Genomic DNA, 139,330 nt, shown 5'->3' with positions numbered 1-139,330 from the left:
CATACCCAATTGGGATCAGGTTTGAGGTCCACCATTGGAACCCAACAAATATATGTCTGCACAAGCCTGGGCCCTGGCTTAACTAGATCCAAAGGGTGGAAAATAATATGCTTTTGATCTGGGGGTGCTAGAAGTAGAGCAAACCAACACCATTGACAACCCGAATGATTAGTGGAATCAAAACAAAAATCATCTCATCTTGGACTAATGAAAAGAACATTAGCCCTTAATTATTATTCTAACTTTTTCCTTTGGGAAGAGCACTGAACATTATGTACAGGAAAAAGAGCATGCTTTATGCTTATCATTCTTTTGAAAATTGAGACGAAATGAAATTGAACTCAAACATGTAAGCAGAAGAATAGTGTAAACCATGCATCTAACTATTTTACAGGATCAATTGCTCGCATGGATTTCCTCTCAAGTGAAACCATCAACTTGGTTTACAAGTCTTGAAAGAATCAGTAAGCTTCTTCAAGAAGCTTGGCTACATATTTTGAAAAAACAGACCGAAACATTCACCAAATTGTGGGCCAAATACAAATCTAAAAGAAATCTCAAATGTAATATGGTTCAGTACTAGTGCATGCTAGAATCCAAAACTTCTCCTTTTTTGGCTAAAAAGATGCATTAGTATCTCATCTTTAAAAATGTTTCTGGTTGTCTGTCTCCCACTTTGAACTGATGAATGCATGCAAATTACTTTGAGCAAAGTATTTTAGCATGGAAAATTTGGTCGTACATTAGAAGTAGAAAAGAATGGAGACATGATTATATCCTTATGGCTATTTTTATTTTTTTTGGGTAAGTGCCTATGACTATTACAATGATACGGTTCCTTTGAAGAGAGTGAGTGATCTCTTCCCTCTCCTGTTGTCTTTATATATGTATGTATATCGATCACAGTTCCAATGATAAGATTTCTAGAGTGTCTTAGACGTCCTTGTATAAGAGCATGATCCAGATTTCCCATTTCACAGATGTTTCTGAAGATCTTTCCTAAATAATTGCAGGAATATTCATGAAACTCCGACCTGGGTATCAACTGAGTCAATCTTTTTCCATACGGAGACATGGAAGTAACAAACTTGGCTTTATGACTATAAAGGTTTTGGTAAAGCAATAGTTGAAAAAGTTAATAGCTTCTGCCCTGAGAGTTGGCCTAACTTGGCTTCTTGATGCTAAGCATAGCAAGCATAGGAAAGCAATAGTATCAGAGAATCACAATAGCACATTAGTTTTGCTAGAAGCCGTGGGAGAGAGAGAGAGAGAGAGAGAGAGAGAGAGAGAGAGAGAGAGAGAGAGAGAGAGAGAGAGAGAGAGAGAGAGAGAGAGAGAGAGAGAGAGAGAGAAAGAGAGGCGTGTGTGAGAGAGAGTTTGTCAGTCTAGAGTCTTTGTGAGTACCAATTGTAGAGACCTTCTTCGATGTAGTGGCTAGTGTTTGTCAGTTGTAGAACTCTTAGAAGCAACCTTCTTGGATGTAAGGGCTAGTGTTTGATCAACTGTGGAACTCTTAGAAGCAACCCTAGCTGCATAAGTTTGAGATGGAGTGGCGGCTAGGGTTTTGCTTGATTTTTTAGAAATATCCCTAATACTCCCCCGCAAATTCAAGGGAGTGAAGCGACCTTGAGGTTGGCTAGCAAGATGCTGAAATGTGGAGTAAATAGCGGCTTGGTGAAGATGTCAGCCAGTTGATCCTTAGTAGATAAGAAACGAACTTGAAGATCTCCTTTGGCAACTTTTTCATGAACAAAGTGGAAGTCAATCTCCACATGTTTGGTCTGAGCGTGAAAAACAGGATTTGCAGTGAGATATATTGCACCAATATTATCACACCAGATGATAGAAGCAGTATTTAGAAAAATATGAAGCTCGTGAAGAAGAGATTGTAACCAAGTGAGCACAACAAAAGCATTAGCAAAAGTTCGATATTCAAACTCCGTACTAGAGCGAGCAACAGTGGATTGTTTTCGAGAACTCTAAGATACGATGTTGGGCCCCAAGAAAACAGCATAACCATTGGTAGACTTACGATCGTCAGGGCATCCAACCCAATAAACATCAAAAAAGGTTGTTAATGTCATATTAGAGGATTTTTTTTATGACAATTTCATGAGATATTGTACCCTTTAAGTACCACATAATCCTTTTGGCAGTGGACTAATGATTAAGAGTTGGACTTTGTATAAACTAACAGACCTTGTTGACTACAAACTGTATGTCAGGGTGAGTCATAGTAGCATACTGTAGAGCCCCCATAATACTTTTGTACAAGGTAAGATCAACCATTAGCTCCCCCGAAAATTTGCACAACTAGGTAGAAGGAGAAAGAGGATTGGTAATAGGCTTGCAATCACTCATGTTAGCCCTATGAGGAATGTCAGTAATGTATTAGTGTTGACAAAGATAAAGACTATTAGAGAATGGAGACACAAACATTCAAAGAATATAATATAAGGGACCAAGATCTTTGACTGCAAACACAGAGGCAATAGCAGTCATGAATTTAGAAAGTAACAACTCAGAACTTCCAGTAACAATGATGTCCTCCACATAAATCAAGATAAAAAGTGTACATAAAAGTACCATGATAAATGAGAAAAGAAGTGTCAGTTTAAGATCCAACAAAACCAAAGTCCAGTATGAAGGAACTAAGATGATTAAACCAAGCATGAGGGGCCTATTTGAGACCATAAAGAGATCTGTGAAGTTAACAAACATAGCCAGGATGAAGAGAATCAACAAACTCTGGTGGTTGTTTTATGTAGACTATGTCATTGAGGAAGCCATGGAGAAAGGCATTTTGGATGTCCAATTGACGAATAGGCCAAGAATAGGAGACAACAAGAGATAGAATAAGACGGAGAGTAGTGGGTTTAACAACAGGGCTAAAAGTTTCATTGTAGTCAAGACCCTCTTGTTGATTGAACCCCTTGGAGTATCCGGATTGAAGTCCATGATCCATACCCTGAGTCCATGGATCTGCATTTTGTTAAAAAATAACCTGTAGAAAACCTAATGGACTGGGAAAGTGGATCACCAGTTGGAGTTAAGATGTATTTGAAGATGTCTGGAATCGAAGTAAGATCACCCCCACATGATGTATAGGGTTAGGTTTGAGTTGGGGATCAATCCTTTGAACAAAGCACCCAAGTTCTGAAAAGTACTAAGGGCGGTTGCTTAAGGTGGTTGATTGGCCAATCAACCGACCCTAGCGATTGCCAAGTCTGCTTGCGGGATTTTAACCCTAATTTGCCCCCAATCTCATATATATAGCAAACCCCAACCTTTTTACTCATTATTCTATTCATGATTACTATTATGGACGGTTAGGAGGCAGAGAATATGTGTTGGAAGGTGAGAGAAGTGTGGTTTGCGTAGAAGATCCAATCCTTCGTCGATTTTGTTAATCAAGTGGAGGTGAGTGATCCCACTCTCTTTATATCTTTTCTTCATATCTTTGAATGGTATGGATCCATCCTTGTTGATGAAATGGAGAATTAATTGTATTGGTTCTATTCCCCATCTGTGATCTTGATTAGATCATGTTTGAAAACAAATCATTGCATTTGAATAAATGATAGATCTAATCGAAGGAGATGATTTGAATATCGAATCATTAGAATTCTAGGGTTTTGTTTTGTGCTTGTGTTGTAGGCTCCTTAAGTACGAAATTCGGATTTAAATCTTCCCAAAATCGGATTAAAATTGGAAGATCAAAAATCAGAATTTTGGACTTAGAAGTAGTCTGGAACAGGGGCGATCGCTTATGGCGGTCGATAGCCCAACCAACTACCCCAAGCAACTGGCTAGGTCACAGTAGCTCTGTGAAGTTGGTCATTGCTCTGATTTGACTCATGTCTTTAATGTATTTTTGCAACTCTATATTTAGGTGATCTTTGAGGTACTCTGAAACTGTTGTGGGTGAGATCTACTTGCATTTTAGTGAGCTTTTTACATATTTACAGGTAAGGACACATTCTTAAATATATGCGATAGTATGTTTGGTTTCTTATATATATCATTGCCCTGATAACTTGCTGTAGTTGTATAATTCAATGTTTAGTAGTCGAATGTATGTTGTAAATGGTATTTACATGTATTCCATTATACTATGTGATATAGAATGAATGATTATGTTATAATGGTTGGTGATGTGATGTAATTGTGATGGAAGGGTATCCAATTGGATATCCATTGCTTGGGGTATCAGAAGGCTATGGTATGGAACACATGCTTTACGATGCCCCCAACACTATCATGATTGGTAGATGACATACATAGGGAGTCTAGATTGCATGGCTGGGTACCCATACGTGCTACTACCCTTTTGGTAGGGGAATTGAAGCTGAATGACCTGTGATAATAGTGACATGACTCTGTTTCATCATAAGCATTAACCAATCCGTGTGGAGATTCAATGGTCCACTATTGATCATGCATTGGTAGGGTTTCATATGTTAGGGTTTGGGTTCATGGACATCCAAGGAGCGGTCGGGAGTCATGAGGGGTCATGAGAGCATTCGCCCCAACAATATGTGGATGACCATAGGGTTAGGGAGTGGAGTCCAACAACGGTAGCTAGCCCATGAGGGTTCTCATTCCTAGGTAAGGAAGGATACTGAACCAAGTTGGTTGGTGGATTAGGGGAAGTATCTAGACTATATGTAGTATGTCACTGTATGACCTCTCATTGGATTAAAAACCCCGACATGCTCTAGTACTCATGCCAATAGTTGTGATAAGAGAGTGTTGACCCAAACCCCAGCCATGGTTGATTGACGAGGATTGAACCCCTTTACTCGAGATCCTAATAGAGGTAACCAGTCCGTGAGAGATTAGAGTGACTAGACATACCCAAAGGAGGGCTGGTGTTATATCTAAAGCATGTTTTCCATATAGAGACTTGCATAGTTAGATTCTAGCTACATCCATATAATTGCATATCATTCTTTATTTATATGCTTACTTTGATACACTGTCGATATGTATGTGAGATATGTTTTCCTTACTGAGTTCATCAGAACTCATTCATTTTCTTTGTATGTTACATTATATTATACAGATGAGTTTACTGAACTAGGAGAAGTTCCGTATGACTAGAGCAACTCCTATGAAGAAGATGTGGGGGCGTCAATGGGTGATGGGATGTATGTCATGAAAACTCCTGTGGATGCATGAAGTGAGCTTATAGCACCCATTGACGGCAAAAAGAATCAGATCGCTCAGAGAAGTCTTTGGAGCAAAGCTGGATAGCTCCCGTCATTGCTAGAACTGAAGAGAAGGCTTTAGCCCAGGAGTGAGTTACTGGAATAAAATTGTTTTAGTTTGACTTTTGCTTCTGTTGAACTCAATAAAATTGGAACTTTAATTCTTTAATTCTTTTTCTTTGATTCATTCCTTTGGAGTATTTGGACTCTTGTGAACTCTTTATTTAATTAATGGAACTTATTCTTGCTCTTGATTATTATTACTTGAATTTATTGTTATTGATGATAAAACCGTGGATCCTATGACGGATCGCACCCACGGGTTGTTGGGCGAGACCGATACCGGTAGGTGGGGTGTGACAATCAGCCTTCCTTTTAATTTGAAACATCCACTTGCAACAAATAACATTTGTCTGAGGTGGAGAAGGGACAAGAGACCAAGTGTTATTCTTTAGTAAGGCATTAAAATTTTCATCCATAGCCATTTGCCAGTGAAGGTATTTGTTGGCAGTAGTGAAAGAGGTAGACTCAAGTTGGCTGTCATCAGAGATGTATATAAGGAGCGCTCTAGAATTTTATCCAATCCATTTCCTTGTCAGAAATGGACCATCCATTTCCTTGTAGATGTATGACATGTGTCCCAACATCACATCAAATGGTTGAAATCTATTTATAAGTCACATCAACCTTTTAAATGATGTGACTTGTAAAAGGGACCTCAACCTTTTGACGTAATGTTGGGACACATGTCACATATTTACAAGGAAATGGATTGTCAGAAATGGACAGGATAATGGTCCCTAGGTGGAGAGTGGGCTTTAAAGCGAATTACCATTGGGTGAGTATTGAGAGAAGAGGTTGAGGTGGGGAAGGAGAATGAGGTTGAGAGTCATAAGGGAGATCAATGATGATATCCAAAGAAGGAGAAGAGGATAAGGATGAAGTGGAGGTGGAGGTGTGGGGCCCAAGGGAAGAAACAAGGGTTAGTTGGGGAGGCAAGTCATTGAGCTCAAGGGGAGGGGATTCGTCCAGGGGTGGGGGTGGGAGTGGTGGGACCGGAGGTGGACGAGGGGAAGGAAACATAGGAGGAGGGCCAAGAAAATAAGGTAAAGGTTGTTGAGATTGATGGGTAATCTTAGTGGGTGATTGATGGTGATAGGGAAACTGTTTTTCATAAAAAATAACATGGTGGAAAATTTAAAGTTTACTTGTTTGAGGATTGAAGCAACAATAGCCATGGTGATGAGGAATGTACCCAAGAAAGACATGCATGCTAGAGAGAAACTCTAGCTTGTGTTTGTTGTAAGGGCGAAGGTAAAGGTAGCATGCCCAACCAAAGACTCTTAAGGAGACATAATTAGGATGGACTTTAAAGAGTTTGTAGTGGGGTGAAACATTGCTCAAACAACTGTAGGAGTTCTATTGATGATAAATACTGTAGTTTCAAAAGCATAGTACCAAAATTTTCTAGGGCAAGAAGAATAGGCTAACAAGCAGTAAGGCCAGTTTCAACAATATGGCGATGACAATGCTCAACAGCCCCATTTTGCTCATGGGTGTGAGGACAAGGAAGGCGATGATCAATCCCACAAGAAATGAGAAAAGTAGAAACAATGCGATATTCTCTACCTTAATCACTTTGAAATCTTTTAAAAATATATTTTCAATAGGTAGTTTAAACTTTTGAAGAATCCCAACTACCTCAGACTTTAGATGCATAGGATTCAACCAAGTATACTTATTAAAGGCATTCACAAAAATAACATAATATTGAAATCCATCGATAAAAGCAATAGATCAAATCCAAAGGGGATCTAAAAACTTAAGTAGAAGAGGAGAAAGGGAGTTTATGACTCTTTCCCTTTTGACAAGCATCACACAAAAAAACTTAACTCTCTCAAAAGTAACAGGTAATTTAAATTGGGAAACAATACGATGGACAATTTTAAAAGTAGAATGGTCAAGTCTGGAGTGTCATTGGGGGACAGAAGCTCGTTCACCAATGAAAGTTTATGGAGAAAAGTTTCCCAAGTGCATTTGGTAAAGCCCATTCCTAATGGTTCCGTGGAGAAGACAAGTCCATGTTGCTCGATCCTTCACATAAAACATGTCAAGATAAAACTCAAATATAGCATTGTTGTCACGAGTAAATTGGGAAACGGATATAAATTCTTCTGGATGGAAGGGACATTAAGAACTTTATTGAGAAAAACAGGAGACTGCATTGTAGGGATAGAAAAGTTACCAGTGCGAGTGATTGGCAAGCTGGTACCCTTACCTACTAACTAGTGTAAGGTTGAGCAATTTGAAGATTGTCAAGGGCATTGGTGATATGATGTGTAGCTCTAAAGTCAAGATACCAAGGTTCGTCTACATAGTTACTACTAGAGAGTTCTGAAACATGCACAGAGGGGGGAGCAGTGGTTGTATCTTGAATGGCATGATTGTAGCATTGATAACAATCATGAGCTTTATGGCCGTAGCGATCACAAATTTGGCAAATAATGAGAGACAGCTACTGTTATTTGTAACCACCAGTAGAGTGTGAAGGTGGAGTAGCAAGAAGTGGAAGACGATAGTTAGAAGGACGTCCACGAAAAATTCTGCCTCTTTTGTGCTATTGACTCCGAAAGGGAGGCGATAATAGCGAGCATGACCTGTCTGAGTCAGATTAGCCAAAAGTGAAAAGGAGTCATAGGCTAAGTTATCCTTAAGACAGATTTCTTGAGTGAATAACATTCATTTTAACTCAGCAAAAGTGATAGGGAAGCCACGAGATGTTATAGAAGTGACAAAGGTCGAATAATCAGGGTCCAATCCATTGAGAACATGAAGACAAATATTATCATCTGAAATAGTCTTACCAATAGCTGCAAGTTGATCAATAGTATGTTTAATACAAAGAAGGTAGTCATGGATCGTACTATTACCTCATTTCATATTTTGTAAATGAAGATGAAGTTGCATAATCTTCCTTGTAGAGGGTGTTGCATAAGTGTTTTTAAGATGAAGCCAGACTGCTCGAGCAGTAGAACATCCAACAGTTTGACCATGATCAAATTCTGTGGGCGAGGCAATAAGCCAACACATGAAAAGTTGGTCCTGACGAATCCATGAATTATTGGCAGGATCGGTTTGCATATAGGGATGGAGTCTTCTTTAATGACTATAGTTGCAAAAGGACATATTGAGGAGCCATCCACAAGAGAAATAATTCATAAGTCTTCAAGAGATGAACAAGTTGCGACCTCCATAGTGAGTAGTTGTCCCGTGAGCTTGATTGTCAACATATTGTTGAGGGAGGGAAGCAAACCAGGGGGGGAGAAAGAACCTGGTGCTATGATGCCATGTTAGAAACTATGAGAGAGAGAGAGAGAGAGAGAGAGAGAGAGAGAGAGAGAGAGGGCCAAATAATTTACGTGGTTCGGTTGAATTCAACCTACGTCTATGGGAGAGTTTCAGATGTTTTCACTATTGTAAAGAGTTGTGTACATGGCTTCCTTATACAGAGATAGAGTCCTTGTTCATCAGTGCTCTAGGACTCTTGTAGTTGTGATCTTCTAGATACCTTGAGTTATAGTGTTTGGATTTACATGAAGATACGTGTTTTAGATTACATAAAATATTGACTAGGATTTTATAACAATTGTAATATGTATCAAACTCTTCTTTAGGTTGGCTAGAGTTTTTGTGAGTACCAATTGTACAGACCTTTTTGGATGTAGTGGCTAGTGTTTGATCAGCTATGGAACTCTTTGAAGCAACTCTAGCCGCATAAGCTTTAGATGGAGTGGCGACTTGAATTTTGGTTCATTTTCTAGAAATATCGCTAATAAATTTCCAGTCTCCAACCTTGTTATTACCAAATTTGTTCAGATATTTCCTCCAATTGTTTCTTTTCTTACTATTCCAGAAGCCCATACAGTAAAAGAGATGGTTTGAGCTATTCTAACCAATCCTTGTCAGTGGTCCATGCTACAGCACTGTTACCTTCGCATCAAAAACTTCGTTTAAATCCATCACAAATGATCTGATCAAAAGGAAATATATGTTATGTACGATAACAGAATTAATATATTTTGACGCACCAATGCCTTGTTCATGTACTAGAAAGACAAACGGGTCTCTTGTCGGATCGATTAACTCTAGGTGGTCACCACCTCGTGACCCCATATAGATAAAAACCTTTCAGATATATTAATAGATGAGCGTGTGCTGCAGAGGCTCAACATACACTGTTTGACCGATACGCACATGAATTGGTATCACAGTGTGTGTGTGGGAGAGAGAGAGAGAGTATATATAAATATGATGCGTATAAGGTGCTTCTTCTGTCTCTGGTTCTGCTCAGGAAGGGATCAGTGAAAGAGACAAAAGAGAGTGGAAGAAGAGACACAAGAAGAAAGAACCTTATAGAGTTGTCGTATGGACTACAGAGATTGATTCCTTCTTCAGAAATAGTTTCTAAATTCTAATATTATCTATTTTGCTGTGCTTTAACTTATAAGTTGTCACTCCTTGATAACCTCGTTTTTGGTGAATATTTTAAAACTTGATTTAGATTATCCTTTTTGTTTTATGTAAAAGCTCTTTTTAGTTCCTTTCTTTAAATTTATTCTAGTGTCTTCTAAATTGTTGTCGGTGGTCATGTGAGGGAGGTGGGTTCACTTCACCGCATTTTAGAAATAAGAATAGAATCTTCTTAGCTAGCTCCTCAGTCTGCTGTAGAGGCTGGTGAGGAATGATGGTGGGTTCTGTAGGATCTGTGGGGTTGGTCACTGTTCACTAGAAGTTATGGAGTGAGTGTGAGGATACTGTGTCTAGGGTTTTATCAGAGACAACACACACGCCAGTGCTAATCCTCACACACTACTGTTTAAGAAGTGAAATGGAAAAGAAGAAAAAAAAAAGCCCTAAAATCATATCACACAGATGAACATGGGTCCCATCTATACTAGCCCTTAATGACCCAAATGAACTCATTCATGATTAAAGAAGTCTAAGATTTCATTATAAATATGCAATGAGTTATGGATGGATATATGGCACGGATTGTATGTTAGGGGTTCTGGATTTGAATGTTGATATGAAATGACACGAACCCGTTACATTTACATGGCAGGAGCTTGGTGGGCATTAGTAAGGGTTAGGGGGTTTACAGTTAAAACAACTTAAAATTAATGGGTAGTGATATATAAAACAATGAGGATCACGAGAATGGTGTAAACAGAAATCTATCACCATTGTTTCCTTGTCAGGCGCTGCATCTCTGCAGTTCTGCAGTGGACCGTGGGGCATATGAGCTGTGAAGAAAAGGAAGGTGGCACAAAAAAATGGAAGAAGAAGAAATTCGAAGAGAAGAGAAATTAAGGGAGGGCTGTATGAAGATTTGGAAGGTGGTCCTGTTTAGATTTTGGGTAACATGTTGCATCTGCAATTAAAAATTGGGACCTGGATCTCTGACATTGCCATTTTCTTCCTCATACTAAACATTATCACATGCAAATAATAAACAAGTCTCATCTTGTTGGGAAGGATGTCTGTTTGCCTGTTTCTTAGGCTGATGGGTTTAAACATTTTATATTAATTAGGGACTTAAGGTAGGCGTAGGATACCCTTAATACCCATGGATAGATAGGGAAGAGAATGTCACACAGTTCATATATAAAATCACTAATATCTTAGAAGCACAAGATTCCATCGATAGTGTATTCATCATCTTTTCTATGAACAATATGAATGCCCAGTTTAGCATTTTGAATTTCATTTCATATTGTAATGAAAGTGAAGAGATTCTTTCTAAGCTCTCCTTGTATTTCCCCTAATTTCAAAATCTGGGGAACTGGGCTTTGTGTAGCACACAAAGTGGACAGTGCATTGCAAAGGGAAAGTGCATTACTATAGTTTGAAAGTTAGTTAGGAATAACTTAAAGATGATTAGTTGTTTTAAGATTTCAAATTCCACTGGAAGTAGGGAAAAGAAAAGTGAAATGAAGTAAGAGTTCTAGCTTGCTTTGAGTTTAGTGATCAGTACAGTTTAATCTTTTTCCTTTAATAATTGGTATGATAGACATATGATCAAAATAATCAGTTGGGTATCTTTGTGAAATAATTAGTCATCATTTTTCTAATGTGTTTTTGCCTTGGGGCAGGTAATGTCCCCACCTAGAGAGAGAGAGAGAGGTAGTATGAAAATGAGATTCTTTGCTTCTTCTTTTTTTTTTTTTTTTTTTTTTCTTTCTTTTTCTCCTTGGAGTATTACAAGAAAGAAAAAGCTGCTTATTCGGTTATACATAGAACTTTTAGGTCAATAATTCAATCACCTGAGGCTGAGGCTGAGGGAGCTATAAGGTTAGCCATATATATGAGCATGGGCTTATATGGGGTATTGTGTAGCCGAGCCAGGAGGCCTGAAAAGAGTCTTATAATAATATTAGAAGGCTAAGGAGGCAAAATAATAGAGAATCAGTAAAGGCAGTGGCTGGATAGCATATCTATTGGATATTGAAGTTCGGAATATACAGTAGTGGAAGGAGAAGAAGGTAAGAGAAGATCGGAAGGAAAAGATCACAAGAACAGAAAGAAAGAAGAAGAAAGGAAATGTCATGACGACAGGCTTTAAATCCCATCACAGTGTTCGATGTGTGCTGATATCTGCAAGTAGAAAATGATGGGGATTCCAAGTTGGGGAATGTGCTGGTGGATTAAAAAAAGAAAGGGCAAAACTACAAAATGAAGTCAGGACTCAGGAGGGAGAGAACTGTACTGCTCCTTCGACGTGAAACCACCCACACCTTATCACCACCCCTCCCACATTTGCTCCCTTCCATCCACACCCTCATCCACTTCTCATGTTGCTTTAGATTTTCAGAAATTCAACTTAAAAAAGTTCTGGTTAAATTTCAAAGTTTTAGTACTAATTTCAAAATACACGATGATTACCCTAGCTATCTAAGTGAGGAATAAAGGGATTCAAGATTCTTCAACAAATTGTCAAACTTCTGCAATAAGGTCAAGGTTTCCCGTCTAGATCAGAACTTTACAAAATGAGCTGATGTCATAGAACTTTTTTTTTTTTTTTTTTTGGATAAAGATGTCATAGAACTTCTGCATGCTCTTAAACCAAGGATAGAGAAATTATATGCTATTTTCATTTTAAACCCTGAAGCTTAAAAGAAATCCTAATTAATATCAGCAAATTTCCAGGAAACCTAAAACAAAAGAAGAAAAACTACAGAACAGTAAACCCAAACTGTATATGTTCTTCTTTCTTTCTACCCAATACATATATGTTCTTTCTCTTTTCTTTTCTTTTTGGATAAAATAAGGATAGAGTGTGTTCTAAAGAATACCCAGATAAGCCTGGGGGTAACATGGTCAATATACTGTTATGTTCATGGCTTATATCACATCTGTGTAGTGTGTAGTACCCTTGAAAACTTTCGAGGTTTTAATGGATTCTTTTGGCGCAGGACCTTAGCCAGCAAGTGTGTGTGTGAGAGAGAGAGGTAGGTGTCACGGGTTTGTCTTGAAAGTCCCCTCTTTCACAGTTCTAGACAGACAGACAGACACATATTCTTCTCTCACTACAAAATCGAGGAACCAAAAAAGATAAAAGAAAAAAAAATTAAACCTACGGTAGCTTCAACACCACCACCACCACCATCAAAACATATTTTTCTCCAGCATCACTGACTGTGAGAGTCACTCTTCTTCTTCTTCTTGAGTGGGAAGTAGAAGCTGATGGCCCTGATGTTGGATAATTGCGAGGGAATCATGCTATCTCTGGACTCACATAAATCAGTCCCAGCTCCATTTCTCACCAAAACCTACCAGTTGGTCGATGATCCCACCACAGATCACATAGTTTCTTGGGGAGAAGATGACACCACCTTTGTGGTATGGCGTCCCCCAGAATTTGCTCGTGATCTCCTTCCCAACTACTTCAAACACAACAACTTCTCTAGCTTTGTTCGTCAGCTCAACACCTATGTAAGTTGGAAGTTTCATTCTTTGTTTATATACTCTCTACTTCTCTAGCTTTGGAGAATTGATTTGGCTTGGTTTCGTTTGAATTAACTAGGGTTTCAGGAAGATTGTTCCTGACCGTTGGGAGTTTGCTAATGAATTCTTCAAGAAAGGCGAGAAGCATTTGTTGTGTGAGATCCATCGGCGAAAGACTTCTCAACCTCATATACCCATTAACCATAACCACCAGCACCACCACAATCTCCATCACCCACATTCGCAGATCGGTTGTGGTGATGGTGGGCCGGCGTTCTTTCCATTCTCCAACCGACTTAGCATCTCCCCTTCAGACTCTGACGAGCAAGCCAATTGGTGTGACTCGCCGCCGCTCTCGTCTCCTAGTGGAGGAGGAGCAGCCCTAGGTGGGGGTTTTACAGGTGGAGTTAGTGGTGGAGGTGTTGGTGTCTACAACAACAGCTCAGTAACGGCGCTGTCAGAGGATAATGAGAGACTCCGGCGAAGCAACTCCATGCTCATATCGGAGCTGAATCATATGAGGAAGCTTTACAATGATATTATATACTTCGTCCAGAACCATGTGAGACCTGTTGCTCCGAGCAACTCGTATCCTTCTTCTCATCATCTTCTACTCTGCAACAGTAATGCCTCAGCTTCTTCATCTATCACAACACAGCAGCCTTCTGTTACTAGTAATAATACCACCATGGTGCAAAAGCCTCTTCACCAGCTGCTCGGGTTATACCATCATGATCCAAAACAAGCTCAACAACAAGTGAAAGTTTCCTTTAATTCCTCTACTACCAGTACTTTATTAAGTGATCTTCAGGAACCCAACAACAACAACAATAATAGTAGTCGACTGATGAAGCTGTTTGGAGTTCCTCTTCACTCTAAGAAGAGATTGCACCCAGAACCCACAACTATGGAGACCAACAAGACTCGTTTGGTGTTGTCAAAGGATGAGTTAGGGTTGAATCTCTTGCCTTCCTCTCCCTGCTAGCGACCCACTTAACTCGATTCAATATTCTCTGACCAACCCTTCTGTTTCTTTCTCTTTGTTTGTTTATCTTGTTTTCATCTTGGTCTTCTTCAATGCTGTCTGTGATGTGTGATGTAGGTCTCTCTGTATATAGGTATATGATGGTGCTTGTATTATCTTGTTTCCCCCCAGCCATTAATGCAGGTTGGTTGGTTTTTGAAGAACAAAGGAAGGATAATTCATTCATCCGCAACCATTGCTCTCCACTCTCTTCTCTGCTGTCCTTTTTGCTTACTTTCTTGTAGTAGAATTTCTAGTTTGTACCGGATGAGTGACGAATTATTCATTGCTGGTCTTTCAGTTACATTAATGTGATTTTGCAGAGACTTTGAATTGAAAGATAAGACTGGTGAGAGAAATATTTCAGTCTAGCTTTTTCTTCTGTTTCTGAACTCATACGAAAGCTGAGTAAGTTTTCCAGACGTTCAGGTTCTCAGGCATATGTTACAGCCTCATTGCCTACATGTTCTCTAGGCCTTTCTCTGCTTGCTGGATCTCATATATTAATGGAGAGATACGTACATCCTCCTGCAATTAAATGAAAGTAGCTGACACCCAAAAAAGTATTTGTCTCCCAAGATTTGATTATCTTTAGCAATATTTTTCTAACCTAAAATGGGCCATCTTATGTCTTATGACGCATAATAATCTTCTCTTTTCTTTGCTTAAACTAAACTGTCAGTATACGAAAGAGACCGGCAGAGAGAGAGAGAGAAAAAGAGAGATCATTCAAATGACAGTGAAATAGGAAAGCTGTGTGACTTGTCCGTGCTGACAGTGTAGGTTTATGGGTTTGAAACGGTTCTGTCAAACCCTTGTCCAATTCTCTCCCTGAGCACCAAAAACCTTTGCATTTTCCTACTTTAAGTATAAGATGTTCTGATCATATCCTTGAAGACAGTTTTTAGATCTCATCCTCACCTTTCTTAGTTCTTATACCTATCAGTTCAAGTTATAAGTTTTTTCAGGAACAAATAACCACACAGATGCAGAGATAAATAGAAAGAGAAAGCGTGTGCTGCGGCCTTTCTTGACTGTCAGACTAAAAACTTACCTCTTTATGGCTTTGGCTTTCTTTTGCTTGTCTTAATCCGCCAGCCCAATACAACAGAAGTCCCATGCAAAGTTTGACTAGTCATTTTAGTTAACTGTGTTCCCTAGCTAGCTAGATCTGAGGCCTTAAAGAGTGTTGTTCTCTCTCTCTCTCTCTCTCTTCGTTAAAGTATCATTTAGCCAAAGCAAAATGGCTAGCTAAAGCCATGAAAAGAGAGAGTTGAGGAGATGCAGATGGTGAAAGAAGTCAAGTGTTGAGTGGAAGAAAAGGGTATAGATTCTTCTGAGAAGAGGAAGAAAAAGGGCAAATTAGGTTTCAAATCCATATAGAATATCTGTGGAACCCTTGAGTTAGGGTTCTTTTTGGTATAAATAAATATTATAGTACGTAGCGTATGTTCGTGCAATCATTTTGGTAGATACCAAAAGGAAAATCCTAACCCTAGATTGACACCTCCGATAACCGTAGACTAGCACTTTTCTCTTGTTTTTGAGCTTGGCACGTGACAGTAATATCGCCCGTGTGGTCTAATAGGAAACAAGTCTCCAAGGCCCAAAAGAGTTTGAGATGGTGAAAAGCACATAAGGTTGTGTGGGCTTTATGAAATGTAAAGGTGGGCTCAGAAGAGCTGATTGATTGGAGTAAAAGTGCTTTAAACTTTCTCAGGAATCATCAGAAATGGATGTTTGCTTAAAGGTATTGCGCAACAGCCGTCTTGAACTATGGAGTATATTGGGAATTTGAATTTGTTTTCACTTGGTTTCAGAGGTTTCTGGAAAAAGGGGGAATTACAAGGCCGGTCTGCCTGCTTGTCCTTTGTTTTAGAACCAGACCCGACCAGACCGAAACCAAATCAATTCTGGTCCACATAAAGATCATCACCTAATAACTGGCAAGATTTTGGGTTCACTGTCCGGTCTGGTTCTGAAAATTATGAAAACATCCCTGTGTTGAGCGAGGCTGAGCAAAATCTGAGGAGCCACAGAATGAAAGTACTTACAGAGTTTGAAGCCCGAGCCATTGGCCCACAGGAAATCCATTTTACTTCATCCACTCCAAATGGGCTTGGTGGGCCTTTAATGGGCCCTGTGCTTGTTGGGTGAAAAGCTATTTGGTTTAGTCCTTTAATGCTCGCCATGACTTTTGTATTTTGCTTTTCTTTGTGGCTCCGTCACAGTAGCATAAGAAGGGTCTTTCGCATTGCCCTTAAAAAAAAAAAAAAAAAAAAAAAAAAAGGGTCTTTTGCTATTCCAATTTATATGAATGAGGGACCTATATGGATGTCTGGTCTGCCATAAAAGCTTTGCTTCTTCTTTCTCCTTCTTTCTTCTTCTTTCTTTTCTTTATTTTCTTTTTTATTTTTTTTTTTTTTTTTTTTAGTGAATTATTTCAAGACTTTAAAATAGAGGACCTTTGAATATTGATATTTTACTTTATCTTTGAAACACATATACTTCAGTTCCTTGTAAAGGCTAGCGTACCCTTATGTATAATAGGGAGAAAAGACTTCATCTATCTTAGTCCATCAGATATATTCTCCAATAACTCTTTACGATTTTCTTTTCACTTGCAAGCTCTTTATTTTCCTTTGTTCTTTAGGTAATCTCATATAATTTAAAGGGTAGTTTTGGATTTTAAAAAGAATAACGATGGTTTAGTGGCATTTGGACATTTAGTAAGGGCCTGTTTGGTTACATGAATCCAGAGATTTCAAATCTCTGGATTCATGAATCTGAGAATTAATACCCGTTTGGTTGTAAAAATCTCTAGATTCATGAAATCTAGAGATCACCTTTTTACACTAAAAACGTGAATCAATAGATTTATAGGTAAGGGGTGAAATTCAGAGATTTCAAAAAGCTATACATTTGCACATTCACAAAAATCATGTCGATCAAATAGTTTTTTAGGATGAATCCACAGATTTCATTCCACAACCAAACATCTAATTTTATAAATTATAACTCCATAGATTTGAAATCTCCAGACTCATGTAACCAAACAGGCCCTAAAGAATTAGATTAATGTATTCAACGTGTTGAAAACATTACATTACAACACAATGAAAGTCCAACTCGGAGTGTTTTTATTTTTTTCAAAGATAGTAAAAGATGTCAATGTTTAAAGGCCAATAGTTTTGGGCCTGGGCCTAGCATCTATAAAATCTTGAACAGGTTGCTAATGAATTTCTTGTTGAAGCCCATCTAAGAAATCATGTTATATGCTTTTGAGTTTTTTTCGTTTCAAGGTGGAGAGGCAAATAGACCCATAGTGTTGTGGGCCTTGTGGCTATATGTAAGCCCAACTTTATAACCTTATGATTTGCCTTAAAACTTCACTACATGACGGTGAAGCAACACAAAAAAGTGGAAGCAATTGGGAAAGAACAGATCCCCACCGCAGAACTCGAATAAAAGGATTTAAAGAGACCATGTGATTAGTTCACCAGTGTCAAGACTCAAGGCCCCATTGTCCTCACACAGCTTTTGGGTGAAAAAACTACAACAAAGTCAAAATTGAGGGGAGGGTGTTGTTTAGGAGTCAAGCTTTGCTCGCCTTAAAGGGCATTGTATAACACTACATTCCATTTCTATCATCATGCAATTAGGGGATTCCATCTTATCTACTTTCAGTGGTGAAAGTCCCACCTAATTGTGTGGTTGAAAGGCGCATGAGTAGTGTTATACGCTACCCAGAGTAGGGATGATCCTAGTTCATCGTTGAGAGCGAGGGATTTTTCATCACAATAAATGGAACGTGAAAAAGATGTTTTGGTGAGTTCATGCAGGTTGGGCAATAGGCAATGGTTCATTGGGATCTTCTAAGTTCTCTTATGCATTGGGCTTCAAGAACATGCCCTATAACCGAAATGCTAAACCTACATTTGAAAACCATATCATATCCAGGAAAGGCGTGGAGGGGTAGAGGTTTAAATTCAAGACTTTCTTGAATTTACGGTCTCTATCTAGTAGGCTGACACCACTGTGGTAGAAACACATCCACAAATAACATTGTAGCAAATAAATCTACCCTTACTCCCTTGAATATATTTTTTTTAACCATTCTTCCCCTTGTCCATATTATGCAACCCATACAACATCAAGATCAACAAGGTTAAAAAGTGAATGTATATCTCCTAATACAACAGTTTGCTAGTAATATTTAGAATATGATCTACAACACTTGAGACACGAATGATGATGTAGCATGTGTTAAGCACATAGCTTAGCCAGGTGTGAATTGTAACCACATGTGCTTGTAACCTCTATAAATGTATTTTTTATTTTTTGGGTCAAAAACCTCTATAAATGTAAATCACTATAGTAAATTAGATTGAGATTGGCCAATGCAAGGTTAGTAGAATGGTTAAGAACTTCTCATTGAAGTTGTTGTAGGTTCAATCCTTGCCGGAGGCATATGTAATATCCCATCCCTAATTTTCCTATATATAAAGGACGTCCTTGACAAAAAAAAAAATAATAATAAAAGATTGAGATTGAATGGTCTAATTCTTCACATGGTTTCGACCTAATCCCATAACGGATTTCTCCATCTTGCGAAATCTTTTCTTTTACGGTGTTCTTTTTCGCTCTAGGGTTCACAACAGTGTTCTTGGGTTCATAGGCATCAGCAACCTCATTTGTTACTTGGCCCAAAAGAAATTGTACAAAATGTTTGCAGAAACCTGCATGCTTCTTCTTGAGTCTTCCTCTCTATTTGTTATGGTTTTAATGGCGATTGCGCCCTCGTCTTTTCACTTTCTATACCCCTCCACTCTTAATATTTCCAATTCGTTTCCATTCAATTAACATCATAGAACTTTCTTCTCCGTGAAATGCAAGTCCTCTCTCTAATTGAGAGCCAAGACTAGTCATCTCTGAATGTTCAGTTCTAGAAAAATTGTCAAATCTGCAATAACTGAGGAATCTTTGAACCCTATCTATTCTACTTGGGTTTGTACTGATCGGCTTGTTAAAGCCTAGATTATTGGACCACTTTTCGGCAATGTTCTTGGGCTTGCAGTTGGTGCTAAGACTACAGCAAATCCACGACATACACTGAATAGAGCATTTTCTGAGGCTCGTGAGTTCGAGCTCTTGTCCACGCTTCACTTTCTCAAGAAAAAGGACGGGTCTCTCTCTATGATTTCTTGATCCAATTTAAAGCTATATGTGATTAATTAGCAAATATTGGTTAGCCTGTGGTCTTCCTCTTGCTAACCAATCTTGGTCATGATTTTGAGTCATTTGCAACCACAATGTTAGAAACCCCCTATTCCTACCTATTATGAACTTATACCTTTACTCCAAAACCATGATCTATGACATGAGAACAAGCACTTATCTGCCGAATTCCAATTTTGCATGCTCGGAATTCAAGAAGGGGTGGTCGTGTATCAGGATTTCATGGTGGCTGAAATGGTGGTTCTCAATGGTGGTGTTGAATCTTTTGAGTTAGAAAATCACACCAAACTGGATTGTTTTGATTCGAATTGGTTAGATATTCGCTAGCCTACAAATAATCTGAAGAAGAATGTTAGAAACGGAGCCGATATACTTGATTGGCAATCCGTCTCCGACGATCAAGTCAGTTGAGTGTTAAATGAGAGGGAACCAGAGTTCCTAGAAACCCTAGGTTCAAAAGGCTAGAAAGCAGGAAAGTTGCAGGCGGGTTTGTATAAATGAAGTGTCTTACCTCTTACCCTCATCCTTCTTGTATTTCTAGGCTTTTCTTATTGTTCAAATCTCATCTAGACTGTCAAATGTTTATCATTAGATCGATGATCATGATTAATTCTCCACATAACTCATGGTTCGACTTTGCATTACACTTTAACCATCGATTGACTTGGCACAAACCAGTAATTGTTGGTTTACCCATAACACAAGCCCCCAAGCCCTGTGACCAGGTTGACTTTTGTCAACTTAGTAGTCTGTGAATGCACGCAGCAAGATGGCATTTATTTTTTAGAGACTTTTTGCCCAGTAATTAAGTGCAATACAATTTGGCTCATTCTAAGTGTTGCCATTGTTTTGTGTTGGTTTATCAAACAACTAGACGTTTCTTTTTTCATATTTATTCACACATGTGTATATGTCTTAGCCACGAGGTTTTGTGGGTCAATCAAAGCCTTGTCATGTTTGTTCGTTGCATCTCTCTCTTTATTGGCTCAAGCAAGCTCTACGGGCTTGGTCCGACCAATTTAGCTACTTAATAGTTGAGTTTGGTTTTACCTATAGGATGATTGATAGCTCTCTTTTCATTTATCAAACCAATGGGAGAGTTTAATTACTTCTTCTCTACGTCGATGACATAATGTTTACTTGTGAAATCCCCAAGATTTCTAACTCTTTTAACCCATGGTTTCAGGATCGCGAACCTAAACCTTGAGTCGACAAGAACTATGAGCCATTTGAGTCGAACTCGAAGGTTCGGAAGTGGAACCAATGTTAGTAGACAACCCTAAGGATGACTTGACACCTCTCCTAGAATTTAAGAGGAGAGAGAAGGTTAGTCACAAAGGAATTAAAAGGCAATATTGGCACATCGAAAAACTAACAATGGAGAATCCAAATGGTGAGGTAAATATACCCAAATGTAGGTATTCGAAAGACCTTTCTTTCAAGCCGAGAATCATCGGAATCGGACCTTGGTTGATGAGGTAAATATACCCAAATGTAGGGCAGGTCGATTGGACTGGTTGATCGGTCTGGATCGACCGCCCATCCCTATTTTTGGGGCAAATTCATATTTTATGATTCTACTCACCCCAATACGCATTTTCTAATGCTAGAGTGGGGTTGAAGCTGAAGAGGAGGAGAAACCAGGGAGAATCTTGGAGCCCATCCACACGAAGACGCGTTGAGACTCAGATCATTGCAAGAACATTGAGAAAGGTGAGTGTTCTTCAACCTCTCTTCTCTAAACCTAGGTTTGTGATGTTTCATTCACAATAGATGTTAGATTTGGGTAAATGGAGCATATTAGATGCATTGAATGCTTGTAATTAATTATATTTATGTTTCCCTTTAGTTTAGAAGTGGCTTGTGCGATTCGTTGCGAATGATTTCACATTTTGACTCTTAGAGACGCCCGCAAGCACTCGCGAGAGCCAAATTTGAGGCTTTTTTATTTAGACCAAATTGGCATGAATTGTTAATATCTTTAGGACCCTATTACTGTTAATTAGAAGTTCCTAAAATCTCGCTTCAATTCGACTTCAAATCGGAGGCAAAATATTGATTTTGTTGCTGCAATTAGGTTGAGAACGACGGGTTTGAGACCAATTAACTGATTGGGTCCAGGAAGCATGATTATGGACTTCTTTTGAAACCCAATTGGTTCCCAAATTAATATTTACTATTTCTTTTATGTGATTAGGACTATTTTGAGTATAATCGTTGACTCTTGAGTGTGAAAATTGGGACTCTGGAGAACGAAACTCAAATTGAAAGGTGAGGAATAAACTAATCATGTCTTGTATGTTTTAATATCGTTATTTCAATTTCATTGATGAGATCTTGCCTTAATTTTTACATTTATTATTATGTTATTGTGTGACTTTGTGCGAACGAAAGGTAAAAACATGTGAGTGATTATTGTTCTTTCTTTTCGAATCTTACATTGGTAATATGAGAATGAATGAGAATGCATGAGAATGAATGATATTGGTTGAGATTGATTTGCTTATTCTATTTTACCAACTAAGGTTGTGGCAACTTCAATGGTCTCTTGACTTTCTATTGATACCTATAAGCCCTTCACTGATGTCATCTTATATCGAAGCATAGTTGGTGGGCCTACAATATTTGACTATGATTAGTCTTGATATCTCTTGTGCCATACCACATTTGTCAGTTTATGCACTCTCCTATAATAGGTCATTTTGCGTTGGTTAAATGCATTCTTCGTTACATCAAGGGTACTTTGGGTAATGGCCTTTAGATTCATTACCAGAGTTTTTTACATTTTTATGGCTTCTCTAATGCCAATTGGGTGGGTGTCCCCTCACTCGCCGCTCTACTACTAGGTATTGCACATTTCTAGGGTCTAATTGTATCTCATGGCATGCCAAGAAATAGTTTACTTTTCTCACTCTTCCATGGAGGCCGAATATTGTGCTTTGGCATCTACTTGTGTTGAGTTGACATGGCTTGGATTTCCTCTTCGAGACATTGGCATTCCTCAGCTTGACCCTATTGTCTTATATTGTGAAAACATGGGAGCTCTTCACATGACTATTAATCATGTGTTTCATGCTAGAACAAAACACATACAATTAGACTACCACTTCATAAGAGAGAAAGTAGCTTTGGGTCATATTATCCTTGAATATGTTTTCTCTCGTCTTCAACTTGCATTGTTTACTAAACCCTTGTTCAAGAAGGAATTTTTTGGGCTTTGCACCAAATATGGCCTTAGCGTTTGCCCAAGTTTGGCATGGTTTTTCTTTTTTCTTTTTACCCAAAAAATCGTTTTCAAATGTGTTTGGTACTGTTCATGGGAGTTATCTTTTATATAAGATTACTTCTCTTAGTTCTTCAATACCACGAATAGGGCAATGGGTGAAGAAAGAAGAGGGTTTCTACTTGTAGGGTTTCTAACAGTTGTTAGGAACGGAAGAGGCGCTGTGACTTGTATGATGTGCATTTAATGGGCAACATATACAGCGAACGATCGAGATCGAAATCTCGGTCGAGATTTCGGTCTCAACCGTTGGCTTCACTGTTAATGCACAGCACTGAAGCACAACCCAGGAAGAGGAACGCGACAACGATGGTTCTCAAGACTAAGCTCTGTCATTTCAATGGAGCCAAGCTATATCATAGCAAGGGTGTTAGATTCACTCATTCTAATTCTCAAGTTTTCCTCTTTAAAATCTAAAGTGCAAGAGGCCCTGTTCAAGGTCGATCGTTGGTGTAATTTTGGAGGCAATCCAAAAGAAAAAGAATAGAGAAGCCATAAGTTTGTGACGCCGCCAGAGAAGCTGCTCTTCGTGAAATCAAGGAAAGATCAAGAATAAGGCCCAAGAAAGCAGAGACTAACAAATCACAAAAAAATCGATTCGGTTCGGTTTGGCTCATATGTTTGGGTTAATTGAAAATTAGCAGTAGATTCACTAAATGGATAAATTTTGCATGTGGGAGTATTAAACGGTCAAGATTCAACCATTCAAAGAATCGTCTAATTTAGCCGTACGCTGCTTAGAGCAGTGCCACCTAGGCACCAACAACCCTAACCTTCGTTTCGCAAAATTTCTGCAGAAAATCTTCTAAAATTAGTTCGGCGGGAACACCGTATCAGTGAATCGGAGACTTGCAAGTATAAGGTCTCCTTTAACGTTCAGCTTCTGTTCTCAAGGTGGTAGTTTACAAGAAATACTGATGGAGTTAGTAATTGCATCTTCTCCCATCGATGCTGGGATCAGTTGTTGGGACTTGCATTCCGGCGAAGAGAAGCTCCGTCACCGGTCATGTTCCTCTGCTTCTCATGGCCTCACTTTGGTCGGACGTCGCTTCCTTGCATCTTCACAGCTTCGGGACTCTTCTTCGTCTTCCGGCTCCATTCTCTACTGGTCTTGGAATAAGGTATTCTCTTTCACTCTCTTGCCTTCCTGTTCCCTTTATTCTTCAATCTATAGGAACTTAGTTCATCGCACAAAACTAGAAATTCCTTGTGCAAACAATGATACTAAGTAACTACTAATCACTTACTTATCACACCACCTTTTGAATGCACCGAAAGCCCTCGGCTTACTGATTAGGGCGGGTAGGTTCTGGTTGGTTGAAGATGATATTACTCGGCGTTCAGAACCAGCCTTGAAGTGAATGAATTAGAAAGAACGAAGAAGTAAGGAAATGAGGTTCTGATGAATGAAACTGGAATTTGCTAAAAGAAAATCTCACTCCAAGAATGCTCAGCTTTGAACCTTTGATCCGGAGGGCCGTTCTATCCACTAACCATGTAAAAAAATGATGGGTGGAATGGCGTTGTAGGAACCTGTAGGATTCGAACCGACAAATAGAAGTTTTGCAGACTCATGCCTTAGCCACTTGGCTACGGTTCCCTATCAATTCCATGTCTTTCCCCCTAATCACACCACTTTTTGAATCCCTTGATCTTCTTGCAGGCTCAGGTTGAAGTTAAAAGCTTTCCTGCTGAGCCAATCAATCCACTTGTTTCTTATAGTGAGGGAACATACATCATCGGAGGAGGATTATCTGGTGACATTTATATTTGGGAGGTGAGTTTTTTCGTTGTTTACTGGATATCTTGTTGAATTGTTGCAGATTTGGTGATTTTGGGAAATTTAAGTGGTGCCATTTTATTTTTAATTTCTTCCTATGTATATTACAAGCCAGGTATTTAGTGGCCGACTACTTAAGAGGTGGCGTGCTCATTACAGGGCTGTTACTTGCTTAGTACTGGCAGAAGGGGATTCACTATTAATCTCTGGAGCCGAGGATGGATGTGTCAGAGTTTGGTCGCTTATCATGTACTCTATTCCCCTCCTTTAGTTGTAGCATCATGATCGCTTTTGGGTATTTATAAAGGGTTTGTCTTATTGAAATGCTTATGATCTAGTTTGCTTCCTCTTTTTGTATAGGATGTTTGATGATATCGGGAGGGAAGCAGCAACACACCTCTATCTATACAGTTTCAGTGAACACACTCTTCGTGTGACTGCTGTTGTTTCAGGTTATGGAGGGTGCAATGCAATTGTTGTATCTGGCTCTGAGGATCGAACGTGTAAGGTTTGCTAGTTTTCCAAATGAGCTGCATTTTTCAGTCTTATGTAACTATAATTCATACAACTCATATTATATTTATTGGTATTATGATCAGTAGGGTAGCCAATATGTTGGACTTGTTGCAAATTAGACTTATTGAAACTTCTTTTTGGGGATGAACAAAATAATCATTAACCAAAACCCTGAAGGGGAAAAAGAATACAAGAGAGAGAAAAGGAGAGGAAGAGAAGACCCAGGAGGGGGGTGGGACCATAAAAAAAGAGGATCCTAGACCCTAGGAAACTACAACAATCCCATTCTCGAGGATATCCATTTTTTTTTTTTTGGTTTTTATTGAGGGGGGGGGGTTTGGTGCTGCAAACTGGCGGAAGCATGGAAACAAACGGCCCTCCAAATCACATCAAGAGATCTAGAGTTGGAGATTCATCTTATATGATTTCGCTCCCACCACAAGTGAGAGACCAAGGTAGGAACATGAGTTTACCAACCGAATCACAAATAGAATTGCCACCAAAGTGTGTGAAAAACCAAGCCTAATCTCTGGAGAAACCAAAGGAGCGCTAGGAGTGGGGCCAAATGGTGACAATAGATTTCGCCCACAAGGAGCTGGAGAAGGGGCAAGGAAGAAGAGGTGGTCTACATCTTCATGGCCCTTCCAACAAAGGGTGCAATTAGGGTTGACATTTAGGTGCCAGAGGTTAAGGAAAGACTAGGTGGGGAGGCCAAGGTTGTAGGCTGTCCAAGTGGTGAATATGTGGCGGGGAATATGACTTTTGGACCAAACTAGGGGGTGCGGAGCAAATGGGGAGGAAGGTTGCCGGATTAGGTTCTATGAAGAGGAGGTGGAGAAGATACCAGATGAGGAGGGGAGCTAGGTTATGAAGTCTTGGGGGAGGGGGTGAAAAAGAAAGAGGGGGGGGGGGGAGGTTGGACCACACTTGAGCTGAACTTAGAGGGGAGGGAGACCGATGGATCCAAGGTTTATTGGAAGTGAAGTCAAAGAGTAGGGTGAGTTTGGTGATTCGAGAGGCATAGGCTTGGCGAGGGCCAATTGTAGAGAATCAGAGGACACCAAGGTCAAGCCAAAAGTAGGTGGTAGAACCATCGACAACCTGGGCGGAGATTTCAAGGAGTGCTAGGGGTCTAAGGAGGAGGAGCTTCCTCCAATCCCCAGAAGGGTGAAGGGGAAGGGAAACAATCCAGATGGAGTTATCTTGTGACAAGTAGGAGTAAATCTAGTTGACCCAGATTAAGTCATGCATGGAGGAGATTTTCCATATAAATTTCAATAGCTAGCATAGTTGTAATCACAAGTCCTGTGAAAATTGAGATGACCCTTAGATTTTGGGTGACAAGCAGAGGGCCGGCTGATGGGGTGGAGAAACCTGTTGGAATCTTTGCCTTTCTAGAGGAACACTTAAAAGAGGGATTGCATGGCTCGTATTATTCCTTTGGGCAGGGAAAAACACCACACCAATAGAGGTAGCCTCATGCACTGGGATGCTCTTTTTTGGAGAATCCTTCTAATGCTAGGATTCTTTAGATCCAATCAGAGAATTCAATTGCAGAAATAGTATGCCTTTTTAACGGGAATTAGAACTGATATGCAATTGTGGGAAATAATAGAAACTTAGAAAGATACAAGTAGGAATCACCACTGGTACCCTAACCTTGGAATATCCACCAGGGTTCCTACTGAATCACCACAGCTGGAAACTCTGGATTTCTAAAGAGCTAAAGGAAAAGCAAATCTTTCATTTATCAAATTCATATTCAGCCAATATCCCTTAATGACCTACATTAAAGATTTGAAACAATACTCAAACTTAGAACTTGTACTAAGCAAACAGCGGCTAATAACAATAATTAACTATAGAATATTCAACTCTCGCTTACCCTATAACTGAAGTTAATAAATTTCATATTCTTCCTGCCTAGTCAGTGTTCAAGATGGCGCCCCCTCGATCCACTTCACTACTCAAGTTGATCCCTAGTTTGATTGTGGCAGGTGACTTGAATGTCATCAAAGCGTTTTAAAAAAGAAGAAGAATGAAATAAAATCTGCAGTTTTGCCCCATTTGCTAAGCCATCTGCCATTTTTGTGTAGGCATCGTTTGTTTGCTGGATTTGAAGTGGGGTGTGAAAAAGTGAACTTTTCCATGAAATCCCAAAGCATGGTTTGTTTGATCCAATGAGGTGGGGAAGTGGGTAGACAAGCTTCCTTAAATTAAGGAAGCTGGTTTTGCCAACATGGCATGTCACTTTTCCCACCCCATCAATTTAAAAAAGTCCTACATATTTAGTGGGACTTTGTAGGAAAGTGAGGGATATAATAAAAGTGGGACCCATATTTGCTACTTTTTCGCAAAATCCTTTCCTTATCCCCCCCGCTCCACTACAAGTGGGTTCCATGTGTTTATTTTTTCCACCCCTTTTTATTTTGCATACAAATGATGCCGTGGTGTCTTGCATGGAAAATTGACTGGTGATATAGGTTTGTGATTCTCTAGCATACATAGTGCTCTGAAGTGTTCTTTTCTTCTATCGTCAGTTGCTGCATTTTATTGCTGGATTATGTAGATACTGTTGTTCTGTTGGTATATGTCTTTTAGGATACTGTTAAAATACATAGAGGGTGGGTGGGCCTTGCTGCAGTAGTAAGGTTGCCCTATTTTGAACCAAAAGTCATAGATTCAAATTTGGAAACAGCCTTGTTGTGATTCAGGGCAAGGCTGCATACATTATGACCTTTTCCAGGCCCCGCAGCGGTGGAAGCCTTGGGCACTGGTTACACCCTTTAATACTTTTAAACACACATCCTGCTGTACTATTAAAAATGTATCCTGACATGAAGTCTCTCAGGTTTGGAGCTTGTCCAAGGGAAAGTTATTGAGATCTATTGAGTTCCCTTCTGTAATTGATGCTATTGCACTGGATCCCGGTGAACATGTATTTTATGCTGGCAGTAGAGATGGGAAGATATTCATTGCTGCACTTGCTGCTGAAAGCCCATCGAACAGCATTTATGGGAAGCATATCATTGGTTTGCTGTCAGATCACAGGTTTGTTGCTTCAGTTATTCTGAGTTTTGTTTTAGAGTCTGCAGTTCAACATGAATTATTTGTTTAATGGTTTTCACAACTTGTTCTTTTGTTGTATGTCTTCTTTGGCTTTGGTATTCTGGCAAGCAATTCAAATCTCCAGTATGAGAGTATCCTTCTTTTTATACATATGGTTGCCTTGGTTAACTTTTCTCAAAAGGTGATTATGCTTTGTAATGACCGATAGACTGATGGATCTTCAAGTGATTGGCTTAATTAGGGATCTGTGGAAAAGATTCTAATCTGATGGTTGGTGTGGCCTGGTCTGGTTGGTTATGGATAATAGAAATAGTGATAAATTTTTCACCAAGAAAATGTTGGGTAAAAAGTGGAAAACAAATTATGTAGACTTATAATCCAAATAGGTTTCTTTTCTTGGGAAATAGACTTGGGTTGGGTTATATACAAATGGGCATTTTATCCCATCGTTTAACTTCTGACTGGCCAAATTAGTGGATCTAAAGTATGGATAACTAGGTTGAGGATGATAATAGCTTCTTTACTTGGCTTTTATTTTTGTTTTCTGAAGTAGTTATAGTTTAGTTCCATTGATTTGTTTGACCTAGTGGTTAATCTAAGCTAGAAGGTGACCAGCACACGACAAAATTAAGTATTTTGAGTGAATTTCAGTTTCCTAGTTGGTCTAAGTTACCTAATAGGTTATGTGGCTTGGGTTAGGCCTTTCCCTTTTAGTGTAGGAATCTATTTTGAGTCTTTTATGCAAGGTTGTGACAGGGCCTATTATTGAAGCAAAATTTAGTGTTTGGAATTTGGCATTGGTTGCTGCCTTTCTTCTCTGAGAAAACCTTGTTTAGTGCTTAAAGTGCTTATGGGTTAGTTCCTTGTTGTTTCAAGTCCAGGTTGTGTGACTGGTGTTTGAAATCCAAGTGCTGATTAAAGTCCAGAGAAAATTACATATACACCCCTTGGAATTTATTCTATTACATTTTCACCCCTTATGTTTCCAAATATATATCAACCCTACACCTATTAGAATAATGGGGCTAAGTGATGAGTCAACCTCTACCATATTTTCCAAAATTTCATATTGCCCTTCTTTATTTCAAACCCTAAAATAAAAAACCAAAAGAAAGAAGAACAGTTTCATTTTTGGCTGCTACTCTTCACCACCACTGGCTTTTTCTTCCTCTTCTTCTATAACAATAGCCTTGTCACTTCTTTCTTCTCTTCCTCCATGCTGAGCACTGCATTGCAATATGATATTGATATGCCATTAAAGAATGACCCAGTTTCTTCAAAGATATGGGTTAACTATTGGTTTCCAATTTGTACTTTGTTTTCATTTAGCGGTTACTTCTGAGGTGGGAAAATTAACAAGTGTGGGCTGCCATGGGACTAGTGGAAGAAATCTATCACCTAATTTCCTGGCAGGTTATCAGTCTTCCCACCTTGAAATCCATGCTTTTGTCCCTCTTTCTCTCTCAATTGCAAAATGAGGGGGTTCAGAGGAAGCTAATAAGAAAGAAAAGCAAGAATCCCCTGTGACAAAAAGAAGGAAAAAAGGAGTTCCAAATTAGAAAAATGGAAGGAATATCAGCAAGCTTGTATAAGGAGCTGAGAGACAGCTTGAAGAGGAGACTACGAGCGTCTTGATGGGTCCAACAGGTTTCACCACCAAAGAATCGAGTGGAGCTGTTTGCTTCTTTGGAAGATGCCACCAGACTGGAATAACAGCTGCTAGGAAGTGATTTTGGCAGATCAAGGAGAAACGCTGAGGGTAGGCTCCACTACAGAAACTTAAAATGTAATTCTATTTCTTCTTAATATAAAAGCTCTCTGTTAATCGACTAAAATAATAAATATTTAATCAGTGCAAATGTGTCGTTTGTATTTAAAACTGATGGCATTGGGTACCGGGGAGACATTTGTAATAGAGTGAATTTCAAGGGATGTAAACATACTTGTTTACGAACCCGGGGGTAATATATGTAATTTTCTCCGAAGTCCAAGTCTCTGCTTGTTGGTGTTCCAAGTCAAACTTGCTGCTGATTCCTCGGTGTTAGGAGTCCAGGGGAGCTGTTAGTGTTTTGTCTTTCATGTCTAAGCTCCTGTTTTGGCTACAAGATCAGCCTGTGTTTGAAGATTCATCTTCTCTAACAAGTAACAAGGTTCCAGTTCAAATTATTGCCCATTTGAATTTTTTGCCATTAAAGGATTGCAACTGTAGTGAGTTGAATTTGAATTTGGCACTTTCTCTCTCCTAGTTTTCAGCAGAATGAGCAAGGTGCTTTTGTGAAGATTTTGCCCAGCTCAATCCAATTATTGTATTGTATTATCATCCCTTTTGGGCCAAATCATCCCCATTCCATCCTAACAAAACCATTTGAATCTCGTTCCACTCTGACCAGCCGATTTTCGAGAATTGCACTTTTACCTTCAGTCCCATCATGCTAGATAATCTATAACCCCAGATTTAGTTCTCAATTTATCATGGCTCCCACCATTGACCCTAGACCTAACCCTCAAGTGGCCAGAAACCAGGTGTTGTTCTACTTGAGTTGATTGGCTGGTACAAGATCTTGATTAACTGTGCCTAGTTGATCCCCTTCAATCTAGGGCTACATCAATAAATACAGAATATGAAAGAGTAAATAGGCTGTGGATTAGTGTAATTGTGTAAATGAGAAAGAATATGGGAATGAAAAAGCCAGATGGTAGTGCTGTGTTTGGGAGGATCAAATTTGAAAGTTGAGGTATAAAGAAGAACCAATATAATAGGAAAGATCAAAAGAAACAGAAAGTTTAGGAGAGAAGATAGGAAGGAAGGTGTGATTGGTGGGAAACAGAGGGAATAATGTGCATGAGAAAGAGAGAACACATCTAATGTAGTACTGTATTTGAAAGATCAAAACAGTAGCCAAATAGGACCTTTTCACAGGGAGACAATTGGCAACATCCAACCTCTAGCTAACACCACCTACCTATTAATGACTCAACTACTACCTAACTCTTGACAAAGGAGAACTCTTTTGACAATGAGTTCTCTTATTTTCAAATTAAAGCCCCTTTTATTGACTTTCTAAAAACTAGACTTAGGCTTAGGTCTAGACTATGAAGTTCAACATATGTGGGCTAACTTTAACCCACTAAAACAGCCCTAGCCCATAAAAGCCATGGGCTGGTTCAGGTGACAACTTTAGGCCTTTGATGGGCCTAACCCAATGGGCTTCTTCTTTCGTAAATATGTCTTCAATCGCATCAACTCTCCCCGGCTGAAAACATCGCCCGACGAATGACGAAGGACATGTAACGTCATACAAATCGGGATCGAGTTTCTTGAAATCATCAGCATGAATCCAAGTACTATCATGTCGTGGACGATTCTTCCATTTGACGAGGAAAGCATGGTATCCAGTGGCACGACGAGTGGTTTTGTAAGAGTCATCCAAAACCTCTTCAATGATGTCAGTGATTGGTGGCTTGAGTTGGGGCAGCCTCAACATTTGTTCAGTGTCTCCATCATCAGAGTGGTGTCCTACATAAAGATGTAAGTCAGCCACGTTGAAGACATTGCTTATGTTCATTTCTTTTGGTAGCTCGAGTACATAAGCATTTGGTCCAATGCGTTTCAGCACCTTGTATGGACCCATCTTCTTTGGATGGAGTTTGTTGTTGACCCCGTGTTGGAACCTTTCTGGGTTGACACGAACCATCACCATGTCTCCGGTTGAAACTCCACATATCGTCGATGATGATCTGTTGTAGCCTTGTAAACATCATTGTTGAGAGCTATTCTTCGGCGAACATCGCATGTACCCCGTGATATGGCGCAGAAACTCGCAGCCTCAATACTCACGCGTGCTTGTGGTGGTAATGGAATGAGGTCTATAGGCCGTCGGGGTTGAACTCCAAGTAGAATCTCAAAAGGAGTACGACGCGACGATTAAGCGAGTTGTTGTAAGCAAACTCAGCTATGTCGAGTATGGACGGCCATGTCTTCTCAAAGTCACGAACCAAACACCTCGAAGTTTCCCAAGCTTCGATTCACCACACGGCGCCCGCGGTTGTGGATGGAATGCGGTTGAAAATCAGTAACTTTGTGTTACTTTTCAGCCACAATGTCTTCCAAAAGTAGCTCGTGAACTTGACGTCACGATCCGAGACAATGCTACTTGGTTGCCCATGTAGTCGTACAACCTCCTTAAAGAATATCTTTGCAATGTGAGATGCATCAAAGGTCTTTCGACATGGTATAAAATGAGCCATCTTTGAGAATCGGTCAACCACAACCATGATGGAGTCGGATCGCTCTTTTGTGGAGGGTAGCCCAAGTACGAAATCCATACTAATATCAATCCAAGGTGCATGAGGAACGGTAATGGTGAGTACAGACCTGTATTTTGCTTGGTTCCCTTGGCTAGCTGACAGACTCTGCATCTCTTGATTACATGATCAACATCCTTTGCAATATGGGGCCAATAATACCGATCGGTAACTTGTATGATAGTCTTATCCTTGCCAAAGTGACCTCCCAAACCTCCGCCATGCAGCTCCCGTATGATGTGATGTCGTAGGGAAGAATTTGGAATGCATAACCGAGTTCCCAAAAACAAATACCCATCATGAAGTGAGTATTTATGATGTTGCTTGCCTTGCTGTAACTCCTTGTGTGGCATGTTGAAATCTTCGTCAGATGCATACTCATCACGTATCTGATCAATGCTAACTGCATGTGCTGAGAATGTGCTAAGAGTAAGTACTTTTCGACTCAATGCATCAGCCACCGTATTCTCCTTTCTTGCCTTGTACTTCATTGCGAACACAAACTCTTGGAGATAAGCAACCCATTTAGCGTGCCTGTTGCTTATCGACTTCCGTGAATGTAGATACTTCAGCGCCTCATGATCGGTATAGAGAATGAACTCCTTGCCGATGAGATAATGTCTCCAATGGCGTAACACCTGGACAACAGCATAGAGCTCTAGATCATATGTCGAATAGCGTCGCTTGGCATCATTGAGTTTCTCATGTAGAAAGCGATAGGGTGCCCTCCTTGCATCAATACACCTCCTAGACCAATATGTGAGGCATCGGTTGCTACCTCAAATATACAGCAAAATCGGCAGCGAAGTATTGGAGCCTTTGTCATCTTTTGCTTGATAAGATGAAAGGCTTTGGTTGCCGCTGCTGTCCACTTGAACTCACCTTTGCCTTGCTTCAAACACTCCGTAATAGGTGCCATGACTGCACTAAAGTTCCGAATGAATCTCCTGTAAAACGATGCAAGTCCATGAAAACTACGAACCTCAGTGATTGTCTTTGGTGTAGCCCAATCTATTATACTCGTTATCTTCTCTGGATCAGCTTTAACCCCCTGTGATGAGACAATAAAACCAAGGAACACAACCTTTGGCAGCATAAAGGAGCATTTCTTGAGATTGATGTATAGCTTCTCATGGCAAAGTACTCTCAAGACTTGCCGTAGATGATCGATGTGATCATCTGGATGCTTGCTGTAGATCAATATATCATCAAAGTATACGACCAAAAATCGACCAATAAAAGGACGGAGTACCTGTGTCATCACCCTCATGAATGTACTAGGTGCATTCGTCAGACCAAAAGGCATGACTTTCCATTCGAATAGTCCATCCTTGGTCTTGAAGGCAGTCTTCCACTCATCTCCAGGCTGAATACAAATCTGATGATAGCCACTTCTAAGATCCAATTTAGAAAAGATTTTAGCCCCGGATAGCATGTCCAACATGTCATCAAGCCGCGGTATAGGAAACCTATACTTGACTGTAATCTTGTTGATTGCTCTACTGTCCACACACATGCGCCATGAGCCATCCTTCTTTGGAGTCAGTAATGCTGGTACAGCACATGGACTTAAGCTCTCCTGAATGAATCCTTTAGCAACTCATTCACCTGTCTTTTGAGTTCATTGTGCTCTGTTGGGCTAAGGCGATAAGCCGGTAGGTTTGGTAACACCGAACTTGGTACCAAATCAATGGCATGTTGAATATTGCGCATAGGAGGTAGCTCATTAGGCAACTCATCAGGAACCACATCAGAAAAATCAGAAAGTAACTCTTTGATGGGTGGAGGGAATGTCGCCTCAGGTGGAGGCGTGACTACCCTTGTAACAAGAGCCAATACCAGCCCTGTATCATAGTGTGAATGAACTCCTTGTGAGGAACAACCAGCAGCTTCTTTTGCGGTATGGACAACAACTTTTGTGCTTCATTGGTCCCCTTTTGGTTGGTCCTCAAGGACCTCCGTTGACGCATTTCAGCTGGGACATTGACTGGGTGGAGGACAGTGTGAAGTCCTTTGAACTTGAATACACATTGGTTTTTCTTCCCCCAACCATAACATCATTATCATACATCCATGGTCGACCAAGCAGAACATCAGTAAGATGCAAGGGATTACATCACACCAACCTCTTCCCAATCGATGGAGCCAGGGAGAACACCGTGATTTACCTCCGAGTATTCCCATCAGCAAGGATACCCGAATGGTTGAAGGTGCTTTCCACCTCAAGTTTGCTCTCGCAAAGGTGTCGAAGTAACGTTGACACAACTCCCACCAACTATCACCAAAGCGGATATCTCCGGACTCATACGGCTGTAGAAGATACAAGGCCCAGCCTTCCTGGTTTCAGCCACCAAGATGCGGCACATATGAATGCCAAAGCATCACCTCAAGCACATCCCACAAGCAGCCCGCAAGTCCATCACGAGCGGGAGGGAATAGAGGATCTTCTTCCAAAGCATCACCTCTATTAGCACATCCCCTCATCGAGCGACTCTTCCACACCAACAGATTAATCTTTTGACGATGTGGGCAATATTTAGCATAATGTCCAACCCGACAGGAAAACATTGTGCTGGCGCCACTAGTCATAGGAGCCTTGCCCTATCTTGTCGGGTAGGAAAGTGGGTTGAGTAGGGGTTGTTGTTGTAGGTTTTGGTGCTGGAAAATCGCCAGCCTCCCGGCTGGTATCCAAACCTTTGTTGTTGGATGCCAAAATTCTTCCACACGAGGGCCTCAAAACAACCCACGTTCTCACATCCACAACCCAATGGCCCATGATTTCAGGCCGAAACCCAATCAAACGTGACAAGATTTGGATCTCCCTCTCGAATTCCCGTACGAGAAGAAAGAGAGTCAAATTGTTCATATATTCGCAACCGACAAGTTCCCTTCGAAGAGAATTTAACTTGTCTTGCAGCCAATCGAAAAGTAGATGACAAGTACTTTCCTCAGCTCTTCCTCATCCTCCCACGAGAGGAGCCTACACGATCTTCCAATCATATTCCGAGTTCTCCACCATTCACGTGCAGCCCAACAGCGGACGTGCTAACTTCATCTTTCGTACCTCCGAGAGTTCATACCAATCAAAATAGCATCCAACGCTGCCAACCAATCATAAAAGACTTGAGGATCATGCTACCCGAGTATTCTTTGAGTTCAAGCAACCCGGAGAGTCACCAACATGCTTATTGAATGTAGGTTGTTCCCAGCAAAATAACTCCGTAGGTGCTCCTCAAAAGTTGGTTACACAACGGAATCCTTTGGGTCCTCTCCCATATTCTTCGAGCAGGAAAATTGGCTCAGAATGAGCTGGATGGAATTCTTCACCAAGTGGAGGGTGAGGGACATGAGTAGAGGCAGCAACTCGGCCTCCATCGAGAACCCTCGTCCATTTGCCGGTCAGTGATTTGGTTGCTCAATTGTTGAACCATCTCCATCATTGCTGCCATAGGATTAGTTGGACGGATGGTCAGAACACTCCCGTCATGGCTCGATACCAAAAATGTAGTACGTATTTGAAAGATCAAAACAGAGCCAAATAGGACCTTCACGGGGAGACAATTGCAAATTTGATGGACTTAAGGTAGATAAAATTCAGATATAATGGAAGGCTGAAAACCGAAGTGGTAGAACAAGGATATTGGTTTAAGAACAAGGACTAACTAGGTCTTCAAAATAGCAGTATGCTATAAAGAAGAATGGATGGAACAATATAAGAGAATTAAGAGAACAATAAGGACAACAAAGAACAGCAACCGAAGGTGGATGATTGGATCGAACACCAACCTACCTTGATCAAACACAAGGGTTCTCCAAAGAGGAGGAATCAGAAGAATTTGATTAATCATCAGTTGCACCACACATAAGTTTATATAGATTCTAAAGAGACATAAATATTAATGGCAACGTCCAACCACAGCTAACACCACCTACCATTAATGACTCAACTACTACCTAACCTTGACAAAGGAGAATCTTTTGACAATGAGTTCTCTATTTCAAATTAAAGCCCCTTTTATTGACTTTCAAAAAACTAGACTTAGGCTTAGGTCAGACTATGAAGTTCAACATATGTGGGCTAACTTTAACCCACTAAAACAGCCCAGCCAAAAAGCCATGGGCTGGTTCAGGTGACAACTTTAGGCCTTTGATGGGCCTAACCCAATGGGCTTCTTCTTTCGTAAATATGTCTTCAATCTGCATCAAAATCAAAGCCAATTTTCCAAAAAAAAAAAATAAAAGAAAAAAAAAATAGGGGAGGAGAGGAGTTTTAAAAAAAAAAAAAAAAAAAAAAAAGAGAGAGAAAAATATATAAAGAGTACATAAGAAAAAAAAAAAAACTAAAAAAAAAAAAAAAAAAAAAAAAACAAAAAAAATGGGGGGGGGGGGGAGGGAAGGAGGAGGGGGGGAGGGGAAAAAAAAAAAAGAAAGAAGAAAAAAACAAAAAAAACACACAAAGGGGGGGGGGAAGGAAAAAGAAGAAAAAAAAAAAAAGAAAAAATAACGAGCCTGTCGCCTATAGAACCAACCATGGGTCAAAATTCTTTATTTGAAGGCTCGATTGATTTGATTTGGCACCCTTAACTGCATCGCTTTGTTGTCTTTCTTTCCTTTTCTTTTCTTCTTTTTTGGTAGACCATTAGTTTACCCTAGCTTACTAAGAAGAACTGGAATGCAGCTGTATCCATTTTTGGATTTGGCATCTGTTATTTGTATGGTAGCCATCCATCTAGATTAGTACTTTTAAAAAAAAAATATTCTTTTAGCTTTAGGTAAGATAGTAATTTGTATTAAGAAAAGAAAGGGGATTTTTAAATTTTTAAATTTTTTATTTTTTATTTTAACTGGCACATCCGAGGTACATCAACAGTGCTGATTTTCAGGCCACTCACTCAGTAACCCTACCCTTCCCACCTTTGGCAATGCCGTCAGGAAGGGTTGAACCACAAGCAAGTTCACCCATTAATCAAACGTGAATCTGAGGTTCCCTTTCTATTTCAGCTTGGGTTATAGATGGTCAGTATGACGTTAGTAAGTTGGTATGAGTCTACAATTTGAGAACATTTTGTTCCGAAAGAATCGAGTAAAAGTGCAACTAATTTTAATATATTAATTTCCCCCCTCAGTTGTATCTAATACTGTTGAACATTATTTCATCATACATATTTTGATTTTTCTGATGGAATCCCAATGTTCTCTGGGTAATATCAAGTGAATATATTTTGATCCAGTTGTATAACTTTGTAAATCTATATGAAGGCATGCAATTATCTGGCAAATAATTTATGGTAGGTTTTTAGTGGAAGTCTGAAGCATATCCTATTGATAGAATAGATCTTTTATCTTGCAAGTTTTAGATGTAAAATGCCTTTATTGTGTTGATGTTGCCAAAGTTTCACTTGTTGTGAATTTGACCCTTCTTCTTGTTTTTGTTTCTGGTGCTTGGTTCACAGTAAGGCTGTAACTTGCTTGGCATTCAGCTCCAATGGAACTTCATTGGTATCTGGATCAGAGGATGGTTTGGTTCGAGTTTGGGACACTAGAACCCAAAACATTGTTCGTATATTTAAACATGCAAAAGGTAAGAGTCTGACCTCAAATAAAACTACTCTAAGATTCTCATTACATCATTTGCATGGTTTACTGTATGGATGTGAACATGAGCTAGACCATTAAAGCTTCTATATTCATTAATCAAGGCCACTAGGGCTTTCAGAAGCGTTATCTATTAATTTTTTTTTTTTTGGGGGGGGGGTTGAAGATTAACATATGAGTGAACAAATCTCATTCCATCAAAGGATGGTAAATCAATAATATTTATTCATCTTCCTCAAAGAGCTTAAGAGTTCATGAAGGAGAAAGATGAAGATAATCTATCAAGGGTAGTTAGCAAGAACTGGCTGGCAGTCCGTTTCTTGTAAGCTGTGAAACTCCTGCAGTAACGAAGTAAGTATAGCGACAAAGGGGGGTGGAATGAAGTAGTGAATGCTCTAGAAGGGGCTGCTTGCTAACCTGATCAAGTGGAACTGTGGAAGGAGATGGGGACTTTACAACTTAGTCGGGGATCGGACTAGGTAGAGGTGCAAAATGGGTCTTGACCCCACATCTGATGTAGTTTAGCCATCCAATCCATTTTCATCTTCATCTGACTCCCTAGTCAAGGACTTCAACCATTCAATTATTCAATGTGTTAACCTCCCTATTGAGTAAGACCATTCAGTTCTCTGTGTTGATGTATTATCTAATATCGGAATTGTTCCTTTGGTTCTAAGCAAGAAATCTCCTCATGACAAGCAACCACTAATAACAAAAAAATGAAGAAACAAATTGAGACAACACAGAGATTTAACATGGTTCACACACCCAAGCTGAAGCAGTTTTACAACTGAAGATGATTACAATGGAGATTTCTCAAGAACATCCAAATCAGCATTACAAGTTGTCACCCAAAACCCTAAGTCAAACCACCCCCCCCCCCCAAAAAAAAAAAAAAAAAAAAATCTCACCGCTCCTTTGCAATTAAACATAAGCATATAAATAGTGCTCCAAGCCCTTCGCTGCCATCACAGATCTGAGAAGACGGGTCACCACTAAAGTATGTTGGAGGCTTGGAGCATGTCAATCTTCGAAACTGGGTCCAAGAATTCAAGGCATATCTAAAGAAATCAAGGCCAAAAATCTATAGAACCAAACACTACAAATATAAACTTGACCTTCTTCAACATAAAGGAACATGACTTACAATTTTGGTTGATAACAAATAGCATCATTTCTTTGAAAATTGTTATTATATATATAAGGAGTAATGAGGTTATTGGCTTCTAGATATTGAAGTTTTACCTCCCTTGATTATTTTCTTATACTTGTAGGTGGCCTCTTTGCTACATGACCACCTCCTTTTGATAGGATGATGGATGTTTAATATTTTTGTCCTTTTTAAACTACTGCCATTGCTTGAAATGTATTGAACTGGCAATTTTTTTTTTGTTTTCCAGTAATGTTTGTTCAGATAGGCCTGAAGAATGTTGCTAATATCATTTCCGGTTTTCCATTATTAAATTCATAATATGTTATTATTACTAAAAATGTATGTAGCAACTGAAATAATTTTATTTACTTGGTTGTAGTAGATCTGTTTCAGGCAGTTTGTACTTGGATTTTGTGATAGTTCTCCAAGTAGATCACTGATAATTTAGTTCAAGGTTTAGAATTTCACAAGGTATACCTTCTGCTTGGATAATGATTCCTTTTTTTTTTTTTTTAATTTATTTCTCAGGTCCTGTCAACAATGTTCTAGTAGTTCAAAAACTCTTCACTGAAATTGATCAGGAAGTAGGCAGTACTCAAGCTTCTGTACCTAAAAGGACTGCATCATTATTACCTCCACCATTGGAAAAATATGCAAATTCATCAGATGAAAATAATGATCCAATGGCTGTAATTTCTCCTCGGCCTTTCTGTGGAAAACCTCTAGACGCTCCATTCCATAGCTCTCATGTGATGGAGAATCAGATCAATGAGCTTCAGGTTTTAGTTTTCCTTATGGCTTTAATTTAATACTCTTTATCAAATTGATTATTTAAAATGCCATTTTTTTTTTTTTTTTATCTTTGTCGTCCATTTGTTCTGTGCATAGACTTGTTTGCTTTCTATATTCGCCTTTAAAAGAGCATGATTGACATAGAATCTGAGTGGGGATGCTTTCAGGATCAGTTCTGAGGGATGGCCAGATTAAATTCAGAGAGGATACAAGGGTTGTAATCTAGGGAAGATGAAGAGTCACCTAGCTATGGTTTGAGGTTGAGGTGGTTCAATGGAAGGTTGAAGATGACAGTGATATGTAAAATTTAAACTAAGAGCGAGAAGATATTTTGAAAATAAAGTATAGCTTTTGGCTGCAAGAGATTGACTAGAACCCACTTCTGGTTTCCACCTGGGTCACCAAAGGAGACTTACAAATAAAACTCTCAAAGAGAAACTTCTATATTTAATTCTTTTGTTGTTGCTGTTTCTTTTTCTTTTTTTTTTTCCTCCTTCCAGTTTGGGGTGGTGGAGGTGGGGGGAGGGGTTGTAAATTACTCTTCAGGTGGCTGGTGTCTTAATGAGGTCATCTTGGGCGTCAATCCATGAAAATGGGCATTTGAGGTGTGTTGTTAGTTAGTCCTATTCTAAAATACGTAAAATCCCAAATTTATCCCTCTCAACTCCATCTTACTCCACCTCCCTAACCCTCCACCTGTGCTGTTCATTGCCTCGACCTCATGACTCATGTCCACCTCAGATTCTGTGCATGGTTCCAGATGACAGGCAGGTGCAAAGTGTAGGGAGCATTGTGGTTCGAGGGGGAGGGAAATTATGTCTTTGTTTTTTCAGCAATCAGATTCATAGGATATTTGGTTCCGTATAGATTCGTTATTTAATTTGGAGTCTTGGAGTGTTTGGCTCACATCATCGTTAGATGGATATTGAACAGAATGGATCGAGTTATGTTTGTTAGAGCCTATGTGGCTGGTCTGTGAATGTGAGCATGTTTTTCTCCATCTCCCCCCTTCTATTATGCAATTTCCTTTTCAGCTTTTTTGTCCTGTTCTTCTAATTCTCCCTCTGTGAAGGCCCACCATAGCCGGCCCATTCGTAAGTTTCTATTAGGTAATGGCGACGTGATTGGAGAGGAGGTAAACTTAATGAGGGATAAATTTGGAATTGTTCAAGATTTCAGATTAGGAGTAATTGAAACCCAGGTGTTTCAAAAAGTACCATGCAGTTTCTAAGATTCCCCTAGGCTGCGTTTGTTTGTTGGAATAAAGGTGGGGTGGGAAAATTCTTGAAAAAAGTGTAGATTTTTTTACTTTTCCCTTAAATCCCAAAATGGAAGATTGTTTGGTTGCTTGGGGTGGGAAATTGTTTGGTGACGTGGCAACCCAACTTTCCCACCTCAAGCCATTTTAAAACCCCAAATATTTGGTGGGACTTTGTGGGAAGTTGGGAAAAGTAAAAAGTGGGACCCACCACTATCACTTTTCCACAAAACCCTTTCCTTTCCTTTCCTTCTCCCTCACCCCACTACACATGGGACCCACATATTTTTTTTTCCCACCCCACCTTTGCAAACAAATGCAGCCCTAGTTTCAGCAAGGGCTGGTCTGGCAGTTAAAACATTTCAGTGGGTGTCCATATTAGCTCCATGCTCGGGTTCTGATGTAGTAAGCATCTTTAGAATGGACTTGACTATGCTGGTTATTCTACTCATTCGTTACCAAGAAGAATGCTGATTTGTTTACTCTCTCCCTTTCTCTCTCTTTGGGCTCGGGGGGGGGTAGTTGCTGTTTAACGCCATTTATTTTTTTTAACTTTAAAACCAATTCTGGTTTACTGTTTTTAGTGTTTACACTCATCTTGTATCTGTTTATTACCATTTTGGATAGGACACTGAATAAGGAGGGAAAAATGGAACCTCATCCCTGTGGTAAGAAAATATAGGATAAACGTTAAAGCCAGGAAATAATCTTATGACATGTGAACCCGGTATCTAGGGTTTAGTTGATGGATACAAGCTCTAAATCTAAGGTTCCCCGCCAGGATCTTAATCAAGTGAAGCAACAGTAAACTAGGGTTTAATCATCTTGTATTTAGGTCTTCAAAGGTTTACAACATCTGCTTAGGGCTTTGTACACCCTGCAGTTAGGTTTCTAGAGGCTTAGGGTGTATCAGGGTTGAGGGAAGGGAGTATACAGTTCGCCCAGGCTGGTTTAGGATAGGGGAATGAGAGAGAGAGAGTTCTGAAGTTTAGTTTCCAGGTTTAATTCCAAAGCCAGGGTTTCTTAAGTTCTAGGGGTTTTAGAGAATGAACAATAGTTGGGATTAGGGTTGAGTCTCTAAGGAGGTTTAAGAAGGATGAACCTGAAAGGATTTAGGGTTTGGACGAGAGGTTGAGAAGAATTAGGGTTTTGAAGTTTTGGGGTTTTCTAATGAAGAAGATGAAGATTAGGTTTTACTAGGGTTTAGGGGGAAGGAAGGGCTGAATTGAGGATCAAAGGTAGGGTAGGGGGAGGGGAGTCTAGTTCCTAAGAGGGTGGGTATTGGTTAAGGGGTTAGGGAAGTCTAGGGGTTTCAGGGTTAGGTAAAATTTGGTTTTAATTTTCTGGGAAATCCTAAGTTGCCGCAAGTAAGAAGGAAGAAGAAGATGAAGAAAAAGAGAAGAGAGGGGCTAGGGAATGATGATCTAAAGCTGGGGGAGAGAGGGGATGGAGGAATAGGGATGGGGGAGGGGTAAGGGTGCTGCCACAGGGTAGGGAAAGGGGGGAGGGCGATGTAAGATGGGGGGAAGGAGGCTGTAGTTGCAGGTTTTAGGGTTTGGGGATGGGGAAGGCTCTAGGTTAAAGGAGAAAAGGGGAAGGGGCATTGCTAGGGGTGGGGTGTCTTATACTTGAAGAAGGCAAGGGGATTCAATGGCATTACAAATTATGTAGAATTCACACACAATAGCAGCCGCAAGTTCCCTCTAAGGAACCCACGACACCTAAGTTTTGCTCCTTGAATTCTCAATTTTATTCATTAAACATATTCTGCCTTTTACTAACTAGGTTAGAGAGGTTTATTTATGGCCTTTGTTAAACAATTTAAGCAAAGATGGGTTCAAAATCATATACCTTGGTGATCTTTTATGCAATGGATCTAGACATGGCACCTCTTTACGTTCCCATTCGCTTTATCTTCCTTCTAGCATTCCTTCAATCCACGTTACTTTCCACGTTCCAAATCGACAAACCACTGATGGAGGTTCAAGATCGACTTCTCTCATAGAGAAAAGTCATAGAGAGAGCGAGGAGGGAATTCGAATTTTCACACGGTTACCTTTTGTATTCTTTCTCTCTATTTATTATATTCTTTCCGTCAGCCCTAGCGGGTTGATTAGAGTCCCACTTAGACTTCAACCAAATAGAGGGGTAGTTATCTATGAATACCCAACTGCGTTGCCGCCACCTTGGGTGCAAAGTGTAGTGGGTCCTACACCCACTCCAATTAAAAATCTCTTACTTGCCACAAGGTGGTGGTGTTTCCAAATTAAATGCTCTCATCTACTAAATTCTTTCAATGCGAAAATGGAATGTGCGGCCTATAGAGATGCATTCAGGGCAAGATTGCTATTCAAGTCTCCATCTAACCAACATAGCTTATCTGGTTGTACTAGAGGGCTGTAGAGTGTGAGGCTACCACCCTAGACCCTATTTCTGCCCTGGCTCTGGTTCCCATCAATGTCAAGAAATAAATTTTGTTTTTGTTGTTTTTTGATAGAAATTTAAAATCCATCAGGCTTGTGCTGTTTTATTTATGGGTTTTCAAAAATTTGGGACATCAGTTCATAATCTACCTTCTGGTGTATTCTTCAGCAACAGGGTTCTTCTGCTGCTATTAAAATGGAGTTGGAGCGCGCAAAGGCTGATTGCAAAAGATCACTTGAAATAGCCCAACGGTGGAAAAAAATGTGTGAAGAGCAGCGTCTACACTGTTTGAATGAGTTTCTGGATGGTGACCAAACAGGGAGGTCCAGTAGAAATTCTACCTGATAACTTGGACCTGGGTCAAGGAATCAGAAAAGTTTTGTAGGTAATAGTACTATGTGTGTGTGTGCGCTCTTGAAGGTTATGCTTGGCACCTTCGTCAGGTGTGCACACTTGCTGAGATTTGGTCACTGGTTCATGTCGTGGAGATGGGTAAGGCTGTGTACAACAGACTTTCCCCAAGAACCTTGTGTATTGGGTATGGCCTTTTTTTAATTAGTGCGTGATTTCTTGTATGATTAAGTTGTATTTATTTATTTTTATCAAAAATGTAGTTAAATTAATTTTTGCCTTCGTTGCTGATGGCATATTAAAAGTATGACGAGAAAAGTTAAGATTCAAATTAGATTTTTTTTCCTGTCTCTTCTGGTAGAGATGAATGCTTCTTTTCCTCAGTCCTTTCATATGATTCTACCAAGTCCCCTTGTATCTGCTTTCCGTGTTTTCCATGTTTTGGATGAGTGAATATTACAATTCCTTGGTCACATACGGATTTAGTACATTGCAAATGAAAATCTTCATTTCTGGAAAGTGGAAGAAACTAGAATTATAGTTTTAGAACAGAAAATATGAAATATTGTCTCCTCTCCACTAGAACATCGTGTACTTTTGCAGTCCAGGGGGAAATTAATTCCTGTATTCCAATTACTGCATTGCTTGCCTCTTCCGTATGCATATCATATCATGTTCTCTTATGTGAATGTTTCCTTTTTCTTCGGAATGTATTGCATTAAAAGATCCTACTTGATTGAGCGTGCTGTTTCGTTTAGCTCCATGATTTTGTTCGACTTCTGTTTGGTTTTGATTTGATGTGCCACAGTTACCACTTTTGTCTTTCCAAACAGCAGAGGGAAGTTGAATGGTAACTTCAAATCTCACTTCAAGAAGTTGATACAACACCAGATAAGGGACTCCAATGCCTGCCTTCAATTCAAGCTCGAACCTGTTGTCATGGCACCTTTAGAATAGTTCTGGTAACATGTTGTGCTCCTTATTTCTTCCTTACATGGTCTGAGTCGCAGCATGGTTAATTCATTCCCAAAATGTACCTTTCTTCCTGATATACAGAAGTCTGATTGCACTTCCGGCTCATCTTAATTAGAATTGCCTTCGTCGCGTTTCTGTGTGACCTTTTTTGAGTAACCAATCATTGTTGCTAGTCTTTTCATGCTGATTGAATAAAGCACTCCCTTGAGCTCACCGTCATTTTGAATTTCAAAGCACTCCCTTGCCACAGATCACCATCATTTTGAATTACAATAGTTGCAACGGTGCATGATGATCCCACTTCCTGATTCACAGCCAAGTACCACTTCCAGGATATGAGAAGCTTCCTGTTTTACTCAAGGATGAAAGAATGCCACCTGATGATGCACTGCAGTGTATGTGCCTGCACCTAGAGACAGCCAGTCTCAAGATTACTAGCTTCCATGAATAGGCATGGCAGGGTGTTAATTTCATTCTTGGCTGTGCTCGAGTGTAGGTGCACACCTCAGTGCACGACTGGAGAGGCATTCCTCTGCCAGTTACTTGATTCAGAGGAAAAACAAATTAAATCTTAGATTTTGGGAAAGGTTGTAACTCCCTGTATACTCTTAGCTTCTGAGTTGAAAAACAGAGGTATTTTCCATTTAGGCAACCTATTTATTACCATCCAACCCAAAGAAATGCTTTTCACCAGGGGTGAGAAAAAATGAAAAAGAAAAAAGAAATTCTCATTTCCCCATTAAGAGGAACAAAAATTTTAAAAAATAAAACAAAGGAAAAAGAACCTGATGCCACCACTATTCCATTGTCCTATAAGATATCAAGGTAAATGTTTTCCTATGGGTATTTGTAACACTGTTCCTTTAAGATGGCAGAACTAATGTTCCTGGAGAACTCTCGTCAAATAAACCTGCCTGGTGGCGGTACTTACAAATTTTTGATAAGATAATTGTAACTCTCATGCTTGAGAAAGAGAAACACCACCAAGCTGTGCACCCAGTTATCCTTGAACCTCCTCCTTGCAACCCTAAGCAACATGTATACCATTGTTATCTAGGGTTTAGATTTGTCTTTTTTTTGACTTGTTTAGGTCTCCCAAAAAGAAAAATTACTTCAGGAACATACAGAAATGCAATAAGATCAACTATTCAACCTCTTCATACATTGTCCATGCTAAGTTTGTGTCTTCAACCCATGATAAATAATATATCAAAGACATGAATAATCCATAAGCAACTAAAAGGTCTGAACTTCTTGGAAGTGTCAAAACATGTTCAGTTATGGGTTAATTCACGAAGCCTTTAATGAAAAGGAAATTATGGAACTCTGTCTAATATGATTATGTTACTTTCATTAGGCTTCTTGGATGTTGTCTTTGATAAGAGATAATAAGAACCAATTATGCCTAAATTAGAGGCCTTTTCTTCTGCTTGGTTTGCTGACGACTAGGTTAATAGTATATGTTTATTGACTCTTTATCCCAAATCGATGGCCAAGCTTTTAGGTAATGTTCCAGAGAGACAAAACTGCGACAACCCAGAAATAATTTCTAGTTCCATTATTATCATCTGCTCTTCAAAGGCATTTTTTAATAGGATCAAGATAAAAATTTTCTCTTACCCCATTAAAGTGGGGAAATATTTGTTGGATAATGCAGAAATTCATCTCGACAAGGCTTCTGGAGACGATGTATGGAACAAGCAGTGTTTTAAATTATAAAATTGGAAGTATCCAACCTGTGCACAAGCATCTCTATACAATTATGCTGTCATGGCATTGGAAATCAGAGTCAGCCCTTCAGGTGTGACAACGATGAACTGCAGTAATGGCTTCTCAGTCAATCGCAGCATCAGAAGCTCTTGTTGCCACCTTTTATGGTTAAAAGAAAAAGAAGGGGGAATGAGAAGTGGTAGAGGAGAGGACATAAAGAATGGTGTATACTTACTGACTTGTGAGACCGGAACAGGAATAAAATAGAAGCAAACAACCTGAAAGATGCGATTTTACGGTGACAGTTGATAAGTTCAATTGAGTAAGAAGAAAACAATCCCTATGGAAGCGATGAAAACCATGAAGAGCCCAGAGAGAGAGAGATGTGGGGACCTTTCTGGGTTCATTTAATAATCCAGGACTCGATCTGTATGTTATTATAATATTTTCTATGTGAATTAAACCATTCAATTTTCTGCTTCTGCAGTTCCCAATGGAAGAGAGAGAGAGAGTGGCAGTGGGGGAAGATTTATTCTTCAAAATTTGATCCTTTAGATATAAATATAAAATGGTATAGAAAGAAAGAAGAGATTACAGAAGATAAGGTGGAGCTCCTGAGATAATGCAAAGTTAAATTCTATCCCACAACAGGATCTTTCTTCTGCTATTATCCAACAAGACCTCATCTCATCTGTAGAGATCATGTCCATTATTTACGTCTCCTGGGTACAGATAAATTATTTATTAAATTTCTTTCTGGGAAGTTGGAGAGAGAGATGCATGCAGTTTTGGTATTACACTGTTGCTTGCTCTGCTTTCTGCTGCACTCATTTTGAATACTGGAAAACCTTCCAACTATCCTGGCTTCTCTTTCATTTGCAAGAATACAACTGTCATGCTAATGACTCATGGGTTTTCATTTGCGGCAGTCGTTGCTGCCAGCAGCTAGTCGCTGCAATCACGCCACGTACACAGATATAAATTCAATGACTGTGAATGAAAATGCGGAGATTCAAGCATAAATATGAACTTTTTTTTTTCTAAAGAATTGCAACTTAGAAGAATCAAACCCGAATAGACTATGAGGAAGGAACAACGGTAGGCTCTTCAATTCTATCATTCCCCTTGGTATTTTATCTAGAATTTGATTGTGAGAAAGCTGAGACGAGGATGTCTTGGGGCTAGGGTTTTGGGTCCTCTACCATAAATTCTAAGTCTTCGGGTAATTTTTTGTAAATCTTTGAAGAAAATTAACTGAATCAATGCAATTATCATATTACCCTTATTTATTACTGTAAAATTCATTATCTGACGAGTTGAACCCACGACCTCTCCACTGGTAAGTCAAGTTCCTAACCATCCTACTCTCGTAAAAAGCTACGTGTAATAAAAAGCCGGTTTTTTTCTCTTTTAAATTCTGGTTCACCACATCGTAATAAGTCGCTAGTAATATCGCAATTCGCAACACAACACAAGACGAGGATGAGAGCAGGTTTGCATCAGCACCTGATCCACCTTGAAGAGCGTTCCCAAGCAATGACAATGAGAGGGAGCTGAGATGATGCTGGTCCCAACCCAGCAGTAGTTGCAGGCTACCTGATTTGATGGTGAGATGAGGGGTAATGATACTGTGAGTGCCAGTGTTGATTCACCACCCACACCACCGACACCGACACAGATATGCATCGGCCACCACCTGCCTGGGATGTATCATGTATGTCGATTCTTTTGCTTGCACTCGTAATAAGGAGTCTGCCAAGGGAAAGCCGTAGAAGCAGGAGAGAGGGCTGTCCTGAGTCCTCAGCTCTGAGACACCTTGGACTCCTCTCATGTGAGTGTGGGATATAGAGGTCTCCAAGCAAAGTACTTCTTTAGGTAGATTCGGCGTCTGAATCACCTCTCCGTCAGGCAAGAGGTAAGTACTACCCTGACACTTCTCGACACTAAATAGGTGTATGACTATGGGACTTACAATGAATCGTATCTCTGATTTATTTTGTTAATACTTACAAGTAGATCTGTATTGCGTGGTGAAGAAGCGTAAGGAAGCACATACTTTTCCATTATTGGAAAAGTAATCGAAAATCTATGGGGACTCTTATTCATATTCATTTGTGTTACCACTCTCACCCCACCCTTCCAAATGTTACACCATATAACTCAATTGGTCTCCACCCTTGATAGCATCTGGGTTTGAGCTATGCCTGAGTTGCTTTAAATGCTTCACTCCAGAATGGTCTCTGTTATCTCTGCTGATCCAACAATATAGATTTGGATCCAACTTTTCTGAGATGACCCAATAGGGCATAAGACCCAGGGCCTTGGCTCAGGAGAGATGGTTTAAAAAGATGGAAACCGAAAAGCATTTAATATTATTCTGATCACACCACCACTTGTGTTATATATATCGACTTCCTATCTGATTGTTCAGTCGATACCCCCATAAAAATAAGCATCTTCCTTTTATTCTTTCCTATCCTTTCCTCTTCTCTCTTCTCCTCACTCAGATTCAGTGCTTTTCTTTTTCTCTCTCTGCAAAATTCTGATACATCTCTCTAGACCTTTCACTGCTCACTTTTCCCTACCTTCCCCATCTCTATGCTCTCTTAGTTTCGGAGTGAAGCTTCTCTACCTTTTCTATTCTAAGGCCTCACTTGCATTTAATCCTTCTCATATTATTTCATTTCCATCTCTCCTTTTTGCTTCTGGATTGTAATTCATGGACTTAGACCTGATAAAGTCTGCAACAGAAGATCAGGTGGAGATGATGATGATGATGAACATGGACAACAAGCTACCTGAATTCTGCAGACCCTCCCCAGATGTAGTTTATGACTTAACATCTTTGATGGAGTTTTCATATCCTAATGGTACTCGCATTGGACCCTCACCAATTACCTTTGATAACCCACCGCATATGCCTTCTTCACAGGTATTACCCAACCCACCTTCCACCATTACATTCCTGGGCACTGCAGCTCAAGAAGCATTTCACAATCCCACGTCAGCTGCGTGGTTAAAAAATTCTGGTCAAATAGATTTATCAGGTGCAAGTTTGTCACACAAGAAGAATTCAGTGGCAGCAATGAGGGAAATGATCTTTCGGATTGCCGCGATGCAACCAATTCACATTGACCCAGAATCTGTGAAGCCACCCAAGCGAAGGAATGTGAAGATATCAAAGGATCCACAGAGTGTAGCGGCAAGACACAGGAGGGAAAGGATAAGTGAGAGGATAAGGATTCTTCAGAGATTAGTTCCTGGAGGAACGAAGATGGATACAGCTTCAATGTTGGATGAAGCTATTCACTACGTGAAATTCCTCAAAACACAGGTGCAATCACTGGAGCAAGCTGCTGCAAATAGGCCTGCTGGTATTGGGTTCCCTATTACTGCTTCAGTTTCTAATCAAAATTATTCTTCTTCAGCCAAATTTTATCAGCCTGCAACACCAGCTTTCGTTGCTACCCAGATGCTTAGTTGAAAATGGGAGGATTAGATTGTAAAGAGAAGATAAGTTGTTCCAGTTTATTTACATCAGATCAACTCTTATTCACATCTTTTACTTTGTGATCTTGAGTTCCTTTTCAAATAAATAGAGTTGGCTAAGCTTCACTGACTCTTAGTCTCTCCCTCTCCCTCTCTTTCTTTTTCTTTTGTGGGTATGCACCATTAATCATGGATTATTTGGAAAACCTCAAAGGCGGTGATAAAGAAAATATCAGGGGAAAAGCTTCTGTAGATTTAAGTTTGTCATGATCTTCATAGGGGTTTGGAAAGAGACATCTATATGAAAGTGAGAAAGACAAGATAATAGGGTAAAGGAAAACTTGAAACGAAAGATTTCCAAACCATATTCAAAATGGAACGAGAGTAAATCAAAGAGAAGAGAGAAAATGGATCTAGTCATAGGAAAACTTGAAATGAAAGATTTCCAAGTCATGTTCAAAATGAAACAAGAGGAAATCAAAGAAAAGAGAGAAAATGGATCTAATAGTTATAAAATGCATGGAGAGTTACACGTGAATTTCTGACCTGCAGTGTTTTTTTAACAATTTGCTAATTCCTTCACCCTTTTGCAGCAGTGAAGGCTGCTCCCAACGTCTGACTCATCAACCCACGTGGCAGTCATGATGTAACATGTCACCTTGATCTTGCTGGTTGGCGTCTGATGTGGCGGTGCCTTTGTGCCCAATGTTGGATGGTTGCCATGTGAACTTCATTAAATCTCAGCTGCACAAAAGAATTTTGTCATCAAGGAAAAATCAGTTTATTTCACTCAAGTTAGTATAATCTATTTTCCGTGGGCAAGGGTGACCATGAATATGTGTTGAGCAGATATTTGGAAAACTATACTGAAATCAAACCAAACAGAACCCTGGTCTTAGTGTTGTTAAAAGGGTGGACAATCCAGCTAAACCATAGCCCACAATCAGCTCCGCTGCTCAAGTACTGATTGTCCTTCATAAAAGAATTGAATAATAATGGAGAGAAGTAAAAGAAAGGCATGTGTTATTAATATAACTTTCTTCTCATGAACGAATGAAGAACCTTTGATTGCTCTCAATGTCTCTGCAACGTGTAGTGTTTAAACATGTTCCCACCAGGAGAAGACTACTCAGGCCGGAATCAAACTTGTTTTGTCAGGCCTCACACTATACCAGCCTTGTCAGTGCTGGTCTCTAGTTTCTCCCTCTCTAAGTGCAAATTGCAAAGCCATTAATTCTGCTTCAATTTCTGAAACAATCAAACAACATGAATTTATGCAGTAATTAATAAATTATCACTTGATATCAGCCCAAGTTGTTTTATATTGAGCCAGGCCAGGTGTATAAGTTGTTTTTCTTGGTTCAATTTTGGGATGCAGTTAGGGTTTTGAGGTCTCTTCTTCTTTCCTTTTTCACTGTGATATGATTCTTTGATATGTGTTTGTAATTTTGCGGTTATGGTGTGGTTTTTAGAGTCTTTGGTTTGAGATTCATGGTTTGCACACTATTATTTCTCTCTTAGTAAGATTATAGGGCTTCTATAGTGCATTTGGGTTTGAATCTGAGCCATGCAGACATAATTCTTATTAAGACCGAATTCTGTCATCAAATCTCTTATGTACTGTTCTTTTCTTCGATTTGGTTTTGCATCTAGAATATTAAGGTTACCTGTCCAACATATGTATCTTCTGTTCAAGGCTTCAAGTTGACCTTGAGAGGAGAAGCTTATTGGGTCCAACTCTTCCAGCTCTTGGTTACTCCTACGCATTCGATGATCATTTGCTTCCTTTAATGAAATCATTGCTTTTTACCAACAGCTGATCGATTACCTCATTGTCACATCTCTATTATACAGAAAAAGTTGCTTGGACTAATGGTGCAACATGGGTGATCCAGATCTACTTCCTGAACTGTCAATACATTATTAATGAATTGGTTGTAAAGAAGGTGTACTATGAAGATCTGTTTGACCTAACATGGATTTAGCGAAGACTATTCAAGCTCAATCCATTCAAGTTAACACTCTCAACTACTAATATAATATACAAACCAAGAAGAAACTGGTCAAGGCTAGACAGAAATGAGAAAGATGGGTTGGTTGCTTCCCAAGTCAAGATCGAATAATGGGAGTGTTCATGTCTCATGAGTCATGTCTCAGAAAGGCCATCTACTCTTTTATCCCAGCAACCCAATCTTAAATAGAGAAAAAGAGATCAAACAGAAATATCAGAGAAGCCATGTGAAACACTCCACAAAGAGCTCCGACATCACCATGTATGTTTTTGAATGTGTAAGAAGGGAAAGCATCTCTGTAATGAAACAAGTCATTAGCCATTACCAAACCAAGTGCATTGAATCGACTCTGACAAATATATTATCTATCTTATCTATATATCTATCTATACCAGTTCTTCCACCCTGAAGAGACAAAGAAGATTCAGTAGGAGTGCCTGTAATTCTCGAAATGTGTATAAACCATTGGATTGGAATCGATTTGTTACCCATAATCTGATGGCATTGATGGAACCCCACCTGTGTAGATATGATACAAGGAACTAACAAGGAGAACATGCACTATAATGGTGTGGTGTGGGTAGGGAACTGCACCAATAATTTGAATTAAAGAGAAATAGAACATTTATTTGAGTTTGTTGATTTGGAGGAGCCCACCTTGGAGCGGTGAGAGGGTCCCTCCTTGTCTGTTTGGCCAGATGAAATGTATTAGATTTGAAACAGTTGTGCTGAACCCTTAAATGGCAGCCCTGTCAGAGCTGTTTGCTCTTATAATTTATGCTGGCCCTACATGCGTGTGTGCTTTTATGGGCTGATTCCTCAGGGTAGTTAAAAGCCCATAGTTTCAAAGGGCTTGAGGCCCATAAAAGCTACCGTACCGTGCCCATAATCTTTATGAATTGGGGTTCATGTTTTAGGGTGTGTATGAGAGTAATTCAAGAAATCTGCATCTGTTTGTTTTTCATAAATTGTTGCGAGGCGATTATGGATCCACATCCTCTGTAATTCATTTCTCTACAATTTCCTCAATTCCCTCCTAGGATTGTGCCATGTGGCATTAAGTAATCCAATGGTCACCCAATTCAAACTAGAGTTTAAATAAAATTTAAATTTATGGGCTATGTAAGGTATTGTAAACACAGAGAGGCCTGAACAAGGGCCACGTTGGATTAGGTTGGGGTACGATTTTTAAAACCCTATCTCTATAAGGTGAGGCTTTGATGGGGCTAGCTAAAATACTTAACCTTGATCATGGAACTGATTCTAACACAAAATAATAAAATAATGTTTAGTTCCATATTGTTACCTTCCTTTTGTCGAAGCACCGAGCCAAACGGGCTGGTCTTAGTTATATACTCAATCCTAACATGCCCATTGAGGCTGGAATTGTAAGCTCAAACCTTATTCAAACTCAGAGGACGAGTTTGGACCATGAGGGTCAAACTTTCACCTTGTATGTATATTAATCTTATTATTATGTCAATTAATTCCATCATTCCCTTACAAGTAGTTCTTTATTTATCCTTAGGACCATATCTCATAATTAGGGATGTTAATGAATCGGATTTAGGACTGGTAGTAGTAACATTGTGTTTGTATCCTATCATATTCGAACATATTTGCATAACATCCCATTCGGACGATTCAACTAGATTTGGATGATATTCTAATTGTTCTTTTTTGAAATAAATTCTTCTAAATAAGTATGAATACATTTTTTTTGTATGAATACAATTGAACACAAGTTTTCGACTATCTATTGACATCTTTACCATTTTATTTATGAATGTTATGTTTGAAATTTAAGAATAAGAAATTTTTTTTCTCTTCATTTTAGTCATTGATTTTCTTAAGTTTCTTCATTATTGACTCTCTTTGTATTTATTTTTAGTAGAAAATCTAAAAATAATACTCACATATATCAAGTAAAAAATTTCTAAAAAGAAAAAAAAAAAAAAAAAAAAACCCCGACAAAGTAACTTATTCAGATAATTTTATTCGACGGATAACATCACATCCTGTTAGTAACGAATTCGGTGGGTTCGCAATGGACACTTGAAATATATATCATCAAAAATGCCCAACTTCTGTCTATATTGAAATGGCTGAACCCACCAAAGTCTTCTCCCATGGGTTTATTGTATTCATCAAATCCCAACCATGAATGGAACTTACATCTTTCAGACTTGGAACTTACTGTCTCAGCAAGAAATTGGAATAAAAAATGATGATAATGTTTCTTTATGTTGCTTGATAAGATCTCCACTGCAAGTTACTTTGTTGACATTGCATCCATGAACTCTGGGTCGGATTCAAGAGCACTCATAGACTCTGGAGGAAGGCACACCTCCAAGTCCACACTTCCTTCTCCTTGGCGCCCTGGGTACGAAAACACTTTACCATCGTATTTGTTTGCAGATCCGCTTCTAACAGCCTCTGGCTTTCCCCACCCAAAATTGCACCCATACATGTTGAATCTGGGCGAGCGTCCAACATAAATGCTGCATGGATCAACGAAATTGCGATACTGGTAAATCACAGGACTCATCTTCCATGCCTTTAGCCAGCCTCGAACTTTACTATCTGTGTGATCATTCACCGCCTCATGCAATAGCCACGCTGCCCACCCTATTCCATGGCCGAGTAGCTCTCCAACTGTGACGGTTGCGCTAACCGTCTGAACATAGTTTCCGAAGTATTCCAGAGACAATGGTGGATTCAGTCTTAATCTATCATTGATGGCCAACCTGTGAAGGAAACAACAGTTGTAGTGTGGTTATGGTTATTGTTAATCAAAACAGTCTGAATTTTGAATCTTAAATTTGAATGAGTAGTCTTTCTTTGGGAGTTGGGTCTTTGACTTGGCTATTAACCTGCAACTTGTTTTCTGGTGGCTGGGTAGATGGGAGCGTGCACGAGTCACACATCGCCAGACAAGTGCACATAAGGCTTGGAAAGAGGATATGGTACTGGTGTTGCACTCTTCATTGGCCTTGGTTTTTAGCTTCGCCATGGATTGCGATGAAAAATGGAAGAACTGATCTCTAAATACCACAGTCGAGAAGTATCTATCAATGAATTCATCAGGTTGAGAGAAGGGTAAGTTGATAATAGAGTTATGCTCATCGAGAAACCAGCGAGTAAGGATTGGTGGAGGCGAGATTTGAGCATGCTTTCCTCCTTTGCCCATCCTGCTTATCTCTGTCCATGTATTGAAGAAATGCCAATAAGAAGTGCCATCACCAACACAATGGTTAAAGCAACACGCTATGAAGATCCCATCTAGTAACTCAGTCACCTGCACAGCCAGCAGAGGTAAAGTGTGGCCATCGTGGTTGACAGCTTCGTCTAGCAGAAAGAATGATGAAACGAGTGGGTGAACATCAGTGGGAGAGAGGATATCAGCCATGGTTACATCTGCAACAGCTTGGACAAAATCCACTCCTGGGTTGTTCTTGCAATCCAAAGAAATAGAGTAAGAAGGTGGGTTTTCTGGTTTATGAGTGACAAGATGGCCGGTCAAGGGAGGGAAGTGAAGGAGAGTTTGGGAAAGGGAATCCTTAAGGTGGTCGATGATGGTAATGGAAGAAGGGTCTTTGGAAGGGGGAGGTTTAGGAAAGAGAAGACCTGCTTGGATGTAGTTTAAAGTAAGCATAGAGAGATCCCATGGGGTCAAGTGGAAATGCAGCTTTGATTCTTCTGAAGCGTTGCTCTCTGGTTTGATGGTGCAGCTTGAGATGTGCCGAATGGTTGGATGATCTGCCATTATTGACTTGCTACACACATAGCATATAGAAAGAATGATTTATAGAGTGAAGCGAAAAAGAAGAAACTGGAATCTCATAGACAAGTGAGATGCTAGTGATCAACTTCAAATAATGTGCACCAAGAATCGATGGTCGATGGAACACGAGAGGGATGAGTTTTTTCCCAAGACAGCACAGTGAAGTTATTCATTCTAAAATACCATTTCTCTTTCTCTGTGTCGTTTTAACAAACACTTTAATCACCTGTTCTTTTCTTCTCAGAAAATAGAAGAATATCAAAAAAAAAATTTTCTTTTCTTCTTTTTACAGACGAATTGATCAGAAACCACTAGAAGTACTTCCTTTGTAGCAAATATGTCTGACAACATATATGCAGACAAAGAAGAAAAGATTAAAACTAAAGATAAAATCATTTAATTACGTACTCACAGAGACTCTGAAAACCTGAAAGGCTGATGATATCAATGGATGAATTGCAATGTTCCAAAGCGAAAATTTAACAAGGCATAAGAGGTTTGAAGTTCTCTTTTTCTCTACTGTCTTGTTATTGCAAACGATGCAATTTCAGAGAACAAGAATCACTGACCTGAGCCGAGTCACCTAGCTGTGTGTAAGTTGAGACTTGAGAGTAGTTGGTGGAAGTGGAACTGATGCCGATAGTCTACTATAAGTCAAGAAATTAACAGAAACCAAAGATTGAGACCTCGAGACCAAGAGACAGAAAGAGTGAGAGCCAGCGAGAGAAACAAAGAGAGATCGAGCGAGAGAAGCTTCCCTTTCTTATGCGTTCGCATTGAGATCGATATAGGACAAAGAGGGTCTGGTTAGATACTGATCGAGAGAAAGTTAGATGCAAACGTGAGAACCCTGGGAGGTGTGGTTGTTCGGGTAGGCTTCTCCTGTCTTTCTCAAAATTAGCAAAAACTCACGTGCTTAATCTTTGTTGAATTAATTTAAATCTTCAAGGCGTTTGGTTACGCAATTCCCTAAAATCAGATTCCAGGAAATCATAAGTCCAACAAAAATAATATTTTCAATATACATTCCATTGTTTATTGTTATACGGGGATGCATGAGATGTTATATATACCATGAGCAAAGGTTGAACTCACAACCTCTTTACCAATAGTTGTTGGTCATGTCAACCGAGCAACCTTGCGTTAACAACTTTTCCAATGTCTGTCATCATATTAGTTTCGTCTTCTTCATCATCAAATTCTCCCTCTTTACCTTGTTAGAAAGTCAATTTAGGTGTCGATTGCCTTATGTTAAAATTGTAAATTGCACACAACCAACACTTGTGTCTTGAAACTATTTGAGGGTGTCATCTACTCCTTCAAAACGTGTTGGAACCATTTGTCTGCTGAGATGAGTCCGAACCTTCCACTCACATGGAGAGGAATTTTTCCAACCCACAAAGCTTGATTTATGACACGTATGGTTTTTTATTTTTATTTTTGATAATATGACAGCACATATTTAATCTAAAACCAAAATTCTCTAAAAGTGGAAGAGAGAAGATTTAGATAGCTATGTTTTTTGAAATTTTTCTTAAAAGATGATTTTGATTTTAGATTGGGCACATGTCATATATCTAATCATGTGACTTGAAAATTTTTTTCTCTATATAACAGCACATCTAGACTTGGGACAGAGATTGTCTTGCCACATGACAATGTCTAAGTTTATGGAAAACGGTACCTGAAGATCCAACGAATGAAGAAGGAATTTTTTTTCTTCTTCTTTTGTTGGGGGTTTTAGCAGTATCATTATTGTCAAAAGTGTGAAGGGTTATGTCCATAGGTCTCACTACTATGAAAAATATAAAAACTTAAGTTGTCATATTAACTCAATAATGTTGTCGGCAAATAAATAAATAAATAAATAAATAAATAAATAAATAAATAAATATATATATATATATATATATATATATATATATATATATATATATATATATATATATATATATATATATATATACATATAGATCGGTCCATCAAAGATCGGTCCATCAGGCCGGCTCGTATAATGCTAAGTCCTTCGCTTCTACCACACATCTTCAAAATCAGGTCATTTGGGTTGTCTACCCAAATATATTAGTGTGAGTCCAACTTCTAAATCAGGTATAAGAATTCGAGTCACAACATACCATAAACAAAACAAAATCCAAGCTATAATAGTTTAAGGAAAAATGAAAATAATAGAAATCTACTGATGCAAGGAACGTAAGGTAACATATGAAACAAGAATCTTAATCAGGTTCATAAAAAAAAAGAATCTAAAAAAATCAGTATGAAAACTATGAGTGATATGCACAACAGATAGGTTTCAGAGATCTAGTGACTCCTTTCCCTTGACCTTGACCGTGATCTTAGCTTCAGTCACCAAACAATTAGTTTCTGTAGAATATATGTTCTATCGTGGTGAGTAATGAAGGTTTTGGAGAAGGATATTTTGGTCTACTGAAAAATATGCTATAACTAAATCAAGGTTTTACTTTTATATAGTAGTATATGATACATGAGTGAGGGAAAAAATGAATTTTGAGCGGGATGAGGAATATGTCAGGAAAAAGGAGGATAGCTACACTGGCCTCTTTGGGAAGACACTGTCATAGAACCAAGGTTAATTTAAAATATCTTGCGATACGATAAGATACTAGCGGATACGTATCCATATTGGATCCAACCAGTATGATTCATATTGATATGTCTCTCTATTAGATTATACTAAAATATATTCACTGGTACGATATAGTACTTGATACGAGACAATATGACTTTCAAAATCACCAAATCGATATGATACTGATACTTTAAATCTTGTATAGAATCATATATACGGAAGTGCCATGTTTTGAGTAAACAACGGCATATACAGGATCGTATAACGGTTTAATTGTTAATGTTCCAATAACACAGAATGTTGAGATATGTTTATATATGATTCTAGAGTAGGGTTTTGAAAAAATGCGATTATTGATATATAAGGACATTTTTTCAGATGTCACTATAACACTAACCTTACTACCGGCATTTGGCCTTTTTTCTTGTAATGTTTTAAGTAACAAGAAACTCTTGAATAATATCATTGAAGGGAGGGGACCTAGCTAGCTATCACTTGCTATGCTATGCTCTTTGGGCTGGTCTAGTAATTAAGCAAAAGAAAAGAAGAAAGAAAACGAATTCAAAGATTTCTCCCTCTTTCTATACAAATGCATTAGATTTTTTTTCTTCTTTCTATTCCTAGCTAGGTAACTTTAACTTCATGGTTTGAGGTATTTGTATTGGATCACACGAGATCATGGTTTGATAGAAAGGCTAATTAGTTGCCATTAGGCTGATAGAACATTTGGCAGCTCCGCTAAAGAGGATGCATTCGGATTCATGCTTCTTGCTTGTCTGTAACAGCTAGGGTTCCTAAACCATGCAACTCTCCATACATTTAAAAAGAATAAAACCTTTTGTGTTCTTCAGAATTGCTAATAAAGCCTTCCCCACCTACAAAGATTCACACTAAAGAAAAATCCTTGTAACCTATTAACAGGCTTTTTTTAGAGGGAAGCCCTATTGGTTCAGTTCACAATCCAGTTGAGTTGCTAAAAGATTTGGGGGTGTGTAACCTTGGAGGGAAAGAAGATTAAAGAAAAAAAATTCTAACATTTTCTTGTCCATTACATTCCTCATGAATGGATTTTAGTTTCTCTTCATCCATAGCCATGTCATCTTGCATCCATGCTCATATGGGTTAGCAAAACCTAAAAGACAAAGAACAATATAAAATGCTTAGCATATTAAACAACAGCAAAGTTTTGAATAGTTATTATTGGAAGGCTGTCACCAGCTGAGAGGGGACCTATCTATCACTTGCTTTGCCATGCTCCCTATGCTGGGCTAATAATCAAAAGAAAAGAAGGAAAGAAAAGGGAGTTATACATTTCTCTTATTCTAAGAAAAGAATACAAATGAATTCTGTGATTGAGCTTCATCAGCTTTAAATGATGCTGCAATCAGGGATCACTGCATTCTTCAAAACAACTACAATTCCCCCACTAATAATGAATCCATCAGCTTCCCTATTTCCTTCTTGGACATTCCCTTTATTCACAATCTGAAACATATAGGAAGACAAAGACAGGAGTTTTTGTCAGTTCAATCCATAAAAAGCTGTGAAAAGATAAAGAGAATAAGAAGCAAAGATCCAACACTAAAGTTGTTACAACTCTTCATAAAGAATACTGGTTAAATAAGTATAAAAAATATTCAAAGCAGATTCTCAAAGGACTGCAATACCTGTACATTATGCCCAATCCTTGCATTCTTATCTACAATAGCTTTGCTAATATAGGAACCTTTCCCAACCCCAATTGGGATCTGATCTTTCTTTCCATCTATTTTACACCTTTGGATACAATCTTCCTGCAGCCAAGTACAACAACACAAGGATGAGTGGAGAGAAGGGAAGAGACTAATCACTTAAGAAGATGCTTACTTGGTAAATATCAGACCCCATAAGCACTGAATCTTCAATCACAGCCCCATCTTCAATCCTTGTCTTCATTCCAACTACCGAACCCTTGATCTTGCACCTCTATTCTTAATCAAAACCAGAAAGATAATTCAAGAATCACCAAACCTAGTAGATGAATAATTTCAAACTAGCATTGCCTTGGTGTGTATGTAGATCAGACGAGTAAAGGAATGCATATGTAAATAGAAACAGTAATGGAACTGCAGATTCTTACATTGAGAATGCAGCCATCTCCAATGACACTATCTGTTATATCGGCATCAATGAAAGAAGTAGGAGGGAGACATCGAGGTAAAGTGTACAGTGGAGAATCATTATCATAGAAGCTGCTAGCAAAAAGAGGAAGGTTGGTGAGTTGCAGGGTCCCAGGAGAAGTGAACCATTCTCTAAAAGGGTTGCACTGGCATTATATTTTCAGCCTTTCCTGATAATTAAAAGTTACTAACTTAAATCCCACGGTTGATCTCTTCGTAACATTCATATTGGCTTGATAGAATGCTTCAACACTCCTCATATCTTCCCAATAACCATCAAATGTGTAAGACTGAACCTAATCCATGCACAAATAAACTACAAAATTGAGGAAATTCTAAAGAAATGGGCAGTAAAAGTATGTTTGAAACAATTTGACAGACAATAGAAAACTGACCTTCATTCCCATGGAAATAGCTCCTGGTATTATTTCACTTGTAATCTCATTGGCTTCGGGGAAGGACTCTTTTAGGAGCTTTGTCATTATGTCACTCTTGATAACATAAATCCCCATACTAGCAAAAAAAGGATAAGCGTCGTTACTGGACTTCATTGAGTCTTCTGCCTGAATGCGGATGAAATTCCATAAGATGAATTGAACTGAACTTGGAAAACGTGAAAAAAGGAAATACAAATCAGAAAAACCAACATAAATAACAAGCTAAATATATAGTTGTAGACATGGATGTATTGTAATACACTATGGTCTCTTCCAGTCTATTCCCATAACTTCACTAGAGACAGAAGTACTTACTGACTTTAAATTTAATGGCTCTCTATCTGGACTCTTACTGAATTCAAGAACTTCATTTTTAGAATTAACTTTCAGAAAGCCAAAACCAGGGTTCCCATTCCCTACAGCACTTGAAACAGAAATTGTGATATCTGCATTGTTTTTCCTGTGGACCTCTATCAGTTTTTGATAGTCCATCCTGTATAAGTGATGACCAGGGAGAACCAGAAATTCAAGTATTGGATAGTCTTCCAATACCCACGAGCACCTTCTAATGGCATCTGCAGTTCCCTGAGACAAGAATTCAGAAAGATGAAGATAAACCCATATAGCACACAAGAAGGTAATTAACTCAAAATCTAGAAGAAACATGACTGTTAGAGGACATGAAATTTCAAAAGCTAAGTCAAGACCTGAAACCAGCCTTGGCCTTCAGGGCTTTGATATGCAGCTATAACTTCAACAAAACCATTTTTTCCTAAGCTTGTTCCAGAATAAGCCCTAAAGAGATGAGAATTAAGAGAGGTGGAATTGAATTGTGTAAGAGCATATATTTTGCTTATGTTACTGTTAATGCAGTTGCTCACAACCACATCAATGAGCCTGTAATTTGCAGCCATTGGAATCGCAGCTCCTGATCTCTTCTTTGTCAACGAGTAAAGCCTTGATTCTGCTCCATCCGCAAAGACAATTGCTGCTACACTCTGTTATAACATACATAATCATCATTCAGAAACTACAAAGACATTAGAGTACAGCACATTATACAAACTACAGAGATTGCATACTCAATGGCTTTGAACCTGATTCACTGGGGGGAATACAATGGGATTTTCAGGTTTCTGTGAATTGGATATGAACGTACTCAAAGGAGCACAGGAAGGAAGCTTCAAAGGAGTTTCGTGGCAACTACGAGCGAATCGGAGAATGGGAAGCTTTGCTTTGAGAGTTGTTGAAGTCGGAAGAGGAAGCTGCAACATTACTTGATTTTGATGGATAGGGAGAGATATGATGAGGGAGACTTCCTTGATTGTTTATTTGTTGAGTTTCTCTCCCTTTTATGTTCATTTCTTCTGTTATTCTCTTTGATGGTGCGGAGTTTGAAGGAAGAGAATATTTAGCTTTCTTGTTCCTCATGGTTACTACCAGGGCATACCCGTTGAACAGCCAAGGATGTCTGGCACGACTCAAAAATCATTAAAATATCTTCATGAAGTGTATGCACAAGCTTATCCTTTTAGATTTTTTTTTTCTTTTATTTTTTTATTATTTCTGTTTTTGTGAGAGGGCTCCATAGGATTTTGCTTCGGTTCAGTGCATTCCAACGGATCTGTTATAGTTTGAATTTGATTTTTGAATTCAAGTTTCTGAATTCAATTTGTTGGATTCAAGTTTTAATTTTAAATTTAAATTTAAATATTGTAAAGAAATATTGTACAACAACCATGTTTATTTGTAAATACATAAGACTTACCCATCAAAGTAAATAACCTACTTATCAAAATTAGAATTTTTCTTTGCATTATTTCATAGTATTTGAAATAGTGTTTTATTTACTTCATTTGAAACACTTAGATCCAAATAATTTGTGATGCTTGTCAACTTGGCAATCATCACAAATTACTCTTTTCTATTTCAATTAACTTGAATCCAAAAAATTAATTTCAAAAACTTGAATTCAAAAATTAAATTCAAACCATAATAAATCTGTTATGGTCTTTCACAACGTGAGTTTAGGCTGTCAAATCGTATATCTCGGTCGAGATTGAATCTCCACCGAGATCTCGATTCAAGGGCCCATGATGTCTTGTGAAGGGTTTGCACTTGAACCCGAGCAAAATTAGGGTTCCATCACTGAGTTTGGAACCTCGACCTATTAGGGTATGTGGATCATCTCCCTCAACGGTTTTATAACTGTAAATACGTGGGACCCACAAGTAAAAAAAATTAAGAAAGTGAACCCCATCACCAGTACCCTAATATAAGAATCGGTAAAAAAAATTAAGAAAGTGGACCCCATCACCAGTACCCTAATATAATAATCCACTTTAAAATATAAAAATGAAAAATGATGCTTATGATATCACCTCCCCAGATGTAATGAAGTGAGAATTTCTTTTTTAGGTCGATCATTCTTGTTGACTCATCACTTGGACGGATTGGAACTTCGACCCATGCATCAACAAATATTTTGCTTTACAATTGGTTAAAGCTAGATAGGATACTTATTGGATGCTTGCTCCTAGGAAGACCTCAAACAAGATTCCTTAAGCCATGAAAAGCAGAGGTTTCATTGATCTATAGAATGATTCTTCTTCCTTTTTTTCTAGCTTTGGTTCTAAGTTTCAGAAACCTTCTTTTTCTTTCTTGTTGTTGTGATGCAATTTGTTTACTTGTGTTTCAGAAGTTTTAAAAGAGGAGAAAAAGGCATGAGTTATGTATTTTAAGAAAGAAATAACCAAAAGGAGAGAACAAGAACAACCCACTTAGCTTTGAGATACTCCCCATATAAAATGATTGTTTAATTCTTAAAACCATCAAAAAATATTCAAAGGGAGCTTGTTTGGATGCAATTTTTAAGCCTCATTCAGAAGTAATAGTTTTTTTCCCAGAAAGCCTGATGAGGGTACCAGATTGGCCAACTGGAGATCCATGTGGTTTCCTTTTAACCACAGAAGCATAGAGATTGGAAATGAGATAGAGTGGTTACTAAGATAGGCATGTCTCCCCACAAGCTCTATTTTGTTAATACTACTTGACAAGTTTAAGTAACTCGTGTATCTCGTTATGTCTTGCTGATTGGTTGTTTTGTCTTTCTTCTTTGTGTGCACTTTACCGTATTTCTCCATGTGTAATACCCAGAGCTTAGGTTTTCTTTTGATGGACCAAAGTGCATATGGGGAACTTTTTTTTCTTGAAACATGGGTTCTTTTTTTGAGTCAAAATCCTCTCAGGAGATTTCTGTGTACCTCTCTTTCTTTTTAGAAGGGAGATCCACGGGACGGCATGAGTTCTATTAGGTTCCACTTTTGATTTATTTTATCAGAATTCAGACTTGGTTCTCCCTTGTGATGGAGATGGGTGAGAGGAATGCAAATCTCTAGAGGTGTGAGGTGTTCTATTCTTTGTCTTCTTTCTTGATGCTATTAGTTCAACGGATCTATTGTCTTTCAGAAATTAACTACAGTTCAAGTCGTCAACAAGCAAGAGTGGAAAGATTGAATAAGATTGAATACTTAGAGTGCTACATTTTATGAGTGTTGTAACCAAGGTTCGACATATCGCTTCGTGTCGCCGTGTCGGTGGTTAGTGACACCACCGACACGGCGACATATCACGATGTGTCGGGCATCATTTGGAGGGGTGTCGATGAAAAACCAACCCCCAGTTTCGAAGGGTATTTGGGATCATTTTTAGTCTGAATTTTATTGTGTAACGTAACTTGAGGTCAATAAACACATTAGGAGTGTTATTTTGACTTAAAACATCACCTAAACTAATGTTCTTGATCAACACATGCCGGCTGTATGTGGGTGAAATAGGAAGTTCGAGAAACCCGTAAATTTGTATAAAATCTTGCTTGATCAATACAAACAATATAGTAGTCGGCCATAACGAAGCAAGATGTACTCGTAAATGTCGAAGATTAGAACAAAATAGGGTTAAAAACTTAAAATACAAGAAACAGGAGAGAGAAGGGACGTTGGCGACATATCAACGACGTTAGCGATATATCAGTGACATGTGGTCGATATACGGTAAATATAGTGTCGTTGGGGTGTGACACGATATATCGCCGACACTTTATAACATGGTTGTAACAAAAATAAAAGTGAAGAAAATTTATATCTCTTTTATATGTTTAGTCTCGATTTATTCTTATTTTCTTCTAAAAATTTCACCTTTGATTCCCTAAAATATATGAATTATTATTCATCTCAAGATGTAAGGGTGTCAATTGCGTGCTGAACCGCGCTATTTAAAACTGCACCATTTAAAATTTGGTACAGTACCAGTTTCAAGTACTCATACTATCGGTATGTACTGAAACTGTACCGCCGTACCAAATTAAGGGATATAAATGTGGAGACTTATTTTTAGGAATATCTGCAATTTGATATTTGGCAAAAAAAATAGTATGGAAGATCAGTGTTTTTCTAATATTGAGCTTTAATTGTAACCATTGGATACTTTTATTGCCACGTGTCACGGTCCAATGGTTAAATCTCTAGTGAAGTTCAAATGTGTTTGCAAGGACTGGTTCACCTTGTCCAATGACCCTGAATTTGCCTTAAAAATCTCAATTTCAGCATCAATCTAAAACTGCATGTGGGATCATATACGAACAAGGGAATCCGGGCATCCTTTCCTACATCAACTTGGAGGCAAAAATTGGAGAGAAGCAACTTGACTTCGACGTCAGAAAACTTGTGAAGTCTAGTCTTCATCCTTGAAGACTCATACAATGGTTCCTCCTCTTAAGAGTCTTTTATCATGCAATTGTATGTCTGTAACCCCATTACCAAATGGTGTTTGAAGCTTCTTAAATGAGTCACTGAAGAAGAAGGGTTCTCTATGTCTCGCCTATCTAGAGTCATTCAATCGATTGAATTTGTGGGATTTGTATTGTTATAAACATTATGATTTAAACCCTTGGACCTGAGTAGATCACACGAACCATTACGTTTGGCTCAGTCCCAATTCACAAGGTTCATAAGGCACTTTTAGGCAGGGCACTTCTCGGTAGAATACTTGCTGAGAAGGGCGCCTTATGGTGACAGCCAACTGTCATGATAGACTCCTTGGATGGCCTTTTATTAAGCACCCAACTAGTTATAACTTGACTAAAGTAACGTTGTAAGAGGGTTATGCGTATCTTTATCTAGACGTCAATCAACGACATTAATTTCAACATTGAATGCATTGAGATTCATTAAATATTCAATGCTTGCAATAAAGCTTCTCATTCGCTTAGGACTTCTTCGAGTATTGTACATTTACGTTTTGTCTGCCAAAGTGAGGGACTACTGTCACATCCACATCAGCATGAACCTAAACACCTGATTTGGTGGGATTATGTACAATTGTCTTGAAGCTTCTTCAAGAAGTTCGGGCTCTTGGCTTGTTGATCAAGCTACCCATCAGAAATCATCTCAACCCTTCATCTGGAACAAAGGATTTGAGGGCTGCGATTCTTCTTAATAACCTCAGAGGTATGAACTCAGTATATATCCCAATACCATACATGAGTTAGGGTAGGTGGAAGAATATTAACTCTGGTAATTCATTCTTCGTCTTTTTGGAGCATTAATTCCTCTCTACGAGAATTTGTGTTCACATTGGAGGTGGCTTCTCGTACTCAGAGGCGGTCCACAGTCATTTTCTTTATCTCTCATAAATCTGGTTTGGTTTTATAATGAACCAGTTGACCCACAGTCAGATTTTAGAACAACATGAATTATGTTGAGAAGCAAGCTTGGAGGAAAGAACTCAACATCAATGTCGGATCAGTACCTGCACCTTCTTTTGGTAGACTTTACCCACTTTTTGTGATGGAGAACTTGTTTATCTGTGAAATTTTTGATTATGGTGAGTTTAAGGTAGAGAAAAAGGTGAAATTAACTCAAGTCACTGCTCACACCAACAGCCTCATCAGCTGCTGATGAATCAATTGTGTGTTCATGGAGATAGTTATTCTGTTTAATTTTAATAGGTAATCTGGGTTTTAATTTTTCAGACTAAGCTTTTTTGTTGCAATGAATACACCTTTTTTTCCCTTGAAAATTCGTATCCAGATTGCAGTGTTATGCCAATTTGTCATCTGCCTTTGAGTCTGCTCCATATATGTAATCAACCAAGTCAAACTCCAAATGCCTCGTCGAATAAACTGAGAACAACCTGCTTTCTGCTCTTTCAAGATAGATGGCACAGAAGAGATGATTTCTGCATTTAAAAACCTCTTAATCAGGCTAAAATTCAAAAATAAGATGGTTGCGATGGCGAGCGATTACCTCAGTTGTAATGGGGAGAAAGAACAAGTTGCAGCAGGAATTAGTGCTCATCTTACCATTAGCACAGTTGAAAATCAAAATGGAAAGGGCCTTTTTTTCTAGGGTTAGAAATAAAATAAAATAAAAGGTAATAATGTTATATGAGATTTTAAAAATTACAAATTTACATTACGTTGACCCACTCCTAAACCTTATTGTAGAGGCATGATTGATATATAATTTTAAACATGAGAGGTGTGAATTCAATAGAATAAACTAGCAGTAGTTTGCCCAAGGTAGTATGTTAAAGTGGTTAAAGACTCAACATCCCTAGGGGAGGTCTTGGATTCGCACCCACTCAGTGGCATTAATATAAAAGCTCTCCCGAGAAAGTAAATTGTAGCTCGCGCAAACTGGCCAAGATGAATCTCAGTTCCAAAAAAAAAAAACAACTACCAGTTTTTCAAGCATAATTGTATACAAAACCAATAATAAAATTACATATAGACCCCCTAGAGTTGTAGTCAAATACATTTATTACCATTGGAAAATTCAATTACAAATGCACCCAACTGTTAAGCGTTGAAATTAAATGATGATGTCATCACCAAACAAATATATGAACCGTCAATTTTACCCCTTTTATATAATGTCAACTTTACCCATTTTTTTTAGGATACAAGAGAATTTTTTATACATAAAGAATGGGATTATTACAAATGTCATCATCAAACCCACAACCTTTTCACTTAGAAGTTTTGGTCTTACCAACCAAACAACCCTGTGGTGGCATTTTATGTTTATTTAGTCAAGTTTTTTACAATCTTGATTTTACCCTCATCCTTTCTTCTATTCTTCTCATGTCTCGGCTCTTTTTTCTTGGCTCCAACAACACCAATATCACTAACCCCACACTGTTCTCTGCACCGATTAAAATCCCCCTTTGTAGCTCAAAATCTTAACCCCAACCCCAAGAAAACCCTACTCTCTCTATTAACCTGTCTTAATCCCCCTCTGATCTGTACAACCGAAAATGCTTTCAACTCTTCAAGAACTCCCCCAGAACCCGTTCTTGCCCCAAATGTAAACCGATTTTGTATGTTCCCAATCCATTACCCTCAAATTTGGGAAACGGACAAGAAAGTCGAAGCCTCCTTCTATGTTTGGTAGAAGAAGTTGACCTCTTTGATGATTTTCATCATTGAATGAAACATTTTATCTCTCATGTTTTCGCTTTCTTTGTTACCTCAACAACCCTAAAACCCAAGAAAGCTAGAGCCTAAGAACAAGAGTCGGGAGAGGGGAGAGGAGAGAGAATAAAATAAAGGACGAGGGTAAAATTAGATTTGTAAAAAAAGTGCATGAATAAAGAAGGGTAAATTGGAATTTTAAATATTTATCTTAAGGTTAGGGGTGCATTGTATTTGATTTTTTCAAGAATAATATATGTAATTGATTGCACATTTAGGGTCTATATGTTATTAATTTTTTTTTAAAAATTTTTTAACTCGCCAGGTTTTGCCATATAAAATATAAAAAACTCGTTCCTTGGTTGACAAGTATCCTACCATATGATATATAATACTAACCGTTACATATCTATATTAAATAGAATCAATACTTTTTTATATATCTCTCTAACATCGCTCTAATAAAATATAACTAGTATGATTTAGTACTCGTTACAAGATGCACGTCTCTTCAAATTCAACTGACCGATACGATACGATAATACTAATATATCTTCCAAATTAGTATCGATCCCGAAATCCTTCAGATACCAGTTGCCGACTATAAATATTTTGGTATGAATCGTTGAAAGCAGAAAAAGTCTTTCATTCCTTCGTCATCAGTCTCTGCAAGGTCTGTCAGTTGTTCCAATTTCCTAACCGAAGAGTTCAAATGGAAAATCGGGAAGATTTAAATTCGATGCTTCCATTGTTGCCAGTGATGCTTCAGTCGTCTTCTCTGATATGGCCTCCTCAAGTTGTTGAAGGTCTTGAAGCTCTGTCTAAAGGTCCCGAGCACAGCAGAGTAGACTCTGGAGAGGTCCTTGCGGTTGCCATCTCTGATTTCCGGAACTCTCTTGGTCTGGACGACATTTTGGAGGGAGTTGCGGAAGGTTATGCCCTTTTCTTCGATAAGGTATTTATGGCTTCACTTGTCATCAATTCATCCATAAAAATTTTATTTTTGATGTTTTGTAATCCGACGAACGCATTAATTTTGATAGTTGATGGTGTGATTTGTTGCATATAAAGTTACAACCCCTAGATTGTGTGAACTGCATGCAGCTTTTGTCCCGCCCTGAATCGAGAAGATGGTTCTCGGAGGTCCTTCCATCATTGGCAGCTTTGCTGTTGCGGTTGCCTTCTTTATTAGAACTTCATTATCAAAATGCGGATAATCTTCTTAGTGGAGTTAAAACTGGTCTCCGCATTATAGGTCCACAAGAAGCAGGCATTGTGTTTCTCAGTCAGGTATCTATTTGTAGCCCTCTGGTGGGAATGAACAATGTAGAGGAATTTTGCTTCTGTGATCTTGAATTTTCGTTTTTATTATTAGAAATTGATCAATTATGCTTCCTCCACCAGCACCTTTCTCATCTGTACTCGTGGATGTGATTTTGAATTTGGAAGTCCGTTGCTTTACAGGAACTGATCGGTGGACTTCTTACGTGCTCTTTCTTTTGTTTGTTTCCAATCATTGGTAAAGGTGCCAAAGATCGTCTAGCCATCAACTTCAACCAGTTGTTTGCGTACGTACCCTTCAGCTTACCTTGTGTATTATTTAATCATCCCATTGGACCTAATATATTTAGATTAAAGAATGGGTGTAGAAAATGGAGTTTCTAATGCGAACTAGTCCATCCAGTTTGACAGGGCAAACCCAGGACACTCTAGTGAGTTGACTCAGCCTGATCAAGGCAAAATGTGAAAAATGAGGTGCTTTTGTGACAAAATTGCAAGCATTTGGTTGAATGAGCCTAATTCATATTCTTTAGTTCATCTGAGTAACGAGTGAGTAGATCCATTACCTAGGTTAATGTATAGCTTGCTCATTTAACTGTGATTCACAGGGCATAGTTTTCTATATTTTCTTATTTTCTTCACCTGCTAAATCAAATCTAAAAGGAATTTGTTTGTCTTGATCCATATATAACCTTAGTCATCTACACTGTTGGTTGATTATGATGATTTGATTAGTAAAAGACTATGTTGGGAAACCAAATGAGACAAAGGCTTAGAGTGAGGTGGAACTGATCCTGAAGAAGACCTTTTTCTCTTAGATAGAAAACAGCCTAGCATTGATCACCAAAAGATTTATTTGAAAAGCTGAAAGTCTGCATGTGGTACATTCTCTATGAGAAGGTTGACACCTTGAAGTTGGACTCATTTATCTTAGGTCTGGGACCCTCTACTATGCTGCTAGGCAGTGAATCAACTACTTTGAGAAGCAGGTGAGCCTTAGAGGACTTGCATAGGCTGGCAATTTTCCAGGTCGGGAACCTTCCCCCTCCTCCGCGTGTATTTTTGCCTTTTTTATTTTCAGATTTGCAACCAAATCCATCATTAAAAGTGCAATTCATCTTTTCCAATATGCTGTGTTTTAAAACCCTAGTTTTCCCTCATAAGTGTCTGAAACTCATTGACATCCATTTCCCTTGGATTGTTTTAATTCAGGTTGAAGTTTTATGCCATTACAGCACCTGCAAAAGCCATTAAATCTTGCCAAACCAGGAAACCTGCAACTGCAGATTTTGCGGTCAATGCCTGTTCAGTTTAGTGCCTCCTGCAGGGGACTCAGCCCCTGCATCTTCCATTGATTTACTTTAAATATCAGCTCCTTCTGAACCCTCTTTTGGAGCTAAAATTCAAATCACTCTTTCTCCTATCCATATCAATCCTTCCCTTAAAACGACATCTCAAATAGACCCCCCAACTCTTCCAAATAAGGCCTATGGTGCTGTTCAAATATAATTCAATTTGGTTCTGTTTTAAGAGGACTCTAGTTGCTTGCTACCTTGTTAGGTGGCTGCATTTTGAGCTCCTCAAATGAGAGAAGATCTTTTTTAACCAGACTGGGGCTATTAGTTGTCCAATTCAGTAATGTTTCTGGGATCTAAACACAATAACTTGATGCAGAACATGACCAGCCAAAAAATGCTTTGTAAGTGGGTCCCACTTGGGTCCTTTTAGAGGACTTGTCCATTGCTCCTTGTCAAAGAATAGGCATGGGGCTATTGCTTCAAAGACAAGTGTATTTTTGCTGTTTTGTTCTTAGAACACCTTTGGGCTTTTTATTAAGTGTAAGGATATTTTTTTAATTTGGTTCAGGGTTATTTTTACGATTTGTTTAAAGTGTCCTGGTTACTTGAGTGATTAAGTTTTAGTTATTGTACAATTAACTGCAAGTAGCGTAGCATGTTGCCTTAAGCAAAAGTAACTTGTTCTTTAAGCTTGAGGCATCAGGGACTATGAACAGGAACCAACTATAAAACATTTACCGTCGGAAGATCCAAGTCTATAAAACAGCTTTTGTAATTTTCTTTTTGGCTTTATAGCCAACCCCATTCATTTGGGACAAGGTATTGTTATTGTTGTTGTTGTGTATTTTTGGAGTTATACTGTTAACTAGTAAGTAGGAGCTCTTCTACAGTTTTGGTAGTTCGCTTTTTCCCCACCACACATTGCACCTTCATTCATCTTCTTTTTTTTTAAATTATTGTAAGTTATTTCACTTTTACTGTTTCTGACATTGCATATATCCAGGAAGACCACCAACCCCTTCACTGGGGTTGTTAAAATTCTGGCCGATCCAAGGCTTACTTTGTTGCCCTTGTTGTTGTTGTTGTTGTTGTTGTTGTGTATTTTTGGGACCAGTTATACTGCTTTAGTTGAATTCTTATCACTTGTGAAGTAGGAAATATTGGCCAAGTAAACCTGATAGATGAAAGAATGGAACAATTCAAAAACCAAAAAAAAAAGCCAAAAAAAAAAAGGAAACCAAAAAAAAGACAGTTCTTGAAGCTTGAATGACTATACCTTCCTTATCCTTTTGCAGAGTTTCTGCTCTAGAGAATTGGTTTTCTTTATATAAATGAACAGTGAGAAACAGGAGTTCTGAAGGTTATTACAGTTCAAATAATACATGTGGAAGGGGCTTCTTCTTTTTTTTAATATATATCATAAGGGATGCATGTCGTGCTTGGCATGTTGGTTAAGTGCTCACTTGCTGAATAATTGGTCACATTCAAGTACTGGAAATAGGGGTAAGGATGCGTTATACTTGACCATCTCTAGACCCTATTGGGAACAGCCTTTTCTTAAAAGGGATATATGGTGCAAAGTGTTGGGCTGTTAAGAAGCATCATATAAATAAACTCAATGTAGCAGAAATGAGGATGCTAAGATGGATGAGTGGCAAAAATGAGGATAAGATAAGGAATGATCATACTAGGACTAGTCTAGGGTAGCTCCAATAAATGATAAGCTACAAGAAAGTTGTTTGAGGTGGCATGGCTACATTCAATGGAGGCCTATAAATGCCCTTGTACAGAGAAGCAATTTGATGTAGATTGAAGGAATTAGAAGAACTAGAGACAGACTGGGGAGGAGTGGTGAGAAAGGATAGCATAGCTTAGGCCTTGTATCTAGTATGGCCTCAAACAGCTGATTGGAAGGCAAGAATCCATGTAGCTGACCCCATTTAGTTGAGACAAGGTTGTTGTTGTTATGATTAATGTTATATTCCATTGCTATTGAAACCTTCAAGATAAGTTGTATTTCCAAACATTTTAATGGGTTCTATTCTACCAATATTATGTTGTGATCTCAAGAGTAATACTCTGCCTTAGCTTGTGAAATTCTGAATGTTGTGATTCCTTAGCTGCCTTTTTCTTTCTTGATTCATCCCCTTGTGTTTAAGTTAGCCTTTGTGCTAAGATCTGCCGTTCACCATTTTTATTATGTGCATGTGTATCGTGAACCACACTAAGTAATTCATGAGTTCTTTTTTGACTTCAGGAACATTTATTCCAAGTACCGTGAGAATCAAGAACATAAGATAAAGTGCTTAGTACACTATTTTGAGAGGATTAGTTCATGCATGCCAACAGGCTATGTCTCGTTTGAGCGGAAGCTTCTTCCTAGGGAATGTGTTCCTAATTTTGTTTCTTACCCCAACATTGACTTCTGGAGCAACTCTGTCGTTCCCCTCTGCAATTTTGAGGTAAAAAAAAGATATAGGGGAAAAAGTTCTATAATACTCACTATTATTCATATGTTTTATGTTTATGGAGAATTATTTTTCGATCATTGTCTAGTGGCTTCTGGTTTGTGCTCTTTTCAGGTTTCACAATCGGGACTAATTGAAGATCAATTATGTGAGTCTCTTGAAGTTGATTTTGCCAACAAATGTATTGGAGGCGGAGCTCTTCGAAGGGGTTGTGTACAGGTTTTTATGCTTGAAAGCCTGAAATAAAAATGTCTTGTCGTTGGACTCGTTGGAAAATTAAATTGTTAAAATATGGATATACTGTAGCATGAATTTCAATGGCTTTCTTATTTTACTTATTGTCACTCCTTATGCAAACTTGGAATCCAGGTTTGGAACAAGGATTGACTTGGAAAATAACCTAGATATAGTTTTTTTTTTTTTTTTGGGTATGAATAAAAACTATGTTGAGAGCCCCCAAAGGGAGAAAAGAATGTACAAGAAAATGAGAAGAAAGGGTGGGGGGAGGATAACCGGCCTTCGAAAGAGGAGGTTGAGGGGAGAGCCTAGACCCCAGGAGAACAATGAGCCTGATCCTTGGGGTGTCTACAATTTGGGGGGGGGGGGGTAAGGAAGGAGCTTAAGCCTAGTTAAGACATCAAAGTAAATGGTTTTTCAAATCATGTCTAAGGAGCGAGATTTTGGAGTCAAATCTCCAAAGATTGCACTCGAGCCTCCCACCACAAGTGATGAATGGTAGCACCAAGGACCAACTTCCCGACCCGGTCACAAATGGAGGAGCCTAAGAAATTCCTCAAGATCCAAGACCAATCTCGAACAAAGCCCTAGGAGCGTCTGAGCGAAGCCAAATGAAGGCTAAGGATTTCGCCCAAAGGGGCAAGTGAATAAGATATAACCAATGTCCTTTGAACCATTCCATCAAAGAATACAACTGGGGTTGGCAGGGATATGGTGGCTATGAGGAAGGCTTGGGTGGGGAGGCAAGGGGAGGGCCCCCCGGGGGGGGAGGGGGGGGGCGGGAGGGGCCCCCCGCACCCCACCCCCAGAGCCGGCGGGGGGCGGGGGGGGGGGGGGGGGGGGGGGGGGGGGGGGGGGGGGGGGGGGGGGGGGGGGGGGGGGGGGGGGGGGCGATCACAAGGTGCCAAAGGGGGGAGCAGGAGAGACGGGTGGCAAAGGGGGGACCAGGCCAAGAGTGAAGGTGGAGAGGGCTCTCTGGGGATCGGGTTTATCAAGGAGGGAGGCACAAAGAGTAAATGATGCCCTTTGAACGGCAAACTGAAGAGGAGCCAGGGATGTGGGTGGGACATAGGGATGGGGGACTTGAGGAGGTTTTAGGCCAAAAGAAGTCGAGGAGGAGTAAACTCTTTTGACATGGGCATGAGGGAGTCCTCCAAATGGTAAGATCACAAGGAATGTCCAAAAGGTGGGGAGGGAGGTCCAGACATGTGTGAGACTAGGGTGGCAAAGGGAGATAAGTTTACCTTTCAGATCTTATCTTGCATTGGAGCACAATGGTGTTTGGCGAGCCTACCAGGGATGAGGGGGAGACTAAGGTAGGTCACCGGAAAGGAACCAAGGGAGTAACCTGTAAGCTAGAGGAGGAGGCATGGACCTGGTCCAAAACACCGAAGAGAAAGAGGGTAGACTTGTTAAGATTGACACCAAGACCTGAGAGGGACTCAAAGAGAGTAAGAGCAAAGAGAATAGAGGAGATAGAGGCATGGGAGGCCTTGGAGAAGATCATAGTCATCCGCAAAGGCAAGCTAGGTAAGGTTAAAAGATTTGAGCTTGGGGAGAGGGGAGATGAGAAGCTGGTCAGTCTTGGATTGAAGGATACGAGAAAGCACCTCCAGGGCAAGCGAGAAGAGGTAGGGGAGAAGGGGCAGCCTTGGCGGGTACCAACACGAGAAGGAAATATCTCGCGTGGGAGCCATTGGTGATGATGGAGAAGTGGGGGGTGAAAATGCAAACTTCCACCCAATGGACAAAGGAGGCAGAAAAACCCATGGCCAAGAGGACCTCACTGATGAAATCCCAATGGCGTGAGTCAAAGGTTTTGTGGAGGTCCACCTTTAGGAGGGCTGCAGGGGAGTGGTTAGCTCTATCAAGACCAACCTGGATAAAGATGTTGCAATATTTATATGAATCCTTTATTTATTTATTTATTTTTGTCTCCTTTGAAAAGGATTATGTTTGTGGAACATTTGTGTAGCTTGCCTATCCTAATCATAGATTAGGAATCAGTGGTTTGATTGGCTGCAATATAGTCCCACTTCCTGATTTAGCCTTACTGGGCTAAGGGTCAATAACCAAAGATCCTTGATTAATAACAAGCAAATTAGGGTTTACAAAACCCTGCAGCTAGGGGATTGTGAGCTGTTTAGGGGTTTTAGGGTTTGTAGGGGGGTTGTAATAGGTTTGGTTAGGGTTTATAGGCTTAGGGTTGTTGAAACACAAACCTAAACCTTCCTGTTTTGGTTTTAGATTCAAATTCTAGAGGTGCTAAGCTTTTGGAAATTTATAGACCGTTTGTTTGATGGAATAAAGTGGGGTCAGAGAAAAGGGTGGGAAAAAAGCAAGCTTTTCCACTAAATACCAAAACTTGAATTTGTTTGTTTAGTATGGGGTGGGACAATGGGGAGACAATCCTCCATGATTTAAGTGAGTTGTCTTTTGATGTGGCAATGCACTTTTCCCACCCCATCTCTTTTTGAAGTCCTACACTATTAGGTGGGACTTCGTGTGAAAGGAGGGGAATGAAAAAGAAACATTATTTTATTTATCATGGGACCTACATTTTCAACTTTTCCACAAAACTCTTTCCTTTCCATTCTTGTACCCCACGCTGCTACTGGTGGGTCCCACCTGTTTGTCTTTCCCAACCATTTTATTCTTGAAAAACACAGTTTGTTAGGGTTCTAAATTCTGGGGTTTCTAGGTGGTAACTAGGACTGAGGTTGGGGGTCGAGTGCTAGATGGAGAGGAGGATGGTAATTCCAGAAGGGGAGGGCTTTATGATGTGGGGATTCATGGATATGGATTTAGGGTTTTCTTTGGTGGGGGAGGAGAAGGGTAGGGCCGGGAATTTGGATAAGTGCGATGGAGGGGAAAAGAGGAGGGAAAGCTTGGGGAATGATGGCTTACCAGTTGTGGATGAAGAAGATTGACTGGAAGAATGTAAAGAACAGAGCTGCCACAGGAATTCCTGCACTTGAGAAACCCTAATGCCCTGCACCTTTCTCTCTTGCTGCAACTCCTCTTCAATAATTTTATTCATCAAAACTGACTTGTTACAAGCATTAGGCTGTGTATTTATAGCCTTTATTGAAAAAAACTTCAACTAGGCTTGACTTCAAAACAAAATCTGAAAAGGACTTCTACTTAACATAATATGGACTGATTCAAATAGCAAACAAAAAACAGAATTAGACTCTTAATAAAATTCTGAGTGTAACTAGACCCATCTGGACTCGAGTTGGACTGGTCAAAATGAAAAAAATGCGCCTGCTGTCGAACCATGCTTCCATGCCACTTGGCAGTGCCATGGGCTGGGCAGCAATCCTAGGCCCTCTTTCAGGCCTTGGGGACCTTCTTGGGATAGGTGTGGAGGCCAACATCACTTCCTATGACATACCAGGATCTGAAAACACTGCTGCATGTTATTCCTGCAGTCCGCAGTGTGAGAAGGAGGAGTATATGATAGAAAATGAAATGTGAAGGGGGGAAAAAAGATTAATTGGGTAGATCTATCTGGGGGAAGGGACTAAGCATTAACCCGAAAGATAGAGAAGAGAGAAAACGATTTGTCAAAAGGGATCTCTAAAAGCTCATGTATTGACCTGTGCAAAATTTCCCCCATTCTAATAACTCTATTGTTCTCCTTAAAGAAGATATTAAATGCATCATAAATCCAATTTAGGTTTGTATCATTCAGTCTCAACCCAACTAATCTTTATCCTAATTGGTTGGCTACATTGATCCTTTTCCTCAAAATGGCTCTATTCAAAGCCACATTTGTTACTAGTCCTAAGTTATGCATGTCTCTCCTCATTACGTCTCCTAGAATTCATTAGGCCTACCCTAGCTTTCTTCGAATTCTTCATTTTGAACCAAAGATCCCTCTATACTGGAGTAGTTAAAAGGCCTAAGTTGCATGTCTATGCTTGATCTAGCAAATAGATAAAAAGATTAACATAACAAGTTTCCCACAAATGCAAAAAATAAATGTAGGGTGCATGAATTAAATCTAACGATGAGAAAGTAAAAGGCATCTCTATTATGTAACATACAATTCAGATGTTTTTTACTAGGGGTTTGGCAAACTCAATTTGGTTCCTAAGTGCTTAATTCATGCATGCCAAGGTTGACCTAGCCTAGACACCCTAATGCCTGATTGCCAAGCCTCATCTTTACCATGCAGTTAAGAGACATGCATATAAGCCCTCAACTGACGGGTTAAAATCCTTGGCGGCACTCATCCGAGTGGCCACCCAGCGGCCGCCACGGATGAGCACCATGTGTCATTTTTAAATATCCTGTTCGTTGGTTGATTGGACTCACTTAAAAGAAATAATTAAAAAAATTCAAATTGGAATGAATAGAAGCAATGAAGACTCCTGCGAAGGGAACCCAAATCATGACATTGCAGTTGCCGGCCAGAGTCGACGGAGACACTAAATGCGACAGAAATTAATTTTTGGTGTTTAATCTTGATTCCCTGTTACTCAAAGATAAACCCATTTAATAAAATTGTGACTTGAGAAGTGGGTGACACGAAATTTGCAGAGGTGATAGCGCGTTCTGCGGTTTGAGTGTCGGCAGCAGAAAATGAACAAATATGAGAGAAAAGAGAAGTGTGCAGTTGCATCAGAAAGGATTCACCAAATACAACCGGATCAAAATCTTCCTCCAATAAAGGAGAAACAGTTGCTACTACGTAGATTTTGGGTTGGATGGTGCCTCTAGTCTGAATTCTTAATTTAATAGGTTTGAATTTCATGGAAACCAATTTGATGCAGCATCTGTTCCCTTAGTCCATTAATGGAAAGGGAGTAAAATCGGAATTTATTAAGTGTATTGCAATGGGAAAGAAAGGATTTATGTCTTTGAGAAGGTAACAGAGCATCTTTTTATTCGCACTCACTTCTCATTGCATTCAGTCACTGGACTCTTGGTTGACTCTGGCCAGCAATTGCAACATTGTGTGAAGACAATAGACAAGAGCTTAAGACTCATTCGATATAGGTTTTTTTTTTATTATTATTTCTTAAAGTGAGTCAAGGATGGGTCAAATGTTTGGTTGTTTAAGCTGGTTAGACTTAGAACGGGGTTCACTTTACACGGTTTATAGAGAAATACAATGGTAATCAACCAACGAACAGGATATTTAAAAATGACACGTGGCGCTCATCCGGAGAGGCTGCTCAGATGAGCGCCGCCGAGGATTTTAATCCCAACTGACAGGGTAAGTTAAAAATTTTGGTTACTAACTAGAGACTATTTCTTTTGTTCTGCCATTTTATTTCTCTTCACTAGACTGTATTTACACTTATGTTGGTTGTTATTTCTTCCTACAAACGGCCAAAGTTTTCTCCTTTGTTCTTTTTCTTCTGATTCTCCTTTGTTCTTTTTCTTCTGTTTCCTCCCTTATTCTGGGTAGGAAGTATTGCTTACCCTATATTTGGAAATTGCAATTTATTACTTGTCCATTAATAAGTGAAAATCTTGTGCCGTTTACTGCTAAAGCATTGTAAGAAGCTAGAGTGCCATTTTATCACATATAAATACATAGAATTGATCAGAATTCTTCCAATTTTCTACTCAACAGCATTCAAGTAAGCACTACCTCCATTATAACCACTTAAACCCAGGTCATCTTTGGCTTTCTTCTTGTCATTTGCCACCTCTAATTTATATCATCACCCTTTGCTGATGCATTTGGTGGTGTTCAATACAAATGTCAAAATGATGACAATTTTTCCTCCTACATCTCATCTCCTCTTTGTTGAATTCCTAGGGGATCTATTTTGCTTCTTCTTCTCCTGTACCTCTATCATTTTTTTCTTCTTTTCTCAACAATCCTTGTCTGACAAGTCAATGTAGGACATTGTCTTAATTTGTGGAACTTTGTTATATTACTCTAATGCTGTTGTGGCTACTTTCTTGTGTAGGAAGAGATCCGTTTCATGATCAATCCTGAATTAATTGTGGGGATGCTTTTCTTACCTCGCATGGCTGATAATGAAGCTATCAAAATTTTTGGTGCTGAAAGGTTTTCGAATTATACTGGGTGAGTGCACCTTAAACTGAAGTTTTGGACATTATGTTTTAGTATCACTTCTTATCCAATCAGTGAATTCAAACAAAAACCATCAAGAATTTACCCTATTTCTGTCAGTTACATCTGTAGTGCCCCAAATTTCTATTTTGGTATTTTAATTTTGATTTGGAGTACTTGTTGATATTTTATTGGGCCTTGGTGCAGTGGTCGATGGACCACAGTTGTAGCCTAAGGTCAAGGCGTTGAAATAGCCTCTCAGCAAAAATTGCTAGGGTAAAACTGCGTTGGAAAATTGCCCCCGGGACTTTGCTTTTGCGGAAGCCTTTGGCACTAGATTCATCGTTATTTTGTTGTCTCTTGAATCGTCTTATGATATTTAAATGATATTTGAAATGTGTTATATGCATGTTAATTTAATTAAAATTTTATTTCAGTAAGATCTCTCTTGATTTAATATCTTATTGTGAATAGTAAACAGGTGATGAATGGGAAAGGTGGTGATGAGGAGTGAGCTAGACGGTGGCAGCTAAGTTGTGAAGATGTCCAAATAAGACTTGAGTAATATTAATCATAGTTTTTAGATCTCGTTTGGTCTCAGTATCTTGGTGGAGTGGAGAAAACCAAGATATCGAGATTTGGCTGAAATCTCGCTGAAATCTGGTACAAATTCTACCAGGTTCCTGTGTTATGTTTTGGTGGGTTTAGGCATTCTTTGAGTCTGGTTTTCCTTGGAATTTTGTTTTGGACAAAAATTGGTAAGGCTATGGCACCTGCTTACATTTTGATCTTTGTAGAAACTAATAAATTAGTGAATCCAGTCATTTTGACCAAAATTGCAGACATTTTTTTATAGGAACATAATTACTTACCTTTTCCTGATAAATTTTACTAGCTATTGTAGTATGGGATTAGTGTACTAGAAGGACATGATATTTCTGCAGTTGCTAATTTGTGCAAATGTCATTGTTTCCTACTTCAATCAAATGTACAATCATTCTTGGTTCTTCATTGTTAATTGTTTTCCGTATAATTCTATTTGATGTGGTACAGGTATGCCTCTTCTTTCCGTTTTGCGGGTAACTATGTGGATGAAAAACCAGTCGATTTCATGGGCAGGCGGAAAACAAGGATTGTTGCAATTGATGCTTTACCTGGGCCAGGAATGAGACAGTATAGACCTGAAGGCCTCCTTCGGTATGTTGAAGGTTTTGACCTTGACAATAATATATGAATCTGCAAGTCTGTATATCAAATGAAAGAGATTGAGAAGAGATACATTAATTATTCAGAGTTCCTTTTGTGAGAAAGCCATGTTGGGGTTCCTTGACCCAATTTGTTGGGATAAGACTGATTTGTTGCTTTTGTCGTATGATTATGGTTATTCATAGTTCATTTCAAGAAATTTGCTGCTATTTTTCTTTCATTAACTAGCATCAATCCAAATGTTGGTTGCACCAGGGAGATTAATAAGGCATTCTGTGGATTTTTTGATCAATCAAAGCAGCATTTGTACCTGAAAACATCTCAAGTGGAAGCATTTTGTGGGGTTAAGACTGCTCAGAAACTTGAAAGCCACAATGACAAGGCTGGGAATGTGCAGGCAAGAACATTGAGAAAATTGTTCTCATGTTTTGAATTTGTCATGTAATTATTGCATTAGTTGATTGATGACTTAGCATGATGTATAGCTAGTACATGGATTACACAATATCTTACCCAGGTTGTGCTTTTTCTAGATGGACAAACTTCTTGCCTCTCCAGAGGGACTAAATTATGGAGTATCTATAGCTGAATTGAGCAATAAATCTCATATCGAGCAGAGTAGACAGGCTAAAGACCTGCAAGATGATGTCGGTATTGTAACAGGAAATTGGGGATGTGGTGCATTTGGGGGAGACCCCGAACTTAAGACCATAATTCAGTGGCTTGCAGCTTCACAGGTAACTTTTCTACTCCTCTCCCCTCCAAATATAAAGCAAGGAGAAGAAAAACGTCAAATTCTTGGTGGACAATAGAAAATAAAAGTTATGGGGATAAAAGCCATATCACTAAGGTTTTGTTTGTTTGCAAGATAAAAGGGGGTTGGAAAAATAAACAAGTGAGACCTAATGGTAGTGGAGTAGGAACAAGATAGGAAAGGAAAGGGTTTTGTGGAAAAGTTGAAAAGTTGGGTTCCACTTTTATCATTTCCCTCCCTTGTCCACAAAGTGGGACTTTTAAAGAAGCTTGTCTACTCACTGTCTCACCCCATTGAACCAAACAATCCAGATTTTGGAATTTTGTGGACAAGTTTACTTTTTTCCATGACTTTTTTCCCACCCCACTTCAAACAAACAGTACCTGAATGAATAGATTTCGTTGTCACCAAGCTGATTGCTATATTCCTCTAGAACTTACTATCGTCTTTTCCTGCTCTATAATGAGTGTATAAGGTTTCTCATGATGTTGAGCCTCCAGTTGACAGTCCACGTTAGGTGTTGAACCATGGCTTTGTTTGCAAAATGTAGTGTGGTGAGTTTTTATACATTTGAGTAGAAAATGTGATTAAAGGGGAGGCTGCAGGGTAAAATGTATAACATAACTTGAAAAAAGAAATTAATGGAAGTAAATCCAGAATGGTTGTTCTTTTCTTAGCTTGTTTCATTTGTGCTCTCAAACCTAAATTTCAATCTGGGAATGCATGTTTACAGGCATTAAGACCTTCCATTTTGTATTGTACGTTTGGAGTAAAGGCTTTGCGGAATATAGAACAGGTATTCTCTTCCAATGTTGAATCTTTTTCTTTTTACATTTTTGTTGGTGTTGGTGGTGTTGTTGCTGTGTTGACAATGGGAAAAGAGTATTAGGCATGTTATCCTGCAATCCTTGCCACATCTTGATCATTGATCTGGGTTGCACTTGATCCCCAATCCTATAATCCTGTAATCCTGTATATTCTCTAGGTGATCAGGAGTTGGTTTTGACATCTGGTTTGCACATGTTCCCTGGTCCTGTAGTCCTGTATATTGTTTTGGTAATCAGAAGTTGGTTCTGACTAGGCAAACCCACAAGGGGTGCCAGTTCAAGACATTTCTCTTTGCAGTAACCTTGGGTTTCCTCAACGTCTTGCAGGTGAGTCAGTGGATACTGTCGCACAAATGGACAACTGGAGAACTATGGAACATCTTATCAGAGTACTCATCTCAGAGATTGAAGGGAGAAACTGATTCTGGTTTCTTTAACTGGCTCCTTCCAGCTTGACTACATATTTCTCTTCGATATCTAATGAAAATTGTGCAAGGGTGATCTTCAGAGTAATGATGGAAAGAACGAACTAACATATTTCATTTGAGGAAGGTGGTTAGTGGATCATCGAGAGCCTTTGCACGCTGTCTTCTGCAACTCCAATTTCAATCATGAAGGTTTACCATATAAATCCCTTTGGTCTGGGATTTTCACAGGATGGATCTAATACCAAAGATGATTTGGATCAAATGAAGTGGATCAGCATGGCAAAATCCATGTCAGCAATTGCAACTGTATCCCTATACAGGTAACCATGGATCGAATAGGTGCTCCATCGAGCTTTTCCTTCTATCATGTGGTTGCTGTCAGCTTCCTCGCCCATAACTGTTTTTGCTTTCTTCTCTCTACATTTGCTTGGATTTTTCACTTGACTGAGAATCCTAGGGAACTGATCAACTCAGGTAGTGTCATGTAAGTAAGAGTTTTTGTTTATATGAGCTTGGAAATGAATGATTGCATATAATATTGTGGAACTGAAATAATTATGGAATTATACATTTTATTTGTGTCATAGCATGGGACTCATTTGTTATCGCCATGTAACTCCTCCAAGGTGACAAAAATGAGGGATCTACACACTTTCTCTTCTTACTTCCACTTCTTACTTCCAGTTGGAATTCCGGTTACCAGTTTCACATTACAAGCAATCGAAAGGAAGGTAATTCCTTCCTCGGAGAATTTAAAACTTCTTTCAAGTTGTTTAAGACATGAGTGAGAATTCCCAAGGGACAAGAAATAGAACAAGAAGTGAAGCTTGCAATCGCTTGCTCTCCATCTTCCCCCAAAGCCCAAAAACAAGGAGGAGATGAGGAAAGTGATGGAGGTGGAAGATCTTAGTATCTTATTGAGAAAAACATTTTTAAAAAGATCTTATTGAGTAAATATTTTTTTTTAAATCTAACTAGGAAAATTTTCATTTTTTAGATGTAGTGGAAGGACGTGAAAAATGTGATAAATGTGAGTTAATTGTCTTAACGAGCTTTTTCTTTTTTAAATGAAACTATTTACTCTTTGCTTAAAAATTTGGCAAATGAACAATAATGTCCATAAATTAGTAACTCATGACCCCTGCTATGAGTTTGGATCACGTTTCCGTTGGGTGAATAATTTGTACTTCGCTGATGCTTCTCTAAGTATAAAATGGAGTTGGGCCCATAAGGGGCATTCTAACAGTCCTATTTTTTAAAAATTTTATTATTATTATTATTAAATGTAGACTCCACGAATTTTGTGGTGAGAAAACGAGCATATGCTCCCCTCGATGGAAAGGTGATCCGCACTCTATCACAACTAAGTAAAAAATAAACATATACAGTTTTATCCAACAAAAAATAATAATAATAAATAAACATATAGAATATGCAATATATTAGTATATATGTTTGACCAAAAAATATTAGTATATCGATGCCAATTCACGGGGGATAATCTTTAACTTTTATTTTTATGTAATACAAGGGGTTTTTTTTTTTTTAAAATTTTTTTATTGAGTTACAAAAGTTGAGACTATGGAAGTAGTGAGAGGCGAATAAAATTGTGGATTGGATGGTAGAGCTTACTCACGAGACACTCTTGGTTTTTTCTCAAGATCCCCACAATAATTGAAGGAGATCCTTTAAGTAGATTTAGCATCTTCTATGATTTATGATTATATTGTGGATCGTGAAATCTTAAGTTCGTGTCTCCATAATTTTCCATCACATCCATTGGAAGTCTTATCTTTCTGACTCGATGGAGAGGTAGTAAAATGATTAGGAACCTGACTTCTCAATGGAGAGGTAATGGGTTCAACCCTTACCGGCGGCATATGTAATATCTCTATCCTCAATTTTCCTATATATAAAATCTCGTCTGTACCGGGAAAAAAAAATCTTTTAGAAATGAAGTCGAACAGGATCCTACGTGGTTAGTATTGTGATCTATTCAAACATGCTGACGTGGTCATGGTTTCGAATCGGACGAGACCTATCCGAGTTGTCCCATTCAACTCGTGCTATAAGGCAAAACCATAGATGCACCGGTTCTGGCGGATTTTTATTTGCGGCAGCAGCTGCTGGCTGCTGCCGACGATGGAGATTTTGCCACGTCTATAAAGGGCAATCGAACGGTGTAGGATCAAAAGGTGGGGTTTTAACTGTAAATATAACATTTTGTTTTTACATTGAAGAGTTTTAAAAGTTTACAAATTTACAAAACGAGCCCCTCACTCAATCCGACTCTGATCCCTTGCCTCATTTCGCCCTAGCTGGAGATTAGCAAGTCTTGGCTTCGATTATTCAGGAATCAACGATTCTCTAGTGGAAATCTGGTGGCCTTGAGATTTTATTTACTCGTTTGCAAACCTTAGCGAAGGTATTGAAGAAGTTCCAGATCGAAGTTCTGTCAACGACAACATAGTTAACGGTGTTTCTGATGAAGATGTCGTCAGCGAGCTCTGTCACTTGGATAATGAGGAAGTGGCTGTTTAGGAAAGTTATCCATGAGGAACTTTGTCTGAGCTATCACTCCTAGGGCAGGTAACTGAAAACGTTGAAAGCAAGGAAGCCAAAATTTTCATGTTAAGTGAAGATTCTCCAAGAGACAGAAAAAATGTAGATTTGTATCTAGGTTATGAAAGACTTGCATCAGAAGAATAACTGACATTAATGAACTCACTTTCATCTCACATCTGTAACTAAACCAACAAAGGGTTTTCACTTTTCTATTCAATATAAAACGAGGAAATAACAACAGATTTTCTTTGAATATGCAAGAAAACTGAGATGAACAAGGAAGAATCAAATAGACCCGAAATTCAAAGGCATTCACGACGAATTTCCTATTGCCGCAAGTCCCGTAACATCTACTTCTGCTGCTGTAAATGTTCTGCGTTCTTCTTGAAGACCGACTGAAAATAATAGGGCCTCAAATAATGAGTCGATTCGGGTGAGGGAATGAACTAAGAACCGAAGACATCAAGCCGCTCCAGGTCCACCTCATCGATAGAAAGTAAAGCTGCATCAAGAGTTACTGTTTACTGCCGGAGAATCGTTGATTAGCTATAGGGCAAAACGAGAAAAGCGGTCAAAGCCGAGAGTCAGATTAGTGAGGAGCTCGTTTTGTAAATTTGTAAACTTTTAAAACTCTTCAATGTAAAAACAAAAGGTTATATTTACAGTTAAAACCCCACCTTTTGACCCTACACCGTGCGATTGCATTTTGTGGACGTAGCAAAATCTCCATCGTCGGCAGCAGCCAGCTGCTGCTGCCGCAAATAAAAATCCGGTTCTGGCTTCTTGATATTTCAGTCTCCTCCATGCTTCACCAACCTCACTTTTTGTTCAGGTTTTAGTAGGGTTTTAACAAGAAAAAAACGAGAATTTTGTTTCGCAAATGACACAAGTCGAAGAAAATTGAAGAGTTCCCGAAGAATCTGCGGTGGAACTTTACCTGCAATACGCTACTGGAATATTTATATATCAATTGATTGGTAGTGTCGTTTGCTCTGCTCCTCTCTTTCTAATTGGAATTTCTGTTCAACATCTATTATCTAATTAGTTAAAAAAAAGAAAAAAAAATCACCATATTACGTGTTTCTTTTCTTCGATTTCTGGTTTTTTTTTCAGTTGTTGAATCGGAAGAGAGCTTCCAAGTTCTATATTTCCTAATTTTTAAGTTTTTTTGGACAGGTTAACACTTCCGTTGGTTACAAATATGGCCTTGCAAATTTCATTGAGATTACGGCATTTTCTTACGTCTCCGAAAGATGGGTTCGCTTCTGGCTTTGCTTCTGCATTTGCTGGAGCCGTTCTTCTCCCCAAACCCACTCAGACGTGTTGTTCTACTGGTTCTTCTTCTAGTTTCAACCATTTTGCTATCTCCTCTCTCAAATTTACCAACTTCCCTCTGGTGGTATTGCTCTTTTTTACATATTACATTTTCCAAGGAGTGATTCTTGTGAATTTGAGTTGCATATAGTTAGCTACTTCTGTTGTGGCTTATGCCAACTTATGACTTCTGACCAGGAAGGTAATTTTAGGAAAAGCAGATGGAGAGCTTCTAAAGTTGAAGTAGAAGTTGACTCTGATGGTGGGAGGAAAGGTAAGGAAGATAAATTCAGTGATCAAGATGAAGAAGATGAACCAGTGCTAATGGATGAAGAAGAAAGACGGGAATGGAGAAAGAAAATTAGAGAGGTTATTGACGAGAACCCTGATGTTGAAGAGGAGGAAGACCCAGAAGGAAGGAGAAAGAAAATGGAGAAACTTCTTGCAGAGTATCCTTTAGTTGTGGATGAGGAAGACCCTAACTGGCCAGATGATGCAGATGGGAGGGGCTTCAACTTAGATCAGTTCTTCGACAAGATCACAATCCAGAATGTCAAGAAAGATGATGATGAGAACTATGATAGCGACAAAGAACTGGTTTGGCAAGATGATAACTACATTCGTCCAATAAAGGACATCACCACTAAGGAATGGGAAGAGACTGTATTCAAGGACATCAGTCCTCTGATCGTTCTGGTGCACAATCGGTATAAGAGGTCTGTCTTCCACTTGTCTTCAGCTGATGCTCCATTCATTCTTTCCATATTTGAACTAAGTTACTGAACCTTTGTTCTGCTTCTCTAAAAGTCCGTATGATTTGAAGTTCTTTTAGCATTTCTTTGCCCTTTCCATGCAAATATACAGCCATTCACTGATGAGTCTTCATTGTTTCTTGGTGTGCCTTCTTATAAGAAATTGCATTTTCTTTCTTCTTCTTTTTTTCCTCTTTCTTCCAAAATTTGGATGAGATTGTGGTTGAGACTTTTGCAGTTCAAGAATTTCAAATAATTAAACTCAACTTTGGAGTTTTATCAATGTTTTCAGCATCATAGACAGCCACTTTTCAAATCGTTTTTTTTTTGATCAAATAAAAACTATTATTTATTTGTATGTATTCTAATTTTGATTTATTATTTGGTCAGAGAGATTTGAATAGGTGTGTTTTTTAAGCCTTAGAAGTAGAAAGCTTCTGAGATACCCCTCATATTTTTGTGTGTTCTATTCAATTAGAGAATATGGCCTTGAGCTCTATACTTATATTAAAAACAAAAACAAATGGCCATGTTTTTTTGTAGATCAGTCATGTGTCTGTTTTCCAGCCATGGATTATCTAGAGCTTCAAGGAATGCCTTCACGTGGTTCCCATGTCTTCCATTTATTATTTTCCAAACTCTCCATAATTTCTCATGACCTGTCTGTGATGATTCTCCTGCTGACTAAATTCATTATTAGGAAACTTGATCTCCCTTGTTGGTCAAAGATGCACTGTAGAAGTTAGTTACTATGATGAATCATTTTTGCAAGTTTCCTGATGCAGTATCGCAGTTCTAATAAACATTAATCCCTATGCATGCCTACATGTAAGTAAGAAGGTCTCAAAGAGTGGTTGATGACCCAACAGACTGAATTAAGCTTTGGGTATTTATAGTATAGGTTGGGCCCATTAATTTCCTTGGTTTCATTGTATTGGGCATAATTAAGCCCATAAACTATGGGTAAATTTGGTATAGGAAATTAGTGTATTAGTGTGGGAATTAGATTATGGTATTTAATAGCTTTTACAAGTTCTGTTTTAACTCTATGCAGTTTAAGTCAGTATAAAACAGTGATTAGGAGTCCTTTAGTGAATTATTTAGAAATTTTTGGTGGTCTTTACTCTTTGTATATTAATGCACCCCCATCAATTTTAAGCATGATTTGATTTGAGTAAACAGTATGAGTTCTGGAGTTTTGGAGCTCTTGAACTTGGCATATTGGATTTGTATTCTGGACCTGATTTCTTGTCTTCTCTGTCACTGATTACAAGTTTAATTTTTGCAATTGTCACCTTTTCCTCTTATCAATTTCTGGGTCTGGTTCTGCTCATAGTATAAAAACCTTAACTTTTTTCATTCTGGTTCCTTGCATTCCTACTCCAACTAGAAATCTTCTGTAACTTCCAATTCTGCTTCCCTGCTTAGCAATTTGTTTCTAAAGTATCTTACCATGGTTTGAAGTTCTAACTTTTGACAAATTTGTGGCTTTCCCTATTCCTAGTCTGACTTCAGTCAACTTGTTTTCAAATTCTATTTTTCATTCTCTGATTTCATATTTGTGATAATCCCTAGAACTGTTACATTATGCTGAAAGTCTGAAATTAATTTCACAATTGAACTTTCTGAATCCCTGATCAATTCTCTGATTTGACAATTCATGTGCTAAGTAGGAAAATTCAGATTGTATGATTTGGACCATTGGATCAACCTGAAATTTTGATATGCAACTCCTGAAAACTTGGGTACAGCTGTGCATGGTTGACCCCTCTGCAGACCTTGCTATGCACAGAGCCGATTGCACTTGGTACGACCTTCTTTATTCTCCCACTTTGAATGAGAATTCCTTGCACTATGTTGGAACCTTCAGATTCTATAATGGAACTGTTAGATCAACCTGAGGTTTGGTTTGTAACTGTTGAAAACTGGGGTTTAGCTGTATGCATTTGACCTCCCAGACATTGCTAGGTACAGGAACCTTTTGCACAGGGTACGAACTCTTTTGTTCTTTCCCGTTAAATATACCTTTGATCAAAGTTTGAGTCCTATTAGAGTTGCTGATTTGAATCTTTTGAACTTCATCCTAATATGGTTTCTTAACCATTAATGTGATTTCTGGTTTCTCCAAGGGATACCTGAATTTCTAAGCCTTAGGTAGATATGAACCTCATTATGTCTTCCAGATGTACCATGATGTTTGTGTTTCTGGATGTTGTTTTTGTAGATTGTTCTCTTTTTTTTTGGCATGAGTTGCTAGAGTTCCATTTAGAGAAAATAATCAGTGGAATAGATGATTTTTTTTTCATCCTATCTGATGTAAATGCAACTCCTTAGAATTTTTTGACCCAGTCATCCAAGTTGAAGTAATCTGTTTGAGCTGGCATTTTGTCCCATGTGATCTTTATGGGACCATTTAACACCAGAATCCAGGGCTCAAAGCATGTTGAATGTTCTATGGGCACCAGACCTTAAGTTGCTAGAGTTAATCATACTTCAACTGGATCAGTAGTTATCAACAACCTAAGTATTTGTTCTAAAAGTTCTTATGCATCTTAGACCACGGGACAACGAGACGGTGCAGAATGAACTGGAGAAAGCAGTCCAAATCTTTTGGGACTCCAGGCTGCCCTCACCCAGGGTTAGTGAACCATTCTCATCATCTGTTCTCTCACTGCCTCCTCTGAACTTTAGTCTTTGGTAACATTGTCATGTTGTGTGCAACAGTGTGTTGCAGTTGATGCTGTTGTTGAACTTGATCTGGTCTCTGCTTTGAAAGTCTCTAATTTCCCTGAGATTATCTTCACTAAAGCTGGGAAGATATTATATCGTGAGAAAGGTATTTTTCTATTAAAGCAATCCATGTGATTTATTATACTACATTTTTTTTTTTCTTTCTAGTTTTACTTATTTCCTTGGTTTTATATTCAGCAATTCGAACAGCAGATGATTTGTCGAGGATAATGGCATTCTTCTACTATGGAGCAGCCAAACCAGCATGCTTGAGTAACTTTGAAGCTGGTCAAGAAGTTATCCCCTCTGTACAAAGCAACTAGAAATGCAGGATCAAGTAAAATTTTGCAGTGCATGCTGAAGAAGCCTTTAATGTATACCACTATCTAAACAGTAAAGATGAGAAAGTTTTGTAACAAAATGTAAAATCAGTTACTGATTGTATGATTCAGATTTAAGCAGGTGCCAAGGACGCTGAATTGGACTTCTTGATCATAGCTCACTAGATCAGGAACGGCCAAAAAAAGTTATTCTGTACAAGCGTGTTCTGATATACTAATTCCAGATCAGGAGAGTTGGTTTCGACCAGGAAATAAAGCTTCTACATGGAGCCTTCTGAGGTATTTTATTGGGAAAAGAAGAAAAGAAAAGAGGTCATTGTAAGTTTTTGGAAAATCCAGACGCAGGGGAAGCAAACTTGAGCCATAGAAGGCAGAGTAAAGATGAAGAGAGAATAATTCTAATCTGGGATGTGTGGAATCAATGTGAATCATTCTGGGAAGAAATGTTGATGAAAAGATAAAGAAAGATTGTTTGTGGAACAGGACTTTCCCATTGGAGAATTAGTTGGCAATAAGGCCAGGAAGGTCGACTGGGTTCATCTGTACCCATTAAAACTCCAACCTATAGCAGCAACAGCTATGCTGTTTAAAGGAGAAAGAGCATGGATGTTACTGTATCATCCTGCCACCATGAAAATATATGGTCATGCAGAAAGCTTATAACACGCTTTCCTTTGTCTTTCTGGGAATTTTCAACATGATTCATGAAATCACATAAGGGAAATGGTAGGTAGAGCTTTTTCTGGTAAAAAGTAGGGAAAGTTAAAGAATGGATTCTCTATTCCCTTCTTGGGTTTGGGGAAAATTAGGGTGTGAATTGGGTTGCAAGTATACTTCAATTCCCTCCAATGATTTGTTGTGATTTGGAATTTCCCTTTCTCCATTATCTCACAAATATCTCTTAGAATTTATTATTTTCTAAAATGCCCTATTAGATTTCATATCCAAGCACATAATTGGCAGAGTAAGTATATGCTGCACACCCAGGTTGTAGCCCAGTTTTATCCATTGCAGTATTGCTTCACGTACTTGACAACCCAGAACTGATTTTTTTTTTTTCTTTTCTTTTTTTTAAATGAATAAAAAAATAAACTCCTTCATATAATTAATGCCCATGCATATGATCTAATTTGTCCATGTGGATTCATATGATCATAAGATAGTATTCTTTCACCCATAAAATCTGCTTTTTCTTTGATTACACCAAATTCAAACCTAGAACCACCATATCCTCTTCATCTTCATCTTGTCTCCGCATACCTTCCTTTCTTTCTTCTTTCCATCGATCTGTCCATGGCTGGGAATGATGAATTCTGTGAAAACTATCTTGTCTTGACGCCAGAAGAAGCAAGCTTCTTTGATCTCTTCCGAGTCTTATTTTCCAGAAACTTAGAGGAAAGAAGAGGTGTAAAATGTAAGCTGGAACTCATCAAGGAAGCCCATCATCGTCAACTTCAATGGCTCATCTTTGTTTCTCTTCTCTTACAAAAGATTCTCCTCCTATCTGCAAAACCCATGTCTTGGGTTGGTTCAGTGTTGGATCAGTGGCTGAACCTTATTTCTTGTAATGGTGGTCTCACGAAGCTTGTTCTCAATTTTATTACAGGTTTGTCTGCTTCTTTTGTTATGTTTCTTCCCTGTTTACAGTACTTGAATCTTTTAACAGCTTCTCAATCTCATGGGTTGAAAAAGAAACTTTATTCTTCATCAACCAGTATTTGTCTGATGGTTAAAAAATAAAATTTCTCTTCATGCGGGTAGAGGATTCGGAGTCTGGCTTTTTCTATTTTTATTGTTTAGGACTGATTTATTGTACACTCTTCTACAATTCTAGACAATTTACGGAAATGTTTGATGTTAGTTGGTATGATAATGAGTTTTCTTGTAAATTCTGTACTAATGGTATCAGAGCAGCAAAACCTCAAACCCATTAATCCTTGCATGGAAGGAATGATCTTGTCGGAAGTGAATCTAAACCCCAGAATTGATAGACATGGATCTAGGTATCGGTATCATGTTACCCATCTCAAATGATAGGTTTTGGTTTTTGAACATTATCATATGATGTCGATTGTATACTTACAAAGAATAATTGACCAAGTCCAAAAAAATCCATTTTAAGGCATATTAAGAGCAAAACCATTTGGTATTGTTGATATCTACAAATACGAAATCTGATAATGTAATGATTTAATTCCATGTTGACCGTGAATATTTCAATATTATGATGACCAAAATAAGAATATTCCCAATATTATGCACCAAAATCATGCTAATAAGAACTCAAAATAGATCAATCAATGATGAACAATGAACCAGTTGAACAAGCTAACTTCATCCTTCATCACTGAACCAGTTGGTGAAGCTAAAGCAGTCAGCCCAACTGGTTCAGGAATTGCTCAGCAAGAACCAGACTTAGAAGACACGAATCCAAAAGTTTCATCATATAAGTAAAGGGAAAAATACAAGCCACGGAAATATTTTCTATTACTATATTTGTGCAAATAAAAAATGGTTGTGGCTATCAATTGTACATTTGTGACCATGACTTCATACTTTGTTAATAGGTTTCCAAGATTTTTCTGAGGTTTTTAAAAACTTCAAACTAAAGCATCAAATATAATAGCTAATCCGGTTGGGAAAAAATTTGGGCAAACAGATTAAAGAAAATTTAAGTAAAGCAAATGATGATTGCATCAGTAAGGGCCAAAGCATCGTGGCTGGTTTGATCAAAATTGACTCTTCCGGAAAAGGAAGAACTAACCTTCTCAGCCATAAGCATGGAAATATAATTAATATTTATCACTTTTAGTCTATTCTAGAGATGATTTATACCTAATTTGATAGTTCATAGTTGTGTAAAAAATTATATAATGAGCTCTACCAGATACATAATAACAAAAAGGTCAACCACTGCTGGTGTTCCTTGGTAGGATTTCTTATGTAGGTATATCTTTTCAGTATAACATGACGTCTCCTTTTGCGTACTCATGAACAAGTCTTGGGAAATTATTATAGTCTCATATCATTTTCTTCTCATATTTGATGTTTTTCCCATTACATTGACCACTTAGATTCATCAGGAAAAAAAAGGAACTAGTTAGTGATGGATAACAACTTCACCAGCTAGTAATTCGTTTGAATGATGAAATATTGGCTAATGGTGTACAGGGAGTGTTGTGCTTCCGGATAAATCATCATCTACTTACACATCAATTGCTGGAAATTTGGATTTAAGAGTGGACTTGGACAAGAGCATCAAACATGGAGACTGCAGATATTATGGGGCACTCTCTATGATGGCTTCTAAATTAGTCTATGAGAATAAAGCCTTTGTGCAGAACGTTGTGACAAATCATTGGAAGGTTTCAATTTAAGTTCTTTCAGGCTATGGTTGTTATCATTTTAAAGAATTTAACCCACAAAAAGCTGTGCTAACCCAGTTCCATGCATTGTCTGTTTTAATGCAGATGAAATTCCTAGGCTTCTACAATTTTTGGAATGGTAAGAAGTTAAATATGGTTAACTTCACCACTAGATTCCAGTCAGTTGTAATTTGTTTAATCTTTGTGTGTCAATAGATTGTTCAACTTCGGTTGGTTTTTCAGTGTGGGAAGAATGAATCCAAAACTAGACCACTAAGGAAAGCTTTGGTTTCGATTGAGTTTGATTTACTTCTGGGTTTATATTGGGTTGATTTCAAGCTGGTTTCCTCAACCCAGTTTTGATTTCGGTTTTCGCAGCTCAAACCGACTTCATAGATTCCTTTCAGTAAGGTTTTTGACATCCATCCATTGTTGATTAATGCAGATTATCAACAGAAAGTAACAACAAGGGCTTTTATGTTTCAAGATGAAGAGGTTAACCCTGAAATTATTGTGGTGACTTTTAGAGGCACTGAAGCATTCAATGCAAGTGACTGGATTACTGATGTTGATATCTCCTGGTATGAGATCCCAGGTGTGGGTAAGGTCCATGGTGGCTTCATGAAAGCTTTAGGCCTCCAAAGAAACCTAGGGTGGCCAAAGGACAAACTACAAGAGGGCAACCACCACTCTGTTGCTTATTATTCTATCAGGGAATTGCTGAGAAAGATGCTGGAAAAGAACAAGAAAGCAAAATTCATTGTCACTGGACATAGCTTGGGGGGTGCACTAGCAATTCTCTTCCCATTGATACTTTCGTTACATGAGGAAACATGGATATTGGAGAGGTTAGAAGCAGTGTATACATTTGGACAGCCTAGAGTAGGGGATCAGAAGCTTGGAGATTATATGAAGAAAAAACTCAAAGTGTATGGTGTGAGATATATAAGGCTTGTTTACTGTAATGACATGGTTCCCAGGTTACCTTTTGATGACTCCACTCTCTTATTTAAGCACTTTGGCACCTGCATCTATTACAATAGCCTCTATGAATGCAAGGTAATTTTAATACATTTTGATTACTCCACTCTCTCTGATCTTCCGAAACTGTTCTATTTATTATCTTTCTTGTGAACACAGATTGTGCAAGAGGAACCAAACAAGAATTACTTCTCCATACTGGACGGAATTGCCGAGTACTTAAATGCAATGTGGGAGCTGATTAGAAGCTTTATAATTCAGTACATGAAGGGGCCAGATTATGCAGAAGGGTGGTGTATGAGAATGTATAGGCTTGTTGGATTGGTAATCCCAGGGTTGCCAGTTCATGCACCACCAGATTATGTGAACTGCACCAGATTGGCTTCCCCATGCGAACATTTCCAATAGCCACATGAAAAGCATCTATGATAACCTCAAAAATGCATACAAATATCTAATAGGTGAAGCATTAGAGGCTGTGTACCTTCATTCTGATGGGTTCAAATGCTGTAGTAACAACAGTAAAAGTGTCTTTTGATATCAATGTTTGTTTTGGATCTATATATAATTTTACTAATTTTGGGGGATGCATGTAAAAAAACCTTCTATTTTCATAATCATCTTCCACCCATCAAGTAGAAAGGTGCTTTTTTTAAGGGGAGAAAAAAAAACACTCCAAACAGATTGACCCAAGAAGGTTTCAATTCATTATTTCTTAGTAATGAGGTAATTTTTGGCAACTCAGCTCTTTCTTAGGTTTCAATTTCATTATTTCAATGATACTCACCCTTAAGATCCATCCTAGAATAGATGGTGGCGAATCATGTTGAACATGCCAGGAAGTAGAAGGAGAGAATATGTGATGATGATTTTATTAATTCTTGGTTCTCTTGCATTGACCAGACATGCTTCTTATTAGATCATATTCCAACAGAGTGGAAGAGCCTTGTTGCCTAGTTACATGTTTACCATCTAGTGAATCCACTGTAGTGCTTGTGACTGAAAAAATATCCTGCTAGAGCGAGGACTTACATTCTGAATACACCATACTTAGTCTCTTCAGGGACAAGTTTCATGGAGGCTGAGAGGCAGAGACCTAGAACTTTCCGTGTGTCTGCAGGATCAATTATACCATCATCCCAGAGTCTTGCAGTGGAGTAGTAAGGACTTCCTTCTTTCTCATATGCTTCCACAACTCTAGCCTTGAATTTCTCCTCTTCTTCTTGATCCCACTGATACAGATGAATTGCCCTCTTAATGTTTGGTCATATATAAGATATCGTAACTTCTAAGTTCTTAACAAGTTTACCTCAATTCCTTGCCTTTTCTTGTTGCTCCTTTCAATTTGAGCCAAGACACCAGCAGCCTTCAGATTGAACCCAAAAAAATTGAAAATATGTAAATAACCTTTGAAAGTGTGCTGGTCTAGCACCACTTAAGAATTAATACAAAAATGTTCTGGCCTGAGTAACGAGAGCTACCTGGGGGCCACCCATCACAGAGATCCTGGCAGTCGGCCAAAGGAACAGGAAATTAGGACTATACGCACGCCCACACATTCCATAGTTACCAGCACCAAAGCTTCCACCAATCATGATTGTTATTTTAGGGACCTGAACAAGCCATCAGAATGCACGTGAAATACATCAGAATAACTAGATTAGAAACATAGATGTCCTACACCCAAATTTATAACATACAACAGTCAATACAAATGACTGATCATGTACCTTCCAAGGAGTACTCTCCATCATGTATATATACTACATACGGAGAGTACTCCTTGGGGGGCGGGGGGAGGAGGGAGGGGGGAGTAGTACATGCAAATATATAAAACAAAGCCCAAGCAATACAACAGAACACTCAAAACTGGGAAAGAAGAAAAAAATGGGAAAAATAGAATTCTCTTAGGCTGCATTTGTTTGCAAAGGTGGGGTGGGAAAAAAAACATGTGGGCCCCATATGTAATGGAGTGAGGGAGAAGGAAAGGGAAGGAAGGGCTTTTGTGAAAAAGTGTTAAATGTGGGTCCCACTTTGTTGTTTTTCACACTTTTTCACAAAATCTCACCTAATTTATGGGATTTTGAAAAGGCATGAGGTGGGAAAATTAACATGCCACCTCACCAGACAAGCTTCCTACAAGCTTCCTTAAATTTAAGGAAGCTTGTCTACCAGCTTTCCCACCCCATGAACCAAACAAACCACACTTTAGGGATTTCATGAAAAAGTTTGTTTTTTCAAACTTTTTCCCACCCCACCTTTATTCTAGCAAACAAACGGTGCCTTAAGATTCTAGAACAAAGTACCCATGCTTAAAGCAAAGAGTCCTAAAACAAGACGATGACCCAGACCTACTAATGCCTAACACTAACAACAGCGACCAGGATGGCAGTGGGGAGGGTTGTCAAAACCCAAGACCTTCCTTGCCTCGCACAATTGTGTGGGTGTAACCCTCCAGATTAGGTAGTTGTTTTGTTTGGTGTGCAAAAGCCCCTAGCGCCCTCCCAAAATTGGCTTAAACAACATGTCCCTGCCCTGATTGTATAGATCAGTAGATCTCTAAAGGATTTCATGGGAAACAGGTTTGGTGAAGGGGATGACTTGGAGACCTAATTATAGAGAAGCAAAACATTTCCAAATGGACATAAAGAAACAGGTTCAGTCTAACCTTTGCACAGGAAACTGCCATCACCATTTTTGCTCCAGCTTTGGCAATCCCGCTTGCCTCAGATCTTGACCCAACCTGTCCAATGAATGAATTGAAACAATGAAAAATGATGTGCAGTCTGCATATCTAAAAATTTCAGTTTGAATGTGCTTTCAACATAAACAGTGCTTCCTCCCCAAAAAATAGAGGAAGTTGGAGATAATTTAACCAAATAGATGAGACAAAAGTGAAAACGTGTTATCTCTTTTCAAAGAGAACCCAACAGACAAATAAAGACTAGCATTTGTTTAGAGAGGATTTAATTGGAGATTGCAGTACGCCCTACTTTTTAGATAAAAATGCCATCATTTTTAAGAAACAGGAGTATTGGCAGCTCAGCTGTAGAATGTCCAAATTGAAGGAAGTTAAAACCATTTTTATTAGGAATCTTAAATAGTGAAATAAATTTTCAGAAAGAAAAAAAACAGAAGACAAAAAATGGATTTTTCCAGCACTTTGGTTCAACTGGTTCAAACCAATACCAGTAATTCGAGATTTTCAAGTTCAGTCAATTTTAGGTCCCAAATGGATTTATGGGTTGTAAACCAAGGTACTTTTGGGTTTTCCATTGTAAAAGACTTATTGTCCCATACTACTAGTCTAAATATGAAGGACCTTGCGGGATCGGGAGTAACATTCTATTTTAGAGTTTCTATGTCCCAAAGTCAGAGTTATAGGAAAGGTTATAAATATATGTACAAGTATAAACCCTCATGGAAAATTTTACCTGAGAAAACTTCTGTATTTGAGCCTTTGGTTCTATGGTGATTCTGGAAGCCTTGGTGGCTAAACCATGGTTGGTATACTCATTGGATGCCAACCTTGCAGATTTGTCTCCAAGATTAAATATACAACAACTCAGCCACATCCCCACAGGTTTACAAGTAGACGGAAACTAAATATTACACAGGACTCAAGCGTAACCCCACAGTACCCTTGGATCATGTACTCTTAAATGCATAGTTATTGACAGATACTAATGCTTATGCAAAGTGAAATGGCATGCCAGGATGCAACTAGGCAAGTAGCGAATCCTAGTTGCATCTACCAATCCTAGTTACATCCTGGTAGATGTGACAAGGCGAGGGTGATGATGGTGTAGCAAAAAATACGGATCCACCTAAGCAGGGATTGACTTTACGAGTATGGTTTTTCTAGCACAAACCTGATACACTCAGCGACAACATCACATGATTGATCCTTTCAGGGGCAAGTATTGACTCAATGGCCTATATGCTAAAGAGATTAAGAAGAAAGCATGTTGCACACTCATGCTGTTTTTAAAACCTTTTTTGAATGAATAAAAAGTTCATTACCAAAGGAAAGAAGAGGGAGGGAGATACACATGAGAACCGAGAGGGCTCAACATGCAGCACCAAGCCTTACAACAAAGTAAAAAAGTGCAAAAGGAGAAATAAGAGAGGGAAGAGAGAGACAGAGAGACAACAATGGAGACTTGTTGGAGAAGGGAGAAAGAGAATGAGAGAGAGTGAGAGAAGGAAGAGAGGGAAGAGAGAGACAGAGATGGAGGTTGCCAAAGAGGGGGGGGGGGAGAGAGTGATAAGAGAGGTAGAGAGCTGGCGATGGCCTAGCACTTGATGGCAATGCCCCCTTCCCCACCCCCACTCCCCTTCTGTTTTTTAAAATTTACTTTCATAACACAAAGGAGGAAAAGCTTGGTCCACAAAAACATAAATAACTTCAACATGTTGCGTCTGAAACTTCAAAAATTTACATCACATGAAACAACAAGGCAATTGGATTCAAACTAATGGAAGATAAAATTAACATTATATCATTTGATAGCAGGAAACTTGGAAAAACACAATCTGAAACTTATTAAGAAGGTCACATGGAGCTTAACTAGAAGTGACCAAGACTGCCAAGCAAACAAGCTAAGCTGAACAAAGAAAAGTAGCCAACAACCAGCTCCATGTCGAAGCTCTATCCCCTTCCTTCCCCCTTTTAGCTCTTAGGTAAGTAAACCTTATTATATGTCATTAGACAGACTATTTGTTTTTCAACCTCACTTCAAAGAAGAAAATTTTCAGTGAAATCCACAACATCATATGAGAAGACCACCACCAAAAAGGGAAGCCACTGCTCAGTTGTTTGCCGTATTTTACAGAATGCACAAATTCAATGACAGATTTGAGTCACTCTGATGTGCACCCATCTTGTTACATACTGTTAGAGACACATAAAAATAAATAAGAAGCTGATTGAAGACAAAGAAGAAGAATTTACCATAAATCCAGTAATATTCTGAAGAAATATCAAAGGAATGTTACGCTGAGTACATAACTCTATGAAGTGGGCCCCTTTTAGAGCAGACTCTGTAAACAAAATTCCATTGTTTCCAATAATTCCGACAGGTTGTCCAAAGATTCTTCCAAAACCTGTTACAAGAGTCTGAACAGAAGATGTAAAAAGTTACAATGCTTTGGAACAACAAACAAAAACATTTGCAAGACAGGTGATTGAAAATGCCCTCACAGTGCCATACAACTTCTTGAATTCATCAAATTCACTTCCATCAACAATACGGGCAATTACTGATCGGATGTCAAAAGATTGCCTGAGGTCTGTTGGTGCAATGGAACGGAGCTCCTTCACATCATATATTGGATCTTTAAAATCAGTGGCACCATTTGATATGATTCCTTGTTTTCCAGCCATGTACAAGTTCTTAACAATATTCCTTCCAATGGAAAGTCCATGCAACTCGTCTACAATCAAGACACTGAGTCAATAAATAATCAAGCATGCAAGTGGGGGTTGTTTCTCAAGAGTCACCAAAAACAATATGTAAATATACATATATGTTACTTGCCCTTATGATTAACATTCAAGTTTTTTGAAAATCAGGAAAAATAACTGGAAGATTAGGCCTTTAACAAAGGAAGACCAGCTGTTACACCAAACATAGATTTCCTTTTCTTTCTTTTACCATTCCCTTCCCCCCCCCCCCTCCATTTTTTTTTCTCTCCTGCTGGAGAGGATTTTGGAAATAGATACACATTCCTACTTGGCATTAGTTGTCCTTATTGCTACAGTAATACTGGGACAGCATGCTCACTGTAAGGACACTCCCACTATTGTAAATTCGTGAGTAACCTTTGACCACTACCATTGGCTCTTTTTCTTGCTTAATGAACACGATAAGAGAAGGAAGTGGAACTTTTCATTTTCAAGTCATCTAAAACTCAGGGAAGCAAAGTAAAGAAGAGCTATTTAAACTAGTTCCCTTTATGTACACTATAGAGATATTTATGCTATTCCAATTTATACATTACCAACTAGTTAGGTGGAAGTTTGAAGCATGAGTCAATGCATTGTGGATGTATAGAGAATAAACACCAGGAAACCTCCACTATAGGCCAGAGAGAGCAAAAGGAAGATGGACAGTACCTTCAGCAAAATGATCAGAGACACCTGATACCTTGCAATGCATGCTCGCACCACCCAAATCCTCTGCTGAAACCTCCTCTCCTGTCGCAGCCTACCAAAATTGCGCCTTCAGACACACCCTATAATCGAAAGATACGGTTCCAAAGAAAGGATCCAAATCACAAATAAAGAAGTTATAGAAAATAGCAGGAATTGGAACATGAAGAGTCCCAGAGCACCAGAACTAACCTTCACTAGAGGAGGCCCAGCCAAAAATATAGTACCATTTCCTTTGACTATTACACTTTCATCAGCCATTGCAGGAATATAAGCACCTCCAGCTGTGCAAGAACCCAAAACCAGTGCAATTTGAGGAATACCTTGTGCAGACATTTGGGCTTGGTTGTAGAAAATTCTACCAAAATTATCCCTGTCAGGAAAGACATCTGCCTGTCTTGGAAGGTTAGCACCTCCACTGTCAACAAGATAGAGACATGGTAAATTGCATTGGGAAGCAATTTCTTGTGCTCTGAGGTGTTTTTTAACAGTGATGGGATAATATGTTCCCCCCTTGACAGTGGGGTCATTAGCAACAAACATGCAAAGCCGTCCATGCACTGTTCCTATTCCAGTTATTATCCCTCCAGATGGTAAGGATTCTTCATACAGTTCATGGCCTGCAAGCTTTATCAAGAATGTGCAATTTAAAAACAGGGGGGGGGGAAAGAGCACTTGCAATAAAAATACATCGAGCATAAAAATGGACAAATCCAAAATAACAAAAATTAAAGGTGTGTTTTCAAAGCATCATTCTTCTAATCCAACTTAAGAAACAAGAGACTAGCAAAAATAGGAAACAAGAACACAAATCTTCTAGAAGAAATGTTAAGATAAATATACTATAACAAGGCACATGTTCTCAGAAAATCTGGAGAAGCAACGTGCCAATCATACACATGAATAGGTCATGGCTCATAGCACGACATATATATCATCCAACCAAATCTTCCATCTTGATCAAATCTGTTTAATCGATGGAGCGGACCTAAGAACCAATCCTCAATAAATTGCTGTCTTCCAGGCAAATAGAAATTTCTATAAGCGATACAGAAGGTGTACAATTACAATACTGTTATCAGGGACAATTTTACAGAAAGAATCTCTGTATGTGTGTAAAGACTACAAACACTATGCATTTTAGATACAGTTGTTATGCAGTGATCTGAAAACTACATGTCAAAAGATTGGAATAGCATTTGATCCCCAAAACTTAAAAATCTGAATAAAAAATCTACATGGGCCATATGAATTGATTCGAACCTGTGATAGCTCGAGAAAAGTGGAGCCAGGATCGATTAAGCGATCAATGCGTTCTCTTGGAAGAAGCTTATTCCGACTCTTGTTTCTTCGTAAAGCTTCAGCGCCGCCCCCAGAGATAACCTAAAACAAACGGAAACCCAATTCTTGTTGAACGGTCGGCAAACACAGAGACAAAAACTGAGCTAAAGAGAGCCTATGAAAGAACCTTATTGATGTGAGAATGGAGATGGGAAATGAGGTCGTCCATGACTGTAGAGTTACGAAGGAAGGCATCGGAGTTGCGGTCGAAGCCGTCTGGCAGAACTCCCAAAGAATACTCTCTTGTAATACGAAGAAGACTGAAGCTACTTCTTCCCACAGCAATTGATGAAGTTGCTCGCTTCGCGCACACTCTCAGGCTCTGCATCTCTCCTCTCCTCTCACTCGTTCGTTCGTTCGTTCGCTCTGATTGTGATTTTGAGTATTTTACATTAATTTCACAACAGCTATTAAAACACACACCTCTCCATCTCGCTTCTGTGTTCCGTGACGAGGCCTGTCTGGCTGGAGAATGTCTTTCTCTTATCCGACGAATTAAACAAACTCAGAAAAGCTGGAGCTGAGTCAGCCGATGCGCTTTCGAAACTGGAAACCGATCGGGTTCTCTTATCCAATTTTATAAACTGTTCACTTAACTGAATATAAAAATTCAGGAATAGAAAGAAAATAATGGATTTTTCAACCCAGTCACTGAGTATCTTAAAATTAATGGCATCTTTTAAACTATCTAATTTATTTGTTCAAAATAAATTAAGGAATGAAAAATAAGTTTAGTATGTCAAAATAAAAAATTATTAGATAATGAAGATGAGTAAGTGAGACAAGAGAGAAAAAATATGGTTTTTTTAAAAGAATGTGTATTGACTATTTTACCCTCATATTAACTGTAAAATTTTAAGTAAACCTACGCATAAATGAAGAGAATGAAATTTTCACCATAATCCATAATAAACATTTTGTCTATTATAAATTTTGGAAGTTTTTCTATTATTTTAAATAAAAATAAAACTAATAATAAATGCCAAACAATGTAAAATAATAAAAATTTCTCGTAGTTGAGAATGATAATTGATATAAAAAAGAGCCGTGAGAAACCAATTTTGAACAGCCTCGTTCTTGATCGACTCAAAACTAACATCAATAGCAATTTTTGCCAAGCAAAGCAATTCTTCCACCATCTCAATTGGCCATTGATGTTTCGGATGTGGGAGATGTTGTGGGATAATTTTGCTATTGCTCTGATAATTTTGCTATTGCTCATATAGATACCATTTTGAATCACATAATTGAAACATTCTAGTAGACCACGAGTCACCAGTTTAAGTTGGTTATTTTCTGGTAGGCACCCCACCATACATTTCTGAATGCACCATTCATGAGAACTCCCAATAGCATCTAATCAATTACTTTGGTCATTAGAACTTCCAGCACACTGTAAGAATGAGTCATTTTGAAAATCATATATATGAATTGGCAAACACATTCTATTGTTTGGGAAAGGGGACTAAATTATGATCAGACCTTTACAGGGTGAAAATGTATCAAAGACACTCCTGTCATCAAGAAACCAAAGTTAAGTATTGACATAAAAGCCTATCATATGTTGTGTGATATTACTGATAGGAATACTACCAACCTTAGAGGGACAGAGCTAGCTCAAATGCAAATTCCAAAGGAAGTTTGGAAAGTTATATGAAAGATTAAAGTTCTACCCAAAATTCAATGTTTTTTTCTATGGAGGGCTTTTGTCTGGAGGTTTGGCTACTGTTTCAGCCTTGAAAATTAGAAACATTAATGTCCATTCTTGTTGCCCTTGGTGTGGGGAGGAAGAGGAAACTATAGACTATGTTTTGTTGGATTATCATGTTGTTAGGCTTGAGTGGCTCTTATCCCCTCTTGGCTTTGCACCCCCAGCTACTAACATTTCTCTTCCTTGTTTCATAGAGACATGGAGTAAAATGGGAGCAGATAAGAAGGTAAAGCAACAAATGTCAAGCTTGGCTGCTCATATTTGTTGGCAACTGTGGACAGCAAGGAATATGTTGTTGTTCGAAGGAAAGAGACTGCTTCCAATGGAGATAGTGAAACAAGCAATTAAAAGTGCCTTGGAGTTCTCTAATTCGTCTGCGTCTGCAAATAGTGCTCTCTCAGGCTTTGGAGGTAAAGGAAGACAAACAGCAGTTTTGGGTTCCTCCTCCTTCGAGGTATTTCAAGCTTAATGTTGATGCACCTTTAAAGAACATGCAGCGAGGGTGGCTTGTGATGTGTTATTAGTGAGGCAGCAGGGGTCTTCATTGCAACGTCTTCTATTCCATTCCATATGCTTTCAAATCTATTGTGGATGGTGAAGCTCTGAGATCAAGGGAAGGGTTACTACTTGCAGCAGGTGAAGGCATAGATGACATTATGGTAGAAAGTGATTGTCAAGATCTTATTTGAATGCTTAACTCTGAAGTGCAGGTCCCTACTGCGTTGCTTAGTGTTGTGGAGCATATTAACCATTTCTCGTCCTACTATCTTGTAAGTTTACTTTTAATTCTTAGAGAGTGATGACGTTGCGCTCTCTTTAGCTCGGAGGGTAGTCTCCTTAGTAGGAAGGACTGACTGCCATTATCCAATCCTTGGTTATCTGATTTATGTAAATCCGAGTCATTGCGCTTTTCCGTTATTTCATCTTATTCTACTGTCTGAAATTTTTTCCCTCTCCAAGTCATAATTTGTTTCTTCATGGTCCTCTACTGTCTGCCTGTTCTTCCTCTCGAATCATAAATAACCCTCATGGATGCTTATATACATATATCTTATGTATAATTGAAGGGTCTTACCAAAAAATAAATGTATAACTGAAGGGATAATATATAAGTAGAAGCGAGAAGCTATTCTCTTGTTCTATGATTCAACTCGCTGATTTGATAGACCGGAGACTTTCTAGTTGATGATGAATTTATCATATGCTATGCTTAAATCGAACGTCTTATTTCTTTGAATTCAAGAAACACACTTCCATTATTTGAACCACTATTACATTCTTTACATATACGTCATATCCAGAATGAATGCTGCTCATGCTGGGCATTGGAAGTTAATCCTTCACGCTGCGGCAGAACTGAATTATATATACCAGAGTCCATGCCAAGACGAATCTCTCCCTCACTTCTCTAGTTCTCTGCAATTTCTTCTCTCTTCTCTACCTGACCAGAAAAAAACCATACTTTTATTGGAACAAAATAATAGGAAACAAATTACCACAGGTGTAAAAAACAAAAAATTAAGATCTTCTTAATAAGGAATAGGACAGCGATCCAACTCTCAGATGACCACTGACGTATGATTTCTGGGTACACTTCTCTGATATAAGCTTACAAGCAGATAACTATTGTTAATTAGAAAACTTGGAGACTTGGAGACCCAAGTTGATCTCCTATCTAGGAAAAGAAGATCCCACTGCCCTATGTAAGAAGAAACCCCATTCTCTGTTCGCTCCAATGTTTCAATATTCTCCACTTTCAAGTATGTAATAGGTGTTCGTGATGTTCTGCATAGTGCCATGTACGCAGGTTGACAGTTGATGTGGGAAACTCAGCATCCATCTTATTGGGACATTCTTCATAAGTTTATGGTCATCTTCTCCTGGGGCCGAAGGCACAAGAGACAATAAGCATTTTGGCGGCTCTACTGTTCCACTGCTAGTAAATTTCTTATATAGACCCCATCAGAGTAGAAATTTCCCTCATTTTTCTTTCAGAAGTATGAAGTGAACATGTCGCAGACAAATCTAGAAATTGTCACGGACAAGACAACAAGCAAGAAGCAAAACTAAGTGCCAATTCTCAATTCAACAAAAGCTTATCATTTTTTACTCCAACTCAGTAAACTGCCAAGAAGCAACTAAGTGCCAATTCTAATTGAACACAAGTTTATCATGGTTTAACACCAAACCTTTCCAGTTGGGTCAAAAACAAAGGCCACTGTTCAAAATGTTGTTGAGAACAGTGAGCAGCCAATCAGGCACAGTACTTTGAATTTATGAGACAAGAATGGGCTTTCATGTGTGCATGAGAGAGGGAAGTTACCAGGATTTCAGAGGAAGAGAAACATTAACCACTCAGTGCATGATCATCAGAAGGCATGGCAGGTGAAGCAACCACTTAAGGAACCAACATGCTTAGTCTTACTAAAAGACAGAGCTCTACTGGAACTCCGAGGGACCTGAGGGGTCTGGCTCAATGACACTGACTTCCTCATTTCTTGTGCCTTCTTTTGAGCTGATCTCAGTTTGTTCATGATCTTGTCCATTGAAGATGATCGCTTCTTCTCCAGTTTCACCTAAATCACACATTCTAATCAATAAAACCGGCAAATGAGAACATATACAGCACAATTATTCTCCTACACGATTTATCTTACAGAGAAGGGGGCTACATGATAGTGAAAAAATCCACATGTACATGCAGGCACAAATGAAAGAGAAGAAATTAATACAGGAACAACTTTTCTTGCGTACATGAGCATGAATTATAAACACAGCAGCCACAGAGATTCCTCAAAGATTTTCAAAATTATTAGCCTCACATATGATGTGGCAAGTTTTAGGTAGAACATAGTAGGAGATCCTCCACGTCACTTAAGCAAAGAAACATCAGGTTTTGTTTTTGCTCTTCCAAACCCCACCCAAAAAAAAAGAGGAAAAAGGAACAAAACACACTCACAGACATGAGAAGAATTATGTGTTGAAAACAGCAAATAGAAGTGCATCTCACATTTATTTATTTTTTTCATTATTTAATAATCCAAAAGAGATTCATGGCCTAGAACCACAGCCAATGGAAGCATACTTTCAGTGATGTATTCTATTAAATCCATTAGATAAAGACTAAATGTTTTAATTATTTTTATGAGGAATTCCTTTCACATATGGACTTGAGGATACCTCCATGTTGGACTTCACAAAGGATAAAGAATTCAGTTAGAAAGGTTGCCTCTCAGATGGCTTGTCAGAATTGGACAGGCCATCTCTATGCATGAATGAGCAATTATTTCTCTGGAGGTTCCTTGTAGGCCCAATCAGAAAACCTCTACTATATGCATTGATAGATAACAGCATCTTTTTTCATTTCAAAACAGCTTTGAAATACTGTGACCTCCATCTCAGCATATAGTTATGTCTTTTTCCTTATTTCGATTTTGACGCTTCCTAAAGAACCAAACAAACATATAGGGCCCCTCATTTTCTTAACTAGAAATCTCTACTTTAAAACGAGAAAGAGAGACAAAGATTATCAAAGGAGAACCTCTAGTTTCCGTATTGCTTCTTCAGCCTTTGCTTTCTGCAAATTCTCCCATGCAGTTATCTTGGCTTCCTCCCTACTAAGCCTGAAAGGAACATGATACATGTCATACCTATAAGCATTATTCACTATTATGTAATGTGTTCGCTACCAGCTAATTTATATGTCGAGTGAAAAATTGTACAAAATCAAAAAGAAGAGAAGAAGATGCACACTTTGACTGGCAGTTTGATTTATCAGCAACTTCCCAAGCTGAAACTTGAACTTCTGCAGCTTCTTCTTTCCAGTGCTCAGCATCCACTGACCCATTCTCAGGCCTTTGGGTACCATCTTTTCTGGACCATCCTGCCACAGTGACTCGCTCATCTACCTGCACATCCCTGACTGCTGATTTGGAAGAATGGCGGCTCTGCAGCTCAACAATGGGATGAAGCATGGAAAGGGAAGAGGGAAAGAATGAAGGCCTCTCCTTGGGAGATGAATGGGTGCTACCCTCAGGGCTCATCTGTGTTGCCACATCCCTTCTTGAAACAGCACTAGAAATCATCGTTGTTGCATCCTTCGTACAATCAGGTTTTGCTTCTGCAGAATCAACACACAGGAAATTAGTTGGAGTTTTACTCTCTTAGGATCTGAAAGGCTATTCTTTTGAGTAGGAAAATCACTTCTCAACGCTGCAATATGAATTGGGATTGAATAGCTCATCTCCTAACAGACAGTAGGAGATCTTACCACCAAGCCAAGGCTTGAATACATGGTATTGATTGGTTTTCAATAAGACATCGTACAGACAGGTCTGAATAATAATGATGCTTCTACAGCAACACAAGGCTCAGCACCAAAAGCAACACCCGAAAACAAAAATGAAATAACTTAATAGGTCTTCACAGTTCACGGCATCTTCAGTCACCAGAACCCAAACAATTGCAGGTATGGGCCTCCAATGTTATTGTTCAGTAACCAGGTAAGGCTCTTTTTGGTATCAATACAGCAAATGAGAAATTTCATTAAAATGTGCACATCGAATTTAGTAAAAAATAGAAAAACCCCAAAACCAAGAACGCCAAGGATTAGAGAGAATTCAATCTCATGGAGTCAAGCAGAAGAGAGGGAAAAGCACACAACACCATACTCTTTCACTGTTCTACATTTAACAATCTTTCTGCCCAACATTCTTCAATTTTTCGAAATTCACCAACCATTCTTTGCCAAAAGTTTGTACATTTATTTAGGCTGGATGGCCAAAAGCCTAAAGCAGGGTGAGGGCATCAAAAAAGGTTTATCCAATGTCCTGGATCCCACCTCCCAAAGATTAAAGCCAAGAAATTAATGATATATATTCCAATGAGATCAAGTAGTTAACAGGCATAACTGACTTTTCTGGGTGAACAATTTTTATATTACAGTCCAAAAGGGAGAAATTACAAATGGAAGGGATGGGGGGGTGAAAACTAGGCTAACAGGCCCTAGGAGACAATAAAAAAGAAGTATCTAGTTCCCAGGTAATGAATTTGTTCCTCGGGAGTCTCTGTAGATTGGGAACAAGATGAGAGTGCTTGGATCAAACTTCTTTACAGATGACCTTCCAAATCTGCTCAAGAGATCTGGACTTGGAGGTCCATCGTGCAAAGGTTCCACTCCAACCAAATATGAGCAACACACACCAAATACAAGCTTTCTCAGGGTAAATGCAATAGAAGATCCTCAAAAAGGAATAGGTGAGCCAGCGGCACTCAGTCTCAAAGGGTTGAGTTCTCTACATCGACCCAGATGTGAGGCAAGGGCTTGGGTCCAAATCGATTTAGAGAAGGGGCAAGCAAGAAAATGTGGTTAGAGTCTTCTGACTCACGGCAACAGATGCAAGATGGGGGCTTGGATTGATCAGCTCATGAGAAGGGATTGGGTGGGCAAGCCATGGGATAAGGCTCTCCAGGCAATGAAGGTTTGGCAGGGAATATGGCCTTTGAACCAAAACTAGGTTGCTCCAATAAATCTTAGGGGAGGGGAAAAGGGTGAAGGTGAGGTTCCAAGGATAAGCTAAAGAGAAGGAGCCCTTTCTGGAGGAAGCCAGAAGAGGGTGTCCCAGTTAGGAGGAAGGGGATTGGATATGGGAGCAGGAACGGGCCAGATCTGATCTAGGTCAAGAAGGCAGGTAGACGGGATATTCCAAACTCCATTGGAGACTGAGGAGAGAGGGGAGTCCTCGGATTCCAAAAGAGTGGACCGTTCTGGCTCCTAGAACATTGAGGCATAGGGGATTTGCATCAAAAGAAATATCTAGAAATACTCACGATGGCACTTCAAGGCAGGTGGAAAGAGAAGCTGTCAGTGATAGCCAACACACAAGTATGGTGCTGAAAATTGGGTGCTAATTGAGTTTTACTCAATTTGGAGGAGAAAATTACTGCCTAGCGGTATATCAAATCAAATCTGTTGGTTTGGAAGATAAATAGGAAACCTGTAGTAGGATGGCACATATTATTGCTTATTTGCTTATGGATTCATTCGGTTCTTCATCCTTTTATGTCTGCAACCCTGGCTGTGATGCGGAAGCTTATCTGGAAATGGTTGTTTGATAGATCAAGATGGGAAATCAAATTTGCATTTCTTGCACTTGTACGCATTGGAGATGATCCAATATGTCAAGAATAAATTGAACCTGGTTGAAAAGGTCTCTAGGATGAACTGTTTAAAGGAAAAGGCATTATGTGCCCAGTTCTTTATTTTGTAATTGGTCATTTACCAGCCAAACCTATCCAATAAAGGTGGTCCTCGGAGAACAATCCGGTATTAGTGAGGTGTTGAAGGCTTCAACTACAATGTAAATGGGTAGGTCATGCTCCTCTAATTTCATTGATGACAATAAACTGCACACCCGTTCCCTACAATGAGAACAAGCCTACGTAAGGTATCAGAGAGCATTCGTCCCTGCTAAGGTGGTGAGGGACTGAGGAGAACTTTGTTCTGAGTGTTAGAAGGAAACAACCGCACTCAGAGCAATCCAAAACCAATCGACTCAGCCTCAGGAATTAAGCCAACAAAAAGAAAATCAGCAAATAAAACGCCTAAAATAACCTAGACAAAATGAAGAATTGTGTACCTTTTGCCCCCATCATCGATAACAGGCTCAATATATCCGAACAACCATGAATGCTAGCTGACCGCATCATGCTAGGGTCCAGGCCCTCAAGAAGAGGACCGCCGCCGCCGCCACCATTCCCACTCCCACCACTACGACGGGGGAAATCATCTGCTAACAGTGGTCCTGCAGAAAACGGAGAACTTGCCGTGTAATTAGCAACATTGCGGCTTTCAAACATCGGCATAGCTGGCGAATAACTAGAATAGTAGGCGGTTCCCGCTGCTCCAAGCGGCCCGCTTTTCGATTTCGGCTTCCGCTGAGGATGCGCCAATGAAGATCTGTTCACTCCATCTCCCGAAACCGGGCTGCAAATCCACCTTTCTGCATCTTCCCATTTGGAGGGTAAAGTCCTTCCACTGTTGAAAGGCAAGAGGGCAGCAGTACCATACCTCCGGTTGGCATTCACTGGCAATGGTACCCGTTCAGAGCTCCATCCTTTCTGCATCCCTACACTTCCGTGCGGGTAAGTCGGCGTTCCTGGACTAGGCAAGACACCAGTTTTGCGAGAAGAAACTGTGTTCTTCTTCACGCCTTCCAATTGCGGCGAAGAACTGATGACATCGTTTGCTCCATTGTTCAGATCAAGTGAAGCAGGTCTTCGCCTACCCGACCTTTTAACAGCCGTAGTAGCATCAGATTTGAGTCGCCTGTTCTGACAGTCTGCGAAGAAACCGTTTTAGAGTTCGGAGTTGAAATAATGGAACCTCATCAGTTTAAAATACAATTTTGGTACCTTTGACAGCTTGGGAGAAAGAATTCTGGGGTTGATTTAGGGCGTAATTGTCGTCTTTTGTCTCTCTTACGTCTTCTCGTTCTGTAAAAATGACTCTGTTTTAGAGAACTGTCATCCCAAAATGGAAGCCACATGGCGTATGTGTCTGATTTTTTCCACAAACTTTTTTGCTTTTGTTTGAACTTTGAATTAGTGTAGGCTGTACCTTTTGCCTTTTCTTCTTTTATAGCAGGGACAGGGAGACTGTTCTTATAGACTGTGCGTGTTAGTCTATTCGGATCTAAATCTGAGCCACTCGAACACCAACGGAAATCACGCTTATTCCCTGTCAAATGCTGGATAAATCAAAGATCTTTGCTATCAGCAAGTCGGTGAATTTCAAAATTGAGTGTCAATTTCAAAGCTCAAAAGCTCCATTTCCAGTTCGATGCTGAACTTTCCAGTTGGAAAAACAAAGCACGCACCGACGAATGTAAAGATCAAAGAAGTGAAACAAAAAAGGGAAAAAAAATAAGGAAGAGAGAAAATAGACGGCATGTGCATGCAAATGCGACACAGGTGTTCCAAAAATGAAAATTTCCAAGAGTTCATCAGCACTAACAAATGGAAGATGATAGAGAAAAGTTGAAGATTACCTCGGAGATTTCAGAAACCGGAGCTTCTTCATCATGAGCATCGGATACATATGAACGATTAGCACTTCCAGAAGTAGAAGAGAAGATACTTAAGATAACAGAATCAGGACTGTCGTCTCTAATTCTGAAACCCGATGGCTTCTTCTCGTGAAACCCTAACCCCGGCATTGTCTGCAATTCTCATCACAGAATACGGTGAGAGGAGATTTGAATGCGAAGATGACATTGAGATTCCTTTTAACGCGGAAGAAATTTCGCTCTAATGGCGATGGCTGGCGTTGCTTAGACAGTATTACTTTTATAATTTTGTCTGCCGTCTCTTCCTTTTATGTGCGACGCGTGCTTGAAATTTGAATGAGACCCGCGAACCACCAACCGGAATCACATCACTTTCGCCCACTATCTTTTTCTCTTCCACCTTCGCAGTTCAGCTCATACTCCTTTTTACTGTAATGCCAGTTTAAAATTTCAAATTAGAATTTAAATGCGTAAGACGTGAAGGGTATTTTGGTCTCGTGATGATTTGTCACTATCTAAAGCAGGTAACTATAATTAGTGCCTGGGCTCTGAAGCCTGATAGCCTGACTTCGCGGGGTTAATGACCCTGACTTTAATAAATTAACCTAGCTGGCTTACTTACCACGACGTGAATGCATGATGGCACTGAGTGGGGTCCACTTTTTGCCTACGTGGCATACTGTTTTAATTTCAACTGTGGTGGTCAAAACCGATCACCAATCCGATGTACCCACGTACCATGCTCAACAAAAGAATATACCTAAAAAGAGAACATTTTTTCTCTTTCTTGACACGTGGATATTTATAATGAAACGGTATGGTGTCCCCACCAATACTTACGGTGGTTCCATTTCCAAATCCCACCGCTAATCTATTTTAATCTCATTATAATTTCTCTCATTTAAGGATTAAATTTTCTCTTTTGTTATAGGACCGCAGCAATGCAATACAATAGCGGACTCTGTAGTTAGTAACGAATTGTTTCAGTGCCACGCAGCACAGAACTGCCTATGATTGAAATCTAAAGTTGTTTCATCTCCACCGCTCATTTTGTCTCATTTTACGTATTTTACATTTCTTATACAGCACTCAAGCAAGACTTTAGCCAGAAAGGCTTATTGTTTGGCCACTTTACATTTATTGACTCAATAACTTCATCTCTGCATCATCGGTTACTACTCAATAAATTACTTTTCTACCAAAAAAAACAAATTAAATTAATGGTCATTGCTATGAAGAGTCTTACCGGAGGAAATTATGTGAAGAGTCTGACTCCTCTGCCCCATAACACTATCCGTATTCGTCTTTTTTATATTTAGGAATTTACCTTGTCAATGGTTAGAGGTAAATCTTCGTCTTAAAATGTATAATGGATGAGACGTTAAACAGGATCATACTTTATCCTTAAATATAGAAGATTCCGATTTAAGATAAGGTTTTCGAGGAAAATTTCAACATTTTCATTTTGAAAAAAATATAAAAAGGTTGTTGTCACTTGTCGGTGGTCAACTTTTTCTTTGATAGGTTCCCTTCATCTCCCTTCATCTTGAAACCTTCTGACATCAAAGCCAACCTCTTATAGCATAAAATCATGAGCTTGAATTTATTTGGATCGATGAAAACGCCTTGTCATATATTTAAATTTATGTAAAAAGTTACACTGAGATTTAAGAGGTAAACAAAAATACCTTGAAATGAAAGTGTATGATGTACCTGTACATCTCTTTTCATTGATCGCATCACATCTCCGTCCATACAAAACATCCCTTCTTATCCTTGTTGACTTTCCACTAACAACTTTGGTCATTTTTTCGTGACACTTCTTTTAATCTTTGATAATTCTCATATAAACATCGACAACAATCAATAAGCCTTTGTCCTAAGAAGTTCAACTAAATGGACTCAATACATAAATTCTTCTCACCACTTATCTTAATATTATCTTAGGTCTACTTTAAGTTCTTCTACTTCTTTCAATTTGGAATAAATTCCTTATGGACTAAGCTTATTTACTTGCACTCATCCATATTGTGGGAACCTTTCCTACTCATTACCACATTTAAGTGTTGACAAAGTAATTGTTGCAACGAATGTCTAAATAACCATTGTCCACTTATCACTATAGCTTGCTTATAGTGTTGCACATTGCTTCTTTTGTTGATGAACGAGCTAGCATTGTGTTTATCATCAAAGGTTGTTAAATCTATGTAAAGATAGTTTTACTAGGTTTTGTTCCAGTGTTGGTTGTCGATCTAATGCATAACCCTCCTCCTTTACTAGAGATACTTAAAATATTCTTTAATACTATAATGTTTAATGGCATGAGATACCTAATTGGTTAACAATTGTAAGTTGTAACCATGAACATTAAATTTCGCAAGGGTTATCCTTCTAGTTGTCAAATTAGACACCAGTTAGGCTTCAACTGAATCAACATTGATTAGTGCAGGTTCCCTAAGTAATTGGTTTGAGTCCGGATCATCTCCTTGTCGGAGGAGCACTCTCTATTCCCCGACGGCTTGACAACCACAAAATATAGTGGGGGCCCACAAGACTATGTGATTAAATATTTTTTATAAATTTTTTATTGTTGTTGCTTGTGGGTCCCACTATATTTTGTGGTTGTAAAGCCGTTAGAGAGCATAGAGTGCTCCCCGGACGGGAAGATGATTCAGACTCAATTGATTTGACATTGCCACTAGCTCACAAGTAAATGCAAGCGGTCATGAGTCAATCATTACATCAAGTATCCCATCGTCATAAATGTTAATCCTATAAATTATTTATACTCATTCCATATTCAGCTTCACTCAATATGAGCAAACACGAGCTCAAATGCATGGGTTGGTGACTTATTATTATTATTATTATTATTTTTTGATAAATAATCAAACACAAATTTTTTTTTTTGTTGGTTAAAATAAAGAATCAAAGATACACACTCTTATACAATCATATGATTTTCTTGGGGGTGAAACATAAAATCATAGACTAGGCTTCGTATTACCAAAGAAAAATGAAAAAAGACTAGGCACCGAACCCCCTTCGTTTCTTTGCATTTGAAATTACGAATCATCCGGAACCGGGTGGATCACGGTGGATTCCAAGCAGAGTGGCCAATTAGTCAATCCGGTTCACATTTTTCAATACAATACGGTTTCCAAACGCACCGCCGTAGGACTAAATTAACCAGACCGGCCAAGGCAGGTCGTAGAACAAGGGGAGCAGAACTGTGGGAATGGGGTACTGAAGTAAGAATTGCAGGTGCAGGAGCAGCGGCAAAATGGAGGAGGAAATGGTGGAGGTGTTACCGGCGCGCAAGATGGAAAATAAGGCTTACGAACAGCTGGAAGATACTCGAACTTCAATGGAAGAGATCGTAGCAAAGATGCTGTTTGTAAAGAAGGAAGGAAAACCTAAATCGGAACTTAGGGAACTCATCACTCAGATGTCTCTCCACTTTGTCAATCTTCGTCAGGTTCTCAAACTACCAGAATCCCTAGTATCTTTCTTTTCTTTCAAGTCTGTCTTTTAATCTCCTTGATATTCATGTCCTTTGTAACTAATGATGACTAGGTTACTCTGCGGTCAATGCCATTAGTAATTTTGGTTTTAGGAACTAGCGAAAATCGTATTTACCGGAGGAGAACATTTTCAAAGCTTTGAAAAAGAAAACCTATAATGTAGTCAACTGAGATAAGCGAATGTATCATTCGGCCAATTTGGTACCTCAATTACCACAGGTCTTTAAGGGTTTTGTAAACGATACTACAAAGATTGAGTTCAAACCCTATTTGCTTGAACTCAGTCGTCAAAAGATAAATTTTAATTATAATGAACATGTTTTGGTTGGGCAATGGGGAAATTTGAGAATGTGGAAGGATGATAAGAGTCGGATTTTGGTAAACATGTGCTCAAAACACCCAAGAATGATCTGGCCATCAGCCATTATTTTTGAGATTCAGGTGAGAAGAGTTAAGAGTATAGTGGGCATGCACTTGGAAATTGGAATAAGATCTAATAAGCAAGAGATTGAAGAATGGTCCCTTTTATTCTAGTTCTTGAACAACCCCTGGCTAGAGGTGAAGGTAGAGATGAAAGAATTTGGGATGAGTGCAGCAGAAGCAGAATCTGGCCAAGTATTTTTAAAAATTTCCTCCCCTGCCTGTTCATTGAAATGTTCCACCCAGACCGAGTCTGAGAAACCATTTCTAATGAGAGTCCAACCTTCATTAAAATGTTGACGGTTGACCTATCAAGAAAAGGGTACATGATCAGCTAAGAGATTTATGATCCACGAAGAAGTGGAGGAGGATATGGATCATTGATTCAAACAATGGAAATGTTGCTAGATACTGGCAGGCTTCGCTTCATCTCGTCAACCTCGAGGGTCTATGGGGATTTGAGTAGCAAATTATGTAATGCACCCATAGTTGTCAAAGCGGCAAAGCGATTGGGGGCTCTGTCTAGGCGGCAATAAAGCGACCAAAGCGGTTGGGTCAAAATTTTTAATACAATTTTTAAACTACTTTTTAATGCAAATACTTTTTATAATAAACTAAACAAATATTCAACAATCACATTCATTAAAAAAAAAAATAATCACAATTTCATTTGTTTGCCGCAATAAATTAATGGATTACATTTTTTATTATTCCGAACAATCCACCATTTAATCACTCGCAAATCCGAAATAAATAACAATATTATTCATTTATAGTTTAGTGAAATTATTTTTAACATGACTTTTTTCTTAAATATAACATGAATAATATTCAAATTGGAATCAGAATTGATTATCCATTTTTTCTTTTTTTTTTTACCAAACAGTGCTGACATGATAAATTAATAGATCTTATTATTCCGATTCCCAAGTCATTGTTTATTTAATGATTCATTGATTATTGATGTTGAGTATGGCTCATGTTTCACATTGGAGTTCATTTGCAAATTGGGCCTCGATTATGAAATAACTCACCTATTTAAATTTATATACGGTTTTGTAGAATAAATTATGATAAAAAAAAGTAAGAAAAAATAATATGCACAAATTACAAAATGTAAAAAAAGCGGTTGCTTTAGCGTTTAGGTAGCAATAAGGCGCACAAGGTGGCAAACCGGTAGCACCTAGGAGAAAAAGCGGCAAAAAATCAGGTTGTCAATTAAGCGGTAAAAAATTAAGCGGCTTAAAAACCGCTTTGTTGCCTAGGTGGACGCTTTGACAACTATGAATGCACCTCTGTCATTTGGTAGCTGATGTAGTTCGTGATGGATTCTAATGCTTATTGCAGTTTCTTAGGATATTACAAGAAAGAATCTAATATATAAAGGCAAAGACAATTCCTTGGGTTTGTGTATATGCTTGCTTGGTTGTACTAAATTTGTTATCAGTTTATAACAACATTTTGACGTACTTCCAAAATTGATTGTGCATTTTCTCATGCCTAGTTTTTTTGACCTATTCTTTTTGTACATCTATATGGGAGAGATGCATGTACTCAGTGAAAAGATTTTATTGAAATTTATGTGGAGAATTATTGAAAGAGAAGTGTTAAGCTTACTTTTGGAGGCTTATAAATTTATATTTAGGCTGTTTCTCTCTGGGGCAGCTTTGGCACTATGGTCGGTGGACCACATTTCTAGCCTGAGGTTAAGGCATCGAAACAGCCTTTCAGGAAAAGTTGCTGGCGTTAAGGTTGTGTAGGAAAATTGTCCACTGGGTCTGCTTGTTGCTTGTGTAGAAGCCTTCAACACCAAGTTCACTGTTTCATGACTTCATCTTATTAGGCTATTTATCTCCAAAAGTAGGGGGAAGGAACTGTGTTCTTCTAGATATATGGGAATAAAAGATTTAGATTATAAACTTCCACTTACAAACATCTGCAAGAACAAAGTTAATCATGTACTTGGGCATTAATACAGGTATTTGCAGATGCTTGTGCATGTGTCAGGGAAAAAGGAATAGAAAGGTACATTGGTAGACATTGCTCTCATGTAGGCATTTTTGGTGGTTCCATAGTTGATGTAAATACATGATTTTTATATTGTTTTCGTGATCCTAGACATGTTTGTGAACTAGCCTTTTGTCTTTCTTGTCTAATCGGCCTTCCCAGGCTCATTTTCCCTCTAGTCCTTACATTTTTTATTAATGGTTTCATGAAAGTTGGTTGTAGCTATATGTTTGTAGTTATCTTTCTTTCTGAGATATTTTTCTTCTACTGATATTCATCCCTTCCTGTACTCCAGTTAGTTTGCATAGCCTCTATAAGGTTCTTGTCGAATGTGCATTGTTCATTAGCCTTTGATGGAACAGATAGTTATATCCCATATTTTTTCTAAGAGGGACTTGTGCTTGATTCGTATAATTTTGTCATTTGCTATTGTGGTCTTTGTTTTCCACCTTTTAGTGCCATGCACTTATGTTGATTAATGCATTAAATAGAATGTAAAGGTCAATTTCTTCTTCTGATAGTTCCTTACAGTCTTCTTTCGTCAAATAAATTTTCTTGTAGATAAACCGTTCCATCTTACTGGAAGAAGATCATGTAAAAGCAGAAACAGAACGTGCCAAGCCACCCGTAGACTTTACTACCCTGCAGCTTCACAACTTGTTATATGAGAAAAACCACTATTTGAAGGCCATAAAGGCATGCAAAGATTTCAAGTCGAAACATCCAGATATTGAACTTGTACCCGAGGAAGAGTTTTTCAGTGGTGCACCTGAAGAAATTAAAGGAACTGTGATGTCAACTGACAGCTCTCATAATCTCATGCTACAGAGGCTCAACTTTGAGCTTTTCCAGGTAACTTGATTTAATGAGTACATAAAACTTATTCAAGCACAAACGAAATTTTGAAAGTTCAACTCACTTCAATGCTTTTTAAGTAGGTAGTTATTAAAAAAAATGCACTTACAAAGTCAATTGTGTAATGAATATTTATTTATGATTGACAAACACTCTTGTAGCAACCATGTAGTTTAATTTGATGCATATGTATATACCTGGGTGTATTTGTATCTTGAATATGCCTGATTGTTAAATATCTGATAGGCATCATGGAAGCTGACCAGCTGTTCTGTTATGGGGTTTACTGGAATTTCTTGGTTCTATTTAAGAGTTTTCCAATTTAACCTCAGTTGGTTATAGAAGCTGTGTGTCCTTATCAAGTGGTGATGATGCAGTTGTGTTAGCTTTGGTTCAACCAGAAGACTGAAGCCAAGCCAACTTTTTGGTTCAAAGGGGCTTGGTATATAAATATTAATTTCTTTATTGGGGTAGCTAATGCATGATCTCTTTTCTTTTCTTCTTTTTTCTTCTTCTTTTTTTTTTTTTTTTAAAAGAGTAAATTACAGATTGCATGCTTTAGTGAGGCTTAAACTCTAGGTTGCATGCTTTAGTGCCCTAAATTACAGATTGCATGTTCTCAAAATTATAAGTTGCACACTCATCACTTTCCATCTAAGCTATCGTGTTTGCTGCTGTGATGTCTATGGCGATGTCAATGATGACTGCTGCTTCTGTGATGGTGGCTGTGGTTACGTTGGCAAGTTGCTTTGACCCTTCCCCTGCTCCGTCATCAGAAGATCTCCGGTGCCTTTTTTGAGTGTCTACTTCATCTGATGCCATGGCTGTTAACACAGTAGAAGAGAAGTTAGGGTTTCAACGTTTCGGTAACTGAAATAATAGTGGAAGAGGTAAAGGGGAACAAAATTGCATTCTTGACTCTCTGATGTGACGAAACGGGCTAGAATTGCATCATTCAGAGGCACATGACACTTATCCCTAAATTTGGGAATCTTGTCCCTTGAGGCTTGTAAAGTTGTAATTGGGGGGGGGGAGAGAGAGCAGTACCCTTTTTTCTTTCCTGGTAGGCAATTGAGGTTTTGCAGTACTATGCAATAGAAACAGAGAAACCATTGATGCTCATGAATGCAGCCAAGTAAAATCTGAATATTAAACAAGCGATTGTACGATATAGAGGAAGAATTTCCCACTGTTCTGTAAAATTTTATCCAGAAGATGAAAACTAGATCTCTGAATGTTCTTATTACGAAAGAGAAACTTAGATAGTTTGTCGCTGACAGGAATTTTGCGTTTACTTTTTGATTCATGATCTTTAGTGTAAAACTTATAACAAATATATACAATTCAGACATCAAACAATCAGAGAAAGGGGAGAAGTTGAAGCAGCTGATTCCAATTGGGATCTTAATTCCATTGCTACCTCAGTCGAATGTGTATTTTCCTCACCCAAAACCACACTGTGCTTCTTCAAATCAGCATTGGGTCGACAATTTGGACAAATTGGCGTCTTCAATAGCCAAGAATTGACGCATTGAGCATGGAAACTGTGTTTGCAAATGGGTGTTAATCTGCATTTATATAATTGATAGTGAGTTGCAGAGAGGGATTTTCCAGCAGGGACGGTGAGGGTGGTGGTCGCTGGCAGGGGAGGGTTAGGGTGGTGTTCGGTGAGGTGTAGGTAGAAGATGGGTGAAGGGAGATCCCTTCACCCACCTAAAGGTTGGGTGTGAGAGAGTTTAAATTGGGGTAGTTTGGTCATTATACCATAATGAGGATAATATGGTCATTACTGCTTTCTTTTCCTTGTCTCTGAAGGACAGATTCATTCCCTCTCTTGCATTTTTAATGCCTCTTTCATAATCTCTTCCCTTATTTTGTTTCCTGTTCCTTTCTTCTCTCTTCTGCTTTGTGCTTGTAAATTTCCAGCTATTATTGATGTACAGAAATCTAGAAGTCATAGACCTAGCCCGCAGACTTTTTTTTGTGACTTGGAGCAATTACCTCCTTTCTTGGGTAGTTCCTTCATTGTAACTGCTGCTTCGACGGGAGGTAGGAGATGGGATTCCCTTTCACAATTTTGACGCTCTTATTTGTTTTGCTTCCAAGTTAGTCCTCCTCCTTTGGTTGATGATTCCCTTCCAATCCTTCTTTCATTGCCATCCTGACTATGTTTAAGGATTTGGTCTAGTTGACCAAACTGCCACCCCCATTGAATGTTCAGTTTATTTACAGAATCACTACTAAACTTATTATTAGTTGTCTAGTATTGGGTTGGCCCACAGAGATCCCAACCAGGGTTTCTAGTACCTGAGACCACACAAGGTCCTGGGAGATACTGAATTCATTAAAAACAATAATAATAATAAAAAAAAAGGTCTCCTTCCACTGCTGGAGGGTTTTTTTTTTTTTTTTTTGGAAGGGTTCTGGAGGATGAGTTCTGCTTATTGTTTAGCACATTAAATAGATCAACGTGGGCCACTAGACTGAGATCTTTATCAGAAGCGGAAGAGTAGGAGGAAAAGAAAGAAGGGAAAGAAAAAAGTGAAAATGTTGCAAATGAAATATACAAATTAATAAACAAAAGCTTAAAACTGCAAAAAGCTTTTCGAAGAGGTTGAAAATATGTAAGAAAAGAAGGATTTGAAACTTAGACGTGGTCTCAAAAATTGGGATCGTTTCAGATTGATGCAGATCGGTTTGGGTGGAACTGCAGGACCAATTAAAAGATGTAACAGAGATCAGTAGATCTGATCAGAAACTGGTCTTGTTTGAAGGTCTTCCCTAGGATAATGAACTCCTCAAAAGATGAAGATGATCCACTTATAGATCTTCTTATCAGTCTCTATCAAGATTAATGATTCAAAAAACACATGCATGTAAAATCCTTGGCAAAAGCTGCAGAAAACTAACTTGGGCGCACTTGGATGTATCCAAACCTTCTTGTACTTTTGTACAGTTGTACATTAGATTGAAAATGGGTGGAGTGAAGTATAGAGGGTGTAAGAGTGCTCAGAATCAGCTGGAGTATGTTGTCCCAGCAAATATCTGGTGAAGAAACAAAGGAACTCTTGCAAGTCCAGCAGCAACAGCTCAAAAAAGGGACAAGGGCTTCATCTTGATGAGACCAAGATCGACATATGTCAACTTGATCGAGTTGATGGGAGCCTTTCAAAGGATGGCCTGGTTGGGTAAAAATCTCAGTCCAACCGAGATCTTAGGTCAAGATCTTGACTCAGCCATGATTTCGACCAAGTTTTATGACTTCTTGTATCACCCTTATCTAGTCTTGCCTTTTCCCGAAGAGATATCTCATAAAGTATCACAAGTTCTCATCCCATGGACCCAAGGTGCCTGCTTTTTTGACTCATAAAAGAAGGCTCACACCTAGGCGGTGCCTTGCAAGTTGCAACTATGCTTTTTAGGCTTCCTGCATGACAACTATGCTACATTGCAGTTTCTATGTCTTGGGAACAGTTCTCTGAGTCTTGGGGGTAGTTTTCCATATCTAGGGCTACTTATCAATGTGTGCAGATCCCAATAGGGGTTCAGGATCATAAGAGTCCCTTTACTACTATTCTGCTATAGTCAAGATTTTCATCTCTATACAATGCATGTCCTACTTGCTCTCAAAGGCAACCATGAATTGAGAGGGAAAATTGCTCACATATGAGTTCTACTTGTGGATCTTTTCTGGGGTCCTGGATGCTACCCTAAGATGGCTCTAATGGATCTCTAGCAGCCAAAGCCATTTTTATTTATGTCTTCTTTCTCTTAAGTTTCTGCTCCATTTTTCATGATCCTCATCATTTTTCATCTCCATCATATAGACTTTCATATCCTGACCACTCAGCACTACCAGCACAATTAATAGCCTTAAACTGAAAGACTTAATAGCCTACCCTTCTTTGGTGCTGCACAACCTGGTTTCAGTCTGGTTGCCTCCAAAACCAATCTAGCTTGCTTACCATTGTGGGTTTCCATCATATACATTTGTCGAGTTTACAAGTTGGAGAATCTTGGAAATCTAAAACATGTTAAGACAAAGGCTCAATTCAAGTTTACGTTGCCGAAGGAAATTGAGCAAGTATTAAACAATGAAAATTAGCCTAAAGATGAAAATAAAGTTAAAGTATCACAGTGAACTATGAGGTTAACATGTAAAAGATTCTATAGAAGAGGTCTTTATCAAAGAAGGCAAAAGTTTTCATGCACGGTGGACAATCTGCATTGAATGCCATCAGTTTGGCATTATTGCCAACCTGAAATGACCAAAAACCTCTCCATCTCCCCACCCCCCACCCCAAAGAAATAAAAAAATAAAAAAGGTTGATGAAGAACTGCCGGGCATAAATCCCCGTAAAAGAAATCTGTGAAGTCAAAGCTGTTTAGCTGAGGATGAGGGAGTGGTCAAGAAACATTCCATTAAAAAAATCATCGATATTCATGATGTTGGCCTTGAAGAGGTCAAGCTTGTGGCTCAAGTCTTCAGTGAGAAAGATATTGCAAATGCTGATTGTAGTACAGAGATTAATGAAAAAATGATTGAATCAGTAGTATCAGATGAGTTCATGACTAGGGAAGGCTTCTGATACACTCCCAAGTGAAGCTGTCACCCATGGATGCTATCCTTACCATTGGAGAATTTAAGGGGTATGTGACTCCACCTCACTATTTTGATGAGAAAAAGTCTGGGTTGAAGATTTTATTGAGTCTGCCTGGCTGTTATTTGATCCAAGTATCCAACCATTAAAAAAATCATCGATATTCATGATGTTGGCCTTGAAGAGGTCAAGCTTGTGGTTCAAGTCTTCAGTGAGAAAGATATTGAAAAATGATTGAATCAGTAGTATCAGATGAGTTCATGACTGGGGAAGGCTTCTGATACACTCCAAGTGAAGCTGTCACCCATTGATGCTATCCTTACCATTGGAGAATTTAATGGGTATGTGACTCCACCTCACTATTTTGATGAGAAAAAGTCTGGGTTGAAGATTTTATTGAGTCTGCCTGGCTGTTATTTGATCCAAGTATCCAACCAAACACCTGGAGGTGGGGGAAGCTGAGGTCTTATTACTCTTACGTTTAGTCTTGTTCTTCTTCCTTCTTCTCCGTCGTTGATCAAGCGAGTGAAACCTTAATATTAGTTTGATACTTATTTTCTTAAAACAACAAATTTTGTTGATTACTGTAGATAATTTTCATACACAGTAGATACACTTAATCATTTCATAATTTTGTATAAAAGGAATGAACCCCTTTTTAGCATTTAGATTGGATTCAATCATTGTCTACCACATGCTATAGACTGCAGATGCTTCTGCTTTTGGTGGCTGGTGGCTTTGGCGGCTGCTGTTACTGCAGATGCTGTTTTCGTAATTCTTGATTCAATTTCTATGGTGCATTTGTTTGTATGAATATGTGATGCATATGTTTTGTACTTGTAAATAATACAATTTATGATTACATGGCCATTCTAGCATGGTCTCAAACAGAGTTGATTGGAAGACAGGAATGCGTGTAGCCAACCCAATTTAGTTGCGACAAGGCTTCTTGTTGTTGTTGATGATGAATACATGGCCATTTATTCCATATTTCCATGATTGTGTGAGGCTGTAATTCTTTCATTTCAGTGATTATGCTATTTTACGATTCTTTGATTATATAATATAGTTTTGTAACATTAATTTATCTTATGAGTAGAATTCTATAATTTCCCACTTATTATTTTTGCCAAATAAAATGGTTATATGTAACAAAAGGACATATAACATCTTGACTGCCTAAGTGAGCCATTGTGGCCACCTTATCACCCAAGGCTAAGGAAGACCCCCAAATGCCTTGCCTTGGTGCCGTGACAACTATGCTAAAAGGTCAACATGACAGGAACAGGACACCAAGATGCCTAGGCTGTGCCTTGACAACTATGAAAACAAGACTTCTAGAAGTGATAATGGAAGACAATTAAACAATTAATGCTTCCTTGCATGGTGCAAATTTTGGTCGAAACCTAAGTTTCAACCCAGCCAAAAACTGAAATCTCCGACTTTCGACTGAAAATTTCGGTCGAAATCTGGTACCTTTTTTGAAAATTTGGCCCTAAGTTTTGGGCCTTATGTGACTTCCATTTTATCTGATTTCATGCCTCCTACCTGTTTGAAGCATAATAAACACAAGCATAAAATCATCAACACACATGAATTGTTTGATAGTGGTTGCATATACACCAGCTAGATCAAGTGATGTTGTCTCACATATATTAAGTTCAAGCCCATATATCATGTATAAATATGTATTTCTTCAAAATACATAATCTAGAAAATAGTTTTTAAAATCATAAAATTAAAAAGAAAAAAAATAGTAGCAATACTAATAAAAAAAAAAGTTTAACGACACACAATAGATCATAGTCTTAGACTAGACATACATTAATGTCAAAGCAATACAAGATCATTTAAGGCATAAACACACCCAAAAAAAAAGGGGGAACTGTTGGGTATAGTTGTTGTGGCTTAACAAGTGTTTGAAGACAAAAGAAGAGAAAAAGAGGTGTTTGAAAGCAAAGGAGTTGTGAAAATTAGGTGAAATTGTGATAGAAATTTACAAACACCAAGGGAAAACAAGTTGGAGCATTGAAACATGTGAAATTTCAGTTGAAACCTGCAAAATGGTCGAAGCTTGCGAAATTTCGGTCTAAACCTATGATTTCGACAAAATATTGAAGGTTTTGTTTTGATTTCTGAAAATGCAGTGATTTCGGTTGAAATTTATTCCATGCTTTTGTGCAAGGTTGTCAAAGCGTTTGCCTTAGTGTGCCTAGGTGGCCGCCTTGTGGCCTTGGCCCATTTCTGGGTCAAGGCAACCTGGTGTCGCCTTGTTGCCTAGGCAACCCCTTATCGCCTTGCTTGGTGTTGCCTTGGTTTTTGTTGCCCTATCGCTTTGTCGCCCTCTATCGCTTTGTCACCTGGACAATCATGCTTCCGTGGAATATGAAAGGACGAGTACTGAAAACTAGGAGATACAGTAGTGACTGTTAGGTTTCTACATAGAAAAATGGAAGCACAGAAAACACATAGTAAATATGAAAATACTCTTCGAACTTCATAATTACATGACAAAATTTGCTCAAGCTGTTACCATTGGGACCCCACTTCCCAAAGAGCATGCAAGGCTAGGCATTGGGCTATGCCAGCAATGTGCCAATGGCCTTCAGGATCTCTTTGGCTTTAAGTGCCTGTAGCCGTAGCTCTGCTACCACTTAATCTAATGCTAGTTTAGGAAACTGGAACAGTGCCAAAATTGAGTCTCAGAAAATAAATTTCCAGAACAGAGAGAAGTTGTATAACCAATTAGATGGTCTAATTTGATCAAAACCCTAAGGAAACAGAAGGGAGTTTGAGTTCTACATTGAGCAAATTTTGGTACATAAACTCTCAAAAATCCAGTTGAAGCACTGTTTGAGTCTTTGCCTCAGTCACTGCAAAGTCTGTTTGAGTCAATAATTTCATTTCCAGTTTCTTTTAGAGAGTATTCCATGTTAGAAAACAGTTGAGCCCTGTTGGGGGCCTTGGCTTTCAAGCAGGCGAGTGTAGGATATGGCGGAACTAATCGAACTACTTGGGCAGCAAGTTCAGTTTATGGAGCCAGCTGAAGCAGCAGCCTCCTAGCGAGTAGTTCTTTTAATGCCTTCCTTCCCTCCCACTTTTGCCCAGAGCCTTAAATGTTGAATCACTCCCCAGCTAGGAACTTTTATTCTACAGCAGGATCATTTAAAATATCAGTGGTAACTGCGGACTTGATATTTTTAATTGTTCTCTTCACCCAATCCATTCAATCTGTCAGCATCAAGCCATTCATGAACCACTGCTGTCCCTCACCAAAGCCAATTTGTCTTCAGTGCAAGTAAAGAAGCACCCCAATTTAAAGACAGACAGCTTTTGTCTCTGCAGGAGCACCTGTCAACAATTGAACAACCATAACAACCGCCTAGTTAGATCTTTGAATAGCTCTCAGAGTGCCGTAGTTCAGAACACAGATTTCTCGCAATGCTAAACAATTCATAAAGAAAGGTAGAACATAGCTAGAAGGATATATTTGGATTGAGTTTGTTTGTCTCTCTTGGGCGTCTAAGCCATAAGTATCTGAACCTTTTAAGCAGTGTTGATGGTCTGTCTTTTTATAAATTTTGAGGTGAGGCGGCGACCTGTTATTTTAATTGAATAAAATCATAAATCTTGGCAAGTTTGCATATAATTAAGTTACTTGCACTGCTGCTAGCACACGCCAAATTGTGTTACATTGTAAAATTGTTACTACTTCAGCCTTTTGAATAGGTGCCTTATATTTTCAAGTTGGTCATTATGCATCTTGGTCAGAGATTGATTGTGAAAATTTTCTTATTTGATGTTAGTGGACCATTTAGAAACGAATCACAAATCATGACTCTCTCTCTCTGTCACTGTGAATATAGTTAATTAGTATGCTTCTTTTCCTTTAAACAGCGAAAGGAACTCTGCAAACTTCATGAGAAACTGGAGCAGCACAAGAAAAATCTTCTGGAGACCATTGCAAACCGCAAGAAGTTCTTGTCAAGTCTCCCTTCACACCTGAAGTCTCTCAAGAAAGCGTCATTGCCAGTGCAGCATCAGCTAGGTGTGCTGCATACAAAGAAATTGAAGCAGCACCATTCGGCAGAATTGCTTCCACCTCCTCTCTATGTGATTTACTCCCAGTTGTCGGCCCAGAAGGAAGCTTTTGGAGAGAACATTGATATGGAGATAGTAGGAAGTATGAAGGATGCTCAGGCTTTTGCTCAACAGCAGGCAAATAAGGATGCTGGTAATTTACTACCATGCCAAATATACCGGTCATCCTGCAAATAATTCTTTGCTTTCCCTAAGAGGCCGTTTGTTTGCAAGAGAAGAAGGGTTGGGAAAGATAGATAGGTGGGACCCATTGGTAATGGGGTGGGGAACAGGAAAGGAAATGAAAGGCTTTTGTGGAAAAGTTGATTGTGGCTCTCATTTTAATTAAAATAATATTTCTTTTCATTCTCCTCCCGTTCCCACCAAGTCCCACGTGAACGTATAGGATTCTTACAAGAGATGGGTTGGTAAAAGTTGCTTCGCCACATAAGCAGACAATTCTTAAAGATGGAGGGTTGTCTCCGTTATCCCACCCCATCTAAACAAGCAAACCCATATTTTCGTATTTAGTGGAAAAGTTTACTTTTTCCCACCTGTTTTTACCCACCCCAATTTATTCCATCAAACAAAGGGTCTGTTAAGTATAGAACTGGTAGCAACACCTGATGGTAGGTTATTTACCATGTGGATTCTCTTCTAACATATTTTTGACTATTTCATGGAATCATTCAACTTATTTGTTTGAGGCTTTTATAAATAATGGCCTTACCCAGTGCATGAGGCTCCATTGCAGGCTGCAGGGTCTGGGGATGGTCATAATGAAGGGTTGTTTCCTGGCTCAAACCCACGACCAATCCTTACAGTTAAACCAAGGCCACTCTCTGACTCTGCTGTCGTCGACCTATCCTTGTTTTTATGAACTCTGGATTTTGTCATATCTCTGAACATCAATTAATTTACATCCATGGACCAGGCACTTCAACGAATGCAGACACCTACAAGTTGGACGATGATGCTCCTGATGAGGATGATGATGGGCAGAGAAGAAGAAAAAGACCGAAGAAGGTTCCTGGCAAGGAAAGCGTAGAACAAGCTGGAATCTACCAATCCCATCCACTTAAAATCATACTCCATATATATGATGAGGAGGTTCCTGATTCCAAGCCGCCGAAGATGATCAGTCTGAAGTTCGAATATTTGCTGAAGTTGAATGTTGTATGTGTTGGGATTGAAGGGTCCCATGAAGGACCAGAGACAAATATCTTATGCAACTTATTCCCCAGTGACACTGGCATTGAGCTTCCTCACCAGGTAATGATATTCACTAGTGCACGCCATCATAGCTCTTCCTGTATGTCTTGATGCATCTCTTCTACCCCTCTGACTGTTACAATTTGTGGATCATATTTATGATGCAGTCTGCTAAGCTTATTGCTGGTGATGCTGTTACATTTGATGAAAAGAGGACCTCTCGTCCGTATACATGGGCCCAACACTTGGCGGGAATCGACTTCTTGCCAGAGGTCTCTCCTCTGCTTAGTAGCTCTGAAAGTCCAAGCAGTGAAACTGTTAAAAGTGCCTCAGTTATTTCTGGCCTGTCTCTTTACCGCCAGCAGAACCGGATACATACGGTTGTGCAGAGAATTCGCTCTCGGAAAAAGGCTCAGATGGCTCTTGTGTGAGTCACTGCTCTGTGTAATTTGGAGTTCTTGGCAGTTGAGAAATTTAATGTGATTAAGTTTGTCGGGGAGTACGGCAAAGTAGTGCAGCAATCTGGACAATGGTTTTCTTTGGTGTTGAGGATTTGTGTAGAAAAATTTTCATGATATGTGGTTAATGCATTTTAGTTGGGGATTTGTATATGACGTGCCCTTATTATTCTAATGATTCTCTCTTTTTAGATGGTGTCAATTTTATGAGTATATTGTTTCTTTTTCCCATATGTGATAAGGTATGAGTTAATTTGAAAGTTCAAAATATTCTTTGGCTTACAGGGAACAGCTTGATTTTCTAATGAAGCTTAAATGGCCTCCATTGACTTATGAAAATGTTCCATGGGCCTCACATACTCCTTTGTGCAACTTGCAAAGCTGGTCATCTGTGGGGCCCTCACCTCAGCAGGTTCTTTCTTTGCCCGCTGTTGCTCCGGAACAAGTTGCAGAGCCTTTGGACCTTGATACCGAGAGAAGATCTGGTACACCGAGGGAAGAGATGGAGAGTGCAAGAGAAGATGGGGAGTTACCCGCTGTTCAGGTTTTAACCATCATAAATGACGCTAAGCTCCCAGATGCTAAGGCCCCTGTCTCAAAAGCGACTGATGCTGAGCATTCTAGACGGTTGGCATTGCTTTCAAAGAGCATTATTCCTTCTTTTAAGAAAACAAAGTCTCTGAGTTTCCAGAAAAGTGATGAGGATTTAGAACTCATCATGGATGATGAGAGTGATCTTGATGAGGCTTCACAGTTTCAGTGGGAGCCAGAAAGTACAGCAAATATTGGATGCCATAAGATGGTTTCATGGGAGGACTATGGTGTAAAAGAGTTCTGCCTAGTTTTGAGCAGGAAAATAGGAAAGACTGAGAGGGCCATAAATTTAGAAGCCAAGGTATCTAAGTTTGTGCTCTCTCTGTTTGTATTCTATCCTTGCATCCTGTATTTTTCTAAGACCCTTAGTTTCCTTAAATGGCAGATCAAGATCAGCATGGAATATCCATTAAGGCCTCCTGTTTTTACTCTTGGGTTGTATAGTGCTCCTTCAAGAGAAAGTTCTTATGAAAAGAATGATTCTGAATGGTTCAATGAACTCCGTGCTATGGAGGCTGAGGTAAATCTATTCGCACCCTGATGTCTAAATCTTACGTATGGTTATTTGGTATTATTTTACTTAATTAAATTGGTCAGCAGTTTTAAATCTATATTGAATGGAGCTATCACCACTCCTGTTTTATAGTCACTTGTTTTTCCCAGGTTGTGAAATTCTGTTGAGTGTTACATTCTATCATTATATGCATGGTTTGAGAACTTGGTCTTGGAGGTCATCTTGGTGGGCCAAACAACCAAGATCTTGTGAGATCCTGTTGAGTTGGAGGAAAGTTCCTCCCATCTTGACCCAACTCACTGTCCCACTTGGTGACCTTTAAGGGTCTGTTGGGGCTGGAAATTGCTATCCAGCCTATTTTAGGCATTATGAACAAATTGGTTGATGAAAAAAAATTGTAAATGTAAGTTCCATTGACCCTAAGGGACTAAGTCTGAAACCGCTATGCTAAAGATGTGAAGATGCAGACATGTAAAACATGAAGTACACATGCTTTACTTAATATATATGAATACGTTAAAGTTCAAACTCGAACAACTATGATATATTGTACATCACACATGTTCATTTTCATCTTCAATATTTAAATTAGTAAGTTCACAATCACATGACAAGATTGGCTTAGTTGGGAGTTACACCACAAGATTTCAAGACTAAAAAAATAGTTTAGGACATAGATTTTGAAAAGAGAAACCAAATTTGGGATGAAATCTCATCTTTCTTGAAGTTTTGGTTGAAAACCTCTTCAACCTTAGCTATAAATTTTGAAGTCTAGTATGTGTTCTGGCCAATACTCCGACAAAACTAGGTTTCCAGAAATGTCGCAGGGAAGAGGATCGGAGGCCCAAGGTTTAGCTGAGGTTGTGTTGAGATATCTTTAATTGATTGAGAGGGGATATTTGTAACAGCGGTTGGATTGACATTGCATTGAGATCTCAGTTGAGATTTACTATTTTCTGGGATTCGTAGTCTCACAACTAATCTCGTCTCGGTTTCCTCCCAAAAAAGAAAAAGAAAAGAAAAGAAAAGAAAAATCGAGATATCTCGCGAGGTCTTGGAGTTCCTGAGCCATGATTATATGCAACAAGAAAATTTATCCCACCCCCTCCCTCCCTCTTGAAATGTGAGTTCAACAATAAGAAACTCAGCTATGTCCCAACTTTATGGGGTTGACTAGGTTGATCCAACAAAACAAAGTAGGCAAAACCAAGCTCTAAACAGTAAAGGGTAATGAAGAGATGAAAAAGATGGGTGGTAAATAATACAGATGGAAACGGACAAGTGAAAGTTAAAAATGAATAGAAAAACTATAAGAGAATTGCTTTTGAAAAAAAGGATGCCTGGTTCTTCAAATTTTTGTGTAGCCAAATTGATGTAAACTATTTCCAAGGGTTCAACAGGGCCTAGGGTTACTTCCCCAAACCCTAGGACCCCTAATTCGAATCGGAGGTATTTTGTTAATTTTACCAATTTTGCGGGGTCCTAGGTTTGGGTCCCATTGAGTCCAGTTCGTTGTTTGGACCCTAGATCAATTGATGTAAGCTGTTTTCAAGACCACCTAAGGAGGGCCAAAAGGGCTTGCTAGTGCCCTATCGCTCCACTAGCAACCATGGAATTATGGCCAACACCAGTGGTGTTTTGTAAATTTTGTGGTGTCCTAGGTTTGGGTCCCATCAAGTCCAGCTTGTTGTCTGGACCTTATATATATATATTCTTCTTTTTCTTCTTTTCTTCTTTCTTCTTTCTTTCTTTTTCTGATTAGTATTTTGCTCTTTATGTAAGAGTCCTAGTTTAGGTAAGATTCCCATTCTGACCTCAATTTAACCTCTAACCCTTCCTAGAACTAACCACAAGCTTCCTAGGCCTTCTCCCCTTTGCTGCAAGACCCTAGCGCCGATTTCCCTCTAACTACTAGTTTTACCCTATCCCCGTTCCATTCTCAAATCTTAATTTTATCCCATGGAGGAATTATTACTTCTCTAATTAACCCTACCCATCTAGATTATTGGTGTCACACCCCACCCGCCGGTCTCGGTTACCTGCCCGACAACCCGTGGGAGTGATCCGTCACAGGATCCACGGTTTTAGTCTATCAACAATAATAAATACAAATATAGATAATCAAGAGCAATAAATGTTCAATAAATGAATTAAAGAATTACAGGAGTCCAAATACTCCAATAACAATAATAAACAAAAGAATAATGAATAAAATGAATACGAGTTCAGCGGAAACAATCAAAAGAATTATATCAGTTTCTTTCCAGTTTCCTTTTCTAAGGCTAAATAGTGTTTTTCATGAATCTCAACATAGGGTGTCCTCCAGTTCTTCTCCATTCGCTGAGTGAACTTTCTAACCACTTTTCGTCTCTGACCATCAATTGGTGCGATAAACGCACTCCATGCACCTTGCAGGAGCTCCCGCACAGGCTATCTCCATTTCCCATTGACGGTGCCACATTCTCTTCATACGGGATGGTTCCTTCATAGGAAACCAGTCCATCTTCCGGTACAATTCCTTCTTTTGTGCAGGCTAATAAACATATACAAAATAAAGGAGTGAGTTCTAGAGAACTCAGTAAGAAACAATCACAAATCCCATCAATTATCCAACAACGCATAAATACATAAATGATATGAATAAGTGCAAGGTATGAATGATACTATGATTTCTAACTATGCAAGTCTCTAACAGCTGACATGCTTTAAGATATACACCAGCTCTCCTCTGGGTAAGTCTAGTCACTCTGATCCGGCAAGGACTAGTTACCTCTGTAGGGATCCTGGGCAAAAAGGGAAAGTCCACACCTGGCTCTCAAACCATGGCTGGGGTTAAGTCAACACTCTCTCACCACGACCATTGGTAATGAGTACTGGCGCATGTTTGGGTTTCTAATCCAATGCAAGGTCATACTGGTAACATGTCTACATGAAGTCCAGATACATCCCCTATGACACCAACCAACTCGGTTCAGTATCCTTCGCAACCTAGGAATGAGAATCTTCACGGATGGCTACCCGCTGTTGGACTCCACTCCTTAAAACCCTATGGTCATCCACATATTATTGAGGCGGAAGCTCTCATGACTCCTCACGACACTAGGTCTGTTCCTTGGATGTCCATGAGCCCAACCTTAACATATGCAACCCTACCATTTATATGACTAACAATGGACCAACGTCCCATCACTATCATCACGGGTCACTCGGTTTTAATCCCCCTATCGAAAGGGTAGTAGCATGTGGGGTACCTAACCATGCAATTCTAGACTCTTCCTAAGAATGTCATCAAACAATCATGGCAGTGCTAGAGACATCAGCAGGCATGTGTCCCATTCCATAGCATTCTAATATCCCAAGCTAAGATATCCCAAAGGAATACCTCATCCATCAGAACCTCACACTATGTATCATCAGTATATTCCAATCATAACCAACAAAATATATATATATGTAAACAAGACAAACAGCAGTAATATAACAAGATTAATATATAAGACATGACTACAACAAGATATATAATGGAAGGCTATTGCTAATAGACACTGGACTAGCATGTTCAAGTCTATTCATAAAGATAGGATTGAAAGTCCTTACCTGCATATAAGTAAACTGTCCATAAAACGAGATCCGTTAACTATTATAAGACTTTCTTTTCAAACAGAGTATACCTAAACACAGGGTTACAATAATATATAAGTTAATTGAATCAAAGTGGATAAGAACCAAAAGTCATTTGGTCATTGTTTACCAGCCGGTTGCTTGTGCTGGTCGCTTAGGTTGAGCGACCGCCACTAGTGACCGCCCCAAAAATAGAGAGTTTCAATCCGAAACTTAAGCTTCTGATCACCCGTTTTCTATCCGGATTTCGAGTGATCATGGCCTAAGTCTCGAATCTAACACTCCTATAGCCAAAGGGTGAAGGAATCCTAATATTTACCATCATTGGGTTACCCAGAACTCTCCCCTTGATTGGATTATCCTTTTCACGAAAGCAGGGTTTCGTTTTCGGATGAATCACCTCAAGTAGATTGGAAAGAGAGTCACAAATGAATCAAAAGGGTAACCACCATGATGAGGGGATGGGTTAACCCTAAATTAAAAGACAAAGGAGATAAAGAATGAAGGGTGAATTCATTACCTCACTTCAGAACACCAGAAAAAGGGAAGGATTGATCTCCAGATCACTGCCAGCACTTCAGATCCACTTTCGGCACTTCTCCGCAGCCGTCTAACCTCCAAAATCAGTAACCATGAATAAAATATTTGTTACTTGGACGAGGGTTACCTTTTATAGAAGTCAGGGGGCAAAATAAGGTAAAACCCCGAAAACAGACCGGCGGTCGCTCCAGGCGATCGCTTGGTTTGATCGACCGCCACTAGCAACCGCCCCCATGTAATTTGCCATACAAGGGTGCTTTTGCTAGGGGGTTGATATCCAAGCACAACCCTAGCCCTAAAGAAGAGATGGGGGAGATCTTACCTTCATTCCGGACATCTCCGAACAACACTTGTCTTCCAGAAGACCAACTACCAAGCAATGCAGGGTCTTCAGACAGAGGATCCAGATCCATGGGTTCAGGGTATGGATCCTGGACTTCTATCTGGACACTCCACAACTTTATCCGACTAGACCTTCGGGTTCTCGGACCTGCAATACGGATCTCGGGTTAGAAATACGGGGGTTGTTACAATTGGTGAGCCTTAATTTTCCCTAATTCAATCCTAAACCCTAACCCTCCACAATTCCACCCCATCTTGGGTATTGTCAAAACCTGATTCTTCCCATTTCTGTTCCACATATCCATAAACTACTACTGTTGGTTATGTGATTGCTGGTTCAGAAGGAGAGGATCTTGAAGTGACCCAATTTTAGGGTTTTTTCCTCAAATCTCAAAACCCTAGAATTTTGGATTACATCATCTATTTTTTGTTTTCTCATTTAGGTTGGTATTTTGTGAGTTATTGTAGAGTCATTGTCTAGGTGTCATTCGTACTTGTGTTGGGATCCCTTGGTTTGAGTCTACTTTTTATTAGGACTCCATATGTACTCTTAGAATCCTAATTGGACTTCTATAGCGTAAGTTATGCTAGAGTCCTTGTTTATGTGAGAGGTTGTTAGTCAAGTCGGAGTCCTAATTAGAATTAGAAGGTCAGTTTGAATTTAGTTAGGTTCCCTGATTTGTAACTAGTTTGGTTTCTTATTTTGAGGCTATAAATAAAGCCTCCTTACTCTATAATGAACAAGTTGAATTGAACAAAATTTCTGAGTTTGGAGGAATCTAAGTCGTGGCTACCTTGAGAGGGCCATGGCGGAATTGAGAGGACATCTTCAACCCTTCTTCAATTCCAGCAGCAATTCAAGTATACCAGCAGCCATCCTTCTTCTCCAAGTAAGTAAACATCACCCGAGGCCCTTCTTAATCCTCTACCCCTTGCTCCTCATCTGCAAGCTCCCACCCCTTCCTAAACCCTGTGGCAGCAGCAAACCCCTTCCCTTAGAACTTCTAGACACCCCCCCCTCTCCAATCCCCTCCCTTCTTCTCCCTATAGGATTGCACCCTTCCCTCCCCTTATCCATACTTTTAGTTTCTTCAAAAGCCCTTCATCCATTAAATTCTAATTTTTTTAGCCATTCATCTACAACCTCTAGAACTCTAAACCCTAATTTCATTAGGCTCCTATATCTCCCAAACCTTAACTCCTATCACCTATGTAGGATTAGTTTTCCTATCCCTTCAACCACACTCAATCTGAACCCCAGCCTGTTCCAAGAATCCCAACCCCTGTAGGACGACTCAAACCCATCCTAAACCAAATGGGACTGACTTAAACATATTAGAACTAACCTGAAATTATAAATCCCCAAGAACAGCCGTCTCTTAATCCCATTTGAACCCTAGAACTTAAGTTTTAAGCCTATAACTTCACTTTCCAGTTCTGGAACTTCAAGACGGAAGCAGCCGAACCTTAGTAGCATTCATCCCAAGTTCTAAAACCCCTGAAACTTGAACTCAAACTTACAATCAGATCTGAAACTCAAGTTACAGCAAGGTTACAAGCTTCAAACCCAATTTCCTTTGGTTCTAAGCCGGGCCGAACCCTTCTAAGGTATTACCTTATCACTATAGACCCTAATTCCTCCAAGAAATCTTCTATCACAAGCATATACAGCTTTAGAAGACTGCTGGTTCCCTGAGAGAGGATCGTGGAGAGAGCCTAAATCTAGGGCAACATCCCTACAAGCTAAACCCTAGAATTTGGTTCACATCACAGACCCACTTTATTTGGCTTGAACTTTGACAAGGACACTTGCTTTGTGTCTTTTTTTTTTCTTCCGCTAAACAGTAAGTAGCTTGTCAAATGCCCTCCATCAGGGTCCTTGTTCTTCAGGTTTCCATTTAATAATTCCCCAGCTAATACGTTCATTTTTGTTTAATGATATGAGTGGATTGCCAATTTTAGAAATAGTTGTGGGAGCAGTCTCTCTTTGTTTTCTTTCCCACAAATGAATCGGCTGTTTCCTCCCTCTTTGGAAATATGACAAACGTTTGCCCAAGACTCAGCCAATCAATAAAGTTCTTTAAGTATTTTCTGTATTTTGTTTTTGAGTTTCAATTCTTTGCTGGATTGATGTTTTCCCTGTTGTACCCCAGGTCAATCTCTACATTCTTAAGATGCTGCCTCGTGATTGTGAAAACAGCATCCTGGCTCATCAAGTGTGTTGTCTTGCAATGCTGTTTGACTTCTTCCTGGACGAGGAATCTCCATGTTCCCAAACTGGGAAGGGTACTTCAGTTGTTGATGTTGGTTTATGCAAGCCAGTCAGTGGAACAATTCTTTCTCGATCTTTTAGAGGAAGAGATAGAAGGAAGATGGTCTCCTGGAAAGACGCACAATGCACTCTTGGTTATCCTTGTTAGAGCACAGATCAAAATGACCAGGTTTGGCCTTGTCTGCAGTACTTTTTATAGTTCCAAAGTAGCTCAGACAAGGATTGTCTGATCTGTTGTATTAATGTTTTACTCTCCTACTTGTCATGCCTGTAATCATGCAGCTTCGGTTTAGTTTATTATTTATAAGCCAACATGGATCAAGTGTATTCACCTCAACACCAGTTCAAAACCTAGAAGGAAAATGATAGTATTCCAGTACCAGTCTATCGCGAATGCACTAGGAAATGAGACTCATTTCGCTTCTCCCCCCCCCCCCCCCCCACCCTTCCTAGAATTAAAAATATTGATTTGTAATGGACTCTGTAGGGCCTGCATAAGTTCTCAGTGATGTCTTGGTCCTGACAAATTTTGATCTCATTTAGCTTTCTTTTTTTCCCCTGATGAAATAAAGAAACTTTACGTATAATGCAAAACTGCACAAAATCTCTTTTGGAGTACAACCACCAAGCTGTGACTGATGTAATGCCAAGAAAGCATGGCCAATTTCAGCTGAAGAGACATCCAGGCACATGGACATAACAATGAAGCTTTGGCAACAAAATGTACAGGTGACAAAAAGCCAAGTTTTCAATGGTTTAGGCAAGGCTGTAGCAGTTGGTGGCAATTAGTTTTAATGGTAACATGCTCCTCATGCATTACTATAAACTGCCCAGCTGCAACCAATAGACCTTCCTCGACAGCTTCCAAACTTCCTCCTTGACCAGAGAGACCCCTAATTGTAGTGGTACGCATTCCCCTTCAATTATCAAAGGGTGTGCCCCTAATTCTTGGATATGGTTTGAAAACTCATCTGCTCTGATGTATTTTGATTCTGATCTGAATAACCCTTTTGTTAAAATCTGTGATTATATGATTTGACCTGATGGCTCCACCCATTTTACCCATTTGAAGTACTATTTTTATGGTGAAATCGGAGGTGTCTCCACCTGGGGAGATAGTAACTTCATCTTTGAATGTTTGAGACGTCTTCGCCATAATCCTCTTCATAGCAGCTCATCCCATTGGTGTATAAATCATGTATAGTATTTGCATCGTCTTGTTTGCCCTGAGATGGCTACTCTTCCTCTTCTCTTGGATCAAACTCCTGCATTTTGAGTTTTCAGCTCCGACGTTTAAAAGCAAGCCTAATGACCAATGCATAAAACTGCTGATAATGCAAAGCCCCGAAATCCAGACATTGTTGTTTCAAAGTTGTATTTACTCAAAATTACATTACTGCTCGCTCCTGCATCTGCGCTATTCCTGGTATCCCGTTGCTGCTGCCCTCACAGGTTTTTGTTTACCAACCATTGCCTATGTTTTTTTTCTCCAGAGTGTCTCTGCAGGCTCTCTTGATTTCAGGCCTCTTTGATTCTTCAAGTTTAACGTTGTGGCACTTCAAGAGTAGGTGCAGTTAATGGCGAGTTAAACCTAGGTCATTGACTTATTTCTTCCCTGCTAGTACACTTCCATGTGCATATGCACGAATATCTATATATGGGGTTCTACCCAAAAAAAAAAAAAAAATTCTATATATGGGGTATGAAAAAAATTAAGTCAGAAGAGGGGAGTAATATATTTCATATATATGGTATTGATAATTAATTTTTACCCAAAA

The 139,330-nt window shown here is 38.9% G+C and overlaps 11 protein-coding genes across 15 annotated transcripts; 7 read left to right on the top strand and 4 right to left on the bottom strand.

Moving 5' to 3' along the window:
* The first annotated feature begins 12,663 nt into the window (after nucleotides 1-12,663).
* On the top strand, nucleotides 12,664-15,002 carry LOC149018036 (heat stress transcription factor B-4-like). Its single transcript, XM_089152369.1, has 2 exons — nucleotides 12,664-13,202; nucleotides 13,294-15,002. Exons 1-2 carry the CDS (start codon nucleotides 12,954-12,956, stop codon nucleotides 14,197-14,199), a joined length of 1,155 nt encoding a protein of 384 aa, XP_089008495.1. The 5' UTR covers nucleotides 12,664-12,953; the 3' UTR covers nucleotides 14,200-15,002.
* Nucleotides 15,003-23,534: 8,532 nt separating this feature from the next.
* On the top strand, nucleotides 23,535-45,787 carry LOC149018035 (protein ROOT INITIATION DEFECTIVE 3-like). 2 transcript variants are annotated; one of them, XM_089152368.1, is made up of 8 exons: nucleotides 23,535-23,880; nucleotides 24,423-24,536; nucleotides 24,699-24,788; nucleotides 24,900-25,047; nucleotides 27,907-28,106; nucleotides 37,883-38,010; nucleotides 39,706-39,956; nucleotides 43,820-45,787. In XM_089152368.1, exons 1-8 carry the CDS (start codon nucleotides 23,708-23,710, stop codon nucleotides 43,994-43,996), a joined length of 1,281 nt encoding a protein of 426 aa, XP_089008494.1. In that variant the 5' UTR covers nucleotides 23,535-23,707; the 3' UTR covers nucleotides 43,997-45,787. The 2 variants fall into 2 exon arrangements, with proteins under 2 accessions (XP_089008494.1, XP_089008493.1); XM_089152367.1 differs by having other exon boundaries at nucleotides 23,536-23,880; nucleotides 24,655-24,788; nucleotides 43,820-45,786.
* A 3,619-nt stretch (nucleotides 45,788-49,406) lies between these two features.
* On the top strand, nucleotides 49,407-50,171 carry LOC149018034 (transcription factor HEC1-like). Its single transcript, XM_089154416.1, has one exon. The coding sequence runs from the start codon at nucleotides 49,407-49,409 to the stop codon at nucleotides 50,169-50,171; it is 765 nt and encodes a 254-aa protein (XP_089010542.1).
* A 3,994-nt stretch (nucleotides 50,172-54,165) lies between these two features.
* LOC149018033 (uncharacterized) lies at nucleotides 54,166-56,818 on the bottom strand. The gene is made up of 3 exons (XM_089154274.1): nucleotides 56,542-56,818; nucleotides 55,062-55,964; nucleotides 54,166-54,935 (listed from the first exon to the last, which is right to left on the bottom strand). The coding sequence occupies exons 2-3, from the start codon at nucleotides 55,952-55,954 to the stop codon at nucleotides 54,461-54,463; spliced, it is 1,368 nt and encodes a 455-aa protein (XP_089010400.1). The 5' UTR covers nucleotides 55,955-55,964; nucleotides 56,542-56,818; the 3' UTR covers nucleotides 54,166-54,460.
* A 2,853-nt stretch (nucleotides 56,819-59,671) lies between these two features.
* LOC149018032 (inactive glucose-1-phosphate adenylyltransferase small subunit 2, chloroplastic-like) lies at nucleotides 59,672-62,544 on the bottom strand. The gene is made up of 9 exons (XM_089154273.1): nucleotides 62,277-62,544; nucleotides 61,887-62,177; nucleotides 61,483-61,764; nucleotides 61,138-61,305; nucleotides 60,935-61,038; nucleotides 60,703-60,814; nucleotides 60,450-60,548; nucleotides 60,251-60,376; nucleotides 59,672-60,068 (listed from the first exon to the last, which is right to left on the bottom strand). Exons 1-9 carry the CDS (start codon nucleotides 62,451-62,453, stop codon nucleotides 59,952-59,954), a joined length of 1,476 nt encoding a protein of 491 aa, XP_089010399.1. The 5' UTR covers nucleotides 62,454-62,544; the 3' UTR covers nucleotides 59,672-59,951.
* Nucleotides 62,545-69,306: 6,762 nt separating this feature from the next.
* Nucleotides 69,307-83,817, top strand: LOC149018031 (poly(ADP-ribose) glycohydrolase 1-like). The gene is made up of 11 exons (XM_089152366.1): nucleotides 69,307-69,608; nucleotides 69,758-69,943; nucleotides 70,118-70,221; nucleotides 73,490-73,694; nucleotides 73,815-73,919; nucleotides 79,871-79,989; nucleotides 81,031-81,174; nucleotides 81,439-81,580; nucleotides 81,717-81,920; nucleotides 82,671-82,733; nucleotides 83,092-83,817. Exons 1-11 carry the CDS (start codon nucleotides 69,366-69,368, stop codon nucleotides 83,218-83,220), a joined length of 1,644 nt encoding a protein of 547 aa, XP_089008492.1. The 5' UTR covers nucleotides 69,307-69,365; the 3' UTR covers nucleotides 83,221-83,817.
* A 2,746-nt stretch (nucleotides 83,818-86,563) lies between these two features.
* MRL7-L (Thioredoxin superfamily protein) lies at nucleotides 86,564-90,879 on the top strand. Its single transcript, XM_089152365.1, has 6 exons — nucleotides 86,564-86,734; nucleotides 86,934-87,156; nucleotides 87,270-87,787; nucleotides 90,380-90,461; nucleotides 90,548-90,659; nucleotides 90,752-90,879. The coding sequence occupies exons 2-6, from the start codon at nucleotides 86,959-86,961 to the stop codon at nucleotides 90,874-90,876; spliced, it is 1,035 nt and encodes a 344-aa protein (XP_089008491.1). The 5' UTR covers nucleotides 86,564-86,734; nucleotides 86,934-86,958; the 3' UTR covers nucleotides 90,877-90,879.
* A 1,058-nt stretch (nucleotides 90,880-91,937) lies between these two features.
* On the top strand, nucleotides 91,938-95,833 carry LOC149018029 (triacylglycerol lipase OBL1-like). The gene is made up of 5 exons (XM_089152364.1): nucleotides 91,938-92,500; nucleotides 94,066-94,259; nucleotides 94,365-94,398; nucleotides 94,705-95,318; nucleotides 95,400-95,833. Exons 1-5 carry the CDS (start codon nucleotides 92,188-92,190, stop codon nucleotides 95,646-95,648), a joined length of 1,404 nt encoding a protein of 467 aa, XP_089008490.1. The 5' UTR covers nucleotides 91,938-92,187; the 3' UTR covers nucleotides 95,649-95,833.
* Nucleotides 95,834-95,921: 88 nt separating this feature from the next.
* On the bottom strand, nucleotides 95,922-103,280 carry MCCB (3-methylcrotonyl-CoA carboxylase). The gene is made up of 10 exons (XM_089152363.1): nucleotides 102,863-103,280; nucleotides 102,658-102,777; nucleotides 101,587-102,021; nucleotides 101,359-101,449; nucleotides 100,444-100,676; nucleotides 100,195-100,359; nucleotides 97,909-97,983; nucleotides 96,722-96,853; nucleotides 96,550-96,606; nucleotides 95,922-96,472 (listed from the first exon to the last, which is right to left on the bottom strand). Exons 1-10 carry the CDS (start codon nucleotides 103,061-103,063, stop codon nucleotides 96,269-96,271), a joined length of 1,713 nt encoding a protein of 570 aa, XP_089008489.1. The 5' UTR covers nucleotides 103,064-103,280; the 3' UTR covers nucleotides 95,922-96,268.
* Nucleotides 103,281-105,288: 2,008 nt separating this feature from the next.
* LOC149018027 (uncharacterized) lies at nucleotides 105,289-112,870 on the bottom strand. Of its 4 annotated transcripts, none has more exons than XM_089152361.1 (8): nucleotides 112,495-112,870; nucleotides 112,065-112,194; nucleotides 111,860-111,940; nucleotides 111,085-111,786; nucleotides 108,200-108,566; nucleotides 107,988-108,069; nucleotides 106,770-107,022; nucleotides 105,289-105,883 (listed from the first exon to the last, which is right to left on the bottom strand). In XM_089152361.1, exons 1-7 carry the CDS (start codon nucleotides 112,660-112,662, stop codon nucleotides 106,816-106,818), a joined length of 1,737 nt encoding a protein of 578 aa, XP_089008487.1. In that variant the 5' UTR covers nucleotides 112,663-112,870; the 3' UTR covers nucleotides 105,289-105,883; nucleotides 106,770-106,815. The 4 variants fall into 4 exon arrangements, with proteins under 4 accessions (XP_089008487.1, XP_089008485.1, XP_089008486.1 ...); XM_089152359.1 differs by having other exon boundaries at nucleotides 105,293-105,887; nucleotides 112,495-112,869; XM_089152360.1 differs by lacking the exon at nucleotides 105,289-105,883 and adding an exon at nucleotides 105,899-106,471.
* Nucleotides 112,871-115,623: 2,753 nt separating this feature from the next.
* LOC149018026 (THO complex subunit 5B-like) lies at nucleotides 115,624-137,983 on the top strand. The gene is made up of 8 exons (XM_089152358.1): nucleotides 115,624-115,990; nucleotides 119,025-119,315; nucleotides 127,817-128,153; nucleotides 128,934-129,271; nucleotides 129,379-129,638; nucleotides 129,955-130,564; nucleotides 130,649-130,783; nucleotides 137,434-137,983. The coding sequence occupies exons 1-8, from the start codon at nucleotides 115,796-115,798 to the stop codon at nucleotides 137,698-137,700; spliced, it is 2,433 nt and encodes an 810-aa protein (XP_089008484.1). The 5' UTR covers nucleotides 115,624-115,795; the 3' UTR covers nucleotides 137,701-137,983.
* Nucleotides 137,984-139,330: the final 1,347 nt, after the last annotated feature.

The sequence above is a fragment of the Hakea prostrata genome, chromosome 4, assembly GCF_041222555.1.
Source record: "Hakea prostrata isolate BN-2017 chromosome 4, UWA_Hpros_2, whole genome shotgun sequence".
Classification (NCBI taxonomy): domain Eukaryota; kingdom Viridiplantae; phylum Streptophyta; class Magnoliopsida; order Proteales; family Proteaceae; genus Hakea; species Hakea prostrata.
Note: the sequence above shows the minus strand (reverse complement) of the source record. Positions and strands in the feature narration are given on the sequence as shown.

Bases quoted from the DNA above. Each gene is read 5' to 3' on its own strand.
- LOC149018036 (XM_089152369.1), top strand. From the start codon at position 12,954: ATGGCCCTGATGTTGGATAATTGCGAGGGAATCATGCTATCTCTGGAC. The intron at 13,203-13,293 runs GTAAGTTGGAAG...TGAATTAACTAG, and splicing joins TTCGTCAGCTCAACACCTAT to GGTTTCAGGAAGATTGTTCC.
- LOC149018035 (XM_089152367.1), top strand. From the start codon at position 23,677: ATGGAGTTAGTAATTGCATCTTCTCCCATCGATGCTGGGATCAGTTGT. The intron at 25,048-27,906 runs GTTTGCTAGTTT...GAAGTCTCTCAG, and splicing joins CTGAGGATCGAACGTGTAAG to GTTTGGAGCTTGTCCAAGGG. The intron at 28,107-37,882 runs GTTTGTTGCTTC...CTTGGTTCACAG, and splicing joins GGTTTGCTGTCAGATCACAG to TAAGGCTGTAACTTGCTTGG.
- LOC149018034 (XM_089154416.1), top strand. From the start codon at position 49,407: ATGGACTTAGACCTGATAAAGTCTGCAACAGAAGATCAGGTGGAGATG.
- LOC149018033 (XM_089154274.1), bottom strand. From the start codon at position 55,954: ATGGCAGATCATCCAACCATTCGGCACATCTCAAGCTGCACCATCAAA. The intron at 54,936-55,061 runs GTTAATAGCCAA...TTTCCTTCACAG, and splicing joins CACCAGAAAACAAGTTGCAG to GTTGGCCATCAATGATAGAT.
- LOC149018032 (XM_089154273.1), bottom strand. From the start codon at position 62,453: ATGTTGCAGCTTCCTCTTCCGACTTCAACAACTCTCAAAGCAAAGCTT. The intron at 61,765-61,886 runs GTCTTGACTTAG...TTCTTGTCTCAG, and splicing joins AAGGCCAAGGCTGGTTTCAG to GGAACTGCAGATGCCATTAG. The intron at 60,815-60,934 runs GTTAGTAACTTT...TTTTGCTAGCAG, and splicing joins AGATCAACCGTGGGATTTAA to CTTCTATGATAATGATTCTC.
- LOC149018031 (XM_089152366.1), top strand. From the start codon at position 69,366: ATGGAAAATCGGGAAGATTTAAATTCGATGCTTCCATTGTTGCCAGTG. The intron at 69,609-69,757 runs GTATTTATGGCT...AACTGCATGCAG, and splicing joins ATGCCCTTTTCTTCGATAAG to CTTTTGTCCCGCCCTGAATC. The intron at 70,222-73,489 runs GTACGTACCCTT...TTTTGACTTCAG, and splicing joins AACTTCAACCAGTTGTTTGC to GAACATTTATTCCAAGTACC.
- MRL7-L (XM_089152365.1), top strand. From the start codon at position 86,959: ATGGCCTTGCAAATTTCATTGAGATTACGGCATTTTCTTACGTCTCCG. The intron at 87,157-87,269 runs GTATTGCTCTTT...ACTTCTGACCAG, and splicing joins TTACCAACTTCCCTCTGGTG to GAAGGTAATTTTAGGAAAAG. The intron at 87,788-90,379 runs GTCTGTCTTCCA...TATGCATCTTAG, and splicing joins GTGCACAATCGGTATAAGAG to ACCACGGGACAACGAGACGG.
- LOC149018029 (XM_089152364.1), top strand. From the start codon at position 92,188: ATGGCTGGGAATGATGAATTCTGTGAAAACTATCTTGTCTTGACGCCA. The intron at 94,260-94,364 runs GTTTCAATTTAA...GTTTTAATGCAG, and splicing joins TTGTGACAAATCATTGGAAG to ATGAAATTCCTAGGCTTCTA. The intron at 95,319-95,399 runs GTAATTTTAATA...TTGTGAACACAG, and splicing joins ATAGCCTCTATGAATGCAAG to ATTGTGCAAGAGGAACCAAA.
- MCCB (XM_089152363.1), bottom strand. From the start codon at position 103,063: ATGCAGAGCCTGAGAGTGTGCGCGAAGCGAGCAACTTCATCAATTGCT. The intron at 97,984-100,194 runs GTAAATTCTTCT...TTCATTGGACAG, and splicing joins AGAATATTACTGGATTTATG to GTTGGGTCAAGATCTGAGGC. The intron at 96,607-96,721 runs GTAGCTCTCGTT...TTCAATCTGAAG, and splicing joins CTGTGATGGGTGGCCCCCAG to GCTGCTGGTGTCTTGGCTCA.
- LOC149018027 (XM_089152361.1), bottom strand. From the start codon at position 112,662: ATGCCGGGGTTAGGGTTTCACGAGAAGAAGCCATCGGGTTTCAGAATT. The intron at 112,195-112,494 runs GTAATCTTCAAC...TGATTTATCCAG, and splicing joins CGGTTTCTGAAATCTCCGAG to CATTTGACAGGGAATAAGCG. The intron at 108,070-108,199 runs GTGTGCATCTTC...TGTTCCTTTCAG, and splicing joins AAATCAAACTGCCAGTCAAA to GCTTAGTAGGGAGGAAGCCA.
- LOC149018026 (XM_089152358.1), top strand. From the start codon at position 115,796: ATGGAGGAGGAAATGGTGGAGGTGTTACCGGCGCGCAAGATGGAAAAT. The intron at 130,565-130,648 runs GTATCTAAGTTT...CTTAAATGGCAG, and splicing joins CCATAAATTTAGAAGCCAAG to ATCAAGATCAGCATGGAATA. The intron at 130,784-137,433 runs GTAAATCTATTC...GTTGTACCCCAG, and splicing joins TCCGTGCTATGGAGGCTGAG to GTCAATCTCTACATTCTTAA.